Source organism: Monodelphis domestica, chromosome 4, assembly GCF_027887165.1.
Source record: "Monodelphis domestica isolate mMonDom1 chromosome 4, mMonDom1.pri, whole genome shotgun sequence".
In the NCBI taxonomy this organism is placed as follows: Eukaryota; Metazoa; Chordata; class Mammalia; order Didelphimorphia; family Didelphidae; genus Monodelphis; species Monodelphis domestica.
This window is the reverse complement of record NC_077230.1, coordinates 398591889-398736067: the sequence shown is the minus strand read 5'-3', so window position 1 is coordinate 398736067 and position 144179 is coordinate 398591889. Positions and strand designations below refer to the sequence as shown.

Here is a 144179-nt window from a genome sequence, read left to right as displayed (position 1 = left end):
CATAGCTATAAAGAACCCAGAGCCAAGAAATCCAGATTTCACTTCTACTTACTCCCAATATCTTAAGGCTCCACGCTGTCTCTATCACCAGCAAAGAACATAACTTTCCAAGAGCTTAATACACAGTCTTCATTTGTTAATTTTCCCGATAAAAAAATTATTACCTGGTGACCAACCTCTTAACAACTCTTCTCCACTAGGTTGGATTTGTCCTTGGACTTCACATACATGGGCTATTGCTAGGTCCCAAACCAAAGTCTTTCCTGATTGGTAGGACCTGCCAGAGCTGGCACGCCATTGATGTAACCCCTAAAAGCCCAGGGGTAGCTCCATGCCATGATGAGAAAACAGAGGACTACTTTGGGAGTGTGACTATTACATATTATACCTCCCATGTCTTAAGATGTCATGAAAGGTAGAGGTGATCTTAGAATGTCTGAGGTCAATTCTGGAAGGCAATTTGGAACTATGCCCAAAGGGCGCTAAAAGTCTGTCTTCCCTTTGACCCAGTCATAGCACTGCTAGGTTTGTACCCCAAAGAGATCATAAGGAAAAAGACTTGTACAAGAATATTCATAGCTGTGCTCTTTGTGGTGGCAAAAAATTGGAAAATGAGGGGATGTGCTTTGCCTGGGTAATAGCTGAACAAGTTGTGGTATATGTTGGTGATGGAATACTATTGTGCTAAAAGGAATAATAAACTGGAGGAATTCCATGTGAACTGGAAGGATCTCTAGGAATTGATGCAGAGCAAAGGGAGCAGAACCAGAACATTGTACACAGAGACTGATACACTGTGGCACAATCGAATGTAATGAACTTCTCTACTAGCAGCAATGCAATGATCCAGGATAATTCTGAGGAACTTATGAGAAAGATGCTGTCCACATCCCGAGGAAGAACTGTGGGAGTGGAAACACAGAAGAAAAACAACTGCTTGATCACATGGGTTGATGGGGATATGATTGAGGATGTAGATTCTAAACCATCACCCTAGTGCAAATATCAACAACATGGAAATAGGTTTTGATCAAGGACACATGTAAAACCCAGTGGAATTGTGTGTTGGCTACAGGAAGGAGGGGGGGAAGGGAGGGAAAGAACATGATTTTTGTAACTAAGGTAGTAGTAGTCTCTCGGTAACCGAGGATGACGATTATCTTTGTGCGTTTTTGTGCACAAAGACACTTGTGCATGAAGATTTAAGTGGAAAAGTCGATGCACAGAGACAGTCCCACTCTCTCGGCATTGGAAGCCTGGGTTCATTGGCACGAAAAGTTGTTACACCTGGAGACTTTCTCAGCTGCATTGGATGGCCGTGTTGTCTTTTGTGCTCCAACACGCCCTAAGCACTCCACAGTGCTTTGCTGCGTTGCCATCTCAGCTGTTGAACCTTCTTGTTGGTTTCTTCCGCCTGTTCTGCCCAAACAGTCTTCACATGCTGGATGAGCAAAGCCCTAGTTCACCAGGGGTCCACGACGACCCAGTGGCTACCCTTACAAGGTTTAGCCGGCTTGTCGAAGCCATTGCCCGCATGCTAGCAGCTACTAAGAGCCACAAGTGAGAGCTGGGTGTCAGGTGAGGGTCAGAGCTGCCCTAGGAGGGCAAGACAAGCCCTCCATACCAAAGATATTACTCCTCCCTGAGCACCCCATATACCCCAACTAACTAAGGAATAATGTTCTAAATTGACTAAATAAAATTAAAAAAAAAAAAAAGAAGAATGTCTGAGGTCAGAGCTGGGAGGGCCCCTTAGCAGAAAGAATGTCAGAACCAGAATGAATTTTGAACATAGAAAGTCAGAACTGGCATGGACCTTGGGACATACAATAAGAAGAATCTGATGGGTCCTTAGATCATGGAATTCAGAAATAGGAGGCCCCGTCCTACAGAGAAGTTCAGAGCTAAAAGAACTATAGAACCCAGAATGCCAGAACTGGGAAGGCTCTTAGAACCCCGAATGCCAGAGTTAAGAGGAAATATCTAGTCTCCAGAAAGAGATCTCTAGTCCAAAGTCCTTATGACTTAAAAATATGTTGTTTAGGGTAGAGAAATCACTTTTTCAAGGTTAAAAAGTCAGTGGAATTTGCCTTTCCTCTTGGAAGGTCAAAATGGGTTCTTGTATGCTCTTTCAAGGTCTTTCTTGTTAGATGAATTAAGCCATTTAATCCCCACTGCAGTGCAGATGAGGAAATTGAAGCCCAGAAATGATAGCTACCTATCCAAGGTCCCAAAGTAAGTTGGTGTCAGAACTGAGATTCCAGCTCTTATTCCTGCCCCCTATTCCCCGTGTTCCACTTTTTCTCTAGCTCTTTTCTGGTCCAGCCACTGACTAAGAAAGACTCGGCTTTGGCTCCTTGTCAGGACCTGCCTCTCTCTCTCTGCTAAGCTTCCTTGGAATGGCTTTCAAGGTCCTCTTCCCTCCTCCCCTAGCCTTGCCTTCCCCTAGAGCATCAGCTTCCTGCCTCTGGTCCCCAGGTCTCTCTTCTCCCATCCTCAGTGGGGGTGGGCACAGAGGATTTCTGTGGCACCCTCCGGGCCCTGGTGGGAGTTTCCTGGGGGCCTGGGAAGCCCATCCTCCCAGGCCTCCCCCTAGCAGTCCAGAGGTCTGTGACATCTAATTATCCAAACAGAATATAATGCAATTTCACCCATGGGCAGCGCTGAAAGCCCAGCATTTCTTCTAGGCTGGCGAGGTAGCAGCTGTAATGTATGGGCTGGTGGCACTCCTATCTGGAGCCTCCCGCCTGCTTCCTGGGCCCTGGCAAATCTCTAAAGCGCCCGAGATGCTGGAACACGGGCTGGCTCACAGCTGAGGGGCGAAGATAAACCTCGACACAGCGCCTTGTTGTTTGAGGCCCTGAGCAAACATCAGGAAATTAATGGGCCTTTCTTCCCTGCTCTTTCCCCCATTCGATTTGTTTCCCCCTCTCTTGTTTCCTCCTCCCCCGAGTCTCCCTCCCTTCCCCCTTCCTTCTTTCTTCTCCTTTTCCTTTTTGTTTCTTGTTTTCGATAAACTTGATTCATTCTAGCCGGGGCCCTTCGCTTAGCCCTGAGCTGAGCTCTATATCACCAGAATGAGTCTGGCAGGATAGAGTCGATTGGAGAGTGGGGAGGGAGGAAATGATAGAAGGAGGAAGGGGGATGGATGAGGGTGTCAGCAGATGCAGGGGGAGGGCCCTGCCAGTGAGGACGGTGGGGGGGCTCCAGCTGGAGAAAGCAGAAGTGACAGAAAGAAGTGGGGTCAAGAAAGGGACAGTCCTGGGTATGTTTGAGAGACACAGTAGAGCAATGGATAAGATGCTGGGCTTGGGAGATGTCCGGAAGACCTGGGTTGGAATTTCACCTTGGATATTTATAAGCCTCAGTTTCCTCATCTGTAAAATGGGGGTAATACTCCCCTTGGTACTGACTTGACAGGAGTGTTGGGAAACTCAAATGAGATAATGGCAGACTTATCAACTTGCCATTTTTATAGGGTTTTATAAATGTCCATTATTATTATTATTAATAAAAACAGGGGCAGCTAGGCATCTCAGTCAATTAAAAAGACAGGCTAGAGAGGGGAGGTCCTGGATTCAAATATGGCCTAGCTGTGTGGCCCTGGGCAAGTCCCTTGACCCCCATTGCCTAGCCTTTCCTGCTCTTCTGCCTTGGAACCAATACACAATATGGATTCTAAGATGGAAGGTAAAGGTTTAAAAAAAGGTAATACTATAATTTGGTAGCAGTAGAAGAGTATAGGAATTGGGGTTTGATCATTTAGTACTAGTATGACTTTGAGTAAGTCATTTCCACTTGGGTCTCAGTTTCCCCCCCCCCCCCGCCCCCGAGAAATATGTGGTTTTAGACTAGATGATATCTAAAAGTCTCTTCCAGTTCACATAGTCTAGATGGTGATTGAAAATCAAGGACTAGACAAAAAATAAATCTGCAAAATGCTGTGTTCCATGCTAGGGAGAGAAGGACAAAAGAGGAGACAGTCCCTAAGTCCCTACCCTTAAGGAGCTTCTATTCTACAAGGAATGGAATTTTACCACTTTGTGCCTCAGTGTCTCCATCTATAAAATGGAGACAATAATCATGAAGATGGACTGACAGAATTGTAGGATGCCAGAGGCAGACAAGAACTTAGACAACTGGTCAATCGTGCCATTTTACAGCTAAGGATAGGAAGGGCAAGAGGCAAAGAGACTCACCCAAGATGCTGTGAGGGGCAGTGCTGCCATTTGAACCCGAGTTCCCCTGGACTCGAAAGGCACTGTTCATTCTACTTTATCAGGGTCATTCAGCTGGTCACTAGGAGGAACTGCAACAGATCCAAGTAACTCATAGGATTTAGAGCTGAAAAGGCCCTTTAAACCCATCCAGCCCAGCGTTTCATCTTATATAGGAGGAGTTAGAGATGCAGAAGGGAGGATAAGACTTGCCCAAAGAGCAGAGCCATGAGTAGAGGCCACATAGTAGGTGAGAGACCACATATTTTAGGGGAATTTAGTCCCAGAGGACTTGTGAGGATCTGCTACCACCCAGGTGTGTGATCATGGGCAAGTCACTCCCTTCCCTCTCGTCCTCAGTTTCCTCCTCGGTCAAATAAGGGTAACAGGCTCCATCATCTCTAAGGTTCTCTGAACCCTAATCTCCTGGCTCCAGAGCAATGTTATTATAGTTATTGCAATTCAATGCAATTCAACAAATGTATCATGTCCTAAGTGCCTACTAAGAGTAGAGCTAAAGGGTATGCTAGCCAGCTTCAGAAGCAAGAGAGTCTGCTTTGTGAAAGGACTTTGCTCATTGGAAGTTTAGAATCACAGGACTAGACAAAAAATAAATCTGCAAAACATTGTGTCCCAGAGGGAGAGAGAAGGACAAAAGAAGAGACAGCCCCTTCCTTCCCTCAAGGATTTTACATTCTTCAAGGAATAGACTCTCACCACTTTATGCCTCAGTTTCCCCATCTGTAAAAAGGAAACAATAATCACGAAGAATACAATTTTGGAAAGTACAAAGCAGTCTAGGAAGGCCTACAGTGAGGATGAAGATTTACGAATTAGACAACCTTGTCTTTGCCCACGTCCAAACTTTATTGTCCTGAGATGATGGAAATGGGGTGGGTGAGTGGGAAGCAGCATCTTCTCTTGACTTGAGCCTAAGTCTCATTTTTAAACAAGTATCTGATAGAGTGCTGTGCTGCCTGTGGGGGGGGGATGGCCATTTCCCATTCCTCTTTCCCTCGTGTCTGCCCCTAATTACTTAAACTTTAAAAGTTAATTTTTTTAAAGAAAAGAAGCAAAGCACAACTAATCAGCCATTTGCAATCATTACACCACAATCTCTGAATTCTCCTTCCACCACAATCTGTTAGGCAATTATTTTGGGCAATGGGAGTAGAGGATCATGGGTAATGCTATATGCAAATTTCTATGGGATGAGGATGGAGAGCACAGAAGCCTGACTTTACCAGATTGGTCTTCCTGTCCATGAAATGACTCAGTCTATTGAAATCTAGGAATATAACATCATAAGTCTTTAGGGGTTCTCTCCATACAGTACTCTAAGTGGAACGGGAATGCATAATTAATATGATGCGGCCATGAGGGCTTGGAGCGAGGAAGGAAAGTTCTAGTGAGATATTCACCAGGGTGTCAGTAGAATTTAGGGTACAGAGGTAAAGAGGGGATGCGATTTTTCCCCAGAAATTTATGTAATATAAAGACAAATATAAGCTATAAAATCCTCTGTTTGGCTTTTAAAGTCCTTTACAGCCTGGCCCCTTTCCAGGACTCTTACATCTTACTCCCTTCCACACACTGTACGATCCAGCCACACTGGGTCCTTCCTATTCCTTGAATAAGTCAATACAATTTTTGACTCCATGAAAAACTAAAATCTAACCTTCTGCAAGATGCCTTTCTCAATCCCTCTCAACCCTAAGCACACTCTGTCTGCAGTTATCTCCAATTTATCCCATGTATATCTTGTTGGGACATATAGTAGTGGGTTTGTATCTTCTCACATAGAAGCTATTTAGTAAATGTGTATTGACTAGATGGGACAAAAGTCATTAAGCACTTAAGGTAGGAAGTAAGCTTTTCTCTCATTTAAAAAAATTCCCCCTTCCCATCTTCTTCTTTGTCTCAGTCAATAATTATTTGTTAAGCAAAGATCTTCTATTTGACATCTGTGCTAAATAGAGAATCAAAACCCTACCACAGAGGATTTATTATAAGAAGGGAGACAGTAAGTACATATATGAGTATATAAAGAATAAATATAGTGGTGGCTTAGTGAGTAGAGAGCCAAGCCCAGAGGTGAGAGGTCCTGGGTTCAAATCTAGATTTGAACACTTTTTAGCTGTGCAATCCTGGGCAAGTCCCTCAGTCCCCATCACCTAACCCTTGCTTCAGCCTTGGAACAAAAGCACAGTATTGATTCTAAGATACAAGGTAGGGGTTTAGAAATGTTTTGAAAAAATTTTAAAACAGCCCATTACAATAATCTACACCAGAAGTTATGATGAGGAATTGAACTAAGCTGATAGCTTTGTGAGTAGACAGACTGGGACACTTTGAGAAACATTATAAAGGTAGAAACAGCAAGATTTGACAACTGGTTGGATATGTAGGGTGAAGAGTCAAGGATAATGGCCAAGATTATGAACCTGGAAGGATGGTGGTGTCTTCTACAGAGATAGGAAGATATGGAAGGTTTGAGATAAAGATAACGAGGTCTGTTCTAGCCATACGGATTTGGGTTTGACTTATGTCTTCTCATCCAACTTGAAATTTCCACCAAGTAATTGGTGATGCAAGATGGAAGCTCCAGGGACAGAACAAGATGGGATATATAGTTCTGGACATTATTGGCATAGGCATGATAATTAAGTCTGAGAAAACTGATGAGGTCACCAATAAAAGAAATAGACACAGGGAAGAATAAAGGACCTAGGACAGAGCCTTAGGGATTACCCAAAGACAGGGGGCTCATGCACCCATAGATATTGAACCAGCAAAGGAGAGTGAGAAGAAGTGGTCATGTGTATGTAGGAGAAGTTGGAGAGATGAATAGCATCAAAGCCCAGAGAGGAGAGAGTATTGAGGAGGAATGAGTGGTCAACAGTGTCAAATGCAGCAACAGATAGATCAGGAGGATGAAGACTGAAACCATCAAATTTGGCAGTGAAAAGAAACTGGAAAGTCTGGAGAGAGCAGTTTCAGTTGAGTGATGAGGTTAGAAGCTAGATTGCAATGGGCTGAAGTAGAAGCAGTAAGAGCAGACAGCTTTTTCAAGGAATTCAGCTGAGAAAAAGAGGGGAGATATAGGAAAATATCTCGAAGGGATAGTAGGGTCTAGTTAAACAATTTTAAGGAGATGGAGAAAAGAAATGGGGAAGATGAATATAGCACAGTCATGATCAGATTTTCCTTCAGTAAACCATATCACCTTTCTCCTCCAGAGAATTTTTATGTCTGAAGCACATAAACTCTTTTTTTAAAAAAATAAAACCCTTACCTTCCATCTTGAAATCAATACTGTGTATTGGTTCCAAGGCAGAAGAGTGGTAAGGGCTAGGCAATGGAGGTGAAGTGACTTGTCCAGGGTCACACAGCTAAGAAGTGTCTGAGGCCAGATTTGAACCTAGGACCTGACTCTCAATCTCTAGGCTTGACTCTCAATCTACTGAGCCCTCCAGCTGCCCCCTGAAGCACATAATCTCTTGTAAAATTCTGGAAATTCCATCTGTAAGAGCTCTGCCCTTCCCCAACTGCTGGTGCAATAAACAAATAGTATAATATGGATTTAGAGTCTTAGATCTGGATTAAAATCCTGCCTTAGAAACTTAACTATTGGTGACACCTTAACTAAGTCATTAGTCTAAGATCTGCCACCCAGATCTCACTTATGGCTTCAAGAAACTGGACCATCTATAGCAGACATACCAACCACCCAGTAAACTATCTGGCAGGTGGGCTAAACCAGGTTGAGGATAACTGACAGGTCTCAAGCCCATCAGTGAAGTAGGGGGGTGTCTACCCCTATCCCTAGAGGAATGGGTGGATGAGAACAATTTGTTCCAATTCTCAAAAAGGTGGCCAAAGCAAGCATTGTGGTGCACTTAGAGCTTGTCCAGACACCAAAGACATCAAGGTCATCCGTAGCATCCCCAGCCATCACCAGTCATCCTGACTTTTGTCTTGCCACTGGACTTTGACGACTCTGGAATAGAGAACAAGACTGATGACTTTGTGCAGCTCTGCCTCACCTAAATCCAATTCACTGGAAAGTCAAGATATCACTTGTGATGCCATTGGTCCTCTTTAAAAAAAAAAGGACAAACAACCAATAATTGTAATAGCTCACAGTCCTTTAGGACTCACAAAGCATTTGACCACTACGACATTCCTGTTAGGTAGGTGTTAGAATTAGCCCCACTTTACAGATGAGAAAACTAAAGCACAGAGAGACGTGTGATTTGCCCACTGCTAATAAACATCTAAAGTGAGATTCAAACCCAGGACTTCCTGACTCCAAATCCAATACTCTATCCACTATGTCCTTTGGTCTCAGGAGTTGGTGATCTTCGAGGAGCCTTTGTTTTGCATGCCTGTGCACATTTGAATTTTTTAATTTTTGTTCTTCTTAAATCCTTACTTTCTGTCTTACTATCAACTCTAAAACAGAAGAGTTATAAAGGTTAGACAATTGGGATTAAGTGACTTGCCCAGGATCACACAGCTAGGAAGTATCTGAGTTCACATTTGAACCCAGAACCTTCCATCTTCAGACCTGGTGTTCTATCCATTTGGCTACTCAGGTTATCTTTGAGGACCCTTCCAGCTATGTATCAAAGATCCTATAAAGTCCCCCAATCTTTCCTAGCCGATGCAAAAATGGGAAACTATGAGCAACAGGATGGAAATTGGAAAGCTCATTAGGGGTATGGCAACTAGTCCAATTTGGATGGAATAGAGACTTCCTGCAAGGGAGTTATGGAAGATGAGACTGGAAAGAAAGGAGAGGGCCACACTGTGAAAGGTCTTGAGTGCTAGGTCAAGGACTCTGGATGTTATCCTATAAGCACTGGAGAACCATTTAAAATTATTGAGCAAAGAAATGGTATTATAGGAAAAGTAGTTACAGGGATGGTAGTACATTGGAAATGTACAGGGTTGGTGCACTGGAAAAAGTACTAGATCTGGAGATAGAGGGCTTTCCTATCCTCAACTCCTACTATTTGGATGACCTCAGGAATGTCACAGCCTCAGTTTCCTTTTTTGTAAAATGAAGGGATTGGACAAAATGGCCTCTAAGATCCTGCCCAGCTCTAAAATCTATGATCCTACATTATTAGCATTCCTATTTTACAGATGAAGGCATTGAGGTTCAGAGAAGGGAAAAGACTTTTCCATGATCACACAACTAGGAAGTGGTAGACCAAGGAGGCCTTGATCAGATCTTTTTGAAAAAAATACAATTTTATATTATTTCCAGTTCCAAATTTTCTTTTCCACCCACTGAGAAGGTAAGAAAAACAAACTATTACCTATTACCAATATGCACAATCATGGGGCAGCTGAGTAGCTCAGTGGATAGAACACCAAGCCTGGAGACCGGAGGTACTGGGTTCACATTTGGCCTCAGACATTTCTTGGCAAATCACTTAACCTCAACTGCCTTAACTTTTATGGCTCTTCTGTTTTAGAATTGATAAGGCAGGAAGTAAGGGTTTAAGAAGAACAAAAATTACAAAAACAAATGTGTACAGGCATGCAACACAAATTTTCACATTTGGCACTAGCCATGTCAAAAAAAGAAGAGAGAAAAAGAGGGGGGAAAAGCTTCACTCTGCAATCCTGAGTCCATCAATTCACTGTGTGGAGGCAGAGAGCATGTTTATCACAAGTCCTTTGGAACAATGCTTTTCCCTCATGCCAGACCAATGAATGATTGATCCCATTTTATAGATGGAAAAGTTGAAGCCCAAAGTATTTAAGTGTTTTAGCACAGTAAGCCAGCAGTGCAATTAGGATTAGAAGCCAATTGTTCTAGCTTCCAGGCTGGTTCCTGTTGGTCACATCTCCCTTTAATTATGCATCGATGATGAAAGAATGACAAACCTTTCTCCAAATATTAAGTGACTGAGCTAATCAGGTGTTGATCTCTGTGCTGGGAGGCAGGGACCTTTTGGGGATGGAGTGTGAGGGCAGGGGAGGATAGGAACTGGGAGGGAAATGTCACCCCAATTCCTTCAAGAGGTGGTTTGCATGAGCTTGGTCATACCCATTAACACCTCATTAAGTCACTTAACAAGGCTGTGATGGAGAGAAACAGTTCTTTCTCAGTCTGGCCCACTTTCCTGAAATAGGTTCCAGAAGGTGTCATCTAATGAAAAATATGGGGGCAACATAGCCTCCCAGAATGCCCCCTGGCCACTGAATTAGAGCAAAGGAGCCCATAGGGGGATTCAGCAAGCTGCTCCCAAGGACTGATCTACTTCCCTGCCTTCTTCTCTCTCTTTTAATGATTACAGACCCACGTAATGCAGCTGAAAGGAACCTTAGATTATAACATATCAGGGATAGAAAGGACCTCACCCAGCCTCAGTTTCCTCATCTGTAAATTAAGGAGTTAGATCACTAAAGGTCCCTTCCTATTTGAACTCCTATGATCCTCTGAGCTTAGAATAGAAGGTTATAGCAAGGGAAAACCTTAGAATACATTATATCAGAGCTAGGAGGGACCTTAGAACACAGTTTCAGAGATGGAAGGGGTCTTAGAACACATCAAAGTTGAGAGAGCCCTTAGAATATGGAATGTCACAGCTGGGAGGGCTCTTAGAACATGGAATGTCAGGGTTGAGAGGGCTCTTATTGCAGAGAATGTTAGAGCCAAGAGGGCTCTTAGAACATGAAATGTCAGAACTGGGAAGGGTCTTGGTTTATTGGAGCTAGAGATAGACTGGTGGGTAGTCCTATTCCAACTCCTTTGATAAAACCTGATACCCAAAGGGTGGAAACTATTTAACTTAGGTTCCAAATTAGTCCCATGCTTTGTCGTTGCCATTTCCTCATCTCCATCAGGGTTTGTAAATTCCCTTTATCCTCCCAGTCACCCCCTTCCCAAGTTTCCAGGGCAGCCTTAGGTCCTTTCCCCCTGTCCTTCAACAAGCCTGCCTTGCTAAGGGGGAATTTGGGTAGAGAACATAGAAAGACACAGCCAGATACAGAGCCCTGAGAGCATCATCATTCTTTGTTAGATGCTTGTAAGTCTCTTGCTGGATTCTGGGCTTTGCAGACTCAGTCCTCCATGTGCTGACAATCAAAACCTGCTGCTCCTTGGAGCAATGGAAATCATGAAGGATTAGAGAGGGGGGACTTGGTTTTGAGTCTTTGCTTTGTCACTTATTATTTCTTGGGATCTCTAGTTCCTCAACTGTAAAAGGAGGGAGATTGAACTAGAAAGACCTTAAGGGTACCTTTCAGCTTACACTGGCTTAATGCTACCATTTTGTGTTCTAAGTGTCTTTCAGCTCTGTTATTCCCTCGTCTAAAGCCCTCCTAGCTCTGATATTCCATGTTCTAAGGCCCTCCCTTAGAGGACAGCTAGATGGACTAGTGGATGGAATGAGTGTCTGGAGACAGGAAAACCTGACTCCAAATCCAGTCTCAGACACTATCGTTGTGACATTGAGCAAGTCATTTAATCCTGTTTGCCTCAGTTTCCTCATTTGTAAAATGAGCTGGAGAAGGAAATGGCAAACTACTCCAGGATCTTTGCCAAGGAAACCCCAAGTGGAGACCTGAAGAGTCAGACTCTACTGAACAGCGACAACAACAAAGGTCCTCCCAGCTCTGACATTCTGTATTCTAAAACCCCTCTCGGCGCTGACATTCTGGGTTCCGGGGTCCCTCTCAGCTCTGATATTTTCTGCACTAAGGTCATCTTCGCTCTAATGTTCTCTATTCTAATGTTTCATAATCCCTTCCAAGCCTAACATTTTGTGATACTAATATATGAGTTAACTTCAAAGACTGCACAGAGCAGCAGGGGTGGAGGTTAGCACCCACCAGCCTTTACGCCTCTTAATTTGATTCAGCAAATTTGCACTCATCTTCCTTCTGAAAGAGGAGGTTGGACAGTAGGCAGGAACTCTCGCCCCTATACCGCAGCCCTTCCAGGCCTCAGGGCTCTGCCTAGAGTTATTATTCCAGTTTTGCTCTCCCATTTAAGGGTGGGCAGCTGATGAATGCAATCAAAGGTCCAAGCCAGAGTGGGTGGCCATCTGGGGCAAAGGGTTGCCAAGGAGGGGACCTTTATGGCCTTGGGTAGGCTGAGCAGGAGAGTTGGGAACCCTGGGATATGCCAGGTGGATAATGGTTTGGCTTTAGATGGGATTGGGGTGGGAGGAAGGTAGAGGGGTGAGACTACAAGGTAATTTGTCCCTCTCCCTTCCCCTTTCCTGGAGGAGAGCCAAAACTCCTCACCCCATCCCAGGACCTTGGACAGGGAAGGGAGAAGCCATGAATACCACCCCCAACCCCAACATGGCAGCAGACCTGAGTCACTGCATCTGTGATTCGTAGGCCCAGGGACTTCTGGGGATTCTTGTAGCTTCTCAGCACCCATGAAGGGTGCTAATTGTTCAGGATCCTGGAGGAATCACATCTAGGCAAGTTTTTTTTTTTCTCTAATGAAAAATTTATATACATTAAGCAATTCTGTGTGAAAAGGTAAGCTTCTTACACACCATTAGGAAGGATGGAATTATGAACTCATCGTCAAGAGGATGGGAGATATTAAAGGATCAGAGAGGGATCACTAGAAGTGAAGGGCCCAAGTCACTTCACCCCCATTGCCTGGCTCTTACCACTCTTCTGCCTTGGAACCAATACACAATATTGATTCCAAGACGGAAGGGAAGGGTTTAAAATAAGAAGGAGAAGAAGTGAAGGGCCCAAGGAGAAGAGCCTCACCCACACCCCAGCCACCAATTCTCTGCACCCTTCTGCAGGCAAAGAGAGAAATCAGGTATTTCTAAACCTGTAAGTGTGGCCTGGGAGAGCTCTCCCCAGGAGGCAGAGCTGTAGGTCCTGCCCATTTCCTAGGCAGAAAAATCCCTTTTGGGGAACTTGGGGAAAATCAAACAGCTCTTCTACCATAGCTACTTACTTAGATGGTATTTATACCTCTGGAGAAAGCAATACTGGGATCTCAGGGCTAGAAAGAATTTGAGGTCAAAGGATATCAAAGCTGAGAGGGAACTTTTAAACTCAGAATGAGAAAATCTGGGAAGAATTTTGGAACAGAGAATGTAAGATCTTGGAGAGACTTTAGAACAGAATATCAGAGTGGGGATGGACCTTAAAACAGATTTTCAGAGCAAGGAGGGCCTTTAGAACAGAGAATTTCAGAGCTGGGCAGGGCTGAAGACATAGAATGTTGAAGTTATAAATAGGATTATATTATGACTTCATTTAGTTCAACCTTCCCATTTTCCTAAGGAAAAAGCTGAGGTCTCAAGTTGGGAAATGACTTATCCAAAGTAACACAGATGATCAATGCAAATTTTCAAATTGAGTTCTGGTTTCTAGTTCAATACTCTTCCTTCCTTCCATCCTCCATACCTTCCTTCCTTCTTTCTTTCATTCCTTCCTTCCTTCCTTTTTTTCTTCCTTCTTCCCTTCCTTTCTTCCTTCCTTGCTTCCTTCCTTCCTTCCTCTCTTTCTTCCTTTACTTTCCACCTTAGAATTAATACTATGTGTTGGTTCTAAGGTAGAATAGTGGTAAGGGGTAGGCAGTGGGTGGGAGGAGGAGATAAGTGACTTGCCCAGGATCACACAATTTGAAAGTATATGAGGCAGATTTGAACCTAGGGCCTCTGTCTCAAGGCCTGGCTCCCAATTCACTGATCCATCTAGATGCCCCCTCAATGCTCTTTCCATATTAAAACATTTGGTCCCTAGACCAACTCCAAGTATCACTGCCATAGTTGAATAATCATATCACTTCAGACTGTGGGTATTCCCTTTACTATCAGAAGAAAGAATGAAAGGTAGATCTGGAAAGAAATGAAATCTCATCTCCTAGTATTTTTTGAAATGACAAAACAGCTTTAAATACATTAAATAAAAAGACAATTTCAATCACAGGAAACTAAAAAAGCTTTTGATTTGAATGAACAAAATCTTCAAGGCTAGAATTAGAAGAGAAACTATCAATTGTAAAGAATAAAATCCATCCAATGTATCTGATAAAGATCTGATATCCAGGATATATAGGGAATTAACATAAACATATAAGACTAAGAGCTATTGTCAAAAGAATATGTACAAACAGTTCTAAAAAGGAATTAAAAATATTAGCAACCATCAGAAAGACTGTTGTCAATCACTAACAATAACAGAAACTCTATTAGGTAAAAACAACCTTAGAACTTTCACCTTTATGCAATAAATTCATATCCTCTGGTTTGAAAGAAGAGGATAAAACAAGCAGGACAGGAAGGAGAAAGGGAGATAGAAAGCAAAAAAAAAGAGTAAGGGAGAAAGACAGAAACAGAAAGGAGAAGAGACAGAGAAGTAGAGAGGGAGAGGGAGATAGGAGAAATAGAAAGGGAGAAAGACAGAGAGGAGGACAGACAGATAGGGACAGAGAGAAGAAGGGTGGAGGTAGAGAAGGAGGAGAAGGAAGAGAAGGTGGAGAAGAAGGAGAAAAAGAAGGTGGAGGAGGGGAAGAGATAGAAGAAGAAGAAGAAGAAGAAGAAGAAGAAGAAGAAGAAGAAGAAGAAGAAGAAGAAGAAGAAGAAGAAGAAGAAGAAGAAGAAGAAGAAGAAGAAGAAGAAGAAGAAGAAGAAGAAGAAGAAGAAGAAGAAGAAGAAGAAGAAGAAGAAGAAGAAGAAGAAGAAGAAGAAGAAAGAAGGAGGAGGAGGAGGAGGAGGAGGAGGAGGAGGAGGAGAGAAAAAAAGAGAAGGCACAAGAGAGAAGAGGAGAGAAAGGAGGGAAGCAGAGAGACAGAGAATGAATGTGTGTATGAGAGAGAGAGAGAGAGAGAGAGAGAGAGAGAGAGAGAGAGAGAGAGAGAGAGAGAGAGATAGCGCAGGTAACTGAAATAGAAAAATAGAAGAGATAAAAACAGAGGAGGAGGAGGGCACCTACAAAAGCTGAAGGGGGAGGGTCAGGTTGAACTCCTTTCCTGTAGGCAGCAGCTGGTGGCTCAGGGCTCCATTCCAGCCTCTGATTGAGCAGGCTCTGGCCCCCAGGGCCTACTTCTCCAAGAGTTCTCATTAAGCCTCCTTGTGCATTCTTGCAGCATGCAGCTGCCCCGTCTGCCAGATGTGGCCCTGAACGCTGGATGAGAACAGCAGGCCTGCCCAATGTTCATGGGCTGGACGACGGTGGCTGGGTAGAGGTGATGCCTACCCAAAAGGCATAAGCTCGCTTCCATTCAATCAGTGTCAGAAATTCTCAAGGAGGAGACCTGCCCAGACCTGGCCTGTGCACCTGAGCGCCTGAGCATCATCTCTTCCCACCTCCTGTCTCCTCCCCATCCCCAGCACACAGACACAGACAGGCACATCTCCAGCCCTGCCTGAGAGCTTCACGCTGCCAGTCTCTTAGGTATATTGGTTTTCTGTGGGGCTTCCCCTCTGGCTCTAAGCCATCGCAGAAAGCATCTGGCTGCTCTGACCTCGTGATTGGGAGCATCCTTACCTGGATCAGGGAATTGTCATTCAGAGAAGATGGATGAACAACAAGGGAGTGACTTGACTTCCCTTTCTCTAAGGACTCAGATGTTGAGTGAGAGGCCAGCTGATGACTGGGAAACTCACAATGAATCAACAGAAGAGCCAAGGGCTCTCCCTTTCTATTTCTCTGCCGAGGGGTCACAGTCCCAGAGCTGGAAGGCTTCTTAGAGAACGTCTTAGAGAATAGAGAACACCAGCAGATGTCCTCTATTTTATTGGTGGGCAAACAAGCCCAGAGAGTTGAGGCGATGTCACACCAAGGCTACTTGAGTCCAAATTGAGCCCCTTTCTCTCTAATGCCTCCCTGCCCAGGCACCTGCCCTTCTGTCAGTTGGGTATAAGGCTGGAGGACTGCAGAGCCCTCCCTGGGGTCAGCCCAGGACCCTGGCTCTTTAGGGAAGCAGCTCTGGGCTCCCTCAACAGCACTGAGCCCCGGCGTCAGAGCCAGAGGTGAAGTCGGAGCTGAAGCCTGGGCTGGGGCAGCCCCCTTGGAACATAATTGATTCCTCATCAGGAAATTGCAAGGTTAGGACTTTCCCACCAACATGCAGACACCCTGGCAGGAGCTGGCACCGGATAGACTTGGGGTTAAAACTTGGTCTGGGCTCCTGGCGCCAGCCAGGCTAGGCAAGTCCAATAGGGCCATGGGCCAGTGCCAGGGAGCGGGGCCAGTTGGACTGCTGGTGCCAGGGGGTAGAGACAGACAGAAGGCTAGAGCTTCAGTGCTGAGTTAGGAATGTTGAGTCAGGAGAAACATGCCCTGTTCTTTGTGCAGCATCTGAGAGAGTTTTCAGAGGGATGGGGGCAAATATTTAACAGCCGGCTCTGGGAGAAGATTTTATACATGAGCAACTTTTAAATTTAACCTGGATTATTGACCTTTTTTTTCTCCATCACTTTCTTAAGTCTAGACAATCAATAAAATGATAACTGAGCACTGATTTGTAGCATTTGCTGTCTTCGAAGGTCTAAATGCTCACACTGAAAATTTAACAATCAGCTCTCAAGAGCCCAACAAAGTTAGCTCTAGGACATGCCTACTAAGGGTAAGGAGACTCTGAGAAAAGCACTGGGCCTGTGAACTGAAATATAAAGAGAATAGTCTATACTTTTTTAAATGCCCTTCAGAACCACTCCCCACCCCAAACAAAAGATGCAAGCCTCATTATTTTTAATTACTCTTTACTTTCTATCTTTTATTTATTTTTAATTGAAATTTTTTATTTAATTAATTTAGAATATTTTTCCATGGTTACATGATTCATGTTCTTCCCCTCCCATAGCCAATGAGCAGTTCCACTGGGTTTGACATGTGTCATTGATCAAGACCTATTTCCATATTAATGATATTTGCACTAGGATGATCACTTAGACTCTACATCCCCAGTCATATTCCCATCGAACCATGTGATCAAGCAGTTGTTTTTCTTCTGTGTTTCTACTTCCACAGTTCTTTCTCTGGATGTGGATTTACTTTCTATCTTAAGAACATCTCTAAGATAGAAGGGCAAGAGCTAGGCAAATAGGGTTAAATGACTTGTCCAGGGTCACCCAGCTAGGAAGTGTCTGAGGCTAGATTTGAACTCAGGTTCTCTTGACTCCAAGCCTGACACACTACCCATGGTACCACTGGGCCTCATTGTTCTTGAACTCCAAGTAAAACTAGATCCTTTAAGCTGAGCTGTTGCTAAACACCATTTACATCAAGCTGTACATAGACCCTATAAGAACTATCTTTTGAGATCAAGCCTGTACTTGTCATACCTTGTGCATAGAACCATCCCATTCATAGAATCTTTTTTTTTGTTTTCCTATCACCTATATACCTAACATATTTCTTTCCCTTCCTCCTCTCTGAGAGCCATCTCTCAGATGCATGGGAATTTGCTGATTAAATTACTACTATTAAAGCTATGATGTTACTAATATAGAGAACTCCTTGAGGAGGATATTTCTTCTACCAATGCAGAAAAGGAATTAACATGTAGTCAAAAATTTACCTAGACATGGAGGTTAAATGACTTGGCTGAGGTCACACAGACAACTGGAACTGGAAGGGACTTTGGTTCAAACACATTATTTTATTTATTTATGTATTTCTAAATTGTTCCCATGGTTACATGATTCATTTTCTCTCCCTCTCCTCTCCCCTTGCCCCCCTCCCAGAGTCAACAAGCAATTCCACTGGAAAACCCATTATTTAAAGATAAACTGAGACTCAGAGATATACCCAAAGTCACAGAGGTAGTGAATGGCAGATCTGGGACTAGAATTCAGGTTTCCCATCTCCTGATCCATGATGGCACTCAGAACCCAGAGACAAACTCATTTCTTAGGTCTTTTTGTTTGCTGAAAAGGGTCCACCATTGCCTCCATCTTCTAGGGCTCTGCCTTCAGACTCTGGAGTTTCCAACATAGTTTATGTAGGATTTGGATGTATATAAAGTAGTTTATAGACAAGAACTCATTAGATCCTCCTAACAGCCCTTGAGGTAGGTATTTTACATATAACACCCACTCTGGGGCCAGTTTCCCAGCTTATACTGTATCTTAAATGTTGATGTCCCCAGAGGATCAATAGCTCCTACTCTGAAGGTTCTATAGTTAATCTTGAGGGGCTGCATGTCTGATGCTCTATAGCTCTGAGCCCCCATAATTGTGCTATCCATTCACCCCAGATGACTCTCCAAGACAACCTGTATTGGTAAAGGGAATTTCCTCTAACACTGAAATCAAAGGTCTTGTCTCTATCTTTCATCCCAATGTCTAGTTCGGAGCCTGGCACACAGTAGCAACTTCATAAAGTAATGTTTGTGGCTTCATTGGGTGAGTGAGTAGATGAATGACATTAAAAAAAAATACCTGAGTCCCTGGAGGGGAGAACAGCACATCAGTTCTTTCCCACTATCCCACAGGTCAGCAGGAGGCTGACCTCACCTTTGGTCTGACCTTCCCTGCTGTGGTCAAGAAGTTTCTCTCTCCATACCCCCAGGGTTCTCCTTCTGTACTAACTAGCCTTCAGACTTTTCACTTCTAGCCTCATCAAATATTTGATCTTTATTGAACCCAGAGAGAACTACAAAATCTACAAAATCCCCAGCAGCCTCCTGAAGGGAAGTGGGGGGGGGGACCTAGAGAGGAGGCAGTTGGTGGTGGGGAATGGGACTATCAGAACTGAGATTATGTGACATGAATATTGATGAGCTTTTAATTGGTGTTCATACAAAGCCAAGGTACTCAGGTGGCCTGGCAATTGTTGTAGGCAATTAATAATTCGGATTCTATTAATTCTGGCTCAAGTAACTGGCTTCATTAGAGGAGTCTTGGGGAGGGACTCTGAGCTATCTGGCTCTGTGGGCTGGGACAGCAGGACTGGTTTGCAGAGCCTTCTGGGAAGGGCAGGATGGATCCTGGCTTGCATTGCGGCTTCTGTCCAAGGTAGAACCAACCGGGTAGCTGTCTTACCAAGCAAGTTCCCAGGGTACTGTTTCACACACTTTGCTCTCTCGTTTAGCTAATAGTAGCAATTTAATCAGCAGGTTCAAGCTTTCTTTTTAATTCCTGGGTCCTGGATGAATGTTTTTTCCTTCCATTTTAAGGTTCAGGTTTTAATGAAGCCCAGACTGTTTAAGTTCATCTTTTAATCTGAAGCCTGATTTTTAAAATTAATTTTGCTTAAATTTTAGAAGCTTTTAAGAAAAAAAAATTGTTTGATCCATTTGGTAGTGGTTCATTATTATTGTTGTCCTTCAATCATATCCACTCTTTGTGACCCAATTTGGGTTTTTTTTGGCAAAGATGCTGCAGTGGCTTGTCATTTCCTTCTCCAGTCCATTTGTCAGATGAGAAAACTGAGGCAAACATAGTGAAGTGATTTGCCCAGGGTCACATAGCTAGTGAATATCTGAGGTCTGATTTGAACTCAGGAAGATGAATCTTCTCAACTCCAAGCTCAGAGCTCTATCTATCTATCTATCTATCTATCTATCTATCTGTCTGTCTCATTTATTATATTTGCTCCTATTTTTGTCTTTCAGTATCCAATATTAGAAATAATAATAATAATATTAAAATAATCCTTCCTGTTTTAATAATAATAATTTTTTGTCTGTCACCCCAAAGGCAGGGACTTGGGAATCTGCCAGACTAGTTGGCATACAAGGCCATAGAGCTAAAAGAGTTCTTTGAGTTTGTCCAGCCCAATCTCATCTCTTCATCTTGCACAAGAAGAACTTGAGGCCCAGAAAGAGGGAGTGACATTCTCAAGATCACACAGAGAGTCACTGGGGAGAGGCGGGATTCAAACCCAAGTTTTGTTATTATATGCAAAGTATCCCAAAAGTCTTAATGCAGTTTTATACTGTTAAAGATGAAAACCGCATTAGGATTTTTGGGACACCCTGCATATTTGGTAGGTAATTAATATACCATTATAATATCATATAATGTACTATATGTAATATAAGATAATATATATAATGAATATAATATAACAATATAATATAATAATATAATATAACATAACATAACATGATGTGACATGATATGACATGATACGATATGATACGATACAATATAATATGACATGATACGCTACGATATGATATGATACGATATAATATATGATATTATATGATATAATATGATATAATATAATACGATATAATATAATATAATACGATATAATATAATATAATATGATATAATATAATTAATATGATATAATTAATATAATATAATAATATAATATATAGTGGTACTTCCAGACAGGTAGAGAGAATTTAGGTATAGGTTGGCCTCAATGGCCTCTGAGGTCCCTTCCAATCCTAAGCTTCTCTCTGATTTTTTGTCTATTTCTGCTTGACCCAAGAAAAAAGAACTGAAAAGAATGGGTAGAAGTTAAAGGGGGCCAGATTTCAGCTCAGTGTAAGGAAACTTACACCCATAAGCTTTATGACAATCAGAGCTGCTTTGGTGGGCTTCCTGTTCCTAATAATACCCAATATGGATGATTATCTCTTGTCTGAGGATATTTCAGAAGAGATTTCTTTGCTTTAGGTACAGTTTGGATGTTTGCCCTCTCAGGTCCCTTCTGGCTCAAGATCAGCCCACATTTCTTTAGGGCTTTTACATTTTTTCTCATGGTAGCCCAGTCCAAAGTCAATCCCACCCACATCCACCCTCCACTGAATTGTGAAGTTGCTTATGGACAGGAAAATTCTTTTATGACCTCCATTTGCAGATTGGAGCAATACAAAGAACTTTGGATTCCAAATCAGATTTAAATTTAGGTTTAAATCCTACCTCTACCCACTTACTAGTTGTGTGACCGTGGGAATGGCACCCTGCTCTCCAGGCTTCACTTTGCTCGTGTGTAAAATGAAGAGATTGTGCTAGGCAAGCTCAAAGATCCCTTTTTAGCTCTGAGTTTAATGATCCTGTATACTACACATCCTGGTAAGTCCCTAGGTCACTGATTTGGGTGGGGGGTGGAAGGAAAGAAGAACTAGAGAAAAGGAGAACAAAAAAAAAACATTCATTTACCAAACCCTCCTTGGGACAGGTAAATGGCAAAATGGATAGAGAGCCCAGCCTAGTGTCAGGGAGATTCATCTCTCAGAGCTCAAATCTGGCCTCAGATATTTACTAGCTGTGTGACCTTGGGCAAATCACTTAACCTCGTTTGCCTCAGTTTCCTCCACTGTAAAACAAGCTGGAGAAGAAAATAGCAAACCACTCTAGTATCTTTGCCAAGAAATACCCAAATGGGGTCATGAAGAATAGGATATAGCTGAAAAATGAAGAGCAACAACCTTGTTCAATTGACTAAGCATTCATTAAGTGCTGACTATATGCACCGTACTACACGAAGCTCTGGGGATACAAAAAAAGGCAACAGAAATCCCTGCCCTCAAGGAAGTCACACTCTACTAAGCAGTGGTTATTAGCTTGAGAGTTCATGCACTTGTTTTTTTAAAAAATGTTGATAACTGTGTTTCAATATTGGTTTCCTTTGTAGTCCTATTTGTTGTATTGAATTCACTTAAAAATATTATTCTGAGAAGGAATACATAGGTTTCCCTGGACGACCAAAGGGATTTTGGATACACAAAAAGATTAAAAACTTTTATACTGGAACAATATGTAACTTTAAAATAAATATAAAGTACTATGGGGGAAATAGTAACAATTAGTGGAATAAAAAAATGTTCGCCTCAGGCCTCAGTTTCCTCATCTGTAAAATGGGGCAGTTTGGCTAGATGAGCTCTAAGTTCCTTGGGGACTCTTGGTCTGTGATCTGATAATATTCCCTTAAACTCTGGGGTTGAAGGTTTTGTAGAATAATATGCTCAGCACTGAAAATAAGAGATTCGGTTTCAAAACCTGATACTGCCACTTACTACCTTTAGGACATTAGGTTAATCATTTTATTTTATCTATTTTTAGATCAGTCATTTTATCTCTTAGGGGTTCAGAATTATATTTTTCAGTCATGTCTGGTTCTTTCTGACCCCATTTGGTGTCTTCTTGGCAGAGATACTGGAGTACTTTGTCATTTTCTTCTCCAGTTCATTTGTCAGATGAGGAAACTGAGGCAAGCAGAGTTAAATGACTTGTCTAGAGTCATACAACTAGCAGGTATCTGAGGCTGGATTTGAACTCATGAAGATGTCTTCCTGATTCCAAACTGTAATAGATTATATTGGAGGGGGTATATTAGATGGATAAATGATAACTAATGGATCAGGTAGTTATCTTCTTTTGCTTACCCTCAGTTCCACTGCACTGCCACTGCTTAGTATGCTCCTCTGCAAAATGAGGAGGTTGACTTCGATGGTCTCTCCAATCCTTTCTGCTCTAAATTTTATGATCCCAGAACAACCTTTAAGACTTTCTGGCCCCCTGCTTGCTCTGCAACTGGAATGCCATTTTTCCTTTACAACCAGCATATTTCAAAGCCTGATATTCATTTGCATTTTAAAAACCCTGGTTATGGCTTGGGGAAATGAGATTCTCCTTATTCTTCCAGTGCATATTTGCCCACATTCTCCTCCTGCTCTAGTCCTGACAGACACTCAGGGAAGATTTTGGAATCACAGAATCTCAGAAATGGAAGAGACCTCAAAGGTTATCCTCTTTAATCTATACCTAAATCTAGTTCCCATGATAGGGAATTCACTACATCCAAAGACAGTCTGCCACTGGCATCCCAGAAAAGGCAGCTATGTGGCCTTGGGAAAGTCACTTAACCTATCACCTTCCATTTTCTCACTTGTAACATGGAGAAAAAAATATAACCCTCTTCTCAGAATTGTGAGGACTAAGTGAGATATTTGATTGATCTAAACAGGGAAGAGAAAGGGGAGAGAACCTATTTATATAGCATCTACTATGCATCTAAGCATTTAAATTACATACAAATATTATCTCATTTAATAATCCTGTGAGGTAGGTGCTATTATTTTTCCCATTTCACAATTGAGGAAACTGAGACCAGCAGCAGTTAAGTGACTTGTCCAGGGTCACACAATAAGTGGTCCAGTGTCCTGGATGGAGTGACTTTGACAAGACCATCAATGGGAGAAGAAAAGGACCATGAATTAGGGGAGAAAGCCAGTGTGAAATTCATAAAGTTAATGAGAAGAGAAGAAAAGAGAAGAGAGAGAAGAAAAGAAAAGAGAAGAGAGAGGAGAGGAGAGGGGAGGGGAGGAGAAGAGAGGAGAGGAGAGGGGAGGGGAGGGGAGGGGAAGAGAGGAGAGGAGAGGAGAGGAGAGGAGAGGAGAGGAGAGGAGAGGAGAGGACAGGAGAGGAGAGGACAGGAGAGGACAGGACAGGACAGGACAGGACAGGACAGGACAGGACAGGACAGGACAGGAGAGGACAGGAGAGGAGAGGAGAGGAGAGGAGAGGAGAAGGTAAAAGAAAGCAAAAGGAGGAGGGAATATAATACTAGAAAGAATGGTGACTGAAGGAAATGAGGAGGAGGAACAATAATAAGGAGAGCTAATGCTTATAGATTGAAGGTCCTCACAACAACCTGGAGTTAGGAGCTATTACAGGCATACCTCCAAGATATTGCAGGTTCAGTTCCAGACCACGGCAATAAAGCAAATGTCTCAATAAAGCAAGTCACAGGAATTTTTGGTTTCTCATGCACATAAAAGTTATCTTTATACTATACTGTAGTCTATTAAGTGGGTTGTAGTATTATATCTTTATAAAAAACAATGTACATACTCTTATTAAGAATATTTCATTGCTAAAAAATGCTAACCATCATCTGAGCCTTCAGCGAGTCGTCATCTGTTTGCCCTTGGAGGGTCTTGCCTTTGCGTCGGTGGCAGCTGACTGATCAGGGAGGTACCTGCCGAAGGCTGGGAGGGCAGCAGTAATTTCCTAAAATAAGACAACAATGGAATTTGCCCCATCGATTGACTCTCCTTTCACTTGAATACTTAAAGACCCTTGTAGGGTCATTAATTGGTCCAATTTCAATATGGTTGTGTTTCAGGGAATAGGGAGGCCCGAGGAGACAGAGAGAAACAGGGAACTACCTGTCGGTGGAGCTTCAGAACACACACGACATTTATCGATTAAGTTAGCAATCTCCCACAGTCTGGTTCATGGCACCTCAAAACAATTACAATAGTAGCATCAAAGATCACTGATTCCATCCACCACCATAGAAGGAACTGATGGAGTTTGAATGCAGATTGCAGCATACCATTCTTCACTTTATTTCCTCCATGAATTTTTCCCTAGTGTAAGCAATATGTGTCTTCTTTCCCAACATAATGAACATGGAAACATGTATTGCATGAGAGCACATATACAACCTTGATCGTATGATCTACCATCTTGGGCAAAGGTGAGGGGTGGGAGGGAGAGAACAGGGATGGCAAAATGTCAGAAAATGATGATTGAAATTGTATCTACTGTAATCTGGAAAAAATAGAAAATAAAAACAAAAACAAAAAAGATCACTGATCACCAATCACGATTACAGATAGAACTATAATGAAAAAGTTTGAAATATTGGAGGAATTACCAAATTGTGAGACAGAGACACAATGTAAGTATATGCTATTGGGAAAATGGTGCCAGCAGCTAGGTGGCTCAGTGGATGGAGAGCCAGGCCTAGAGACAGGAGGTCCTGGATTCAAATCTGACCTCAGACACTTCCCAGCTGTGTGAGCCTGGGCAAGTCACTTGACCCCCATTGCCTAGCCCTGACCACTCTTCTGCCTTGGAACCAATACACAGTATTGACTCCAAGATGGAAGATAAGGGTTAGGATGTTTTTTTCATGGTGCCAATAGATTTGCTTGATTCAGGGTTTGCCACAAACCTTCAATTTGTGGGGGGAATGCAATATCTTGAAAGCATAATAAAACAAAGTATGCCTATTATCCCCATTTTGCAGCTGCAAAAACTACAATTGAAGTAGATTAAATGACTGCTTAAGATCACACGACTGGTAAGAGTCTGAGGCAGGATGAGAACTCCTGTCTTCCTAACTTCAAGTTCAGTGCTCTATCCACTAATTTGTTTCAAAAGAAGATGAGCATCTGAAGAGGATCTCCTACTCTTGTCAGATGAATACCAGCTTCCCCATCCTTATCCTACTAGGAAGCACCACCTACTCTGATGCTTGGCCTTACTTTCCTTTTTTCAATCATTGTGAGTGAGACCCCCTCCCTCCTCCTTCCTCTCCTTCCTGAATTTTAGGCTAGATGTGGCTTCTTGAACATCTTGGATAAGTAGGAAGTCACCAGCTAAAACCCTCCCAGCAAAATGGTGAGCCACCAGCCCTTCCTACAGCTGTCTCTGTGGTCTTCCCCCAGTTAGAGCATGGGTGACTTGAAGGCAGGGACTGCCTTGCTTTTTTTTTCAACTCTTACTTTCCATCTTAGAATTAATATTGTGAACTGGGTTCCAAGGCAAAGGAGTGGCAAGGGTTAGACAATGGGGGTTAAGTGATTTGTCCAGGATTATACAGCTAGGAAGTGTGTGAGGTCAAATTTGAATCCAGGACCTCCCATATCTAGGATTAGCTCTCAAACCACTAAAACACCTAGCTTCCCCCTACCTTGCTTTTTTTAATGCTATGATTCAGACTTTAAACAAAGAAAGTGAGTAATGAATGAGTTTTTCCCCCTTCTTCTATTCAAAGTAAAATAAGAAAAGGCAAATGAGAAAGAGAAAGAAGAAAAGAAGAGGAAGATGGAGGCTTCATGTCTGACTCCCCAGTTCATTTCCCTTGAGGGAGGAACTTCCATATATTCTCCTCCCTTATTGCTTCCCTTCAGAGCAGACCTCTCACTCATTCTCCATCTAAGAAAGCTTTTGGCCAATCCAGGCAATGAGAGAACATTAGGACTGACATGCCCCTATCTGGAATTTGCAGATCTGTAGTAGGCTCCTCTGGCAGTAATGAGCAAGAGAGTAATGAGCCCAGAGCTTGGAAGATTGCTTGGGTAGTGTCCTTCTGCACAGATAAGCAATGGGAATTTCAAGGGGTCATACATTCCAATGTGTTTGACAGCTAGCCCTGGCTGCAGAATAAAATGGAGGTCACCAGAGGGTCCTTTGATTCTAGAAGGGACAGAGGAGAAGGAGAGGACACTGGGAGAGAGGAATGAAGGGGAGGGGGAGGCTACTTTGTCAGAGGCAGAGCTGAGGTCCCATTTCCAGGTAATAATAGTAATAAGAGATAGCATTCATTTTGTAAAAATGGCAAACTATTCCGGTACCTTTGCCAAGACAACTCCAAAAAAGGGGTCATAAAGAGTCAGATACAACTGAACAAGCATTTCATATAGCTCCTACTTCATGCCAGGCATTGCTAAATGTAGGAACACTTTTCCATTTGATCCTCAAAACAATCCTGGGAGGAAGGAGTTATTATTATCCCCATTTTATAGTTGAACTAAGGTAGACAGAGGTTGAGTGACTTGCCTAAGATCTCACAGCTAGTAAGTGTCTGAGGCCACATTTAAACTCAGTTCTTCCTGACTCCCAGTCCAGTGATCTTTCTGCTTTGCCACCTACCTACCCAAGTGGCACACCATGATTAGACTTGTTGCCCCATCCATAACCCCACTCCAAGCTAGACTATGTAGGATTTAAATTAATGTGCAATACTTAAAGTTGTGTAATTTGAATCTGTTACCCTAAAAACTATAACTGGAGCCATTAGGGAAAGGGTAGGATCTTTTCTACCCCAAATTCTTCTCCTCTGGGTTAAGAACTAACTAGGAAGGCTCTGTGATAGCATGGTCATAAAAGATACTTCAGAGTTGGAAAGGACATCAGAGGCCATATTATCCTACTTGAACCTGCACAAAATCCCCTCTACTCACGCCTGTCCTCTCTCTAGAATCCTCTTCTTTCTTCTTCCCTGCTACATAGTCACCCTGAGAAACTTCTAACCCTGTGACCCTCCTCTCTTTATTGGTGGCTTTCTCCTTGGAGACAACGTTTTAAAAATTCAGGAATAACCATGCTTCACCTCACACCTGTGCCTGACTTCTTTCTGAAATCCCCCTCTCTTTCCCTTTTCTTCTTACCTTTATGTGATATTCTTCCTCTAGAATGCAAGTTCCTTAGGGACTTTTGTGCTTCTATCTGGACCCCACCATGTTTAGCGTAGTGATTGGTACATAATCATTAAATTCTTAATAAAGGTTTCTCTCTATGTCTCTTCCTCTGGATCTCTGTCTCCCTCCTCACTTTTTCTCTCTCTGCCTTTTTTTTTTAAACCCTTACCTTCCGTCTTGGAGTCAATACTGTGTATTGGCTCCAAGGCAGAAGAGTGGTAAGGGTAGGCAATGGGGGTCAAGTGACTTGCCCAGGGTCACACAGCTGGGAAGTATCTGAGGCCAGATTTGAACCTAGGACCTCCCGTCTCTAGGGTCTCTGCCTTTTTCTGCGTATGTCTCTCTGGGTCTTTTCCCCTCATTGCTCTCTGTCTCTGTCTCTTTGTCTCTGCCATTCCCTGCCTCTCTTTCTTCTCTCATCTTTGTCTCTCTCTCTCTCTCTGTCTTTCTCTGTCACATCCACATACAACACCCGCTGTATTGAGAGTGAATCTCTTTCTCACCTTTAAGAATAGCAGGTCTCACTCAGCACATGTTAAAAATTAAAGCTTGTCAAACACTCTATAAAGATAGAGCCTTTCATACTTTGAAGCCTTCCCAAGTTCCACATCAGCCCTCTGAGGTAATTAGGTTGGGCAATTTCCTTCCCATTTGAAAGATGAAGAAACTAAAACCAAATTAAGAGAAGTGACTTATCCAAGGTCACATGGCAGGTTGGGGGAAGATTTGGGAGTCAAACTCTTGCCTCCTGGTTCTAAGACACTTCCCACTATGCTTTCTCTGTCAAATGAGGTAATATGTAAAAAGCAATTGAAGCCTTTAAATATGAAGCAAATGCCCACCGTTTAGCCTAGATTTGTGATTTCATTGGCCCAGGGAACCGTGAGATGAAGATACTCCCTCCACCAAGGCAGAACAGTATGGCTCTTTAATTCATAATCTCTGAGAGATGTCAGAGCCCCCTTAGTGTACTGTGCCAGCTTAGGAGATCATCGGTAAAATTTCACCATGAGCCTTTACATCTTGGAAACTGGCATGGTACAAATCAGTGCTTAATTTATTGTTTTGTTGTTTATGTATGTTTATATATTTTTCTATTTATAGCAGAAAAATGACAGTTCCAGCTTTTGAAGTGCTCCATTTATTCTGGAGAGCTAACACATAGAATCAAGCAGAAATGCCCAGTGGCCATAGAATTATAGGATCACAGACATAGAACTACAACAGAATCTTAGAGGTCATTGAATCCAAACCCCTCATTTTACAGATGAAGAAGTTTAATCTTGGAGGCTTAACCATTTTGTGAGTATCTGAGGCAGAATTTGAACTCAGGTCTTCTGGATTTCCAGTCTAAGCACTCTATCCACTTCAAAATACCTAGGGTTCAATAATAAATCAAGCCACTGGAAATAGGGGAAGAGGGGGAATTAGCGTTTACATGGTGCTAAGCACATTACAAATATTATCTCGTTTGATCCTCATGACAATTCTAAAGGATAACTGATGTTATTATCCCCATTTCACAGCTGAGGTTGACTTGCCCAGTAAGGGTAAGTGTCTGAGGCTAGATCTGAACACTTGACTCCAGTCCTAATGCTCTTTTAAACCTGATTTCCTGGAAGTCTATCTTTGGCCATGAAAACTTAGAGATATTTATTCCTCTCCTCCCTCCCACCATGAAGGAGTTGATCTGGAACAGCTGGCGAGCTTCTAGGTCTGGAGGGATAGATGGGATGAGGGGGCTAACTGTGAACTGTAATATATTACATTAATGCAAGTTACTGGAAAATAGAACAGAACAAAAGAATCAGGAGACCCTGGCTAAGGTTTCAGCTCTGTTAGCAATTCAATTGGATGTCATGGGCAAGTGACTCGTTGGACCTCAGTTTTCTCAACTGAAGAATGGGACTAACAATCCCTGTTCTTCCTACATCACAAGTGTGTTGTGTCAGCAACTGAAGTCTTGCATGTGAAAGCATTTCATAAAATAAACTGCAATTTCCCATTGCCAGGAGTCACTGCGAATATTATATTCTGTGCCTGCAAGGGGCCTGTGTTTATTCAGGAAAGGACTAGACTCTAGATGTTCTAGAGTGGTCTTTTAAGAGCTTCAGAACCAGAAGATCTGCCTGTCCAAGGATGAACATTTGAGATTAAAATAGTTTCTAATTCTTCCCATGGTCCTTATATGATGGGTTTACATCGTATAATACAGAGAGTCAAACAAGCTTCAGCAGCACTCTGGACCTAAAATCATTACAATTGAATTATAAAAAATTTAGCAAAATAAATAAAATCTTCAACAGAACATAGATAATGTTAATATGTAGTTTTCTTAGTCTGCACGAAGCCCACAGGGATTCTTATGTAGGGTTTAGTGTTCCCCATTTTTAAAAACTCCTCCCTTTTGTCTTTAAATCAACACTGTGTTGGTTCCAAGGCAGAAGAGCAATAAGGGCTAAGCAATGGGGGTTAAGTGACTTGCTCAGGGTCACACAGCTGGGAAGCATCTGAGGCCAGATTTTAATGTCAGACCTCCCATCTCCAGACCTGGCTTTCCATCCACTGAACCACTAAGCTGCCCCTGTGGCCCCCATTTTTTTTTTTACTTTGATACCACTGGTGTAGTGGATATACTTGTAATCACAAAGATCTTGGTTTGAATTCTGCCTCAAATACTACCTTATACTACCTTACTAAATAATACCAGGCATCTTGCTCCTAAGTTGGATGTGAAGATGTGAGATAATACATGGTAAAATGCTTTGTAAACATGAAAACACTCTACCCATGCCAGAGCTATTATTGTTATTTTCCAGCCCTAGCACCAACCTGAGTGCCCCAGGTATTTACAGAGAGATATAATAAATACCCTGTTTCCTTTGCAACTCCATCCTTAAAGGCTCCAAGGCTTGATTCTCCCATGAGAAGACAGGACAGCCTTGGCCCCCGGAGCCTTAAAAACCTTTATAAATAAGGAGCTGTTCATCTGCTTCCTAAAAGACCTACTTTCAGAGACAGAAGCGCTAATACACTGTTTGTGGAGGTATAAACTGGTGCAACCATTCTGGTACAGTTAGGAATTACACTTTTAAAATCACAGCAATAACACAACGAGGCACATCCCAGGAGAAGGTCAAACCAGAAAGAGAGGCTCCATCCATGCAAAAATATTTATGGTGGCTCTTTCGTGGTAGCAAAAACCTGGAAGGAAAGCAGGTGCCCATCGATTGAGGGACGCCTGAACAAATTGCAGAATATGAATGTAATGGAATGTTATGAGGTCATTAAGAAATGACAAAGATGTCTGAATGTTGAAAACCTTGGGAAGCTGAGCCAAGTCAGCAGAACCTTGAGAACGATTTGCACAATGACTACAATCATGTAAAGTAAAACAACTACAAGAGACTTCAGAACACTGATCAATGGAGTGTACAATCATGACTGATAGCCTCGGCGAACTATGGCTCGTCCATCTTGGTAGAGACAGTGCTGGACCAGAGGTGGGGGATGAAGCCTAGGTTGTCAGACACGAACAATGTGTTGATTTGTCTTGCTTGATTGGACTCATTCAACAGACAGGTCTAGTAGTAAAGGGAGAGCGGGATAACGGAAAGATGAGAGCAGATGCACAAAAAGATAAAAGAGCATCAATAAACATTTAAAAGAATAATAAAAGCCCAGCTTCCTCCCAGTCACTGGTATTTGTTGCTAATTTATAATTTGTTGCTAATTATAATAGTAGCAGCTAAATTTATAGGATGCTTTTAAGGTTTGCAGAGTACTTTTCATATGAATAATAATTCATATATTCTTCTTGCTTACCCCAGAATGTACTCCTGCTTGGAAGGAAGGAGGACTGAGGGAGGGGTTTAAAATAAAAAGTTGGGGGGACTCAGTGAGTGACAGGTCTGAAAAACTTGTATTGAATGTTGCCCTAGAATCCGCAGATTTGGACAAGAGCCAGAGGATGGGTATCAATCCTCTTCTCTTTAGTGGATTTAATGGAAAGGTAATTTATAGATGAGGAAACTGAGGCAGAGAGACATTAAGATCAGGTAGTAAGTGACAAGTCTCATCAAATGAAGGGAATGGCATATGGATTCTGTACCTCGACTTTGGAAGAATTTTAGACAGGGTATCTGGTTATGTTGTACTTCTGTTGAACAGGGAGAGACATGATTAGACTATTAGAACACTGGAAGATTTATTTTGAACAGGTTCATTGTCTAGGCCCAAAGAATTAACGTTAAATTGGGAGATCTATAGGGGAGGGCCTTGGTGACTTGTCCTTAGCTCTATGCTGTTCAAATTAGGACTCTATCATCTAGTTCAGCTCCATTTTGCAGATAAAGAAATGGAGAGGCCCAAAGAGTTTAAATTATCACACAGGATTAAGGTCCAGCTCAACATTTTTATCCATAGCATAGATTCAAAGCATAGAAGGCTGTCATCAAAACAACTTCAAGCAGCAACTTCAATAATGTAACAGAAAACAATATTGAAGCTATTAGAATTTTAATCAAGGAGCTGCTGGGTGGTTCAGTGAATGGAGATTCAGGCCTAGAGACCTGGGTTCAAATCTGGGTTCAGTCACTTCCCAGCTAGGTGACCCTGGACAAGTCACTTTTCTAGCCCCCATTGCTAACCCTGTCTGCTTTTCTGCCTTGGAATCAATACCCAGTATTGATTCTAGGATGGAAGGTAAGGGTTTTTAAAAAATGAAGTTTAATCAGTCTTTATTTCAGTGGGCTGCCTTCTTTCTCCTGGTATCGAAGTGCTAGATTATACATATGGAATGATGCATGTATTAACAAGGATTATGTCGATTTTTAAAATTTATGAATTTCTTTGTTTTATGACAGGGGTGGCAAATAGGGGGAAGGGTTCACTGGAAAGCATAAATGAAAACACTTATTAAAAAATGATAATTTCCCATGTCTTGATCAATAATACATGTAAAACCCCGTGCAATTGCTCATTGGCTATGGGAGGGAGGTGGGAGGAGAGGAAGGAAAGAGCATAAATCATGTAACTATTGAAAAATATTCCAAATTAATTAAATAAATAAACTTAATTAAAAATTTTAAATGATAATTTCCAAATTATCAGATAATATAAAAAAACAAGAAATGGATAGCAAGCTGAATGGCTGAGTCAGATCTCAAATAGCCTAGAACAATGAATCAAATCCAATATAACAAGATTCAATGTAAACTTCAGCCCATGGGTTCAAAAATCATCTGTTCAAAATTATAATTGCATAAAGAACAGTTTGGTTTAAAAAATCAGGAGTCTTTACTGGACTGAAAGTAGAACATGGGTTAATGGTATAATATGACAGCATCTACCCCTTCCTTCCCTCCAAAAAAATCCTAATGATCTTAAACTCATAAAGCTAGACAGGACCTCAGAAACCCTCAATTTTAAAGATGAGGAAACTAAGATTCAAGAATATATAAGGGACTTATCAAGATAATACATCTACTTTAAAGGTTGAATTTGATTCTGGGTCTGCTTGCTCAAGTCATCACTCCTTCCAATTTACACATTGTCTTGAAATCTAGAATGAGCTACCTCATAGTACTGTTATACAGATCTGAAGTACCTGTATGGGCTGATCACATTTTGGAAAAGACTGACAAACTGAAGCACGTCCAGAGGAGGATCACCAGGAAAGTGAGGGAGCTTAGGAAGAGGTGATTAGTCATGATTAACATGATTAGTTAGCAAATTAGACTTAGAGGAAAAAAAGACTGGGTTGATTGTGGTGGTGGTAGAGGCCTTGGTGATGGCGGTGGTATGTATGTAAGGGGTATAAGAGCTGTCTTCAAGAGTTTGAAAGGCTTTCATCTGGAAGAGGGTTTGTAGATTTTGTTCTGCCCCCAAGATGAGAACTAAAGGAGCTATTATAAGTGGAAGTGGCAGGGAAGTAGATTTAGGCTCTTCTAGGGAAAACTTGTTAACAATTTGTTGCTGATTGGTAGTTTCAGTTGTATCTAACTCTCTGTGTCCCCATTTGGGGTTTTCTTGTCCCAAATACTGGAATGGTTTGCCATTTCCTTCTCCAGCTCATCTTACAGATGAGGAAACCAAGGCAAACAGGGTTAAATGATTTAATGCCTAAGGCCAGACTTGAACTAAGGAAGATGAATCTTCTTGACTCCACATCCAGCACTCTATTCACTGCACTACCACCTGGTCTCTTACTTAGAGCTGTCCAAAAACAGAATAGTCTGCCATCATGAGGCTCTTTCACAATAAAGCTTCAAGTAGAGACTGGATCTTTGTTCAGGTTTGGACTGGACTTTAGAAAACTCAGCAGATCTCTTAATTCTGAGATTCTGAGCTCCTGGAGGGCAAGGATTGGCTCTCATTCATTTTCATCTCCATTCTAGTGCCTACCTAGTACATGGCTCTGAGAATACTAAATGTGCAATAAATATCTTTTAAATAAATACTGAATGTGAAGAACACCTGAGATGATGACCATTCAGCAAGTCATTTAGAGTCTCAGAACCTTTGTTTCCTTATTTGCCAAATGAAGATAAAATCACTCTTGCACTATTTACTATAAATAAGCTTTTCAATGAGGAAAACAAGGCAAAGTGATGTCAATCAGCCAGCATTTATTTAATCAACAATGGCTACTATTATGGTAGGCACTGGAGCTAGGTACTCTGGGTAGAAATAGAAAAGCACAATGGTTCCTGCTCTCACGGAGCTTACATTCTAATTAGGGGAATACAACATTTTATCAAATAAGTATCACAGAAGATAGAGGGTTGGACTTGCGATAAAGAAGACCTGAGCCTCAGACGCCTACTGTGTGAAACTAGACAAGTAACACAATTTTTTCTGCCTCAGTTTCTTCCTCTGTAAAATGGGGATAAAACACTTTCCCCAGGATTGGTGTGAGGTTCAAATGGGATATTTATAGAGTTCTTTGTAACCTAAAAGTATCATATAAGGGCTAGCTATGGTATTATGCTATTTTTTTAAAATAACTTATTTAGTCAATTTAGAACATTATTCCTTGGTTACAAGAATCACATTATTTCCCTCCCACCTTTCCTGCAGCCAACACGCTATTTCATTGGGTATTACATGTGTTCTTGATCAGGACCTATTTCCATGTTGTTGGTGTTTGCATTGGGATGTTCATTTAGAGTCTACATCCCCAACCACATCCCTTTGACCCATGTATTCAAACAGTTGTTTTTCTTCTGTGTTTCTACTCCCACAGTTTTTTCTCTGGATGTGGATAGTGTTCTTTCTCATAGATTCCTCCAAGTTGTTCAGGATCACTGCATTGCCACTAATGGAGAAATCTATTACATTCGATTGTACCACAGAGTATATGATATTATGTTATAAACAAAATAAATATATTGTGTCCTTGAGTAAACCACTTAGCCAGTCCTCTCTAGCTCTAAATTTATGATTCGAAGACAGCTTCCTGTTCCCTTCCTGTCCCAAATCCTTTCATTAACACTGTTACCCAGCAGCTGTCAGAGTAAGCTCCTCCTGGAGGGATTTCCCCCTTTCTTCTCTTGCCCTTCAATTCCTCAGGCCAATTTTTAAAAACATCATCCATTGTTGGTAGGCCAAACCTGACTGTGATATTGGGTGAACCAATACTAGGCAGCTTATCTGAGAAAGCTGGGCAGGTCTACTGGCCCTGGCATGGTCTGGCACCACCTGCTGGCAGATGCTTCTTTATTCCCCCCCTCTCCCCTCCTTTCCTCCAGCTGGCTGGGGCCTAGGGCAGGCTTGGGGGAGGAGTCATTCTGGCCCATAGGATGGCACAGTGTGCTGGAGTTGGAGAATATCCCAGTTTTCTAGGTCTGGCATGACACTGAGAGATCGTGACAGGCTCTCACCAGAGGAGACAGGAATGCCACCAAATGAGGGCAGGCTGCAGGTGGGTGCCAAGAACCTGGGTTTGGCAATAAAGGCCAGGGAATGCCCTCAGAGGTACCCAGGAGGCTGGTGATCTGCCAAGAGCCAAGAGGACAAGCAGCTTGGGGCTTCAGGGACACTGAAAAGAGAAGGTGGTATGAGTATCTGTAGTAGGAACACTGGAGTTGGAGTTCCAATATCTGGATCCAAATCTTGCCTCTTAAGTTTACTACCTGCCTGATCCTAGGTTAGTCACTTAAGCTTTTGGGGCCTCAGTTTCTTCCTCTATAAACCAATAGGATGGGATACACAACCTTTATAAGTCTTTTTCAGACTCTAAATTAGAAGATTCTTGGAGGCAAGTTAGAAAAGAAGAAAATGCTGGTGGAGGGGACCAAGGTCTTCTGCCCTTTGCAAAGGCAGAGATGGACCCCCAGGGGTCGCTGCTCAGCACCCCAAACTCACCAGCAGCCTCCCCAAAACATCCTCCCCCTTGTAGCCTCCGCCTGCCGAATATATAGAGGCCGGCTGTACCACCGCTCGGGCTCCTGCAGGGGAAGGAACAGGCTTAGCAACGCGGGGCTTCTGGGCTCAGAATTCCTCAGCGCAGCGGCACAGCCGAGGCCCCAGGCTGGCCGAGGAGTCAGCGGGGGAAGAGTGGCCGAGAGGGGCCCGCCGGGGACACTACGAGTCTGGGGAGTCTGCCTCCCCACTTCGACTTCCCCACGGCGGATGGTAGAAGCCGGGACCCAAACAAAGGCGGGCGGCGGATAAAAGGCGGCGGCGGCGGCTCCTCCAGTGGGGCTGCTGCTGCTCGCTCGCTCACTCGCTTTCTTACCTCCCTCCCTCTCTGGCTGCCTAGCCGCGCCGGCCGGCTTCGCTAAGCAGCGCAGCCCCTGGCCAGAGCCCAGGTCAGCCTCGAGGGCCGGACAGTGCTCCCCAGGAGCCCGGGTCCCAACCCGAGCTGGGAGCCCCGGGCCAGCTCCGAGCTCAGAGGAAGTCCGTGGGCTCCGTGACCGCCCGCGGGTTCTGGGGGAGGGGAGAAGGTCCGAGTGGCCGCAGCGTGCCAGCCTCCGGGTGCGCCCTGGGCACGGCGCGCCTCTGGAGGCTGTGGCCCGCGGGGCCAGGCGCGCCCGGGCGCCCGTCGGTCCAGCCAGAGGTGAGTGTGGCTGGGGAGGGTGGCGGGAGAGGGCGAGAGGGCAAGGATAGGCACATCCAACGATGGACTCGGCGCTGCCTGCCTCGGGTCCATGCTCTCTTTGCCATTCGACTGGACTTGGGTAGGGGGGTGTCCCTGGTCAGGGTCCCAGGCGCTAAAGAGGCCGAATGACCATGCGGACCCCTCTACTCCCACTCCGCGGCACCTAGCAAACTCCTCGAGGCCAAGGCTTCCGAAGGACGAGCAGACTTCATTCTTTAGAAGCTGTGTCTGTAACAAGCAGTCTCTTTTGGATCTCTCCCTTCCCGCCCCCTCCTCCATCTTACCGCGCGGTTGGGTAAAAGTTGAGCGGACCGAGCAGCTCTTAGAGGACTGGGGCAGCAGGGGGTATTGTGATGGAAAAATAGAAAGGGTTAATAAGATTTACAGCTCTTCTTGCCCCCACCCCCACTCCCAACACACACACACTCCCGCGAATTTAAAGGGTCCACGGAAGGGGGGGACGGGGGGGGGCGGATTTGAGGAAGACAACTAACCGAAGGGTTCTGTCCAGTAAAGGGCTTACAGAATGTCGGAGCTAGAAGGGACCTTAGAGCTCAGAGCTCATCGGCTAAAATACTCTCATCTCCGTGGCTGCTTATGGAGGGGCCGAGATGAGATGAGCTGGAAAAAGAAGGTGGAGGACTCAAACAGGGAAACCAGTGCGGAAGGATGCGTAGAAGGGGCTGAGTGAGCTGCTGCCCCAGCAAACCATCCTCCCTACTCCCTCAGTTTTCTTTGGGTCAGAAGGAGAAACGGATTCTCCATCAGTGGATCCTGGGCCCGCGGGGTGGGATGCGAAAGGAGCAAAGAGGGGAAAAAAGGCTAAAGTCCAGGGTGGTATGGGACGGAAGGGGAGGGGGGAGAGCGCAGTGTTGTCAGATTAGTGCCAACACTGCAGCTCAAAGAACTTTTTCCAAACTCCCCCGAGGAAAGGAAGCTCGCCTCTTCCGGCTAATGGCAGGTTGGGCTTTGAAGGCATCTGCTCTCCTGGCTCAATGCCCCTTGAGAGAAAGCATTTGTTCTCTTGTTGGTTTCAGCACCTCGGACAGGTCCAGCCGGCAATTAGAGGCGGCCTGGGAGGCAGTGACTGAAGGTAATTGGGTTTATCCCTGCTCTGAGGAATGATAGGATGAGTATAGACGCAACACCGCTTTTTCTGACCCCCTGTCCCTAGCTAGACATACTTGAGGAGCACACAGCTAGTGCGGTAGCCTTCCCCTAGTGAGCACCGGGAAGGTAGGTGATTGATCAAAGGATTCCTCCCTGAAGAATTCGCCCATTCATTCTCACATGCACATACTAGTGCCTGGAGTACAAGGATACTCGGGGCCTCCCCTCCACTATTCTGATCCCTTTGGACACACACTCTTGTGTGCTGGTTGTATTGTACCTTGCTTCGTGTAAGAGACTGGCTCACTTAGCTGAGGAGATGGTGGGGAGATCATTCATTCCCTGATGGAAAACCCTCTGACCCAACATTCAGGCATTGAGGCCACTTGGGCAACAGAGCTCCATCCCAGACATCAGGGAGCCTTTAGTCTCCCTTGACTTTAGAGATGCTGTGGCTCCCACTTTCTCTTTCTCAGAGAACAAAAGCCACCTCACTTAGTAGTGTGACTGAATAAGTGTTTCCCCTCAACATCACTCCTTAAAACCTTCTGCTTCCCATCAACCCTTTGTGTTGAAATCCACATCCCTTCAATCTCCCCTTTCTTTTGCCTTAATATCTCTGTCTCTCCCTTAATAATCCCCTCCACTTTTCTGCATTTCTCCTTCCAATCTTTTTTTCTTTTCTCTAGGTCTTTCTATCTTACTCTTCTGCCTGCCTCTCTCTGTCTCTCAATGTCCTCCTTCTCTCTCTTACCGCCTATCTTTGACATGTGAAGCAGCGCTATCCTTAATCCAGGACTTTCTTGCAACAGGGTCTCTGTTCCCAAGCTGCAGATCATAGGGGGAATTTCTTTTCATTTAAGTGACACATACTTTTCCCACCCCCCCAAACCTTCCACTAGCAGCTCCAATTCTCTCTAAGAAGCACTGATATGAGGTGGTACAGAGCTCACAGCTCATACTCCCTGCCTACTAGGAGTCAGCTTTGAATGAAAGCAAAGACTGAATTTTCACTCTCATTGTACAGAATGGCACTTGGGGGGGGGGTGCCTAGAATTTCAGTGAATGACACTCTTCCCAGGGAAGCTTTTGTGTTTGGGCTTTTTAAAACATGGTATCAACTACTTTGCATCCCTTACCCCATCTTGTCCCTTGCCTTCATCCCCATCTTGCCTCCACTTACCTTCCCAAACCAGAAATCTAACTCAGTGTGGAATCTATTAACGCTACTTTACTAGAATTTAGGAACCCTGGGAAGTAATCTGGGCTCTCATACTAATGCTGAGGGACACTTCCCTCTCTGCACCTCAGTTTTCTTGTCTGTAAAAGGAAGAGACTGGACTTACTGATTTCTCAGAGCTCTTTTAGTGATATTCTGATTTTAGAGATTTTGCTGATGGTTTCTAATATAGGGGTGGAAAATTGGGTTCTACCCCAGTGAATCTATAAAGACCTTGGGTATTTTACCATTATTGATACTCCCTTGGGATAAGGCAAGTCAAAGATTATTCCCCATTATATGTGGAGAAATAGGAAACTAGGAAAGTTATATCTTTGGGAGCATTGATTTAGAGCTGGAAGGGGACCTTAGATCATGTAGACTAACCCTCTGTTATTTACTGATAAAGAAATGGAGACCCAAAAAAAGGAAGTAGCTTGCCCAAGGTCACCCTGATAATATCTATGGATGATTAGGGGTTAGAACCAGAGTGTTTTAACTCCTGGAGTCAATCCATCAAGGACAGATTCAAGCTCCTTTTTACTGTACAATAGCCCAGACAATGTCTCCCCTGGTGTCTCACTGGACAGATGGGGAAGCAGCATGTTATAGGGGATAATTAGACTTTGAGCCAAATAATCATTTAATCTATATGAGCCTCAGTTTCCACCTTTGTAAAATGGGTGAAGTGGACTATGTAGCTTCTAAGGTCCTTTTCAGATCTACATCCATATTGCTATGACTTAAGTTCAAGCCTGGTTCCTAGGGCATTGACTTGGTTTTTTTCTCAGTTTAAGTCCCAGTTGGCTTATGTGTAATACCAGAGAGAGGGTTAGATTGTGTTTGGTTGGGGGGAGAGAATGTTCTGACTTTCAGAGGAGACTAAGCAATTGATGTCCCCTTTCAAAAGTGCATGCTTCTGAATGAATAATTCAATTTAACAAGCAGTTAAGGAGCCTTGTGAAATACCTAAACCTTTAGTAGGTAGACAGGTTGTAACTACCCACATTCCACACATCCCTCTCTCTCCCCAATGTATCTCACAGTGATTTGATTTAGAGTTGAGAAGGGGACCGTGGAGGCCATGAAGTCCAGCCTTCTAATTTTACAGAAATGAAGCTGCATAACCAGGTCTCACAGGCAGTTAACTGGCAGAGCATTTATGCCCAAAGGAAGCTTCCCAGATAGCAGTGGAACAACAAAACACTCTGCAGAGCTCCGATCTAAAGGATGGGAACCTAGAGAGATGAAGTCCTAGGTCCTGACTCTCAAAGGCCACTGCCCTCTTTCCCTTCTACAACCCTCCTCCCTGAAAAAAACACTCCGGAGCAAGGCTTAACAGCTCAAGGAGTCTGTGAATATGTTTCAGGGGAGTCTGTAAACTTGAATGAGAAAAATTACATCTTTGTTTCAATACAATTGACTTCCTTATAATACCCTATATTTTATTTTATGTATTAAAAAACATTCTGATAAGGGATATAGAGGCTTCAACAGATTTTCAAAGAGGTCTATGACATTAAAAAAAATTTAAGAATGTCTACTTTATGTGGGACAAGGGAAAGGGTGCTAAACTTGGCATCAAGCAATCTTGAATTTAAATCCTGCCTTGGAGAACCAAAGGCACTGTGTGACTCCTACCAAGTCAATTAACCTCTTTTGGTCTCAGTTTCCTTATCTCTAAAATGGAGATAATAATTACATTTATCTCTCAGGTTGTAGGGAGAATCAAATGAGATAATACCTGTCAAGTGCTTTTCAAACCTTCAAGCACTATATACATATTAACTATTCTTATTAGAGCTGAGTAAATCACCATGGATTCTTTGAATCTATGATGCTGTGAAGCTCTCTTTTCTTCTCAGAGGTCAGAGGCTATTGGTTGTCCAGACTGATATTCAAGACTGACTCACATTCCTATACCAGGGAATATAGGAATTCATTTTCAGAGAGCTGAAATTCTTCTGGCCTTCTGTTTTAGACCCTAACTGCAAACAGGGATGCTGTAATAGCAGAACTATATGGCATTGTTTTAACACTTTAAGGGCTACATCTAAAGCGTTTTCTGTAAGGCTGAGGATGTCCAGATGTCCTGCAGACCTGGCTCTCAAGTGATCATGGAGAAGGGCTTGTCATTTGAAATTTCTTCACCATCCCCCCCCCCCATTATCTGAGTGTGTTGCTTGCCAGGGGAGGTGTCAAAAGTCTGTCAAAATAGCCTCTTGGTCTGGCTTCTGAGGCGCTGAAGCACAGGGAGGGTTTGTCAGGAAAAAGAAATAAAGAGAACAGCATCCGCTCAAAATAGAAACATGCAACAACTCCCAAATATTCATGTTTTCCCCAAGTCCCATTTCACGGGGAGTCAGCGAGGGCTCGTGCACCAGCTGCCTGGCAGAGGCCAGAAGATCAGTCCCTTCCTAGGGGAAGGAGGGCAATGTCCCTCCCCCACCTCCCATGCTAAGCTGCAAGCTCTCAGAGCCTACTTCCTAGCATGGGCTGAGTCAGTCAGAAATATGCCTCTTGAGCACTGCTGTTACCCTGGAAGGAAGCAGGGTCAGTGTTTCCCACCCACAGTAGCCACCGTTTCCTGGGAGAGAAGCAGGGCAAGGTCCCTGCACTGACTCTTTGTTTTCCAGAGGGAATGTGCTTCAGGACTGAGCGGGGAGGGTGGAGGCTGCTTTTTAAATCTGTTTAAAGCAGCCATGCAAATAATCACTCTGCTATTCATACAGAATGAGGAGAGCGCAATGTGAACTGAGGGCTTCCTCTTTCCAGTGTTCCTCTACCACAGGGAGGAGGCCAGATACCCAAGCTGTGTGAAGGGCCAGGCAGGTATTCCCTCATTCAGTCATTTAATGAATATTTATGGAGTTCCCTGGTGTGGATATGTTTGATTTATCAGGTGGGTTTCCTAAGAATCATCCACGTCAGACTAGGCTCAGCCTCTCAGGCCTTCCAGGGAACATGAACCCTTTTACCTGGCGTGACCAGAGTGTCTGCTCCCCCCCACCCCCCAGCTCTTCAGCTAGGTAGATAACTGAGGATCTGCAGTACAGTAGAGCTTGGTCTAAATATTCAATTACTTTGTGCCTTGAATTCTCCATACTCCCTAGGAAAAATAAGTTCTGGACACAGTATCATTCTATTCAACACTTATCCAATAGTGAATGCATGTAAAGTAATATATACTTGAGGATAAAGATCCAAATGGTAGCATCTCTACTTTTATAAAGCTTACATTCTAACTTGGGTGGTGAACCTATGGCACGCATGCTGGGTGAGGCACTCAGAGCCCTCTCTGTGGGCACATGTGCTGTTGCCCCAGCACAGAATTTGCCAGAGGTCATTACTAGAAAGCCAGAGGGATACAAGGCTGGGCTGTTCCCCTCTCCCTCGCCTGTGGACATTTCTTATGTTACCTGCCCCTCTAAAAGGTTTGCCATCACTATTCTAGGGAATGGGGAGGGAATCACAGAAGCAAATTGAGGTCATCTAGTCCAACCCAAGGCAGCTAGGTGGCCCAGGGGGCAGAGTGCCAAGACTCATCTTCCTGAATTCAAATCCAGCATCAGACACCTTTACCAGCTGTGTGGCCATGGGCAAGTAACTTAACTCTGTCAGCCTCAGTTTCCTCATATGTAAAATGACTTAGAGAAGGAAATAACAAACCACTCCATTACAAGAAAACCCCAAATGGGGTCACAAAGAGTTGGGCACAACTGAAATGACTAAACAACAACAAAATCTAACCCATTTTATAGGTAAGGAACATCAGTCTTGGGGAGGATGAAGGAGCCAGGGTGGGTTGGAAAGGATAACATGTACAAAAATAAGTCATTGGTTCTATCCAAGAAGTCTTTACTGAGTGCTCACTATGTCCTAAACACTATGCTAGGGCTTTGGAATACGAAGACAGAAAACAAAAAGCCAATCCCTGACCCTAGGAAACTTGTATTTTACTGGATGATACAAGGTAGAGAGAAAGAAGTGGTGATAATAAAAGCTGACAATATATGGGGATTTATGGTTTGAAAAGCATTTTATGTTGGGTCATCGACTAAGAACAGGAGTTCTTAACCTTTTTTGAATCATGGTCCCCCCTGGAAGTCTAGGAAAGTCCATAGACCTCTTCTCAAAAAAAAAAAGTTTTAAAATTTATTAAATAAGGGGCAGCTAAATAATACAGTGGATAGAGCACCAGGCCTGGAGATGGGAAACCTCAGTTCAAATATGGCCTCAGATACTTCCTAGCTGTATGACCCTGGGAAAGTCACTTAACTCCCATTGCCTATCCCTTACTGATCTTGTGACTTAGAAAATACTAAGACAAAAAATAAAGGTTTTAAAATGCATTATATAAAACACAAACGATTGCAAAAGAAGCCAATTGCATTGAAATACAACTATCAAATTTTTCTTAAGTTTATATACCCCAGATGAAGAACCCCTGGGGAATCTAGAACTAGAAGAAATCTTAACAGTTATTCAGTTCAGTTCTGAAGTGAAGAAACTGAGGCTGAGAGAGCTTAAGCAACTGGGCTAAGGTCATTAGGTAGAAAGTAGCAGGGCTTAGATTTGAACTTGAGGTCCCTGACTCCAAATCCAAAGCTTTCTATTATACTCACTTCCCATATGCTCTCTTATTTGAATCTCACAACTATTATCACCCCCATTTTACAGATGAGAAAACTGAGGATGAGAGAAGTGACGTGTTCATGATCACACAACTAATGAGTGTCAGATATAGAATTTGAACTCAGGCCTTTGCCATACACAAACTCAGGATCATGACAGTGTGTAATAAGGGTCATTTGAATGGTACAGAGAGAGTGTTATTGGAAATGAAAGCAAGAGATGAGCATATTCGTACTGGAGTAAACAGAACAGATTTCAGCTAGGTAGGTATTGTTGAACTCTGCTTGGAAGGCCAGTGGGATCCATGTCAAGCCTAATGGAGAAGAGAGGCAAAGCAAGTTTGGGAGCTTGGAATAAAGGCCTTTATTTTTTATTTAATTAAATTAATTTATTAATTTATTTTGTTACAATAGTCACTTTATTTTCCTCTCTCCCCTTCACCCACCCTTTCCGCAGCTGACACACAATTTCATTGGGTATTAATTGTATCCTTGATCAGAACCTATTTCCATGTTGTTGTTTGCACTAAGATGTTCATTCAGAGTCTACATCCCCAATCATATCCCTTAGATTCATGTGATCAAGGAAATGTTTTTCTTCTGCATTTCTGCTCCCACAGTTCTTCCTCTGGGTGTGGATAGTGTTCATTCTCATAGATCCTTCCAAGTTGTTCAGGATCACAACATTGCCACTAATGGAGAAGTCCATTACAATCAATTGTACCACAGTGTATCAGTCTCCCTGTACAATGTTCTCCTGGTTCTCCTCCTCTCACTCTGTATCACTTCCTGGAGGTTGTTCCAGTTCACATGGAATTCCTCCACTTTATTATTCCTTTGAGCACAATAGTATTCCATCACCAACATATACCACAATGTGTTCAGCCATTCCCTGATTGAAGGGCATCTCATCATTTTCCAATTTTTTTGCCACCACAAAGACCGCAGCTATAAATATTCATGTATAAGTATTTTCCCTTATTATCTCTTTGGGGCACAAACCCAGCAGTGCTATGGCTGGATCAAAGGGCAGACAGTCTTTTATCGCCCTTTGGGCATAGTTCCAAATTGCTCTCCAGAATGGTTGGATCAGTTCACAGCTCCACCAGCAATGCATTAATGTCCTGACTTTGCCACATCCCCTCCAGCATTCATTACTTTCCTTTGCTGTCATGTTAGCCAATTGGCAAGGTGTGAGGTGATACCTCAGAGTTGTTTTGATTTGCATTTCTCTGATTATAAGAGATTTAGAACACTTTTTCATGTGCTTATTAATAGTTTTGATTTCTTTAACTGAAAATTGCCTATTCATGTCCCTTGCCCATTTATCAATTGGTGAATGGCTTGATTTTTTTGTACACTTGGTTTAGCTCTTTATAAATTTGACTAATTAGACCTTTGTCAGAGATTTTTGTAATGAAGATTGTTTCCCAATTTGTTGCTTCCCTTCTAATTTTGGATGCATTAGTTTTGTTTGTACAAAACCTTTTTAATTTGATGTAATCAAAATTATTGATTTTACATTTTGTGATTTTTTTCTAGCTCTTGCTTGGTTTTAAAGTCTTTCCTTTCCCATAGATCTGACAAATGTACTATTCTGTGTTTGCCTAATTTGCTTATAGTTTCCTTCTTTATATTCAGGTCATTCACCCATTCTGAGTTTATCTTGGTGTAGGGTGTGAGATGTTGATCCAAACCTAATCTCTCCCATACTGTCTTCCAATTTTCCCAACAGTTTTTATCAAAAAGTGGGTTTTGGTCCCCAAAACTGGGATCTTTGGGCTTATCATAGACTGCCTTGCTGAGGTCATTTACCCCTAGTCTATTCCACTGATCCTCCTTTCTGTCTCTTAGCCAGTACCAAATTGTTTTGATGACCACTGCTTTATAATATAGTTTGAGATCTGGAACTGCAAGTCCTCCTTCCTTTGCATTTTTTTTTTCATGATTTCCCTGGATATCCTTGATCTTTTGTTCTTCCAAATGAACTTTGTTATGGTTTTTTCTAATTCAGTAAAAAAGTTTTTTGGTAGTTCAATGGGTATGGCACTAATTAAGTAAATTAATTTGGACAGGATTGTCATTTTTATTATGTTAGCTTGTCCTACCCATGAGCAATCAATGTTTTTCCAATTGTTTAGATCTCGTTTTAATTGTGTGGAGAGTAAAGGCCTTTACTTTAGATAGGGACTGTTGCTACCTTTATTAGGGTTCCAAAGAGGGCAGTTAGATGGCTTAGTGGATAAGAGCATCAGGCTTGGAGTTGGGAGGACCTGGGTTCAAATTTGGCTTCAGACATTTCCTAACTGTGTAACTTTGAAAAAGGCACTTAACCTTGATTGCCTGGCCCTTGCCCCTATTCTGTCTTAGAACTGATACTAAGATAAAAGATGGGATTCCTAAGACTCCAGAGGAAACAGAAGGGGTAATATGGTGGGGAACAGACCTTGAGGCACAAAGCCCAACTATTATTTACTACCTAGTTGACTTTGTTCAAGTCATTTGCCCTCAATGAGCCTCAGTTCCCTCATCTGTAAGATGAAAGGTTAAACTAAATGATTTTTAAGTCCCTTTCCAATTAAATTCTGTGATCCCTGAGCTAACCTGCATCTTGGAAATAGAAAAGGGGCAAAATTCTTGTGGCAGCTGAATGGCACAGTGGATAGTGTCAGACCCAGAGCAAGAAAGACTCATCTTTCTGAGTTCACATATGGTCTCAGATACTTATTAGCTCTGAGACCCTGGGAAAGTCACTTAACCTTGTTGGCCTCAGTCTCATGTAAAATGAGCTGGAAAAGGAAATGGCAAACCACTCCAGCATCTCTGTCAAGAAAACCCCAAATTAGGTTATTAAATAATTATGGGACATGCTGGAGCAACAATATCAAAATTGTTGGAGGTAGGGATGGGGGAAGAAATACGGAGAGGAACAGGGAATATGGGCTGGGGTTGCTGGGAGTGGTTAAACTGGGCCCATACAAGTGACAAGAGGAGATCTGCCCATAGACAGCCACCTAGAGAAAACCCAGAAACTTTGTTCTCCTAATAGTTTTTCTGAGGGGAGGAGTTGAGGGGGGTAGAGGGGATATTGTGGGGAAGGCATATCTACTCCCAACCATCTGCCTTAAGGCATCAGACTCAAGCTGGCACAGGGAGTTTATGCACTTTGCCAAACCTCGTTAATAGAGGGGAAATTATGGGCAAACTGCAAGTGGTTCCCATTAAGGAAAGAAAATGTTTTTATTTTCTCTCCTCCAGGGAGAGTGAATATGGTCTCAGGTCTTGGCCACTTCTAGAAAATGGAGTTTCCCAGAGCCACTGGGTGTGTGCTTGGCCTCCCTCCTTCATCAAAGGATTGGGAGATACTTAAGAAGTTTGCAAAACCCAAATTGGTCTGAATATGAGATGCATTTCCTCCACAAAACCTATGTCTTAGAATCCAGGACATACAGTCTTAGGATATGGAGGAGACCATGGAGACCATTGAGTGCAACTCTTTTACTTTAATTGGAAACATTACACGAATAGCTGGGATTTGTGATTTTGTCACAAGGAGAATTCCCTCCATCTACACTGATAGAAATCCATCTTGACTTACTAACTAAGTCATAGAGAATTTCTCTAGGTGCCTAGAGGTGAAATTACTTGACCAGGGTCACACAATTGAAGTGGTAAATATCAGAGATAGCAGTGGAATACATCTGCCAAACCCACTATGCCATATTGCTTCAAGTGTATACCTATTTTTCATTGTTTACCAGTCTTATTTTTTTCTTTTAAAGAGATCTCACTTTAAGCTTATGTTTGGAACTGGACAATTTTTGGATTTACCATCTTGGATCATTCTGGATACAGTTGCTTTGTTGGTGTAGACCAGGTGTACAGTCCAACCAGTGATATGTTACAGGGAAAAACATGCTGGACCTAGAGTCTTCTTCAGTCATTTTTTAGTTGTATTTAATTCTTCATTGACCCCATTTGGGATTTTCTTGGCAAAGATACTGGAGTAGTTTGCTATGTCCTTCTCCAACTCATTTTACAAATAAGGAAACTGAGGCAAGCAGAATTAAGTGACTTGCCACAAAGCTGGTAAGTGTCTGAGGCCAGATTTGAAATCATTAAGGTAAGTCTTTTTTACTCCAGGTCCAGCATTTTATCCACTGTGCAACCTAACTGCCCTTTCATGTGCCTGCTATAAGCTAAAAGGCACAATTCTGGGCTCTCAAGGAGATTCATAATTAAGAGATGATACAGTCCCAGACAGCAGCACAGATGACTGCACTGCATGATAAGAGCATGTTTATGCCTCATTCCTGGTACCTGGATCATAGAATAAGTCATACAACATTAGAACTAAAAGGAGCCTCGGATGCTGGAAATCTTTCATCCTCTAGCGTAGAGAAACTGAGACCCAGAGAAGATCCAAAATCATGCCAGGTAATAGGTAGCTGACCAGGTTTACTGGCAGGTGCCTGAATCTCACCTCCCTCTTCTGCTCTGACCAACTCCTGCTTCCCAGTTTCCTATTTTGTTCTAGTTTGGTGACTGAACTTGTCTTTGATAGAATCTGACACGCATTTATGAATCACCAACTTTGTTCAAAGCCCAGCTCTGGGCTGGGAGAGTACTAAGACAAAGAGAAAAATAGCCTTTGTCCTCAATGAGCTTACCTGCTGCTTGAGGGCTAGAATATGCAAATGAATAAGACTGCAGAAGGATTTTAAAAGGAGGAAGGAGAAAGTCTTACCAAAGATAACAAATGAATGCAGACTCTGGAAGGAATTCTAGGGATTCTGAAGGAAGGGCTGTGCCGAGAGAGCATTTCTGGCTTGGGGGACCGCAAATGCTTGGAGGTCATAGATAAGGATGCTGAGTTCTGGGAAGACTAAGTTGATTATCCTAGAAGGAACTTTCCATACGGAGATGCTAGACCTTAAGAACTGGAATAATGAGGATATGAATAAAAGCAGACTGGGTCTGTCTTGTAGGAGGACATCTGGATTGAAATTGATCAAAGAATTTTGTGGGTTACCTGACTGCCTGTAAACATCCGGGTGTCTAGTGTCCTCTAAGGCAAACATCTGGCTGATTGACTCTGGTTAAGGCTTTTCCTACAGATGTTTTGTCTTTTTCACCCACAATGATTTGTTATGGTATAGACACAGCTGGGACTTGTTTTTCTCTTGATCAGAATCATGTGAGAAACTAACAAATGAAAGGAATTCTTAGAAGATTAAAGGCTTCTTTCTTGGGGCTTCACTCCAATGATATCTTAGATTTGGTTTCTTTCTTCAAATGTTAGGCTGAGCTGGAGCGAAATCAAACTGCAGATGTCTCTCTGTTTGGGGAGGTGGGGAGAATACTCTTCCCACCCTCCTTTTTTTAGGCAGCTGGTACAACTGATGTTTAACAGTGATTTGTCATCCTGGGAAATGCTGGGACATATTTGGTCCACCGACAGAAGCATTTGTCAGATGGTAGTTAAGTACTGGGAAACGGAGACAGAGGTCAGTTGGAAAAAAAGTCCCTGTCCTCAAGGAGTTTATATTCTAGTGGGGGAATACATACAGCTACAAACAGGAGAGACAAAGAAAAGAGAGTGAAGAAAAGAAGGAGAGAAGGAGAGAGAGAGGGAGATAGACAGAGATGGAGAGAGGGAGGGAGATAAGAAGAGAGGGAGGGAGGAGAGAGGGGGGAAGAGACAGAGAGAGAGAGAGAGAGAGAGAGAGAGAGAGAGAGAGAGAGAGAGAGAGAGAGAGAAACTAAGAGGGTCAGAAAAGGTTCATATGTAGATAACTCCTTTACTGAGTCTGGAGTGAATATCCTCCTTTCTTCTTACATGTACTAGTTCTTCCAGCTTTGAGAAGAAGGGAGAAGAATTGATAGAAAAGCTGGATGGGTGGGGGTGAAATCAGGGCTGGAGTACTGAGCTCAGTCCTTTGCAGCCCCCTAGAATCACAGTCAGGAAGTATAAATTGGCTGATGAATGTCAGTCGTTCAAGACTGGGGAGTCAGGTAAGTACTTGAGGACAAGGGGGGAAAAAAAGGCAGCAATAGAACCACAAATACTTGTGTATAGAGCCCGGCACTGGGGGAGGTGTAATGGTTAGGTAAGTCCCTATCCTCTTGAGGCTTATACTCAATCAGTGATAAGCTGCTACACACATTTAACAACCTGCTCTGGGGGGTGGGGATGGGGGGGGTATGGAGGGCACACTTTTAAGTTTAATCGACATTGTTAACACTTCTCCACCACTTTCTTAATTCTAGGTAATTGTCAAAACAATAAAGCAAGCTCTGTTTGATAACATTTGTCATCTAAGGAGGTATAATTGCTTAACTTGAAAATTTAACATTTGGTTCCTGGCTCCAGGATTGTAAAGACAATCCAGTAGAAGGTTAGGACATTGCCACAACTGCCACCACTACATATATTATATGAACAGGATTTTTGAAAAGTGCAAAGGGCCATGGCAGGTTCCTGGGGGGAGGCCATTACTGCTAGGGCTGGATAGGAATTAGAAAAGAGGGGCAGCTAGGTAGTATAGTGTACAAAGGACCAGGCATGGGGTTGGAAGAACTTGGGTTCAAATTTGATCTCAAATACTTCCTAGCTGTGTGACCCTGGGCAAGTCACTTAACCCAATTGCCTAGTTCTTACTGCTCTTCTGTGTTGGAATCAATACCCAGTATTGATTCTAAGACAGAAGATAAGGATTTAAAAAAAAAACAAAAACAAAAATAAACCTGATGCTCATATAGCTCTTGAAATGTCCTAACTGGATTAGACTTGAGACTAGGATAGAAGGTAAGGGTTTAAAAAAAAAAAGGAATTAGGAAAGGCTTCCTGGATGAAGGCACATTTGAGTTGGGGTTTGGAAGATGGAAGAAGGGGAGGTTGAAGAGTGAGAGAAGTCACTGAGAGTAGTGTGTGCTTCAGGCCTTCAAGAGAGAACAATGTCCTGGAGATTTGCAATCATACACTGTAATCTAAAAGAATAACATATGGTTAGCTAGCATATTATGTAGGTATTGGTGAATCACCAGCAGAGTCATTCCCTCCCTCTTCCATTCCCCTGCAGCCCTCTGGGCTGAGTGAATCAGAGGGTCCTGGTCCAGTGAGCCCTACGTGGGGGGTCAGGATGGAGGTACTTTTTTAATAACTTAAAATTGTTACACTGTGAACTGGTGTTGGAGCAAGGCTAGAGTTACTAGAGACAGAGTAACAGGATGAAAAAATCCTATTGTCTTGACTCTCCCTGAGTGCCCCCTCCCCTGCCCAGTGCCACTTCTCAATCTCTCGGCTCTGAAATCTGGGGCACGCTCTGCCAGGGGACTGGAAGCATGCCATGTCCACATGGGCTTCCTGCTTTGGGGGAACAGAAGTATGTCGGGGAGGCACTGGAAAAAGGAGAAGAGGGCAGACAGGCATTCAAGGGAGCTCTCAGCATTCTGCCTGAAAAGGGCAATGTCTGGATGCAGTGTCTACTGAGCAGATGTGGGGAGCTGTATGCTGGGCACAGAGGAGAGGGGGGCGTACAGGTGTTAAGAAGCAGGGGTGCTAATTACTCTGTGCTCTTGGCTGCAGTTTTTGCCAGCAGTCTCAGCACCAGCTGTAACAGCCTAGCTTTGTGAGAAGCTCCAACTCCTCCCCATTGGTTGCTTGCCTGGCCTATGGCCTTGACACCCTCTCCCCTGTCCCTGGCAGCCTAGGATAATGGGCTGAACCTGAGATCTGGGTTCTGGCCCAGATCTGCTGCTAACTTCCAGTGTGAACAGAGCCAAAATCACTTCCTTTATTTGAGCCATTTAACTTTTCTATAAAAAGAGGGAGGATGGACTCCAAGAGTCCAGAGGTCTCTCCAGTGCTAACATTCCATATTCCAAAGTCATCTTATAGCTCTGCCATTCCATGTTCCAAAGAATCTTCTAGCTCTAATATTCTATGTTCTAATGCCACTCCTAACTCTGATATTCTGTATTCCAAAGTCATCTTATAGCTCTGCCATTCCATGTTCCAAAATCTCTTCTAGCCCTAATATTCTATGTTCTAATGCCACTCCTAACTCTGATATTCCATGTCCTCATAGCCTTCTAGCTCTGCCATTCCATGTTCCAAAATCTCTTCTAGCCCTAATATTCTATGTTCTAATATCACTGATATTCCATGTCCTCATAGCCTTCTAGCTCTACCATTCCATGTTCTAAAGTCTCTTCTAGCTCTAATTTTCTATGTTCTAATGCCACTCCTAACTCTGATATTCTGTATTCTAGTCATCTTATAGCTCTACCATTCCATGTTCCAAAATCTCTTCTAGCCCTAATATTCTATGTTCTAATATCACTGATATTCCATGTCCTCATAGCCTTCTAGCTCTGCCATTCCATGTTCCAAAATCTCTTCTAGTCCTAATATTCTATGTTCTAATACCACTGATATTCCATGTCTTCATAGCCTTCTAGCTCTGCCATTCCATGTTCCAAAGTCTCTTCTAGCTTTAATATTCTATGTTCTAATGCCACCCCTAACTGATATTCCATGTCCTCATAGCCTTCTAGCTCTGACATTCCATTTCCCAAAATCTCTTCCCAATTCTGATATTTTATATTTCTAGGCTCCTCCCAGTTTTGACATTCTGTGTTATAAGGTCACACTTTCGGTTCTAATATTCTATGTTCTAAAGGTCCTCTCAGCTCTGACAATGTCCCAAAGTCTTCACCAAGCCCTGACACTAATATTCAACCTTTGTGTTTAAAAAGGTACTGGAAAGGGTGGTCAGGAATGCTAGAATTTATTAGGCCTATAAAAATGCCCAATTTCTGGTGACATTTCATCTCATACTACCTTGTAGCCAGGTGTTTCTTTGTACTGCAGAAGAGAGGGATTGAGGGTGGGGATTTAGTGTGTAGAGTGAGGAGGGGAGGTCTGATCTCTCTCAACCTTAGGTTAACTTCTCTCCATTTAAGTATCCAAATAGATCTAGTTGGGGTAGGAAAGAAGAGGTAGAAGGACTAGTAGTTTTTCCCTCCCAAACTCTCAGGGCCAGAGTCACTAATTAAAGCCAGAGATGAGCCTGGAGATGTCTAGATAAAAGTGTTGTCAAGTGTATGAGCTCCAAGGCTTTTTGTGTGGCAGAAAGCGGTTTCCTGCCAGCTTTATCTTTGGTGATATTTTAATAGGAATCAATTTGCTTTCTCCTCCCCCTTCTCCTCCCCCCCTCCCCCCAGTCTTAAGTGGAAGATTTCTCTTTCCTTGGATGCTATTTGTAAAACATACCTTGAGTCTTCCCATGTCTTCTCATTGCCACCCCCCCACCCCTTTTTCCTCTTCCCATTGCTCTCCTCTCCTTCCCACCTTCCTCTTTGCCTAGTAGCTTATCTCACTTCCTCCAGCTGGCAGGGCTGGGACAGTGGGCCTTCTTGGAGCTTTGGGCAGTAATGGAGTAAGCCTGGATGGTAAGGTGGGAAATTGGGAGGGATCCCTTAGCTCTGAGAATGTGTGAAGCTCGACTTCAGAGCAGGCAGGCTGGCTCGCTGGCTCTCTCCCTCCCTCTTCTAAAATGAAAAGCAGCCCAAACCTTGAAATGTCCCTCTCACACTGCCAGCATCCTCCCTCCCTCCCCCCATTTTCAATCGGCTTTCAAATCACTGGCTCCTGGCTCACTGAGTTTCAGCTCCCAGCCCAGCTTTATAGCTAAGTTGTAAAGGAGTCGCAGGCCAGCCCATAAAGGGCTGACTGATGTTGCTGGAGACTCGGGCTGTCCCCCGCCCAGACAATCAAGGGCTTGGCTCTCTCTCCTAGGCCCCCAGCACCCTTTCCTGACATCCTGGCTGTCCTTTCTGCTGCTCTCTGCCACCACAGCCCCATTGGACCAAGAGACTTCCTCAGCCTTGGGGAGGATGTGATCATGGAAGTAAACAGAGCAGCTTTTGTGAATCAGTGATCTTAAAATGAAAAGTCTCCATACAAAGCTAGGAATGGCTTAAGTTCTGTCCCAACTGTGATTTGAACAAGTCAGAATCCTCTCTAGGCTTCAGTTTCCTTCTCTGTTATGAAGGTATTGAACTAGATATTTTTGTTTTTTTAACCAGTCGTTCATCTGACTCATGTTCATGACCCTATTTGAAGTTTTCTTGGCAAAGATACTAAAGTGATTTGCCATTCCCTTCTCTAACTCATATTACAGATGAGAAACTGAGGCAAACAGGGTTAGGTGACTGCCTAGGGATACCCAGCTAATGTGTGAAGTAAAATTTGAACACAGGGCTTTCTGACTACAGACCATGTGCTCTATGGAACCACCTAGCTTAGTGATGATGAATCTATGGCACGGGTACCAAAGATGGCATGCAAAGAGTTCTCTATGAGTACTCAACCACCTTCCCTCCCCACCCCTGTGTTCATTTCTAGAAAAAGCAAAGGGACTGAGGCAGAGCTGCTCCCTTTCCCCTTTCTACCATGCCTGATGACATTTTTTTTATATCAGCCACCCCTCTGCCTAGCAGTCCATTGGAAATACACAGGGGTAAGGTGGGTGGTTCACAGGTGGCAGAGCTGGAGGGGAGCAGAGTGTTCCAGGAACTCCCCTCCCCCTCTCTACACCCACTGAGGACATTTCTCACTTCACCCATCCCTCTATCCAGCAGCCCAATGGAAGAGCTTTCTACCTCCCCTGGTGGGGGGGTACCCAGCATACAGTGGTAGGGAGGGTCATGGCACATAGTTTCTGGGGGGGAGGTGGCAGGCAGGGCACTCTGGGGGGTGGGGAGACCACCACTCCATCTCTAAAAGGTTCACCATCACTGACTGAGCAGCTCGGATCTAGATATTACCTAATGTCTTTTCCAGATCTCATAGTCTATTCTATGGCTTCTCCCAATACTGACCTCTTTTCTAAAACGTCTTCCATTTCTTGACATTCCATGTTGTTTCCATCTGCCTCTGACATTCTATGTTCTAAGAGCCTTCCCTCATTTGACATTCTATGATTCTGACTCTCTAGGTGGATAGTTCTCCTGATGGGGCAGGGTTTCCTTTAAGCCTAGGAAAAGATGGCGAGTGTAGACTTTCTCTGAGGCTCCCAGACACATTATTCTATTGCCCTGAAACTGAGGATGGGTCCAGGATCTCTAATCTGACTTTGAACCACAAAGAGATTAAAAACCAAAAAACCATAGATACTTAATCTTTTCACTTTATCTTCTTTGGTTTTTGGCACCTGCTCTGAAAGGGGAAGTTGGGGTAGAATGACTTCATGATTTGCCAACCGGTCTCTGAGGTTCATAGCTGCCAAGCTTATTATTTTTATTATTATTAAGACAGGTAGGTATCCCAGGAGACTGAGGACCACTAAAGGGGAGGGAGCTGCAGTGCTGGGCCAGCAGATAGCTGGTCCATGCCCTTTATTTTCAATCATCTCATGACCTGGATTGCTCACCCTTCCCTTTTCTCCTTAGCCAAGTGATAAACATTTCTGCCACATCCTTCATTCTCTGCACTCTGTCTGCATGAAGCAGCCCAAGCAGGGAAGATCTAGCTAGAAAATGCTCTATTCCCAGCCCAGAGCTGGAAGGACTAAGCTTAGAGATCAGAGGCAGAGCCGTTAAGTGGATTCTCCAGTCATTTCATGTAGGATTAGTCCTGCTCAGCCCACCCTCTTCCTATCTGAAGCATCTTCCTGTCCTTTTCAGGAGGACAATATGGAATCAAATCATGATATCCTTGATGTTTCCTACTTGCAGCTTCCCTCTTCCCCTGCCTCCATTTAAGCCTCTGTTCAAGTGCCTTCTTCTACACAAGACCTTCCTTTGTCTCCTCAGCTGCCAAGGCTTCCCCCTCCCAGATTACCTTGTAACTGCTTTTTTTGTACTTTGCATCTACCTATATATGTTTTCTGTATGTGCTTTTCTGTATGTACATGCTATCTCCAGTATTAGAATATAAGTTTTTTGAGAGCAAAGACTGTTTCAATTTGGTTTTGTATCTTCAGTGCCTAGGGTTTTTAAAAAAAAAAATCCTTATCTTCTGTCTCAGAGCCAATTGGTTCTAAGGCAGAAGAATAGTATGGGCTAGGCAACTGGGGTGAAGTGACTTGCACAAGGTCACCCAGCTAGAAGTGTCAGAGGTCAGATTTGAACCCAGGACCTCCCATGTCTAGGTCTGGCTCTCAATCCACTGAGTCACTCAGCTGCCCCAAAAAGAGTAACCGTAGCCTTCTTAATAAATACTTTCTTGCTTAGTTTCCTTCTCTCCCCAGACCTGGTTCTCTCTTTCTCACCATTGTCTCTCTAGCCATTCTTCCGTGTCCCACCTCCCCTCCTCCTTATCATTGTCTCCCCTACCCCCACTACCATCATGAGATGCAGTAGATTTAGTGACAGAGAATCTTGGTTCCGATCCCAGTACAGTACTCCCACTTACTGCCTGTGTGACCATGAGCAATTCACCCAATATAAGCATGTCCAGTGTATAAGGCCCTCTGCTAGGTTCCAGAGATCTACAAAGACAACAGCAAGCAGTCCCTGCTCACACGTTTGACTTGATGCTATCCAAGCTCTAAATCTATGATTCTGGGTGAGGGTAGGTCCCTTCTAGCTCTGAATCTGAAGTGGGAGGAGAAAGAGATGAGAGAGGCAGGGCCATGGACTAGAGCAAAGTATCTGAGATTTAAAGATGGAAGGAATCTTAGAAGCCATCTAGTCCAACTGATCCCATTTTATATGTAAGGATGCTGAGGTTAAGAGACTTTCTCAAGGTCACACTACCTCCTCCCTATACACAACACTCTTTTTTTTCTCCTACCATCATTTTCTCTGCCCCATTGTTTCTTCCTCCCCCTCACCATTGTTCCTTCTCTGCCTGCCCCATTGTCTCTTGCCCATTGTTGACTCCTCCATACTAGAATTTCTCCTTCTATAAAGTGTCTTTTCCATTGTGTTTTTGTTCTCTTTTTCTGATTCTCTTATGAGCTTCTTCTCAATCCCTTTGTCTTCTCTCTCCTTCTGAATTTAATTTGTATCTCAAAATGAGTATGCCTACAAATATGACCCCATCTAGTTAATTTAATACTTGGTAGGTTTCACTTGACTGCCTAGAGACCTTTGTTTGTAATCCCAGCTTTGTGGTAGGCTGAAGCTGGTGGATCTCTTGAGCTCAGGAGTTCTGAGCTACAATGGAGTAAGCTCATCTACACTGTTCAGCATTTTTCTGCAGAGTTCCTGGGGACAGGAACCACTAGGTTGGCTAGAAAGGGGAAATCATCCCCTTTAGAATCATCCAGTTAAAAAATGAAGGGGGACAAAGCTTTCACCCATTCCAGGTGAGATAGGTTCTTTAAAACAAAACAAAATAAAAACCTTCATAGATTTTAAGAGTCTTTCCTTAATGGTTTATCTCACTTTATTAAAAAAAAAAAGAATTCTTTTTTAAACCCTTACCTTCTGTCTTAGAATCAAAACTGTGTATTGGTTCTAAGGCAGAAAAGAAGTAAGGGCAAGGCATTAAGGGTTAAGTGACTTGCCCAGGGTCACCCAGCTAGGAAGTATCTGAGGTCAGATTTGAACCCAGGACCTCCTATCTCTAGGCCTGGCTCTCAACCCACTGAACTGCCTAGCTGCCTCCATTTATCTCACTTTATTCTCCCCAAAATTTCATGAAACCAAGAATTATTGACCCCATTTTACAGATGAGGTTACTGAGGTTCAGCTAGGCAAGAGGAACTTGTCCTAAAGCTCAGAATGTGATAGATCTGGTACCAGGAGCTAGGGGATTTGAATCTCCCGGTCAATATACTTCCAGATATTGCTGGCAGAATTCCGTCGGTGGCTGATGGGGATGTGAGTCTGTCGCTCCCCCTCTGATCCCAAACTCCTCCATCATTGTTTCTGCTCTGAGCCTTAGAGGTGGCTGCTACCAGCGTTGTGCCTCGTCTTGCTATTTGCAGGAGCAGTCAGTGTGGCTCTGGCCTTTCTTTCCAGCATTCTTCTTCCCCTGCTCTTCCAGGCTCATGCACACATTGGGCTAAATCTCTGGAAGGAGGAGCCGCCCCTTCCTTGCTGGCGACAAAAGTCTCTGCTTATTGAGCCGTACTGAGGCTTTAATGCAGTTTCTGCTTGGATTGTCTGGTCAGCAGGTGTCCGGGCTCTGGGAGGGCAGCAGAACGGTGCCCTCCCAGACTGGTGCCCTCCCAGACTCCGTTCCTGGCCCAGCAAGACTACCCTCTCTCCCTAAAAGGGGCCATCCGGAGGGTTGATCTGGAAGGTCAGGCTCCTTACTTACTCTGGAACCTCAAGGTCAGAGAAGGGCAGAGCCAGGAGGGATCGTGGAACAGAGTGTGAGAGTTGGGAAGGACCTTAACACCAAGAATGCCAGAACTGGAAGAGATCTGTAAGATAGAGTGATGGAACTTCCAGAGCTTTCAGAACATGGAATGTCAGAGCTGGGAGGGCCCTTGGAACATGGAATACTAGAGCTGGGAGAGACTTTAGAACAGAGAATGTCAGAGCTGGGAGAGACTTTAGAACACAGAATGTCAGAGCTGGGAAAGAGCTTAGAACAGAGAATGTCAGAGCTGGGAGAGAGCTTAGAACCCAGAATGTCAGAGCTGGGAGAGACCTTAGAACAGAGAATGTCAGGGCTAGGAGAGAGCTTAGAACATGGAATGTCAGAACTGGGAGAAGACTTAGAACAGAGAATGTCAGAGCTGGGAGAAGACTTAGAACAGAGAATGTCAGAGCTGGGAGAGACCTTAGAACAGAGAATGTCAGAGCTGGGAGAGAGCTTAGAACCCAGAATGTCAGAGCTGGGAGAGACCTTAGAACAGAGAATGTCAGGGCTAGGAGAGAGCTTAGAACATGGAATGTCAGAACTGGGAGAAGACTTAGAACAGAGAATGTCAGAGCTGGGAGAAGACTTAGAACAGAGAATGTCAGAGCTGGGAGAGACCTTAGAACAGAGAATGTCAGAGCTGGGAGAGAGCTTAGAACCCAGAATGTCAGAGCTGGGAGAGACCTTAGAACAGAGAATGTCAGGGCTAGGAGAGAGCTTAGAACATGGAATGTCAGAACTGGGAGGGCCCTTGGAGCACAGAACATGAGACCTGAGAGAGTCCTTGGAACACAGAATGTCAGAGATGGGAGAGAACTTAAAATAGAGAATATCGGCACCTGGAGGACCCTTAGAACACAGTATCAGAGCTGTGAGAGAGCTTAGAAACTATCCAGTCCACACCACTCAGGTAAAGTAGTGAGTTGCCCAGGGTGGTCCAGAGAGTTCGTGGCCTGAGAGCAGTCTAGAATCCCAGTCCTCTGACTTAGAAAGTCTTCCCACTTTCCCACTTCTCATTTCCTTTCCCATCATCCTTGCTTCCTATAGACAGGGCAGCCATGTTTTACATATCTGTTAATCCTCCCTGGGAGGAGAGAGATGGGCCCAGAGCTCATCTTCCAGGAAGGAATCCAATTTGGCTTTTATGGCCATGGTTATTGGTCATATATTCTAGGGATCTTTTTTTTTTTTTATTAACCAAGCAATCTGTAGACTCATTTACTGTGCTAGCTGCCTGTCCTGATCGCTCTACCGGGTCTCGGCTGGACCTACCCTGCTTTTATGGACCGGAATGATTAACCCCAGGGCCCTACTTCAGTCAGCCAGTTGAAGTTACCTGACTTTGCTCAGAGGCAGTGGGGTTCAGTGGAAAGGGCCCTGGCCTTAGAGTCAGAGAGCCGGGACTATTTTAGTAATGGTTCTGCTTTTGTCCCCAACACCTAGCACAATAAAACCCTCCACAGTCTGTCTTCTTTCTCTCTTTCTGATCTCACATATTATTCTCCTCCACACACTCCATGGACTAGCCACGCTGGCTTATTTCCTGTTCACTCCTCACACATATTGTTCCATCTTTTGCTTTTGCACTGCTTTGTCTTGAATGCTCTCCCTCCTCACTCCTTCCTGCCTCTAAGAACTCCCAGCTTCCTCCAAGTCTTTGATCAAAAGCTACCTCCTGCAGAAAGCCCAGCTGCCAGTATCTCCCCCATTAAGACTACCTTGCCTCTATTCCATATCTTGCAGGACCCTAGTGGTCCTATGTGTGTCTCCCTCGCTAGAATGTAAGCTCTTGGAGGGCAGGGACAATTTTTTTTGTATTTTTTGGTATCCCCAGCATTTCACCCACTACTTGGCATGTAGAAAGCACTTACTAAATGCCTGGTTGTACACTGGATTCAAATGCCAACTCTAGCACTGTCTGACCTTGGGCAAGCCACTTCACAGGATCATTAGCACTATTTCCCCCAAACACATTTCAAATATAAAGATTCCCTCTCAAACCATCTGAAGCAGCTGATCCACAAGGGAGTTTCTTATCCTCAGAGGGAAATTATTTTGAGAGAAAAGAGAGCTAGGGGAAGTAGCTCCTGAAGAAATGGGAATTTCCTTTAAAAAGAGGGGCATACAAATGGTAGTGCCTGAGCCCCTGGAAACTGGCCAAAGGGCTGCTTTTCTGGGATTGTGCCTGGCTCTATACATTGGGGATTCATTATCTTGCCTTTCTGCAACCTCTGCCCATTGATCTTAGTTCTGCCTTCTGGGACCAAGCAAAATAAGTCTAGAATCTTCTTCTGAACATCACTCTTTTAAGTACTTAAAGAGGGTTCAAGGGCTTCAAAGTCTTTTCCAAGCCAAACACCCTCAGTTGGTTCAATTAATCCTTATTTGGCATGAATTTGTAACCTTCATGATCCACATCCATAGAATCATAGATCATAGGCAGAAGACAACTTGGAGGCCATCTGGTCCCGCCATCTTATTTTAGAGATGAAGGAACTACTCATGTACCCAAGATCACTTATGAAGCAAGTGATAGATGCTATATTTGAACTCAGGTCTTTGGACTCCAAGTCTTCCATGAATTGCACTGCTCACCTCCTCCTCTTCTAGGCATTCTCTAGCTTGTCGATGTTTTCTCTAAAACGTTTTCATCAGAAATGAGCATAATCATCCAGATGTTAAGACCAGGGCAAAGCGTGGGGAAAGGACTATCACCTCCCTCTTTATGGATACTGGGAAGGAAGAGGACTGGGGGAAGGGTAGGGAGCAAAGATATGTTTGGCTTATTAAACTGATCTGTTCTGTCATGGGAGGAGATGTTGATAACCCAACCGAGTGCTGAGACTGGTAAGCTGTCAGGAAATAAAGAGCCCTTGGTGCCCTTAATACAACTGAAAGCAAAGGAGGAGAGCTGCTCTCTTCAAACCCCATCCTGTGCTAGCCCATTAAAGCTTTTGTGGTAACATACAATATTTGGTTACCACCTTTTACCAATAGATCACACAAAGGTGTTAGCAAGGAGGGGACAGGGGATGGGAAGAGAGTAAAGTCAAACCTTTCAACAAAGCTTTGCCTGGTGAGCAGCCTGGCTAGCCTTTCCTCAGAGAATTTTACAGTTGGAAGAGTCTTCATTGGTCATTTGGTTTTTTGTTGTCATTGTTCAGTCATAAGTGATTCTTTGTGACCTTGTTTGGGATTTTCCTGGCAAAGATCCTGTAGTAGTTTGCCATTTCCTTCTCCAACTCATTTTACAGATGAGGAAACTGAGGTCAACAGGGTTAAGTGATTTGCCCAAGGTCACACAGTTAGTGTCTAGGACTGGATTTGAACTCAGTTCTTCCTGACTCTAGACCTGGTACTCTATCCACTGCACAGCCTACTGCAAAAAGAACCGCCTCTACAAAACAGCTGACAAATAGTCATTGAGTCTTTGCTTGAAGACTTCAGGTGAGGGGGTGAAGCCCATCCACTCCCAAGGCAGCCCATTTTTCCACTGGACCGCTCTAATTGTTAGGAAGTTTTTCCTAACATGGAACCTCAATTTACATCTCTGTAGCTTCTACCCAATTATCCTGGTTCTGCCTTCCAGGGCCAAGCAGAACAAGGCTAACCTCTCTCCCAGATGATGTTTTCTAATATTTGGAGACAGCTGTTGCCTTCAATGATTCTTCGCCAGGCTTCACATTCTCTTTTAACATTGGACACACAGTCCTAAGTCCAGTTTCCTGGTGGAGATATGAGCAGTAGATGGCATTTGCAAAGTAGTCAAGGACAACTAGAAGGCACAGTGGATAGAATGTCAGTCCTGGAACTGTCAGGAAGACTCATTCCCCCCAATTCAAATCAGGCTTCCTGTGTGACCCTGTACAAGTCACTTAATACCATTAGCCTCAGTTTCCTCATCTGGAAAATGAGGTTGGAGAAGGAAATGGAAAACCTCTGCAGTATCTCTGCCAAGAAAATCCCAAATGGAATCATGAAGAGTCAGACGTGACTCAACAGCAACGAAGAAACAACTTCCTAATAATGTGAGCTCTCCAAAAGTAGAAGAGATTGCCTCAGGGGACACTGACTTCCTCAGCATTGGAAGTCTTACAAGATCAGAGATTTTGAGATAGAAGGGACTCCACTGAGCTGCCTAGCTGCCCCCTTAGTATCAGTCCTTGAGAGCCAGTTGTTAATTTTTTTAGTGTGGACATTTGTAACTCAGAAATCATCAAACACTGTTAAAGGACTTGATTTGTTATTTTGTTGATTGTCTAGGCTCTTAAAAGTGATGGAGAAAATGTGAGTGGATCAGTAGATTGCCAGGCCTAGAGATGGGAGGTCCTAGGTTCAAATCTGACCTCAGACACTTTCCAGCTGTATGACTATGAGCAAGTCACTTAACGTCCATTATTTAGCCAATACTGATCTTCCCACTTAAAACCAATGCACAGTATTGATTCTATGAAGGAAGGTAAGGGTTTTCAAATAATAATAGTAATTAAGATTAAACTTAAAAGTGTATTGTATGTACTTCCTCCCCCCTCAGAGAGCTAATTGTTAGACATTTACCTGAACATCTCTTATCTAGCTCTGTGATCCTAAAATCAGCAAGGAAAAAATTCATATTTTATAAGAAAGTATTGGGGCAGCTAGGTGGTTCAGTGGATAAACAGCCAGGTCTGGAGACGGGAGGTCCTAGGTTCAAATCTTGAATGTCCTAGCTGTATGACCTCCGGCAAATTACTTAACCCCAACTGCCTAGCCCTTAACACTCTTCTGCCTTGGAAAGAATACAATCAGTTCTAAGAAAGAGAAAGAAAGAAAGAAAGAAAGAAAGAAAGAAAGAAAGAAAGAAAGAAAGAAAGAAAGAAAGAAAGAAAGAAAGAAAGAAAGAAAGAAAGAAAGAAAGAAAGAAAGAAAGAAAGAAAGAAAGAAAGAAAGAAAGAAGAAAGGGAGGGAGGGAGGAAGGAAGGAAGGAAGGAAGGAAGGAAGGAAGGAAGGAAGGAAGGAAGGAAGGAAGGAAGGAAGGAAGGAAGGAAGGAAGGAAGGAAGGAAGGAAGAAAATGTCTTTAAGTTGGGAGGAAGAATGGCACATTAGAATGATTCTTTGTATTGGATTCAGAAAACCTGAACTTGATACCTCAACTGTGTGACTTTGGAAAAGTCTTATGACCTCTTTGGACTTGTTTCTCATTCTGAAATTTAAAAAAAAGTGACTAAAACATGAGCTTCTTTTGGTTAGATATTTCCATTTTTCTTTCTAGTACCAAGCAGAGAGGTGGGCACATAATAGGTACTTAATAAATATTTCTTTATTAAAAATTGATGGAAAAAATGACCTTTAATATTCCTTCTATTTCTTATGATCTTTAATGACCCTTCATAGAAGAAAAAAAAAAGCTTTAGGTGTCTAATCCTTGACCTTTCATCTCTTTCACATTGGTTCATCTATTTTATTTCTAACCAGGAGACTCATTTGAGCTTGGCTTTAAGATCAGGTCTCTGTTATCTTTTCTCTCTATCCAAGTATTAATCCCTCAGCATCTTCTTTTTTACTATTGTAGAAATTGAAAGGATTAGAACAAGTGGTTGATTGTGGAAATTGAGTGAACCACACTGACTCCATCTTGTGATTCAATTCTGGAGCAAGCTTAGTTCCCTTTCTATTAGATTATGGGCCTAGTCCAAATTCTGTCCTGTGAGAAGAGTTTATTCAATTGTAGGAGCTAGGAGAAAACGTTAATGCATTGTTTGAACCCAGCCCTGTGTGGCTGAGAAACTGGACTGCCTGTCACCAATATTTAGTGACCCTTAACCAAGGAGCTAGGTTATATTGACTAAAAACTGTCAGATCCCAAGATTGATACAAGGAGTTTTTTCATATTTGTATCGTATCTCAAGCAACCTATATATCTTATCTGAAAACTGGCCCCATATTGTTATTGCTTTCATGTTTTTTGATTGTTTACAGATACTTGGGGAGGAGTGGGACTTCTCTTTTCCTGAATTCAGGGAATTGCATTTGTCTCCCTCTCCCCTCCCAACTTGGAAAGTCCCTAATCTTTCATCCAGTTAGAAACCAAATGCCTAATGTTATACTGTTTCATTTTAATTAATTGGTCTTATTTAATTCATTGTTTTTAATGTCTAAAAGTCTGTCTCCCCTTGTCTTCAGGGTCCAGCGGAGGAAGGAACCTGATCCCAATTTGTTGGATAATTGTCATGTATCGCTTATTAAATTGATAAAGAAAAGCAAACCGTTTCTGTTTCCTCAGTCATTTTCTCTTTTGCCTGTTATACCATAGAGATGGAGAAAACCTTGAATCCAAGACCATTGGTCCAACCCCCTAATTTTAGAGGATAGGCACCTAAGACTCACAGAGACCAGGAGGACTGTGAAAGGCACATTGACTTTGGAGTTGGGGTACTTGGGGTTGAGTTGTAGGATCCCATATCACAGAACCCTGGGGACTTTGGGGGGTCATCTAGTTCAGTTCCCTGAATTTTCAGATAAGGAAACTGAGAGCAGAGAGGTTAAGTTATTTGTCCAAAGTCACACAGGTAGTCAGCGGCAAAACTGGAATTCAAAGGCAAGTCCTCTGACTCTCGATCCATGGCTTTTTTCATGACATCACACGGCATATTATCTTTCCTCGATGACCAAAGTTTGGATTCAGTGCTTTCTCAGAGTTTCTTCTAGTTTGAGATCTCTGGTAGGAAGCCTTCTTCCCCTCTGATTCTCTTTCAGCCTGAAGGGAAATGGAATCTATTCTAGTAGAAAGAGCATTGGGGTCATTGTCAGAAAATCAAGTCTAGCTCTTCTCCCTCACTTAATCCATGTGACCTTGGGCTTCACCTTCCTCATTTATGGAATCTAGGAGTTAGACTTGATGATGCAGGGTCCCTCCTAACTCTAAATCTCCCATAATCCTATGAATTCTTCTTCATGGTATTGGAAGGCTAAAGCAGAGACTCGTGTATCCTTCAGAGAAAGGAACTGAGCAGAGTCCGTGCAGAATGGTCTCATGGTCATTGGGATTATTTTTGTGGTCGTTTGGGTTGCCCTGGTTGGAAAATGGACTTGCTTGACACATTAACCTGCAAAATGCTTGTTTGTCTGGTAGTTATTGAGCTGTTAGGTTTACAAGTCTGAGGCCCACAGTCTTGTTACCAGCTGTCAGCACGGGGAAGCCAACCTCCTTCATATGTTTCCTCCTATAATCCCTCTGAGGGCTGCCATGTCTTTGAGATTTCATCTAGACTCTTCATCAGTACAACCAGGGGGTTGGACTATATGAGGTCCCTTGAAGCTCTGATATTCCATGTTCTAAAGTCCTTTCCAGATCTGACATTTGCTTTACAGTTCCTCTCAGTTCTGACATTATGTTCTAAGGTCCCTCCCAACTCTTATCATCTATGTTCTAAAATCCTCTCCAGTAAGGACAGTTTTTTGTTCTAAGGTTCCTTTCAGACAAGATCTACAGTGTTCTTAGATCTTTTGGGGTTCTGACTTCTTATGTTCTAAAGTCCAACTCTACTGTACCTCAGACAGTTTATGTTGAAGGCCAAATCTAGCCACTTGCTTTTGTACAGCTTGTGAGCTAAGAATGGTTTTAATATTTTAAAATGCAATAAAATTATTTTAAAAATTTTAAACTCTTACCTTCTGTTTTAGAATTGATACAAAGTATCAATTTCAAGACAGAAAACCAGTGAGGGCTACTTAATTAAGGTTAAGTGACTTACCCAGGGTCATAGAGCTAGGACTGAACCCAGGATCCCCATCTTCAGGCAGTAAAACTTTATTTTTAAATGTAAAATGCATACTTAGTATCATAAAAATGGGAGAGGAGAGAGAAGGGAATGCATGGCTCTCAGGCAGTAGTTTGTGGACCCCTGTTTTAAAATCCTATGACATTCTATGTCCTAAGGTTCTCTTTAGATCTGATCTTCAATGTTCTAAGCAGTGGAAGTTGAGCTCTGACTTGTCATGTTCTAAAGTCCAGATCTCCATGCCACCTCTGACTATCCATGTTCTAAGGTCTGCTACAGCTATGATATTATTGTTGGCAGTATGAGATAGTAGAATGGTCTAGAGATGTGGGTTTGAGTTTCCTTTCTAACATTTCTTGGTTTTGTGACCATAGGCAAATAGCTTACTTTCCCCATCTGTAAAGATAATCATCTTTTTAATTCTCTGTGTCACAAGGTTATCTCATAAATCTTAAAACAGTAGATAAATGAGAGTTATTATAGGATGTTCCTTCCAGTTCTAATGCTGGTGAGATAGAATTCCTTGCTCCATTACTGACTTCCTGCTGGGATTTTTACTCATGAGACAATTTGGAAGTCCTGTCTCAGAGCCTTGTGCCTCAGAGCCTGGGGAGTTTAGGCTGAATTCCAGAGACACCTGAATAAGTCAAACCTAATTTCTTCCCCATTCGATCCTGGTCCACAGCCCCATTCACATCCCTCCTCTGATCTCTTTTGGATAGTGACTTTTAGAAAATAACAAATTCCTCCTGCTGAGTTGCTGAAATGAACCCAGCCTTGTGCAGGGTTCTCAAAGGAATGGGAGGGAGATGGAGTATAGCAAACAAATGTCCTCACAAGAAACATGAACCTAAAAAGACCACATTTTTGTATGGGCTTTCCAGGTTTAGGGATTCCAGTTTTCGGAGCTGGCTGGCTGCTGGCCAAGGTTCTGAAATGACCTTTTTGCTGTTCCTCCTTAGCTCTTGCCCTCTTCACTGATTCAGAGGATGATTAGCATGACCTCATTCCATCTTTATCTTGGTTTTCTTAATACTTCTCCAGCCTACAAGCACAAGATAGACTCCTTGAATCATAGGCTAAGTGACTAAGTCCAGGGTCATAGAGGTAGTAAATTTTCAGAGGCAGGATTCAGACTCCAGGTCCTCCCACTTCAAAGCCAATATTCTTCCCACTGCTTGAAACAGTGTTTTGAAATTGCATGAAAGACTGGGGGGAGGGGAATGGGGGAGAATACAGTTAGGTGGTTCAGTGGCTAGGAAGACAGGCTTGGAGATGGGAATTCCTTGGTTCAAAACTGACCTCAGATACTTCCTAGCTGTGTGACCCTGGGAGAGTCACTTAATCTTGTTTGCCTAGCCCTTACCACTCTTCTGTCATGGAAAATACTATTGATTCTAAGACAGAAAGGGAAGGAAGGAGGGAGAAAGAAAGAAAGAAGAAAGAAAGAAAGAAAGAAAAAAGAAAGAAAGAAAGAAAGAAAGAAAGAAAGAAAGAAAGAAAGAAAGAAAGAAAGAAAGAAAGAAAGAAAGAAAGAAAGAAAGAAAGAAAGAAAGAAAGAAAGAAAGAAAGAAAGAAAGAAAGAAAGAAAGAAAGAAAGAAAGAAAGAAAGAAAGAAGGAAGGAAGGAAGGAAGGAAGGAAGGAGGAAGGAAGGAAGGAAGGAAGGAAGAAAGGAAGGGAGGAAGAGAGGGAGGGAGGGAGGGAGGAAGGGAGGGAGGAAGGGAGGGAGGAAGGAAGGGAGAGAGGGGAGAAAGGGAGAGGAGGAAGGAAGGAAGGAAGAGATGGAGAGAAAAGAAAAGAAAAGAAAAGAAAAGAAAAGAAAAGAAAAGAAAAGAAAAGAAAAGAAAAGAAAAGAGAGGCAGTAGGAAGTGATGGAATTGTCCATGCCAGAAGCTATGCCCAGAATGAAGGAGACTTACAGAAATGACCCTGAATACTACCACTACCACCACCATACAAACATTTCTACAAAGAGCAGGATTGAGTTCACTGGCTATAATTTGCTTTGAAGCAGATTTTGACTTGCTGTCAGGAATAACTTCCTAACAATGAGAGATCTCCAGAAGCTTAATGAGCTTCCTCACAAGACAGGGTGGGCTCTCCATCACTGGAGAAGATCACCAAACAAAGGGTACATGGCCTCTTTTTGGTTATGCTGTAGATCATTGTTTGGATATGAGTTAGAATAGATGGCCTCTGCAATCCCGTCAAGCTCTATGATTTAGGAGAGTAGCATGTGAAATGATCTGAGGGGCTGGGGATTTCCAAATTCACCTCTCCACTGCTGGTACTACCTGTCTGCTAAATGATCATAGATTCAGAAATGGAAAGACTTTAGGAACCATTTATTTAACCTCCCTCATATGACATATGAGGAAATTAAATGCAGAGAATTGAAATGATTTGTTCAGTGTCACAGAAGTAACAGAACTGGCATTCAAATCCAGTGTCCCTTCCTCCACACCATGCCATACACCACAACCTAAGCTTCTTGGGGTCTTAGTCCACTAGCATCATAGAGAAAATTCACTAAAAAGACAGAAACAGTTCGCAGGAATTGCAAATAGAAATAACATTCACTGACTGGTGAAATCCCTGGCCTGGATGGAGCTCTTTCAGGACAAAGGCAGTTATTATTTTCATTTCTTTTTTCCTTTTTAAACCTTTTTTTCAATTACATATAGAAACAATTTTTGATAATTGTTTCTGACATCTTATGATTCAGATTCTCTCCATTGCCCCCACCATGGGAAATAGTCTTATATAGGTTATACAGTGCTTTCATGCAATACATATTTCCATATTCCCCATGCTGTGACAGGAGACATATCACACATGTAATAAAAAACTCATAAAGGAAATAAAGTGGAAGATGGCCTGCTTAGATCTGCAATTAGACTCCAACAGTTCCTTCTTTGGCTGTGGAGAGCATTTTTCAACATGAGTCCCTTGTGGATATCTTGGAAACTTTGCTTTTACTGATAATAGTTTAGACCTTCACAGATGATCATGAGCATTTACTATCTTCAGCCCAAACAAATATATACTGAGATTCCAAAACCAATTCAAAAGAGTCTTAGATGAGGTAAGGTAGTAAATTCTCCATCATTAGAAATCTTCAAGAAGTGGTCAGATGACCACCTGTCAAAGATGTAGAAGGGAATCCTAGTCAAATTTGGATTGAACTAAATGGCTTCTGAGGCTCCCTCCAACTCAAAGATTCTGTGACTCCATGAAATATATTTCCCCAGGACCAAAGCCAAACAAGGAGACAGCAGTTTTTGCTTCTTAGATGCTGGTGATTAGCTCTTAATTACTGTTAAATTACTTATGTGTGTGTATAGATATGTATTTTAAGTAGAATCTGCATGCCTAATGTGATTTTGTTGATTACATTTTAATAGTCTGGCCAAGGAAGGTGGGGGTAGATGAGGAAGGATTTGGTAATTTTTCCTTTCTAGAAAGGTAGAAACTTGTAAACAGGACCAGCTGGGGAGACCTAGGCTCAGGGAAAGGGGGAGAGAAAAGAGTGGAGAGCTGTCCTGAAGGTCTATGTCCAAGAGAATGCTTATCCATCCAAGAGCCTAGACTTGTGTTGGTGAACCTATGGCACACATGCCAGAGGAGGCACTCAGAGCCCTCTCTGTAGGCACAGGTGCCATTGCCCCAGCACAGAATTCACCATAATTTGTTACTAGAAAGCCAGAAGGACTAGGGATGGGGATGCTCCCCTCCCCCTCTCCATGTAGTTTGCAGTTTGGGCACTAAGTCTCTAAAAGATTTGCCATCACTGACATAGACCTTATCAAAGCTAAGGGAGTTCCTACCCAGCTGGTTTCTGAACAAAGAATTCCTGTGCTCTCCTATCTGACATCTATATGCTCATTTTCTGTAGGAAAAGAATCAATGAATCTTGAGAGACATCCGGAATCAATTCCTCTATCCCTCACGGCACCCCCCATTTCTCACCAGACCCCTGGTACCCCTAGAAGAGCATTCAAAAGAGACAGAGATGGAAGAGTCAGCTGGGCTCTTAGTGTGATCTTCTATTGGAAAGATTTCTTCCAACCCACACTTTTTTAAAAATCACTTTTAAAATGTTTTAGTGATGTATTTTTGTTTCTACACAAGTTATTTCTGGAAATTACTCTCTCTTGTAACAAAAAAATTAAGTTAAGAGGAAACACTTGTAGCTAGCTAAATGAGGGAATCATACATTAGAAAATCATACAATTTAGAGTTGACAACTCTGTCTCTTATGCTCAAAGGTTTATGAAATCTTTTCTTCAAAACAAACCTTGGACACATGGGACTGGGGTAGTTATACCTATTTTACAGAGGAAGAAACTGAGGTTTCCAAGAGAACCTCATCCTAGGATCACAGAGTCAACTGAGTTCTGTAGCCAAATTTGAACCCATGTCAGTGCTAGGTACCTCAGAGAAGATGAGGGGAGGGAGAGATTGGCTAAAAAAAAAAGCAATCTAAGAGAGAGAGAGAGAGACAGAGAGAGACAGAGACAGAGAGAGAGAGAGAGAGCTGCTCTTTCTCTGTCTCCCAGAGGTATCTCCTCTTCCTCCCCAAACCCACCCCTTGCTTCAAATAATCCCCACCACCATCTTTCTCAGTGTTCAAACACTCAACAGCAGGCATCACTTAGCCCTGTTTGGGTCCCTCTGTTGCTGCATTATGCTAATCAATTCTTGTCATTTTAGGAGCAAGAAAAACAAGCCAGCCTCTCTGTGGCATGCCTTGCCTGCTGAGTCAGGAAGCCCAATTCACACAGGGCTTTCTCAAGCCTGGACTATGCCTTTGGGATGTGGGGCTCTTCTTGGAAGAATCCTGTGTGTTTTATTTTGTTTTTTATCTGAGCTCCCTGACAACCCTACTCAAGCCTCTTCGTCCTCACTGGCCTCCCCTAGCAGACTAAACATGGGGAGAATTAGTAGCGAAGGCAGAGAGGTGACTCAGTAGATAGATCACAGGACCCAGAGTTAGGAAGACATGAGTTAAAATCTAGCCGCAGAGGCTGACTAGTTGTGTGACCCTGGGCAAGTCACTTGACCCTGCTTGCCATAGTTTCCTCATCTGTATAATGAACTGGAGAAGGAAATGACAAACCAATCCAGTATTTCTGCCAAGAAAACTACATGGACTATATCCATGGGATCATGAAGACTCAGATGTGAATGAACTGACTGGAATATAGTGGGAAGAATACTGGCCTTAATGTAAAAACAAACAAACAAACAAACAAACAACAACACAACAACAAAAACAAATTAGATTCAAATCTCAGTTTAACTTGCCTAATGCCTCCCAACCTCAGTTTCCCCATCTGTAAAATGCTGATAATAGCACTCACATATCTAACTTAGGAAATTGCTATAAAAATAGTGCTTTGTCAATAGTGAAGTATTAGTCAATGTGAATTAGAATTCACTTAACAAAATCTTAGTGTCTTAGTGCCTTAATATCTAGAGTTTTAGATTTAGAGTCAGGAAGACTAGGGTTCTGATCTTGCCCCTGCTCCCTGCTACTTGTAACTTCTCTGAACCTCAGTTTTCTCATCTGTAAAAAAACCAAACAAACCAATATCTCTACTGCCTCCATCCTGCTGACTTATCCACTCCAGGTTTCTAATAAGGCAGAAGAGTGGTCAGGGCTAGGCAATGGGAGTTAAGTGACTTGCCCAGGGTCACACAGCTGAGAAGTGACCAAGGCCAGATTTGAACCCAAGACCTCCCCTCTCTAGGCCTGGCTTTCAATCCACTGAGCCACCCAGCTGCCCCCCCCCTCAGTTATTTTAACTGTTAAGAAATATATAAGATTGGACTACATGATCTCTAAAGTATTTTCCAAGTCTAAATCCTATAAACCATCTCCTCTTCTCACCTCTCCTTTCCCCAGAGCAATGTCTAACTGAAATGATAATAATACTAGAATTTGTATAGCACTATAAATTTTGCAAAGTACTTTGTATCATCTCACTTGATCCTCCCAACAGCCCTGTGGGGCAGATGCTATTATTATTCCCATTTTACAGATGTGGAAATCGAGGCTGAGCCCCCATCAAATACTTATTCTAGTATTTGAACTCAAGCCTTCTTGCCTCCAGACTTAATACTATTTCTGATACTCCTTCTAGCTGAACTGAAGTCCCAGAGTCTGTTTCCTTCTGGAAGAGATTCAGAATAATGTACTAGAAAGACTGCTAGGCTTGGAATCAAGAGAAGCCCGAGTTCTAATCCCACGTTTGAGCCAAAATAGCTGTGATGTCTGAGGTTCAATTTCTCCATCCATAGAATGGCGATGAAAATACCCATGGCATCTATCTGACAGGGTTGTTGTGAGGATAAAAGCAAATAGTGTATTAAAAGTGCTTTCCTAACCTTAAAGGATCCTTTCAGTGTCAGGTTAGAAGGAGGAGGAAGAGGAAGAGGAGAAAGGAGAAGTCACTTAAAAATCAGGACAATGAAACCCTCCCTACTGACCTCACAAGGTTGTTGTTAGAATCAAATGAGCTCATCTCTCCCCCACCCCAGTGCATCATCCATATAACTGCCAGTGTTCTTTCTTTCTTTTTTTTTTTTAACCTTTACCTCCATATTGGAATCAATACTGTGTATTGGCTCCAAGGCAGAAGAGTGATAAGGGCTAGGCAATGGGGGTCAAGTGACTTGCCCAGGGTCACACAGCTGGGAAGTGTCTGAGGCCAGATTTGAACCCAGGACCTCTGCTCTCTAGGCATGACTCTCAATTCACTGAGCTACCCAACTTTCCCAGAGAGTGCTATTTCTAAAGCATGGGTCTGATCATGTCATTCCCCTGCTCAATAAACTCCAGTGGTTCCCTATAATCCCTAGGATCAAGGAAAAACTCCTCTGTTTAGCATTTAAAACTCTTCACAACATGGCACAGACTTTCCTTTCCAGATTTGCTATATATTATTCCCCTTCATGTGCTCTTTGGTCCAGACAGATAGTCTTCCTGTCTTTCCTTACACACAATGCTCTTTCTCTCATCTCCACACTTCTGCATCAGCTGCCCCCCATGTCTGGTGCATGCTTCCTCCTCACCTCTGCTTCTTAGCATTCCTTCAAAGCTCTACCCAAACATCACCTCCTACAGAAGGCTTTTCCTAATCCCTTCAGATGCTTGTGGGCTCCCAAATAACCTTGTTATCAATTCTATGTCACTATATGAATATGGATACTTCTCCCTAAAGACTATAAGCTTCTTGAGGAGGGAAAAAATTCATTTTTGGTTTTGTATCCTCCCTAGTGGAGCGAGGGACACAGTAGGTGCTTAATAAAGGCTTGTTGACAGATTGGTTGGAACCAGAAAACTTCATACAGCTGTGAGTTTTATTGCACACATCAATGCCAAGGTACATGGTGCCAACTAGGAGGCCCAATGATCACAGCCAGATGGGTAAACAGAACGCTGGGACAGGAGCTTCCCAGGTCATCCAGTGAAGCAAGATAGATCCAAGGAGCTCCTGGAATGGCTTGGTAAAGCAGGTAGTTGGTTTCCTTCTCCCTCCCATGTCCCACCTCTCCAGCTTGTGTCTACCCATTGTGGTCTGGGCAGCATTTGCCCTGTAGCCAACACACCTCCATTCTCCATCCTCTTTACAGAGAGATTCCATTTCCCTAGCAAGGAGAGCAAGAGAACAAAAGAGGCAGATTTTTAGAATATCAATGGGTCCTACAGTTAGCCTCCCCCTTGAAAGCCTGGCCTAAAGATATCACAAATGTGAAGACTGATGATTTTGTCGATAGGGATTTTGCATATTACAGAAAGCTCATCCCTTTTCCTTCCAGTCCCTTCCTTTTTTTTCCATTGTTTTTGCTCTCTCTCTCTCTCTCTCTCTCTCTCTCTCTCTCTCTCTCTCTCTCTCTCTCTCTCTCTGTCTCTCTCTCTCTCTCTCTGTCTCTCTCTCTCTGTCTCTCTCTCTCTGTCTCTCTCTCTCTCTCTCTCTCTCTCTCTCTCTCTCTCTCTCTCTCTCTCTCTCTGTCTGTCTCTCTCTCTCCTTCATCCTCTCATCTACATTTTCATGCCCTCTCAATCTCTCCACTCTCCTGCTTCTCTCTCTCTCTTCTCTCCTCCCTCTTCTTCCTTTTCATCCCCTCTCAGTCTTTCCACTTTCCCACCCCCCTCTCTCTCTTTCTCTCTGTCTGTCTCTCTCTCTCCTTCATCCTCTCGTCTACATTTTCATGCCCTCTCAATCTCTCCACTCTCCTGCTTCTCTCTCTTTCTCTTCTCTCCTCCCTCTTCTTCCTTTTCATCCCCTCTCAGTCTTTCCACTTTCCCACCCCCCCTTTTTGTCTCTGCCTCTGACTCCTCAGTTTCTTGTGATCTTTCTTTCCCTTCTCTCTCCACCAAAATAATCTTTAACTTCTCAAGTGCCCTCTTTCCCCCCTTCTTCTCAGGTTCTCTCTCATTCTCCCCATTCATGTCCTTTCTTTTTCTCTATCCTGCTTTCAAGCTTTCTCTTCTCTTCCAAATTCTCTCTCGAGTTCTCATATTCTTGCTTTTTCTTTTCCCCTCTCAAGTCCTTAATCTTCCTCTCTCCTTCTTAAGCCCTTTCTTCTTTTCTCTTACTCTCCCCACACGCTCCCCATCAGCTGCCTCCCTTCCCTAGAAAGGGAACATCTAATTGAAATGAAGCACACTGGAGAATTTTAATCGGAGAGTCAGCATTAATTAGTCAGGTCGGGTGTAATTAGCTTCCTCATCTCGCTGCCTCACGCTCTAACTCGATAATGGCTCATTTTCATCCAAAAGGAGGGCAGACTGACTGGAGGAGAGCAGGGCTCTGGATACCCGGTGTGGTCCCTGGGTGGACTCCGAATTAGCCTTGGCAAATTTGGGGGATCCAATGCTTCTATTTTTTGTTCTCCTCTCCTTTCCCTCCCCTGAGGGACCACGCCACTTCTGCTAACTCCTTGTCTGACTCCTAGAGCTTCTGGGAGAATCAAAAGAGATCCTAGAGCTTGGACTTAGAAGAGGCACATCAGAGATACGTTGAGTCTAAGCCCCTCATTCTACAGTAGAAACATAGACACTATGCTAGGAAGGATAGATAGCTAATACATTGGATGACCGAGCCCAAGGCAGTCTTGATAGGAAAGAACATTTGACTGAATCTAATAAGAGGAAATGTAATAGGGAGAAGACAAATCTTATCTTTGGGTTCAAGAAGTCAGCCTCTCAACTCTAAGCTGGCTAAGGTATAACAGTCTGAGTGAGACAGATCGGGGGAATTTGTTGGAACGGGAGCTCCCGACAAGTCAAAGGTGAGATACGGAGACCCAGAGTCATCAAGTGATGATGGGATGGATTAAGAGAAGGGAAGCTTCCAGGAATAAGAAGACGGTAGACACAGCAGAGTGCCTAATAATGTTTACCAGTTGTGTGCATGCATGCCCGCACACATACACGATACCCACACTTTTAAGTTCAATCTTCGTTATTAACATATTCTCCATCACTTTCCTAAGTCAAAGCAATAAGCTAGACTGATTTAGAGCACTTGATGATTTCCAAGGCTCTCCAGAGCCCCCGTGAGCTGGTGCTGACACTCCCCTCATCCCTGTAGTCTGCCCTCTTCAAACTAGATCCACAGTTGGGTGTTCAGTGTATCAAAAAGCACCCAGAGGAGACCGACCAGAGCCTCAGCGAAAGGCTTCCATTCGTGCCTTATGAGCATTGTCTGAAGGAACTGGTCCTGTTTAGCTTTGGGAAGAAAACACTTGGGGAGATCATGGTCTCTGTGGTCATATACTCGAAGGGCCATCAGATGGAAGAAGGCTTCCATCTGCTCTGCTCAGGCCCAGAGGGCAGAACCAGAAAGAACCAGTAGAACCATTTTTCAGAGGACAATTTAGACTCCACGTCAAGAAAAACTTCCTAATAATTAGACCAGTAGAGAAGTAGGACGAGCTGTTCAGAAACAGAAGAGGCCATCATTCCCCCTTTTTGAGCAGAGGCTGGATAAGCTCTCATCAAGTAGTCTACAGTGGAGATTCTTGTCTGGTTATGGGTGGGACTAGAAGTCCACTGAGGTCCCTCCCAACTTGGACATCCCATAGGATGGGACAGCAGAGATAGATCTTTGTACTCCAAATTCATTTTTTACTGTGCACTAGATCCTGAGCTGGCAAAGGACTTTGGACAAAGGAAGACATTTAAGAGATTAGGATTTTAGAATCCTTGAGTCTGAGATTTAGAGTTGGATGGAGTCTTATAGATGAACTAGTCCAAACTTCTGATCTTTAGTGAAGCACAGAGAGGTTTCAATTTGCCCAGGGTCACACAGCAAGTAAATGTGTTCTTACGGTTATTTTCTTGGGGCAGGGAAGGGGCAGTGGCCAATGGCCAGGGAAGATATCTTCAGTGTCTGCTTAGGTGACCAGTGTCTGGTCCTACCTTCAGACCTTTTCCAATTTTTGAGCCTCGCTGACCTCTTCTCTTTTTTGCATAGACCATGGACATGGAAGATGACCCACTGCTGCAAGAGGCTTGGCTAGATGAGGAAGAAGAAGAGGGGGCAGAAGGAGAGAGCCCTGTGGGATCCCAGAAGCAAGAGCCAGACCCTGGGGTGAGCAGGCAGTGTTGCTGGAGCTCCCAGGTCCCACATATCTTGCCACCAGCCTCTGGATTCTGGAGCACCTTAGGTTGGGCCTTCACCAACCCATACTGCGCGGGGCTTGTCCTCTTCCTTGGTTGTGCCATCCCAACAGCCTTAGCAGCCCTCATGTTTTTACATTACCCAGCCCTGGACATCGATATCTCATACAATGCCTTTGAGATCCGCAACCATGAGGCCTCCCAACGCTTTGACGCCCTGGCCCTGGCCCTCAAGTCCCAGTTTGGTTCCTGGGGGCGCAATCGGCGTGACTTGGCTGACTTCACTTCCGAGACCTTGCAGCGACTCATCTCAGAGCAGCTACAGCAACTACATCTTGGAAACAGCTCCCGGCCGCCTTCCCGCCTCCGCAGGGCTATCCCCATGCCCCATCCCAGCGGACATCGACTGTGGCAGGAGAGCCTGGTGGCCAATGGCAACCCACGTCCCCAGAAGGATGTTGCCGTCAACCAGAGTGGATGCCACCTTGGCGTCACCCCAGGCCCAATGGGATCTGGGCCAGATCAAAGTAGACATCCTGATCCTCCACCCCTTGGGATGTCCCAGCCCAATCAGAGTGGGAGACTCCGAAGGGGCACCTCTCACTGGGACTACTCTCGGGCTTATGTGAGTGCCAATACCCAGACCCATGCCCACTGGCGCATTGAACTCATCTTTCTGGCCAGGGGTGACACGGAGAGGAACATCTTTACCACAGAGAGGCTGGTCACAATCCATGAGATTGAAAGAAAGATCATGGACCATCCAGGCTTCCGGGAGTTCTGCTGGAAGCCTCACGAGGTCCTCAAAGATCTGCCTCTGGGCTCCTACTCTTACTGTTCCCCACCCAGTTCTCTGATGACCTATTTCTTCCCCACAGAAAGGGGGGGCAAGATCTACTATGATGGGATGGGCCAAGATCTGGCCGACATTCGGGGTGAGAAACCTTTTAAGGTGTGGGAACTGGGAAGGGATTGGGCCAGAGGTTGGGAAGGAACTGTGGGAGGTACTGGAGACAGTGGTGGTCTAGGGAAGCCAAGGTTTAGGAAAAGAGTAGAGATGGAGTAAGAACTAAGAGGGAGACTGGAGGTGGGGTTTGGGTATGAGAGAGGCTGAAGCCCAAGGGGAGTCAATCCATGGCTCTCATCCCAAGAAGCACTTGATAGGATTATTGTTGGTGTTAATGGACCTAGCCTTTAAGTGTTTAGGGAGCTCCCTCAGAATGAGACATTTACTCTACCAATGCCAGCACTTTTCCTGTAATTTAGGGTCTTAGAAAGTTACCTGGGGTGCCAAATGGTTAAGTGACTTGCCCAGGGTCACATAGTCAGTATGTGTCCAAGCTAGAACTGAAGCCCATTGAGATGAAGTGATTTTTCCAAGGTCACAGAGGGAGGAAATGACAAGAGCCAAGATTTGAGCCTAATTGCTTTTATTCCAAATCTAGGGATTTCTTTGACTTAAAAAAAAAAATGAAAGCTAGATTTGAGATCTCCAAGAAGACTTTTAATTCTAAGTGATGGGAATATTTGGAAAGAAGCTCAAGATGTTTAGGGACTTTTCTGGCCTTTAGGGTGACATCCTAAAAGTTTGATAAATCTCAAATCATCCGTCTGTGGGTTTCAGAAAGAGAGAGAGAAAAAGAGCTTGGATTTGAAGGGATCATTATTAGACTGCCAATGGTGGAGTGCCTATCTGAAGAAATGAGAAAGATGGTGAGGAGGAGATTCCCTTTACTACTAACTGTGTGATCTTGGACAAATCACTTCCCTTATGAGTCCTTTACAAAATGGAGAGGCTATGTATCAGACTATTCATCAGAGAGTAGGGTAGAGTGAAGAGAAGGATAAAATTTGAATTCTGAAACATCAAAAAACAATTGTCAAAAATTGTTTATGTGCATAACTGAGAAATTTTCAAATTCTTTTAATTTAAAAAGTAAATGACACCAAAATCCATGTTAAATTTTTTAAAATAAGGGAGTGGGACAGCTAAGTGGTTCAGTGTTTTGAGAACTAGGACTAGAGATGGGAGGTCCTGGGTTCAAATCTGGCCTCAGGCACTTCCTTGCTATGTGATCCCGGGCAAGTCACTTAACCCTCAGTGCCTAGTCTTTACCACTCTTCAGTCTTGGAACAAATACTTAGTATTGCATCTAAGACAGAAGGTAAGGGTTTTTTTAAAAATGAAGTGCTTGGACAAGATAATTTCTCGAATGCACCCTAAATGCCCACCAGCTCTAAATCACATGACAAAAAAAGAAAATAAAGGGGACAATTGGACCAATATCATGTTTGTCCCTAGTATATCCAGAGAAGATAAAGGATCATAAGATCATATATTCAGAGCCAGAAGGAACCTCAGAGACCATCTAATCCAATCCTCAAATTCTACAGATGAGGAAACTGAGGCCTAGAGGCTTGCCAAAGGTGACCATAGTGACCATCATAAGCAGATTTTCCAACTTCAAAGGGAGTGGTCTTTCCACTGTACCACAGTGTTTCAGAGTATACCTTGAGTTAAGTCCAAAGCCATAGAAAGAGTGGACTGGGGCAATTCCTATTCTCATATGTCTCCCTATCCCTCCAGGTTCCCTAGAGCTGGCCATGACTCACCCAGAATTCTACTGGTATGTGGATGAGGGTCTATCGGCTGAGAACTTAAAGAGCTCCCTCCTCCGAAGCGAGATCCTGTTTGGAGCTCCTCTTCCCAACTACTATTCTGTGGAAGATCGCTGGGAGGAACAGAGGACCAAGTTTCAGAGCTTTGTGGTCACCTACGTAGCGATGTTGGCCAAGCAGTCGACGAGGTGAGAGGCGCCATCCTAGGGGTTGAGGGGGGCAGAGGGGATGTGGGACTGCTGGGATATGAGAGTAGAGATTCCAGTCATTGGTATGGTATGTGGGCCATCAACAAGGCTGATCTCACAGAATCTCTAAACTGGAAGAGACCACATAGGTCTTGGAGTCCAATCCTTATTTGAACAGGATCGCCCACTATGCCATCTTGGACAAGTCCAATGTATGTGGCGGGGTGGAGGAGTACTAATTCCAGGGACAATCCATTCCACTTTGGGGCACCTCTTTCTTCCATCAAGGCAAGTTCTGCATCTCTGTAATTCCCACCACCCTAATTCTACCTTAGCTTTGCTCTCTGAGACCAAACAAGTCTGATGCCACTTCCACAGGACAGCTCTTCAAATATACGAAAGAAAGCAACCATCATACTCCACCCTACAACCCCTAAGTCTTCTCTTCACCAGGTTACACTTCCCTGGTTCTTCATCTGGCTTACCTCTACCCTCAGGGGAAACTGGAGGAAGAATATGCTGTGGAGGCCAGGGCAGACACTCAGGGTCATTAGTTCAGTAAGCCTGAATGGCACCTTTCTACTGGGAGGTAAGCCATGGGAAACAACTACAATCCCCCAAGCAAAGGACAGGCAGTTTAGGACTGATCTGCACCCCCTTCCCCAAGAAGCTGGGGCACTGGAAAAGTTGTATAGTATAGTAAAGGATTGCTGGTTTTTGGAGTAAGAAAATTGAGATTCAAACCCTGATACTACTCTTTACTGTTGGTGTGACCTTGGGTAAGTCACTTTCTGGATCTCAGTTTTCTCATCTGAAGTCAAAATTTTGACTAGAGAATCTCTAAGCAGCCTTCCAGTTCTCAATCTTAAGGTTTAATATTAACAACTTACTGTGTAATTACAGCAACCAATTCCATCCCCAAAGAAAAGATGAAAAATGCACAACCCCTTCCTTTTTTGGAGAGATGGAAGACTGGGTGTGGAACATTGAATATGCTGTCAAATTTGATTGATGAGTTGGTTAGTGGTCCAGAACTGATTTTCCCCCTCTATATTTTTTATTCTTTGCTATAAGGGATGGCTAACTGGGCAGAGTGGGGAGGACATTTGTAAATGAAGGTAGAAGGAAAACAAAATATATCCATTGAAATAAAAAACAACAAGGAGAGAATTGGGGAAAATACCAATAGTTTGCATCTCTACACTGTTTTTTGGCTTACAAAGCCCCTTCTCAAAGCTCTCTGCAATAGACAGCAAGAATATTCTTATGTCCATTTTACAGATGAAGAAACTAAGGTTCATTCAAAAAGGTTTTTAAAGCCTCAGAATATAGTTTAAGAGTCCTTCCTATTAGAGGGTGCAGAGAGCTCCTCCCAAAGCCTCCATTTAGGGGGTAGTACAGTCCAGCCATCTCTTCATTTCCCACTCCTCTATACTATTTTTGGATTTCTCCGTCTTGCCTCAATCCCCTTTCAGCTTCCTTTTTTTGTGTCATCTTTCCCCATTAGATTGTAGGCTCCTTGAGGGCAGAGACTCTTTTTCACTGTCCCACCTTCCTCCCAATAACAGACCATTGACAGAAGTATGGAGAATAGTTTAAAAGGTGGTAGGGATGAGGAAGAGGGGGCCATGGAGGTAAAAGAAAGGGCTAGATCATAGGGCCATAGACCTAGAGATGAAAGAGACCTCACAAGTCATCTGGTCCAACCTCCTTTTATTTTACAGAGGAGGAGACAAAGGACCAAAGAGATTAAGATATGCAAGGTCATCTCCATAACAGGGAGGATTAGAACCCAGACCCTGTGATCCCAAATCCATTGTTCATAACTTTGGATCACAAGGACCCTTTCTAGATTACAACTTCTAAAAACCCCCACCACCCATGTGTCTTCTTTACGCTCCCAGGTATTAGCTCCATCACCCTCCTGGAAGTGGGGCTCTCTTTTGTCTCTGGGTAACCACAAGATGGCCCCATGGGTGGAAGGGTCAGGAAAAGCGCCCTCAGCCTAGGATGGGGAGAAAGATCGGAAAGATTCCGACAGCAGAAATGAATGAATGAGCATGGTGGATTACTATTGTGTGCTTTAATTATCCAGGAAGACCTCCTCTGGGACTGGTAAATCACACAACATGAAGGCCCTGAATGGGTTGGGGCCAGGCCCCTGTCACTCCCTCTTAGAACCAGCAATGATTAAGATTCCAGGTAGACTATAAGAACTCCATTAATGTCCATCCATAGGCAAGAGGGGTGGCTGGCTGGATAATTTACTGGGTCTTCTCCCTCCTCTGCTTTTCCTTCACTTCTTCCTGGGGTTTCTAGGGTAGCTCAGAAGTGCCTGCAAGAGAAGAGTGATGGCCTCATCCCACACCATCTCCTCCCTCCCCTTCAGGGCTATTAGAAGCAGTAAGCTGGAAGGGGTGGCCCATGTGGCCCAGTGAAAAGAGCAATGGATTTGGGTCGGCGGGACTTGCTGCCCCGAGGACCTTGTACATCCTGTTCTCTCTGACTCCCCAACTGTAAAGTAAATGGACCAGATGACCCATGGGGTCACTTCCAACTCTAGACCTATGGTCCTATCATTTAACCCATACCTTTGCCTCCATGGCCCCACTACTTTCACTTAAACCCTAAACCCCACAATACCTCTGCATCTGCCCTGTTATTGGGAAGCAGGAAGGAAGAAGAGTCTCTGCTTCAGGGTGAAAGGTCCTGGGTGCAAAACCCAATAGCCATGCAATTTAATGCCCAGGGTGGGGGGCTTTTCGCCCTCTCCAGGCCTCAGGTTCCTCATGTGTAAAATAACAGAATTGAACTAACTGATCTTTAAGGTACCTGCCACTCAAAACCCCAAATTCTAGGAGAATGGAAGCCCCTGGAAGGGAAGGGTGGTTTTTGTTTCTGAGTCTCCATGGCCATACATTATACATTATAGATAGTTAATAAATGCTTCTTGATTGGTTAAATGGGTGAATAATACTCTGCTTCCTCCTCGAAAGGTCTAAACAATGTAACTCCCCACCCAATTCTATCCCAAACGTGGGCATTCGTCTCATTGATCTCAGGAGGAGCTTCTATCTGTGTATCAGGGGTGTCTTCACCACTCTACTGGAAATATCCTTCCACCCCTATCCTACTCTTCTGACTGATGGAAATTATATTTAGTTCTTCATATTTCATATTAATGGAGGGAAGCAGTGCCTTGGGTGATCCAAACCTTTATTCATTCTCTCAGTACTGATTAAGAACCTATATTGTATAAGGCTATGTGCTAGGTACTATAGAGATTCAAAGATGAACAAGCGAATGTCCCTGATCTCAAGGAGCTTACAGTATACAATAATGGGAAATGAGACAAGGAAGTAGTGATGAAGATAAAAGGGAAATAAGATTAAAGAAGCTTGAATGATTCAAGGCAGGAGAGATAGCTTCCAGTGAGGGGGATTAGAGAAGACTTCCTAGAGGGGGCAGACCCTGAATTGGGTCTGAAGGAAGGGAATGTTGTTAAGAGGCAGAAATAGTCCATTCCAGACATGTGAGAGCCTAGACCAGTGATGGTGAACCTTTTAGAGAGAGAGTGCCCAAACTGCAACTCTCACACTACATGTGAGCCCTCCCCCAGACAGGGGAGGGAGGAAGTGCTTCCATTGGGCTGCTTGGCAGAGGGGCCAGTCATGTGAGAAATGTCCTCAGGAAACATAGAGAGGGGGAGGGAAACAGCCCCCTCTGGCATGAGTGCCATAGGTTTGTCAACATAGGCCTAGACAAATCCATCAAGTTTGCTCTTTGTTTTTTGAAGCACTCTGCATTTGTTGTTGTTGTGAATGGTGGTTCAGGCTAGCTAGCAGTATAAGAGCCAGAAGTAGATGTCCCAATAGGGGGAATTTGGTTTGGGAGAAAAAGTTGGCCATGGATAAATCATAGTATATATAAGGAAGAAATGAGTGCCCAATTTAAATCTATTGCAATCTGATGGCTCACCCCACAAATGGAAAAAAGAAAAAAAGAAGGAAGGAAGGGAGGGAAGGAAGAAATGCATTTATTAAGTACTTACTCTGTGCCAAGCATTATTCTAAGCTCTAAAGATACAAGTAAAAAAGAGGGGATCAGGAGATAACATTCTTTTTTAAAAATTTCATACAGTAGTTTTATTTTTTTAATTTTTTAATTAATTAATTTAGAATATTTTTCCATGGTTACATGATGCATGAATCTTTCCCTGCCCTCTTCCTTCCCCCCCTTTGAGCCGACGAGCAATTCCACTGGGTTTTACATGTATCATTGTTCAAAACCCATTTCCATATTATTCATATTTGTAAAAGAATGATAATTTTAAGTCAAAATCCCCAATTGTATACCCATCAAACCACGTGATCAATCATAATTTTTTCTTCTGCATTTCTACAAGGAGATGGCATTCTAAGGGGTGATACAAAGCACTTAGGGGAGTGGTGGCCAAGGAGGGTGCATTAGTCTGAAAGTCAGAAAGATGGTGAGTGGAGTCATGAGGGAGTAGATTGTCACACTCTTTCCAGGAGGAATGACAATATTCATTTAATTATAATTCCAGAACTGGAAAGGAGGGGGAATGGGGGGCTGAAGGAGAGGGAAGAGGAAGGTATGGAATGACTGGCTCATGAGAAGAGGAGCAATCCCTGTGATGCAAAATAACCACGTACTCTCTTCCATGGATGATGGCCAATCCCAAATTCTGCTCCCTCAATCTCCTCTCTCCTCCCTCCTCTCAGCAAAGTCCAAGTCCTGTATGGGGGTACAGATCTCTTTGACTATGAGGTACGAAGGACCTTCAATAACGACATGCTCCTGGCTTTCATCAGCAGTAGCTGCATCGCTGCTCTGGTCTACATCCTCACCTCCTGTTCAGGTACGATTCCCCTCTACCTCCTTCCCTACACAGGCTTCACCTCCCACTGTCTGGTCCCAGATGACCAAACATCTCATCTAGTCTAACCTTTATCAACCTCTGGATTGGTTATAACCTTTTGCCAGCCCAACCGAAATGGGTCAGATAACTGGGCTGGCAGCATGGCAAGCTCATTAGAGCGTTGGGTCAGGAAATTCTGGGTTCCGATCTCACCTTCACACCTACTAGTTCTGCGACTCTGGGAAATTAGTTAACTCGCTACTACCTCTATTTCCTCATCCATGAGATGAGGAAAACAATAACACTTCCCACACAAGTTTGAGAATCAGACTAGATGAGGTACTTAAGCCATCATTATTATTCATAATGAATAAATCATGAAATAAAAACAATGAACAAAAACTATATCTAGATCCCATTTCCCATGGAGACTCCAACAGGGAAGAATGTGGTTGTCCTCCATGACTTCCTCAAAATGTTAGAAAGAACCACGTTATCGTGAAAAGAGCATCTGACTTGGAGCAGAGCTGGGTTCAAATCCCAAATTTGCCTGCCCCTTACCAGCTCTGTCAGCACTGGCCAGATAGTGTAGCTCTCTGAGTTGCAGTGCTTCACAGATCTGAAAATACCATAGAAATGTGACTCATTTTAAAGATTTCTCCTCTCTATCTCACCCCTCCCATCCAGCTCCCAAGGGCTCCCAGAGTCTCTGAAAATAAGAGAGTTCTAAGGTGCTTCCCAGCCCTAAAATTCTAACATTTTATGTTTTTTAAGTAAAATATCTTCCAGTTCTTACTTGACTTGGCTTGACTTACTTGGTCTCTGTGATGCCTCCTAGCTCTGTCATTCTTTGTTCTAAGTTCCTTTCCCAGGTTCTGTCAGATCCTATCAGACTCTATCATTTTATTTTCTTTTTTTTTTTTAAACCCTTACCTTCCTTCTTGGAATCACTACTGTGTACCAAGGCAGAAGAGTGGTAAGGGCTAGGCAATGGGGGTTAAGTGACTTGCCCAGGGTCACCCAGCTGGGAAGTGTCTGAGGCCAGATTTGAACCCAGGACCTCCCATCTCTAGGCCTGGCTCTCAATCCACTGAGCCACCCAGATGCCCCCTGCCATTCTATTTTCTAAAGAATGAAACCTTCTGACAAATCCTATAATTCAATGGTTGCTAAGGTCCTTTCAGTTCTAAAGTTCCCAAACTGGGGCCTTTGGTCTTTTTCCCTCTCTCCCTCCCCATCACTGACCTGGCACTCCTCTTAGGTAAAATAAGCCTGACTTTTCAGGTAGTTTTCAAACCCTGCCTCACCCCATTCCCACTGGACTTACCCATCTTTGGGTCTTCTCTAGTTGGCCTTCTACATGCATCTTTCTTGAGATTCTCAGACCTGACTGGTCCCCCGCCTACCCCGTGCTATTAGGTACTTGTAGGATGTCCACCCGTTTCCTACCAGAGCCATGTTTGTTTGATTTGCCCTCCCCCCTCCCCTTGCATGTTAACATTGGATATCTTCTGCCTTGTTTTCATAGCTGCCATTCAGCTGGACCTATCTGCATTCCAGGCCCAAGCCCTGGTGGGAGGGAGGATGGGGATGATGAAGGAAGGGAGGAAGGGTGATCCCTGGAGTTAAGCTCTAAGTCAGGAGAGTGGTGAAGGCTAGGAAATGCAGGTTAAGTGATTTGGCCAGGGCCACACAACTAAGACGTGTCAGGCCAGATTTGAACCTGGATCTTCCTGACCCCAGGTCTGGCCCACTATCCACCCTAAGATGCTCTCTTAAATAGCTTGATGCTTAGGTATGTTAACACTGTGATTGCTCATTTGTTTAGAACTTTGGAATTTTGTCTAATTTTGTTAACCCTTACCTTCGGCCTTAGAAGCAATACTGGGGGCAGCTGGGGGGCTCAGTGGATTGAGTCAGGCCCAGAGATGGGAGGTCCCAAGTTCAAATCTGTCCTCAGATACTTCCCAGATGTGTGACCCTGGGCAAGTCACTTGACCCCCATTGCCTAGCCCTTACCACTCTTCTGCCTTGGAACCAATACGTAGTATTGCTTCCAAGATGGAAGGTAAGGGCTTAAAAGGAAAAAAAAAGCAATACTAAGTGTTTTTTTCCAAAGCAGAAGAGTTGTAAGGGCTAGACAATGACGGTTAAGTGACTTGTCCAGGATCATACCTTTCTCTATTAATAATAATAATAGTAGATAACATATACATAGTATTTACTATGTGCCAGGCACTGTGCTAAGCACTTTACAATTATTATCTCATTCGATGATCACAACAATCCTAGGAGATAGGTGCTACAATTATGCCCATTTTACAGATGAAGAAACCCAGGTAAATAGAGGTTATGTGATTTGGTCAGGGTCACACAATGACCCTGAGGTCATATTTGAACTCAGGTCTTCCTGACTCCAGGTCTATCACTCTATGCATTGTGATACCTAACTGCCTACTAAATCATAATATTATAAAAATGAGAATATTTTCAAATAATTTATAATTTTATAGTAATTAAATTATATTTTAATTTAATTGAGATTATAATATCACATTGTGTTGATGTTACAATCGATAATAATTACTAATGGCAAAATAGATGAGTGGCGACATGGCCTAGTATGTAGAGATTTGACCTCATAGTCAACAAGACTTGAGTTCAAGTCCAGTCTTTGACACATACTTGCAAGTCATCGGATGACTCAGTGTCCCAGGCTACTTTCTAGTGGTCTAAAATGAAGAGCAATTGTTCATCTGTCTTTTTCATCAGAAGTTCCCTACTCTATACTAATAAAATCACAGGTCTGGACCACATTATAATAGTGATGATGATAAATGTATCCTAACAAAAACACATTTAGTAGGGATAGCTGGGTAGCTCAGTGAATTAAGAATCAGGCCTAGAGAGAGGAGGTCCTGGGTTCAAATCTGGTTTCAGACACTTCCCAGTTGTGTGACCCTGGGCAGGTCACTTAACCCCCATTGCCTAGCCCTGAGAGCTCTTCTGCCTTAGAACCAATATGCAGTGTCAATTCCAAGTTGGAAAGTAAGGGTTAAAAAAAAAAGCATCTAGTACAAATAAAACACAGGAACCTTCTCCCTAAGGCAGCTACAGAAGAATAAACATTTCCTTGCCAGAAAGGAGAAAGAGGAAGGGTATTCACTCAGAGCACATGATAAATTGGTTTAGAAAAAACCTCCAGAGATACTCATGGAACAAGAAGCCGTCTCTTCATTAAGCAATAGTGAAAATTGATAAAAGGTACCCACCATTGGATTTGTCAAATGCAACTGAAGGTAGCTTACCTCCAGACGGAGACTGCGAAATGGCTGAGATCCAAGAGCAGAATCAACAGGCCCTCCATGGGCGACATCTGCATGAACTCAGCCAACAATATGTCACCAAAGAAACACAGAACAAATGATTGAGTCATGCGGATTTGTTTGTGGAAGTAGAATGGCTTATGATAGCAATTCAAGAACAGTGCATTGCCAGTAGAAATTATAGAAGGATTATCTCCAAGGAGCTCAGTCATACTGATCAATGCAGATGGATGCAATTGATGGAGGGAAACAATAGAAGCTGGAACTCATCACTAAGGCTGTAAAAATTTAGCGCCTACCCCAAACCTTGCAAGGCACAAGCAGGTACCTAGAATGATAAAACAAAAGCTCAATATCTTTCACAGAGGAACAGATGACAAAGCCTTGTGCTATAAATATAGATGCTCAAAATAGCTTTAATTAAGCCACTAAACAGAACCCAAACACTAAACTGGACTGGAATTGTGCCATTAACAGAGACTTATCTGTTGCCCCCAATTGCCCAGAGAGAACACTGATCCATAAAAAAACTTCAGAGCAGCATTTTTAATAGGCGCTGCCATACCAAATATTCACAATGTCCAAGCTACATATAATGAAATGGTTTAAAAACATAGAGTACTAGAAGAGGAGGTTTGGAAATTTGGGGAGTAGGAGGAATGTGTGTCACATTTATTATCATGTCTTCTGCCAAGGATGCATTCAGGGAGCCTAAAAAGATGAACTGAAAGGGCAAAGTCAAGATGGCAGAGTGAGCAGAAGCATTAAAGTCTAGTGCTCACCCTCTCCTCCTCAACAGAGATCTAGGAAGTGCACCAGAAAGACTGAAATCTGATTGGGAAAAGCAAGAAGTCACAGTGAGTCATTTTTCCTGGTCAGTTCAACTTAAAAAGACAGACAGAGGTCTATAGACACTGGGGATGCAGTTTGGCAGGAGTGCATAATGGTTGGGAGCATTCCATCACCCAGGGAATGAGGGAGGGCCAAAAGGGCACCAGAAAGAGATCCCAAGGGATTTCCAAGTGAGTGCAGGGTATAGAAAGATGTGTCACCCATTACACATTGCCAGATCACAGATTTAAGGTAGAAAGGAGTAGTCATGAGCATTGTCCTTAGCTATGTATTGAGCACAGAACAAGTTTGGGGAAATACAGGAGGAGAACACAGCATCCCAGTCCAAAAGGGAGCCAGAAATTCAGTCATTCTGAACCTGGAAAGCCTCCCAGAGGGTTAATAGTGGTTGAATCAAACAAAAATTTGCTGAAACTCCCAACCAGGAACAAGTTGAATGGGGTCAGGAACTTGCAGAGCCTGTACTGGGAGAGCAGTGAACAACTCCTCCCTTGATTCTCCCCCTTCTCATTTTGGTAGCATTTAAAACTTGCATGCCCCCAACATAAGTTGTGAAAGCAACAATAGGATTTAAGAGGACAAAAATTCAGGCCAAAATTTTCCCTTACCCTAGAAAAGTGCAGAGTCTAGCAATACCATAAAATCTAAAGTTAAGAGGTAGGTGAGCAAACAAGAAAGAACCTGACCATAAAGAACTATTATGGAGCCAGGAAAGCTCAAGATACAAACACAGAAGAGAATGACTCGAAACATCTACCAGCAAAGCCTCAAAGATAAATGTAACTTGAACACTAGTCCAACAAGAAATCCTAGAAGAGGTAAAAGCAAAAGTTAAAGAAGGAACTAAAATTATTTTCAAAACCAAATGAGAACAGTGGAGGGGAAAATGGGAAAAGAGGCAAGAGCTAGTCATGAAAAGATAACAGCAAATAACCCCTTGAAAATTAGAATTGGCCAAAATAAAAAATAAAGTTAAAAAATGAAGAAAATGTAAGAAAATATAAACTATCTTATAGGAAAAATAACTGATATATAAAAGAGATGAAGGAGAGATATTTTAGGAATTATTGCACTACCTAAAAGCCAGTAAGAGAGATGAGGTGACATGTTTAGAACTCACATTGAATTATAGTAAGTAACCTTTTATCTACTTATGCAATAGGCCATAGATAATTTTTTTAAAAAAGAGTAATAGCAAGATAGAGCTTGTCCCAGGACTTATTTCTATCTGAACCCCCATCAATAGACACTGAGGATGGAGTTTGGCAAGAATGCACAATGGTGGGGAGCATTCTAATTATCACCCAGGGATTGAGAGAGGGCCAACAAGGCACCAGAAAGAGATTCCAAGGGATTTTTAAGTGATTTCTGGTAGGTGCCAGCTGGAACTGTGTAACACACCACCCTGTGTCAGGTGAAATATTATAGTAGTAAATGAGCTTCTGGAAGATGCAGTCACACATCTCTCTCCTTTCCTCTCCCAGGTCCAGAGTAATAGTTTTTTTTCCAACTGAATCCCAGGGATTCTAACTCAACCAGGCTCAGAAGATTCCAGTCTCATGTCCCTGTCCATTGCTCCTATTTCCTAAGTTTTAGATCCAAGGTAGAGAAGAGTAGTAATAATGATCAGTATCCCTAGCTGTGTATTTTAAATACTAGTACTCTCTCCTCAGAATGATGGGAAAGATAATAATAATATTTAAATGTACTGACTGCTCTTATAGCTCATCTGAGATGGGCATGTGCTTATTACCATTCTACTGGAGGAATAAAGAGTGGCTGGCTATATTTCCCATGTTTGGAAGTTTTCTGATCCTCATTTAGTTGGGATCAGCTCTCTGTAAATTGCCATCTAAGATCTTTGGAATTGGAAGAACCTTCAAAGGCCATCTAATGGAATCCCCTCATTTTATAGGGAAGCTTACAAAGTCTCAGAGAAATTAAATGACTGTCTCAAACTCACAGATGTGATGCAAGCTGGCAAAGAGTAGGAGATTCTGTTCCTGAAGGGTGACTCCCTACAAAGTCTCTGGGGACTCAGCTCCATTCTCTGTCTTTGGTGTTTTTGTTTTTTTGTTTTTTGTCTATTCCAGTCCTTATCTTTGGGACCCATGCAAACATAGTGTGTTGAGGACTTCCCGAGCAGCTGGTCCTCTCATCTTTTCCCCAGAAGTCTCACCTCACCTGTTCCTCTCTGTTTTGTCATGCAGTGTTCCTGTCTTTCTTTGGGATTGCCAGCATTGGCCTGAGCTGCCTGGTTGCCTTGTTCCTCTACCATGTTGTTTTTGGAATCCAGTACCTGGGCATCCTCAACGGTGTGGCTGCTTTTGTCATTGTAGGCATTGGTGAGTTGTCTCGGGCTGTTGGGGATGACTTTATACTCCTTCCTCTTCTTCCCATCAACTTCTGGGTGGGATGTGGAGGGTCTAGAAGTTTCTTCACATCTTCATCAAAGGGTAGCAGTCAGGAATGTGCCGGATGAATTAGGTGATGATGGGCACAGTGGCGGGAGCTCAGTAACATGATTAATGGGTCCAATACCCTAAGAACCCAGATCAGGTCAGAAAGCAGGAATTTTCTGATGTTCTTAGGCCTCCAAGCCCTATAGACTGAGGCAAATGAGATGTCCCTTCTTTCAAAAGTGCCTCTAACCCCTGCCCTGCCTGGGTTGCCTCCTATAGGTGTGGATGATGTCTTTGTCTTCATTAACACCTACCGCCAGGCCACCCACCTGGAGAATCCACAGTTGCGCATGATCCACACCATCCAGACAGCGGGCAAGGCCACTTTCTTCACTTCCTTGACCACTGCTGCTGCCTATGCAGCCAACATCTTCTCCCAGGTGGGCAGCTTGTGTTCTCTGCTCTAGCTTGAGCATACACAGACCCTTTCTGGAACCTGGGAGCCATCTATACTCTTAGGACTAGCTTAGATCCTCAGCTTCCTGTCATTTGTGGGGTGGTTTATCCATGGCACCCTGGATGGGCCTTCCCTCCCCTCCACACCCACCCTGACCTCCCCACTAGCTATAGGAGCCAATATTCCCACTGTTTAGTCTTTGCACCACTCAATTCCCCACCATGCCTCTAGTTTCTTTCAAATTGTCCCTGCCTCCCTTCCCTCCTCTTCTCTCCCTAGATCTTTGTCTCACCTCCCTTTTAGAGCCAGGGGTATCTGGGCTACATTGCCTGGCTGCTGTCAGAACACAACCAAGATCCTCCTTAACTAACACTATCTTGGGCTGCATCCTGAAGGACAGAGCATCCAGGACTAGGGAGGTGATAGTCCTGCTGTCCCTTGCCCTAGTCAGGACATGTCTGGAACATTGTGCCCTGCTCTGGGAGCCACGTTTTATGGACAGCATCGAGAGGGTCTGGAAGATGTCACCAGCACCAACCAGAGTCAGATCATTTGAAGAGATTGATCATGTTTATCCCAGAAGAGAAGAATTAGAAGAAGCCTGATCACTGCTTCAAGTATCAGCAAGGCTCCCATGTGGATGGGGGATTCGCTTCATTTTGCTTGGCTCTAGAGGACAGAAAAAAAAAGAAAAGAGGAATGAATGGAACTTGGAGAGGATCAGATGAAGCTTAATGGCAGGAAAAGCTTCCTAACAATTAGAGCAGTTCGAAACAGGAATTGTCCTCCCTGGGAGATTGAGATCTCTCTCCTTGGAGGTGACCTTTCAGCTTTATCAGTTTGGTTTGGACTTTGTGGCCTCTGAGGTCCCTCCCAATGCTGAGAAATTGAGCCCTAGCCTGGTAAAATGGCTCCTTGGGGGCTGGGATGTGGGGTTCCAGGAGGTGCTTTGGGCTAGAGGATTCCATTCGAGCCAGCTGCCTACCCCTTAGCTGGGGGCAGATTTGGGCGAGAAGATAGCTTTCCTGGGACTCAGGTCTAACTGGTCCCACTCTCATTGCAGATCCCAGCCGTTCACGACTTTGGCTTGTTCATGTCCCTCATCGTGTCCTGTTGCTGGCTGGCAGTGTTGTTTACCATGCCCGCTGCCCTAGGAATCTGGAACCTCTATGTGGCCCCACTAGAAAGCTCCTGCCAGACAAGGTGAGCCTAGGGACATGGGCAACAATGACAGCAAAATGGGGAAAACAACAACAACAATGGTAATGATGATGATGATGATGATACCTAGCATTTACACTGTGCTACAAATATTTTCTCATTTGCTCCCACAACAATCCTGGGAGGTAGGCGCTATTATTATTTCCATTTTACAAATGAAGAAAAGGAGGCAAACAGAAGTTAAGTCATTGCCCAGGGACACACTACTAGAAATGTCTGGGGCCATATTTGAACTCAAATCTTCCTGACTCCAGGCTTGGTGCTCTATGCACTATGGTGTCCCCTAGTTGCCCTCATAGACACACCCTTCCAGTCCAACTGGACTTCAAGCTGTGCCCATGCCTTTGTATAAGTGGCCTCTTGTGCCTGGGGCACAATCTGCACCTTGTAGAATCCCTAGATTGTCCAAAGCCCAGTTCAGGTACCACTTCCTATATGTGACCTCTGTATAAATGGAATTTTGAACTCTTGGACATCATCCCCCAGAAGTCCTTCAGAATTTCCCAGAATTCCTCTTAATCAGCGTGGTGGAGAGAGGAGAGGAATTCTGGGAAATTCTGAAGGACTTCTGGGGGATGAAGTCCAAGAGTTCAAAATTCCACTTATACAGCTCTCCAGAGCTGCCCAGTTGTTAGCTGTCTCTGCCTCTTGAAATTAATAACCTTAGAATACAGAATGTCCAAGCTGGGAGAAAGGGACCTTAAATTCTAGAATGTCAGAGCTGAGAATGATGGAGATGTCTTAGAGATCATTTTGCCCAAATTCCTTATCCCTCAACTAAGAAAGCTAAATTGGGCAGGTTAAGGTGGCCTGCCCAAAATTGCAACACATGGAAGTGACTGAGGGTGGGGCTAATTGACAGGGATGACAAGGCCAGTGGAGACTCAAACCCAAGCCTTCTCTTTCCTAGTCCATTCCTCATTTGACATATTTTTTGAGATGTGCTTGGTTTTTAAAAATTTTATTTTCATAAGCATTTATTATTTCTCTCACTACCCCGTAATTGAATAATTAAAAAAATGACACCTTCATAACAAATAAACAGAATCCTGCAAAACACATTGCCACATTGGCCATGTCTATAAAGTTATGTCTCAATCTCATTTTAATGGCTCTGAGGCAGGTGGTAGGTGACAAGTTTCAGCTCAAGTTTTCTCATTGCTTCAATCAGAGTATAAAGTCTTCAAAGATGTGTTTCTCTACAATGTAGTTGTCATTGTATAAATTGTTCTCCTGGTTCTGCTCACTTCACCCTGCATCAGTTCACAGAGATTTTCTTGGTTTCCTTTGAAACTTTTCTTCAAAGTTTTATTTCTTATAGCATATCCCATTCCACTCCATCCTGATTTCTTTAGTCATTTCCCAATTAATGGGATTTCCCTTCATTTTCAGTTCTTTGCCACCATGAAAAAAGAGCTGCTATAAATATTTGTGTGCCTTATATGTCCTCTGCCTACTCCTTTGATTTCTTTAGGGCATAGGTCTAGTAGTAATAGAGCTCAGTCAAATCAGATGATTTGGTAACTTTCTGGGCATACTTCTAAACTGTTATCCAGGATGGCTGGACCGATTCCCAGCTCCACTAAGAGTGCTTAGTTTTTAGTGAGCATCTGTGCTGAGGAGGCTAGGAAGAAGCTGAGCCAAATCTAGCCCCGACCTTCCCTATGAGCCCTCAGGGCTACACACTAAATCAGAGACCTTCCTTCCATAGCTGCCACCAGAAATGTGTCCGGAAGAGCTCTCTCCATCTCTCCAGTGGCCTGTTCATCAGTCCAGAACCAGGAGGGATGGGCCCAGCCCAAGGTCCTATGCCCTATCTGGATGATGATATTCCACTGTTGAATGTGGAGGAGGAGCCAGGTGAGATACCCCTCCCCAGACCCTTCCTGCCTCCCCCTGCCCCTACCAGCAGACACCCTAGTATCTAGGCTACTGTGCCTGGCAGCAGGAGGCTGGACGAGATGACCTCTTTGGGCTCCATCTGACCCTCAGATTCTTTGCAGCCTCTACCAGCTAAACAGTGAAACTGCAGTAAAAGACACTCTTCTTCCCTTGTCCCTTTCTTTAGGGATTCCAGAAGGGCACATGCTCAGAAATGAAAATCATGACCTTTTCCTGGGCCACTTTCTTAAGATGGGGCAGGAATCCTTAGACATTCTGCCCTGTGGCCCAGCCCCTATGGAGGTGATCCCCCTACAGCCTTTCCCCAGGGCTCCAAGTCAGAAATAGCTGTCCCCTTTCCCTCATCAGTCACCCTGGAGATGGGGGATGTCCCCCTCGTGTCTGTGCTCCCCGAGAACCTGCAGCTTCCCCTGGAGAAAAGCAGCCGAGGCCAGCTCATCACTCAGCTCCAAGAACTTCTCCACCACTGGGTATTGTGGTCAGCTGTGAAGAGCCGCTGGGTCATTGTGGGTAAGCAGGGCCCCCTCCATCACACTTTGAGGCTTAAATCTAGTTCACAGGTGGGTCAGTAGGGGGGTCCCATGGAATGTCTGGGCTTTGGTCTCCCAGTCTATGGGGTAATTGCCATTTTGTCCATAACTTCCACTCTCTGCCCCATCCACGTGCACATCTCAGCAAGTGACTCTTAGAGAGCCACTCAGAGCTTTTCCAGGGAAGCCAGGCAACCTGTCCCAGAGCCGGGGCAAGTAGCTATCTGCAAGGCTGCTTTCAGGCTCCTATCCCAGGTGCTTTGGGGGCGGTGGAAGAGAAGACCACCCAGAGGTGGAAGAGAATGTGGGTCCCAGCCTGGCCTCTCATTGCAGGGCTCTTTGTCACTGTCCTCATCCTGTCCCTCTATTTTGCTAGCCGGCTCCGTCCGGCCAGCCGAGCACCACTCCTTTTCCGACCGGACACCAATATCCAGGTGTTGCTGGACCTCAAGTACAACCTGAGTGCTGAAGGCATCTCGTGTGTCACTTGCTCAGGTGAGAATTCCAGGCTGAGGGGGTGTCGTGGGGCAGAGGAAACGGGGAGGGGGGGTGGCTGGGGGTTGCTTATGGGATCAGCCCTTGACACATTTAGAACTCCAAGTTCATGCCAGGTTACTAACCAGAAAACAGTTACTATTCCCTGAGTTTCAGTTTTCTCTTCTATAAAATGGGATGGTTGCCCACCTCATAGGATGGATGGTGAGCAAAATGCTTTGTAAGCCAAAAAGTGCCTTATAAATAACAAATCACTATGTAAATGCTGTTGGCCGCAACAGTGATTATTATTATAGTTTGTGGGCCAAGAGCACTGGACACTTGGGTTTGAGTCCTCATTGATCTTGAGTAGATCAAAGTGAACCTGAATTCAAATTCTGGTCCTGCCACTCACTACCTGTGTGACCTTGGACCCCAGTTTCCTTAATGGTAAAATGCAGGGAGGGATCTCTAGGGGACCAGATGACATCAACGGTCCCTTCCATCTCTGATCCTGTGATTTCCTTGGACCTCAGCTTCCCCATCAAGAAAATAAGGATGAGAGTCCCTGATGTTGTCTGTCTTAGAATCCCAGCATGTGAGCAATAGAAGGGATCTAGCCCAACCCCTTCATTTTGTGGGGAAGGAAGTTGGAGACCAAAGAGATAAAGGTATTTATCCAAGGTCACACAGTTCCCCAGGGATGCTGTAAAGGCAAGTGTTTAGAGCCCTCCAGTGGAAATCCAAGAGCCATTGTAATGACCGCCATTTTAATAGCAGCATCGCTCAGATTAGCCTGGTCTTCACGCATTAGGAAAGCCAAGTGCTTTGGAATCACCTGACAGAGGGAAGCATCTTCCTCATTGATGCCAGTGCTCAGAGAGTCCCCAATGCCTTCAGAGGTCTGGCTAGGGCCTGTGGCTGTAACTTGGGTTCTCCTAACAGCCCTCAGAGACAGGGGTGTCAGAGGCAGCAACTGCTCTCATTTTAGAGATCGACCAAATAGCTAACAATATATTGTGGCATGCCAGGAGGGACAGCAATAAGACAGTGTGGTGTAGTAGGTAACACACTAGACTTGGAGGCAGGAGGACATAGGTTTAACTCCCACCTCTGTTCATTATTGGTTGTATGACTTTGAGCAAGGTACTTTGGCCTCAGTTTCTTCATCTGTAAAATGGGTAACAATTACCAGGAGTATTTACCTCACAGGGTTACTATGAAGCTCAAATGAATTAGGATGTGCAAATTTTGCAAACCATTAAGTCTATTTAAAATATATTCATTATTATTATTATTATATATTATTATACATATGTTATAGTTACTAGGATTTAAGTTTCTGGATTCTAAGTACCAAGCTCCTTGGAGAGCTCCAGTAGAGCTGCCTCTTATTCTTAGAGGATCCTAGATCCAGAGCTAAAAGGGGCCTCAGAGACCAATGAGTTCATTTCCTTCATTTTACAAGGCAGGAAACTGAGACCTAGGGTTGGGAAATGACTTGGCTAAGGTCAAACAGAGAATATCACAAGCTGGTTTTGAATTCAGATGGTAGGGCTCTAGAGTACTTAGTTGGAATTTAAGATGTCAGGGTAGTAGTCCAAAGCTGTGAGTTCAAATCTCACTTCTGACACTTCCTGTATGATCTTAGATAAAAACCTTCCAACCTGCTGGACCTCAGTTTCCCCACCTGTAAAATGAAGACAATGGATTCAGTGGACTCTAAAGTCTACTTCATGTTGCAATTTTTCAAGGAAGCACTGTGTGTGTGTATGTGTATGTGTGTGTTTGTGTGTGTGTGTGTTTGTGTGTGTGTGTGTGTGTGTGTGTGTGTGTGTATGTGTAAGATGGGATGAGAGTCCAAGATATGGGTTCTAGTCCAGGTTCTTCCATTAACTTACGTTATGACCTTGGGTAAATCCTTTCTCCTTCTGAGGACCTCAGCTGTTTCTTCTACATAATGAGACTTTGTGATTAGGTTTCTGAGAATCTTTCCATTTTTGACATTCTCTGTTCTAAGGTCCCTCCCAGCTCTAACATTCTCTGTTCTAAGGTCTCTTCCATCTCTGACATTCTCTGTTCTAAGGTCTCTCCCAGCTCTGACATTCTCTGTTCTAAGGTCTCTCCTAGCTCTGACATTCTCTGTTCTAAGGTCTCTCCCAGCACTGACATTCTGTGTTCTAAGGTCCCTCCCAGCTCTGACATTCTCTGTTCTAAGGTCTCTCCCAGCTCTGACATTCCCTGTTCTAAGGTCTCTCCTAGCTCTGACATTCTCTGTTCTAAGGTCCCTCCCAGCTGTGACATTCTCTGTTCTAAGGTCCCTCCCAGCTCTGACATTCTCTGTTCTAAGCTCTCTCCCAGCTCTGACATTCTCTGTTCTAAGGTCTCTCCCAGCTCTGACATTCTCTGTTCTAAGGTCTCTCCCAGCTCTGACATTCTCTGTTCTAAGGTCTCTCCCAGCTCTGACATTCCCTGTTCTAAGCTCTCTCCCAGCTCTGACATTCTCTGTTCTAAGCTCTCTCCCAGCTCTGACATTACCTGTTCTAAGCTCTCTCCCAGCTCTGACATTCTCTGTTCTAAGGCCCCTCCCAGCTCTGAAAGTTTAATTTTGTGATTTTGAACCTGGCACTGTGGTTTTAATTTTGGGTGAGACTGGCAATGGAGATAGGACGGGGAGATCATCGGAGATCCTCAGTCAGGTCTCTCTTTTTATGTCTGGGGCCATTGTACTTGAGTCTACCTTGCTCATACCCTCTGCTCGTGTTTCTGCTTGGTCTGACTTTTTTCAGCTCCCTGGCCTCATGAGGAGTGGGGCATATTGACCAAAGATTTCCCCTAGACCATTCCCCTGGAGCACCCTTGATATAGCCCTATTCCGCCTCCCTCCATCCCTTCCCTCCAGGTGAGATGAGGCTTTTCCCTCCCTGACTTGGCTTGGGGGACAGGTCTGTTTCAGGAAAAGCCCCACAGTCTGCAGAATAACATCCGGACATCTCTGGAGAAGAAGAAAAGGGGTTCTGGACCTGCCTGGGGTAGCCGGAGTGAAGCCACCCAACAGGGTCAGTATGGGAGAATCTGGGGGAAGGAGGACTGGAGGGGGAGAAAGAGAGAGAGCTAACGAGTTAATTAAGTCTGTCTCCCTCCTCCCTCCTTTTTCCCCCTCTCTCACTTGCATTCTCTTTCTCTCTCATTTTCCCTCCTTCTATTATCCCCTTCTTCCTCCCTTTCCATTCACTTCTTCATTCATCATTCACTGAGTATTTATTTACTCATATATAGAATATATAGATTTAGTATAAATAGAATCATGCTAGGTGCTAGAGCGGATTCAAGATTTAGAAAGACAGAGTCTCTGTCCTTCTGAATCTTACTGCCTGGTAAGAAGGGACCAAGACAAATCTAGATGACCACAATACACAATATCCCATGAGAAATACAGTAGAAAAGTGGGAACAAAATGTTGTTAGAGGTTCAATGGAGCTAATGGTCATTCCCATCCAGGAGAATCAGAGAAGGCTTCTTGGAGGAAGAGGTATTTGAATTAAGCTAGGTAGATCAGTGGAATTGCTTGTCAATTCTGGGAGCAGGGACGGATGGGGGAGGAAGAAAACATAAATCTTGTAACCATGGGAAAATTTTTTTTGTTTTGTTTTGTTTTTATTTAAACAATATTTTATTTGGTCATTTTCATACATTATTCATTGGAAACAAAGATCGTTTTCTTTTCCTCCTCTCCCCTCCCCCCCCCCCCCCCCCCCCCGCCTTTCCCTCTCCCATAGCCGACACATGATTCCACTGGTTATCACATGTGTTCTTGACTCGAACCCATTTCCCTGTTGTTGGAATTTGCATTAGAGTGTTCATTTAGAGTCTCTCCTCAGTCTTATCTCCTCCAACCCTGTAGTCAAGAAGTTGCTTTTCATCGGTGTTTTTACTCCCACAGTTTATCCTCTGCTTGTGGGTAGTATTTTTTTTTAGATCCCTGCAGATTGTTCAGGGACATTGCATTGAGACTAATAGAGAAGTCCATCACCTTCGATTGTACCACAATGTATCATATCAGTCTCTGTGTATAATGTTTTCCTGGTTCTGCTCCTCTCACTCTGCATCACTTCCTGGAGGTTGTTCCAGTCTCCACCATGGGAAATTTTTAAAATAAATAAATAAAATAAAATAAATTATTTAAAGATGGGTAGAGATCAAATTGCTGACCATCTCTGAGAGTGGGAGTGAGACAGTTTGGATCTTATAATTTTGGAAAACATTTGTTGAAAATTGTTATTACATTTAATTGGGAAAATAAAATATCTTTGAATTTTAAAAAGATGGGTAGGCTTTAGTAGGTAAAGTGGAAAGAGGAGACATTCCAGACATGGGGAACCATAAAGGAGAAGCCAAGGAGATGGGAGGACACAGTTCAGGTCTGAAAGACCAAGGTCCTCCCGCAGTAGAATAGATATTCTTCCTTGAGGCCTGGCAGGGTCTTTGTATCCCTAGTGCCTGGCACAATGCCTGGCATGGAGGCTTAAAGTGAAGGATAGTCATAATATGGAAGGTGCTCCATAAATACATATTGGTTGATTGACAGAAAAGAATAACATGCAATAAGATTGGAAAACTTGGGGGGCACTAGATTGTGACAGACTTCAAATGCCAGACTGGTACACTTAGTACAACAGAGGGTGCTATAGTTGGAGTCAAATCCTAACTCTGCCACTTCCTGCTAGGGAAGGCTCCTCACTGGTCTAAGCCTCAGTTTCCTCATCTGTCAAATGAGGAGGTTGGATTAGTTGACCTTTATGATTCCTTTCAGCTCTGCTTTTGGCTCAGCTCAAGATTTTTCAGCAAAGGATTAGCCTGTTACCTCCTACCAGTATTGGCATAGGTGCCTGCTGGCCACAGAGGTGGGGTCTGAGCCAACTGAGGTTCCAAGAAGCCAAGTGTTCCCTCCCCATTGGGAAAACATTTTACTGACATACAGGATCCCTGGGACAGGGTGCTAGAAAACCTCTGACTACCCAGAGTGAATCTTCATAGACACTCTGGTAACCTCTAGCCTGAGTGAGAGGGAGAAATGAGAGAGAGAGAGAAGAGGAGAGAGAGAGAGAGAGAGAGAGAGAGAGAGAGAGAGAGAGAGAGAGAGAGAGAGAGAGAGAGAGAGAGAGTGAAAGAGAGTGAGAGTGAGAGAGAGAGAGAGAGAGAGAGAGAGAGAGAGAGAGAGAGAGAAGGAAAGAGAGGAGAGGGAGAGAGAGAGAGAGAGAGAGAGAGAGAGGGAGACAGAGAGAGACAAGGAGAGAGAGAGACAAGGAGAGAGACAGAGAGACAAGGATAAAGACAGAGATAGAGAATGAGAAACAGAGAGATGATTAGAGAGACAGAGACAAGGAAAGAGACAGAGATAGAAGGAGAGAGACAGATAGAGAATGAGAGAGACAGAAACAATGAGAGAGACAAGGAGAGACAGAGAGAGAGAGGAGACAGACAGACAGACAGACAAGACAGAGAGAGATGGGGGGGTAGCTAGGTAGCATAGTGGATAGAGTACAGACTTGTAGTTGGGAAGACCTGGGTTCAAATCTGTCCTCAGTTACTTCCTGACTGTATGATCCTAGACAAGTTACTTAAGCCCTACAGGCTAGCCCTTGATGCTCTTCAGTCTTAGAATTGACAATTAGACAAAAGGTAAGGGTTTAGAGAGAGAGAGAGAGAGAGAGAGAGAGAGAGAGAGAGAGAGAGAGAGAGAGAGAGAGAGAAGATGAAGAGGGACGGAGACAGAAGCAGAGAGAGCATTTGTTAAACCCTTAGTTTGTTCTAGAAACTGGGAATACAAATTCAAGCAAAAAGAAAGAGTGCCACTGCCCTCAAGGAGCTTAAGTTCTAATAGGACAATACAAGTCATAAAAGGGAGCTGGAAAAGGGTGGGAGAGGGGAAGGGATCTTCTAGGGGTCAAGGTGGTGAAGTCAGGAGAGTCAGATCCAAGAGAGTAATAAGCATACATGGCTTGGGCACTTCCTCAAATGAGCTTCCAGGTGAGGACGTCACCAATCAGAGGGGAAAACAGGAATGGAAGCACCTTCCAGGATGACAGACTAAAGCGAGGGAGGCATCTTCCAGGGGAAGGATATGATGGAAATATAGGTAGCATAAAAACAGAAGAGAGCAATATGAATTATTTTTAAATATAGGCAATAGAAAATAGATCTCAATAAAAATTTTCTAAGATAATTATGTTTTTGTCTAATGAGGGAATTAGAGCAGCTGGTATCTTACCTTTACTTCTAAATCTAAAGTCCTCTGAGTAGGTTTGAGAGACTATCCTGGTATCCAGGTTCCCAGGCAGTGGCTAAATGAAATTGAAAATATAGGGATTAGGGAGGGAGAGGAGAACATGCCAATAAATCCCGTATCCTTTTGTGTCTCTTAGAACCCCAGGGCACTGTTTATATCTCCAAGGCCAAGAGCAAAGGCAGACCAGCCATCTACAGGTTCTCTCTCAATGCCAGCCTACCTGCACCATGGCAAACTGTGTCCCCTGGGGATGGGGAAGTGCCTTCCTTCCAGGTGAGCCCTGAGGATGAAGAAGGTGCCCCCTTTTCCTTTCTCCTCTGCCTGGATGTTCTGGACCGATGGGCTCAGGCTTCTGGGGATCTTTCTCCTACAAAGCCTAGATCCCCACTAAACTGTTAAGCACATGTGTTCACTGTACTGCCCTTTTCTGGGGTAGTGGCAAGAGCTGGGATCTGGGGTTAAGAATCCTGGGTTCAAATCCCATCTCTGCCATTTGATACTGATGTGATGTTGGACCTCAGTTTCCTCATCTGCAAAATTAAGGGATTAGACATAGTGGTCTCTGAGGTCTCTTCCTAGTGCCAGATCTTTGATCTATCCCCTTGGGAGAGTACAATCAGATTTTATCCTCTTTGGACTTCATTTTATAATCATTGCAAATCGTGTTTTTCTTTCCTTTATCTTTTTAATCCACATGATCACACTGAATCCTCTGAAAAAGGCAGGGTGGTGATTATTATTCCCACTTTACAGCTGAGGAAACTGAGGCCTCCAAAAAGCCACAAACCCCTTTTGAGCCCAAAAGCCCAAGTCTCCTCCCTTCTAATTCCCAATCTGATTGTTCTTGAGAGGCAGCATTTCAGAGTCGATTGAGTGAGTAAAGGACTTGGAATCAGAAAGATAGAGTCCAAATTCCACTTCTGGTATTTCCTACCTGTGTGAACATGGGCCAGTCTTTCAATTTCTCTGAGCTTTTGTTTCCCCATCAGTAAAATGGAGAGAATAATACCTGTAGGTCTCCCTTGCTCTATACTTCTTTTCTTTCCCCAGAGCAGCGTCCCCACTCCAGAACTTGCCAAGGAGTGGGGACTCTGCTCTGGGCTGAGACAGAGAAGAATCCTGAGGTCTTTGAGGACCAATTCAATCCAAGAAGCATTCCTTAAGCCTCTGGAAATACAGAGAGAAACAAAACATTCTCTGCCCACAAGAAGCTCACACTCTTTTCGGGGAAACAACCTGGGTGCATTCAAAGAAATCTATGAGAAGTAACTTGGGAGGGACTTGAGAAACGGAGAAGGAAGATTCTCGAGTGGGCAGTTGAGGTGGAAAGCTCGAGCGCAGAGGCAGAGAGGGGAAGGGGCTGGGGCTGGCTGGCCCCTGGAGTTACGTGTCTTGTTTTTGTTAATTCACTGCTTAGGTATATAGAGTGCCTTACGGTAACTTCACCAAGAAGCTGACCGCTTGTATGTCTACAGTAGGGCTGCTCCAGCAGACGAGCCTCCGGAAATGGATGATGACGTCTTTGGCCTGTGATGCTAAGAGGGGCTGGAAATTTGACTTCAGCTTTTATGTGGCGGCCAAGGAACAGCAGCGAACCCGGTAATATGGCAGAGACCCTTATGTCGCCCATGGGCCGGCCGTGATGTCTCCCAGTCCCCTGAGCGCTCCAGCAGGGGAGGACCCATGGGAAGACTGGGGTGACTGAAGGGGCCAGGCCAGTTAATGTCAAAGGTTGTGGGATCAAGTACTGGATCTCATTTCTGAGCTAAGCTGAGAACTATGGTAGAGAGAATCCTGGACTTGGGGACCCAGAAAGCCAGCTTCAATTCCTGTCCCTACTCTGTGTCTCTGCATAAGTTGTTTCATCTCTTTGAGCCTCAGTTTCCCCATTTGTAAAATGAGGGGATCGGGCCTGATGGCTTCTCAGGTTCCTCCCAGATTTAAATCTACAATCCTATGACCTAGCATCAATTCCCAGCTCAGACGTTTACTAGCCGAATTCCTGACCCTGAAAAGTCTTTGTGCCTCAAGATCCTCATCTGTAAAATGATGGAATTAGATGTGATGGTCTCTAATGTCCATTCCAGCTCTGAGTCTATGATCCTATGACCTGGCCTCAATTCCCAGCTTGTGTGACCCTGGACAAGTCACTTAGGAACTACTATCATAGATTTATAGCAGAAGGTACAGACTTTGGATGGCATCTATTCCAACTCCCTTATTTTACAAATTGGGCAACTGAGGCACAGAGGGGTTTAGTGACCCGAGTAAAGTCTTATAGATAATTAGTAACAAAACTGGGATTTGAGCCAAAGTCCTCCAACTCTTATCTACCATTTCCTCCATTTTGATGTACTCTCTGAATCCTGGTGCCTCAGTTTACCTTTATGATCCTAATTGCCTCCTCTCTAAATGGAAATAACAATAGAATCTACCACATGGGTTGTCTTGAAGCTTAAATGAGATAATGTATATAAAGTGTTTGGCAAGCCTCAGAGTACTATATAACTGACAGTTATTGTTATCGTTATTGACAGACACCAAAACATTATTACCTCTCTCTGCTCACACACATAGCAAGGCTTCCTTATTGCTCATGTCAGTCAGCGTTGCTCAAACTCATCTGCTGTTATAAGACTCCTGGGAGGGGCATCTGGGTGGCTCAATGTATAGAGCACCAGGCCTGGAATCAGGAGATCCTGTGTTCAAATGTGGCCTCAGATACTTCCTGGCTGTGTGACCCTGGACAAGTCACTTACCCTCTAGTGCCTAGCCTTTACCAATCTTCTGCCTTGGAACTGATACTTGTATTGATTTTAAGACAGAAGGTAAGGGAGCTTTAAAAAAGGAAAGGAAAGGAAAGGAGAGGAGAGGAGAGGAGAGGAGAGGAGAGGAGAGGAGAGGAGAGGAGAGGAGAGGAGAGGAGAGGAGAAGAAAGGAAAGGAGAGAGAAAGGAGAAAGAAAGGAGAAAGAAAGGAGAAAAGAACTACCAGGAGTAGTAGATCCAGAGCTGGCCTTAGAAATAGCAAGTTCTGAGTTCAAGTTCTATCTCAGACATATATTGATTGTATGACTGGGCAAATCCTAGGTAGGTCTCTAAAACAATTAGATATAGAGCAGAAGCTGACCAAGGAAATCACTTTGGGGTCAACAGGGCAGCTAAGTAGTACAGTGGATAGAGCAAGCAGCTCTTCAATTTTGGCACTAGATGGTGCAGTGGGTAGAGTCAGATCTGGAGTCAAAAAAACTTGAGTTCAAATACTATCTTAGACACTTACTAGCTGTGTGACCCTGTATAAGTCGTGTTACCCTGTTGGCCACAGTTTTCTCATCTCTAAAATGAGCTGGACAACTCTGAAAAAATTACTGAACAACAACCAGTGAAATCACAGGTATCAACAACAAAAAAGAAGAATCTTAGTGTTCTCTCATTCTTCTCTTAATTCAAGGAGGCAGAATAGTCAGAGATCTTGAGTTTAGATCCTACTCCTGATGCTCAAGGAAAGTCACTTAACTTCCATGGGCCTCAGTTTCCTTATCTGTAAAATGAGGGGGCAGAACTAGCTGTCCTCTGAGATGTTTTCTAGCTTTAATCTAAGATCCTGTGAGCCCAAATAGTAATGGCTAGGACCCCATTATTATCCTTTCTTTGTTTTGTTTTCTTTGGACTTTGCACAGGAGGATAAAATGGAGCTTTTTGTCATCAGAGTGTTGGGATGTGAGCTCCCCCTCTGTAGGCTGCAAGAATCTTCAGTACAGCTTCAGTGGCTGTTGGGATGACGGGGACAGCATCGTCATTGTTGTGGTTGTCAGCTTTGCCCCCTCTTCCTGCTCTTTCTCCTTCCCCCTACCCCACCCCCCAGGGGTTTAACTATAGGATGGAGAGTCACTTGATAGAAATAGTTCCCCCTCAGCGAATATTAGATACCATTGTGAGCAGAGTACCAGCCTGGTCTCTAGTGCTGCCTGGAAGCAGGGGGATGGATGCTATGGCAACGGAGTGCCCTATTCTGCTTCAAGCATCTTGGGTGAAGAGGTCAAGGGACTTGGGGTAGGAAAGAGACATAAAAGGAGATAGAGAGGCATTGTACTGGAATAGCAATAATTCTGCCCTTGAAAATCAACAGATCTAGGTTTAAAAATTCCAATGCTGCCACTTATGTGAACATGGGCAAGTCATTTCAACCCTGAGACTCAGTTTTGTCATCTGTAAATGGGGCTAGTAACAATACTATCATCTACCTTAAGGGATTGTTATAAAGAAAGCATTTTGTAAACCTCAAGGCTTGTAGAGGTATGTCAGTTATATAAATGGGAGATATTAGAAATAATAATAAGCTTAGCTCCAGCCCAGGACCCTATCTCTTCCCCTTCTCTTTCAGGGACCTGGGCTTCAGGCCACATTTAAACTTTAGCACTGAATTACCTACTTAGGATGTAAGAGCTGGAAGAACCTTAAAGGTCACCTAGACCAACCCTCTCATTTTATGGATGAAGATACTGAGGTCCAGACAGATTAAGTGATATGCCCCAAGGTCAAACAAATTATAAGATGCAGAATCAGGGTCTCAGACTCCTAAGTGAGTGAGTGTTCTCCCCATCAGATCACATTGCCTCCCTAGGATTCACAGCTCTCAAAGACAAAAGACTTTAATGTATTTTTAAAGTCTCTGAAGGATTCTTCCTGTACTCTCTTTCCATGGTACAAAAGGACCTCATTTTTCTTTAAATCTTTACCTTCTGTCTTAGAATCAAAACTGTGTATTGGTTCTAAGGCAGAAGAGTAATATGGGCTAGGCAATGGAGGTTAAGTGACTTATCCAAGGTCACACAGTTGAAAAATGTCTGAGGTCAGGTTTGAACCAGCCTCCTATCTCTAGACCTCGCTCTCAATCCACTGAGCCACTTAGCTGCCCCCCAATAGGACCTCATTTCATTCTAACTCAACACATGCAAATATACAATTGGCAATCAAAAAAACAAAGGCAGAAAAATGCAGAAGAAAAGATTTTCCATGCCATTTTCCCAAATGGCATCAAGTCTCGAGGCAGTCCACCCAATCACACTCATTCTCAGTGAGAGTCATTACATTATCTTGTGCCAAACATTAGCTTCAGCATCCGCATCAGAGCAGGGCTTCTCCTTCTATCATTAATGCTATTTAGTTATTAATAGTGGCCCCAAAGACCAAGAGTAAAGATGCTGGGAGCTCAGATAGGTTGAAAAAAAGACATAAAGTAGGAGAAGCTGGGTGGCTCAGTGGATTGAGAGCCAGGCCTAGAGATGGGAGGTCCTGGGTTCAAATTTGGCCTCAGACACTCCCTAGTTGTGTGATCCTGGGCAAGTCACTTAACCCCCATCACCTAGTCTTTACCATTCTTCTACCTTGGAACCAATACACAGTGTTGATACTAAGATGGAAGGTAAGGATTAAAAAAATAGTGATAAAATAATGGGGTTCACTATTGTGTGTAATGTTCAATTTAATTTACTCTTGGTCCTTTAAAACTAGGTTCTCCTGTAATGCCTGCCTCTGCCTCTTCTGCATAACCACATTTACCTCCTCTCATCATTCTTGTCTCTCTTACCCTTGCAGGAAGTTATATTTTGCCCAGTCCCATAAACCACCATTTCATGGGCGTGTGTGTGTGGCACCCCCTGGCTGTCTTCTCAGCTCCAGCCCAGATGGACCCAACAAAGGCTTTCTCTATGTGCCCAGTGAGAAAGGTGAGCTGAAGACAGATACAAGGAGGTAGAACAGTGATGGCTTGGGAGGGAAGTGGATATAGTGTCAAGGGAAAGTCTGAGGATACCAAGAAGGCAGCCTGTGCCCCATTGCACCAACTATCTTCCTCTTCGTCCTCCTCTCTGGCAGCCCCCAAGACCCGGCTTTCTGCAACATCAGGCTTCAACCCCTGTGTGAACACAGGCTGTGGAAAGCCTGCTGTGCGCCCACTGGTGGACACGGGCGCCATGGTCTTTGTGGTCTTTGGCATCCTTGGCGTCAACCGTACCCGGCACTCTGACAACCACGTCATTGGAGACATGGTACACAACCCCTCCACCTGGGCAGGGACGTAAATTTTGACCAAGGGGAACCGGGCACAGGGAAACTGTATAATTGAAAATGTTACCTTAAAAAAAGGACTACATTTCCCAGGAGCCCACTGACTTCCTAGGGTAACAGTTTTTCAATTATACAAAACCCAGGAACTTGAGTAACATAGCATGATATAGCATGATAAAAAGGGAACTGGACCCCAAGGTGACTGCAGAGATCCTCTCCTCTAACACCCCCATTTTATTTTATTTTATTTTATTTTATTTTATTTTATTTTTTAAGTTTTGGAAATTTTTATTTCATTAATTAATTTAGAATGTTTTTCCATGGTTACAAGATTCATGCTCTTTCCCTTCCCTCCTACCAATCCCCTCCTGTAGCTGATGCACAATTCCACTGGGTTTTTCTTGTGTCATTGATCCAGACCTATTTCCATATTATTGATATTTGCAATAGGGTGATCCTTTACAGTCTACATCCCCAATCATAGCTCCATCAAACCATGTGATCAAGCAGTTGTTTTTCTTCTGTAACACCCCCATTTTAGAGATTAAGGAATTGAGTCAAGTCAAGGTTTAGCAACTTGCCTAAGATCCCAGAGTTGACTGTCTAAGCCAGCATCTGAACTCAGCTCCTCTGGATCCCATAGCCAACACTATCTTTTCTCATATCACAGAATATCAGAAGTGGGAGTCATGGGAAACCAGGGTTCAGATCTTGGCTTTGACATCTTAGCTGTGTGGCCTTGGGGACATCACCCCACCTCTCTGTGCTTCACCTATACAGTGAGAAATCCATCAACAGACACATCATGCACATGAGTACCAGGCACTGTGTTAGATCTTGGACATAAAGACAGACATGAAAAAATCCCTGTCCTCAGGGGGCTTATAGTCTATCTGGGGAAAAGACATACATGCATGCATATATACACAAAGTAATTTTGGGTAGGGGGAGCACTAACAACTGGGAATATGAGGAAAGGCACTGAAAAAACAAGCATTTATTTATTTGTTTGTTTTAGAATGCTTACCTTCTAGCTTAGAACTGATACAGTTCTAAGGTAGAAGAGGGGAAAGGACTAGGCAATGGGCCATAAGTGACTTGTCCAGGGTCACACAGTTAGGAAATGTCCAAAGCTAGATTTGAACTCAAGACCTCCCATCTCTGTTCCTGGCACTCTATCCACGGAGCCACCTAGCTGCCACTCAAAAAGCATTTATTAAGCAATTACAATGTGTCAGACATTTTGATCAATGCTTGAGGATACAAAGAAACACCAAAACATTGTGCTTGGCCTCCATTTTAATGGAGGAGATAACATGTAAATAATTAGATCCATACAGAAAAGATGGAAGGTAACCTTGAAGGGGCAGCAACAGGTAGAATAGAAGGAAATATGGACTCCACACAGAGTAAACACACCGTCATGGAGCAGGGTACTGACCTCTGTGAGAATCTGGGAAGGCTGCCCATAAAAGGGGCATGCAGAACTATTTTTTTTTAAAACCCTCACCTTCTGTTTTGCAATCAGTACTGTGTCTTGGTTCCAAGGCAGAAGAGTGGTAAGGGCTAGGCAATGGGGGTCAAGTGACTTGCCCAGGGTCACACAGCTAGGAAGTATATGAGGCCAGATTTGAACCCATCTCTGAGCCTGGCTCTCAATCCACTGAGCCACCCTGCTGCCCCCTGGTATGCAGAACTTTTAAGGAAGCAAGACATTCTGGGAGTGGGAGGCAAGGAGAGGTAAAGGAGAGCATTGCTGGTGCAGGAGGGCAGCAAGAGTCTAGGCAATTGTGGCTTTGCTCCTGGGGTTGTGGTGAGAATAACACTTTGTGAAGTGCCGCAGAAGTGAGATGGACAGTCTTTGCTGGGTACCTGACTCTCACCCTGAGGCAATGGAATGGAGAGCCAGGTCTGGAGATGGGGAGATCTTGGGTTCAAATCTGGCCTCAGACACTGTGCTGTATGACTCTGGGCAAGTCACTTTCCACTCATTGCCTAGCCCTTACTGATCTTCTTCTGCCTTGGAATTGATACTAAGATGGAAAGTAAGGGTTTAAAAAACACACAAAGCTGGCCTCAGACACTTCCTAGCTGTATGACCCTGGGCAAGTTATTCAATCCCCATTGCCTAGCCCTTACCACTCTTCTGCCTTAAAGTTGATATTAAGATAGAAGGGAAGGGTTTAGAAAAATTAAATAAATCCTGTAGTCCTGTGAGAGCCCCTTGGGTGATCAAAGAAGGGGATGTCTCCGGGAGGGCTTCCTGGAAGGGATGGGAAGCCCCTGGCTCTGGCCCCATGTGATGGGTCCTGGCTGGCTTCTGTCTCCTTGTGAAAGGGCAGCGTTATCTATGATGACAGCTTTGACCTCTTCAAAGAGATTGGGCACCTCTGCCGGCTGTGCAAAGCTATAGCAGACAACTCAGAGCTGGTGAAGCCAGGCGGAGCCCAGTGCCTCCCCTCAGGTGAGTGAGTCCAGGGCCTGGACCTGAGGGATGGGGATGAGGATGGGGGAGAATAAGGGAGCGTATTATTCTCCAAGTCTATTCTGTCAGGAAGTGGGCAGGGTAGGAAGAGGTCTAGGCTTAGTCCTCGGCTACTTTATCCTGTGACATTGGGAAGATTGCTTTCCCTCTGTGCCTCAGTTTCATCCAGGAGTTGATGTTGTTCAGTCGTGTCTGTCTCTCTATGACTCCATGGATCATACTGTCCATGGAGTTTTCTTCGTAAAAATATTGGGGTGGTTGGACATTTCCTTCTCCAGTGAATTAAAGCAAACAGAGATTAAGTGACTTATCCAAGGTCACACAGCTAGTAAATGTCTGAGGTCAGATTTGATTTGGTGTTCTAAGGCCCCTTCCCATTCCGATGCTCTAATTCTATGAAATAAAAGACTGCCTTGCTTTATGGAATGGTAACCCATCCTAGAGAAGACATGTTCCCAAGAGGCTGCCCGTGACAAGTCTTTGGGGCATGTCCTTTACCTGTTTGATGGAAGAGCCTTAGGACAATAAACTTCCCTAAGGTGGGTATGATCTATCAGTGAGATGGGCAAAGGAGAAACCTGGAGAGGAGAGGCAGAGAGTGCTGACCACCTCCTGCAGCCAAGTCCATTTCCCCAGGTGTGCCATAAAGAAGGGTAGAGGGAGGGAGAATCAGAAACTGCCCTCCCAGAGTCCCCACCTTATCCTTATCCCTATCAAAGCAAAGTCTCACCCTTGACTCCTACAGCTCCAGTCTGTGTCTGTCTGTCTGTCTCTCTCTCCCCTCTTCTCTCTCTAGGCTATAGCATCTCCTCCTTCCTACAGATGTTACACCCTGAGTGCAAGAACCTGCCTGAGCCCAACCTACTCCCTGGCCAACTGTCCCATGGGGCTGTGGGGGTACGAGAGGGCAAAGTGCAGTGGATCTCCATGGCCTTCGAGTCGGTGAGGGAGCGGGAAGTATAGAGACCTTGATAATCCCCTTACCAACCCCCTGGATACTGGAGAGCAGTCTGTAATCAAAGCAAACTGTCCCTTCCCTTTCTCTGCCCCATGGCAGTGCCTATCCTTGAGTTGCTTTGGAAAGTGAGCAGGACCTACTAGTGCTGGTCTCCCCAGCAAAGCAGGACCCAACATCAGGATCCCACAGTCCACTAACAGCATTCCCAGAGGCGCCCTGAACTTGGTTGCCAAAAAGAAGCAAGGGAGCAGATTTATGGGCATGACCTTGGCTGGGATTGTGGCATAAGATTAAGACCTTGGAAGATGGCTTAAAAAATAGACTAGCAAAGATAAAAAGAATCTTAGAACAGAGGAGGTCAGAGCTGGGAGAGAGCTTAGAACAGAGAAGGTCAGAGCTGGGAGAGAGCTTAGAACAGAGAATATCAGAGCTGGGAGAGTCCTTAGAACAGAGACTGTCAGAGCCGGGAGAGAGCTTAGAACAGAGAATGTCAGAGCTGGGAGACAGCTTAGAACAGAGATGTCAGAGCTGGGAGAGACCTTAGAACAGAGATGTCAGAGCTGGGAGAGACCTTAGAACAGAGAATGTCAGAGCTGGGAGAGACCTTAGAACAGAGAATGTCAGAGCTGGGAGAGTCCTTAGAATAGAGAATGTCAGAGCTGGGAGGGACCTTAGAACAGAAAAGGTCAGAGCTGGGAGAGACCTTAGAACAGAGAATGTCAGAGCTGGGAGAGATCTTAGAACAGAGAATGTCAGAGCTGGGAGAGAACTTAGAACAGGAAATGTCAGAGCTGGGAGAGAACTTAGAACAGAGAATATTAGAGCTGGGAGAGATCTTAGAACAGAGAATATCAGAGCTGGGAGAGACCTTAGAACAGAGAATGTCAGAGCTGGGAGAGAACTTAGAACAGAGAATATTAGAGCTGGGAGAGATCTTAGAACAGAGAATATCAGAGCTGGGTGGGAACTTAGAACAGAGAATGTCAGAGCTGGGAGAGACATTAAAATGTTAAATATTAGAGGTGGGAAGGACCTTAGAAAAGAGACCTTAGAACAGGGAATGTCAGAGCTAGGAGAGTCCTTAGAACAGAGAATGTCAGGACTGGGACTGAAAGAGACCAATAATTTAACTGCTTATTTCTATAAGGCAGGAAACAAAGGCACAGAGCTTTTCCTCTCCAAGAAAAGATAAAGGACACACCCAAGATCATGTCCAAGTTGGTGACAAAGCTGAGACTAGAAACGTAGATCACCTGACCACCAAACTGTGTTTTTGCATTGAATATTCAAAGTTCCCTTCCAGCTTGATGCCTGCTAGATAAATGGGATTTGGGATTGGTCTAAAAAACCACATTGATTTACTCAGGAGCAGAGAAACTACAGGAAACATCTCAGAGGAGTAAATGACTCATTTGGACAGTCAAAGAAATGGTTATTTGGTGATAGAGTAAGACAGGAGGATGTGTGGGGGAATAGCAAGAAAGCTAATTAGTAGTCAGGTATGAAGTCATGGATTGGGGTACAGGAACAACTGATTTACTGAGAGAGAAGAGAAGGATATCTCAGAATCTGGGCCTCAGTTTTCCTCCTCAGTAAAGTCAGGGAATTGACCTAAAAGATCTCTAAGGTTCCTTTAAGCTCTTGATGTCTTGTGTTCTAAATTCTCTGTCATTCTAGGTTCTGTCATTCTGTGCCCCAAGAGTCCTCCCATCTCTGACATTCTGTGTTCTAAGGTCTTTCTCAGCTCTTATATTCTATGTTCCCAGGCTCTCCCAGTTCTGGCATTCTGTGTTCTAAAATCCCTGCCAGCTCTGACATTCCCTGTTCCAAGATTCCTCCAGCTCTGACATTCTCTGAATCTACACCTAAATTTTGTCTATTACTGCGCCTGTCCCTTCAGCCACTATTGCATAAAGGCTAAGCACGGCATTTCGCAGTCATGGGGTGGTGAAAGAGCTGATGTCCAAATGGGGTGGGGAACAAAAGGAGTAGCCAGTCTGGGAGAGCCTCGAACTCACAGGACTGTCGGTCTCCTGCAGACTACCTACAAAGGCAAGTCATCTTTCCAGACATACTCTGACTACCTCAAGTGGGAGAATTTCCTCCAGCAACAGCTGCAGCTGTCCCCAGAAGGCTCAGCCCTCCGCCGAGGCTTCCAAACATGCGAACACTGGAAACAAGTCTTCATGGAAATCATAGGTTAAGATCCTCCCCACCTCTGATACTCAAGCCTTCTCTTTGCCAATTTATTTTCCTACATTGTCCCATCAACCTCCTCAAGACCCTAACGGATGACAGAGTATGCCTCAGGCCTCAGGGAAGGGGAGGGAGGAACCTAATAGAAAGATGCCTGGACAGGGGAAAAGGTGGGATGAGCTCAGTTCTTCTTTTTTTTTAAACCCTCATTTTCTATTTTAATAACAACTTTAAGACAGAAGGGCAAGGACCAGGCAATGGGGATTAAGTGACTTGCCGAGGATCACACAGCAAGTACATGAGGTCAAATTTGAACCCAGGACTTCCAGTCTCAAGGTCTGACCCTTCCTTTATCCACTGTGCCTCCTAGTTGCCCCTAGGCTCAGCCAGTTCTGTTGCTGATCAGCTGGATATCCCTGGCCAAGATGATTTTATGACTTCTCTGAGTGTCGTGGTGATGTTCATGACCTTTTCTGAATTGTTCAAAGTAGCTGCAAGGGTAACTAGATGGCTCAGTGGCTGGAGAGCCAGGCCTAGAGATGGGTTCAAATCTGGCCTCAGATACTTCCTAGCTGTGTGACCCTGGGCAAGTCACTTAACCCCCAGTGCCTAGCACTCACCACTCTTCTGCCTTAGAACCAACACACAGAATTGATCCTAAGACAAAAGGTGAGGGTTTTAAAAACTCATCTAGTCCAAACCCATCATTCTATCTCCAAAAGGTGAAATGATTGGCCTCATCTGTGGCAAAAACATTGGAGGAAAACAAGACAAATAAGTCCAAATTGTTAACATGAAGCATTTTTTTTTCTGGCTCACAAGCTGGGCTAGATGCACGTGTCTGGGGTTTTTGGACAAGGCTATTAGCCTCTTCGGCCATAGACCAGTGTGGGTTGGTAGCCACGATCTTGTGGCCTGGGCTGCGATACTTTTATCACTAACCCCCCCCCCCCCCATTTCAGGTGTGCAGAGTGCCCTCTATGGTCTAGTCCTCTCACTTCTCATCTGTGTGGCTGCCGTGGCTGTGTTTACCACTCACATCCTGCTCCTGCTGCCCGTGCTCCTGAGCATCCTAGGTATTGGGATGGTGGGAGCTCCTGGGGTCTCCCTCCACAAGGCTTCATCAAGCCCTTGGAACAGGCTTCCTTCCAACAGAAAATTCAAGTGGCCCCTCAGCTTATTAGCAATGCTTGCAGAGTAGGAGCTCCCAAGTTCTTAGTGGGAATAGGTGGGTTTCTCCAGGAATACCAAGTTCATGGGCTGTGGCAACTCTTAGGATTGCTCAGAGGCAAACTTTCAGAGTTGGTCTGCTTTCAGAGGTGTTTTTAAGGCTCAAAGATATTTTGTGTATAGAAAAGTGGATAAGAAACCTTCAGATCATGGAGGCTCCTTGTATTTCTGTCTCCCTCAAGAAGTCCCCTGGCTTTGGGACCCACTCCACTCTCTAGCCTCTTCTCTTCCCATTCCCGTCAGCTTCCCTCCCTTACTCTCAGTCATTTCTTCTCTGGGAGCCTCCGGCTTGGCTTTTATCTCCCCTTCTCAAGCCTTCGCCTCAAAGAGACCAAGCCCTGTCTCAGTCAACAGTACATAGAGCAAGATCAGCCCCTTAGCTCACCCCATCCCTAGGTCAGCCCTTCCTGCCCGTGATCTCGATCTCTCTGCAGGTATCGTGTGCCTGGTGGTCACCATCATGTACTGGTCTGGCTGGGAGATGGGGGCTGTGGAGGCTATCTCTCTGTCTATCCTTGTTGGCTCTTCTGTGGATTACTGCGTCCATCTGGTGGAAGGGTACCTGCTGGCTGGAGAGAACCTCCCCCTCCACCCAGCTGAGGTGAGAGCCTGGATGCCCCACCCCATTCATTGGGCATCAGATCCCAGGATCCACCATTGGACCCCCAGCCTCCCTCTAGCTGGACTCAGTGCTCCAGATGACTAAGATCACTTTTATAGCAATCTTCCTAGTGATAAACCTGGAGACCCCAACTAGGCAACAGGCCAACACACAATGGTTGCCATGGTTAACGGTTGCCAACAATATCCAAGCCTTTAATGCTATAAGATCTCATGATTCCCCCACTAAAGTGGGATTTCGTGGCTATCTCTGCTGTCATCGGACTCCCCCTTGCCACTTCTTTCCCCACAATGGGACTCCATAGCCAACTCTCTTGGCATCAGGCTCCCCCTTACTGCCTCTATCCTCCAGTCCCCCCACTTTTTTCCTCCATTACTTTACCATTGTCTCTTGGAATGAATCCCCCATCAGTTGGATTGATGCCTTCTGGTGTCCCTGTTGATCAGACTGGCAAAAGGGATAGTACAGAAGATCTCAAAGCCCCACTAATGGCTTCCCTTCTCCCTAAATTAGAGTAGTGGTAGTCATAATAATTATTATGAGAATAATGTTATTGTTATTCGGTCTTTTTGTACCTTCATTTGGGATTTTCTGGACAAAAATACTGGAGTAGTTTACTGTTTCCTTCTCAAGTTCATTTGACAGATAAGAAAACTGAGGCAAACAGGGCTAAGTGACTTGCCCAAGGTCAGATGGTTAAGTGTCTGAGATTGGATTTGAACTCAGGTCTTTCTGTCTCCAGGCCCAGCACTCTAACCTCTACACTACCTAAGTGCCTAATGATAATAAGTCACGTTTATATTGTACTTCAGAGTTTACAAAATGCCTATCCATGGACGATTTTGCCAGGAAAATTGTCCCATTATTGTTATACCCATTTTGCAGATGCAGAAACTAAGACCTATAGAGGGGCAATGTCTTGCCCAAGGTCATGTGGCTAGCAAGTGTCATAACTGGGACTCGAACTCCTGTGTCTTGACTACTAGTCCAATGAGATTCCTATTATACTACGTGAATGAAGTATGGGTGTGGCTAAAAGGAAACAATGAATTGTCTTCTGGATGAATATTTATGAAGGGCCTCTGTAGTGCCTAGCAATGAGCTTGGAGACAATCAAGGATAGAGAACAGGCTGAGAACATGCATGGAAACCTGTCTTTCACAAAGACTCTCACTGAGTTCCTGGGAAAATTCCCTTGCCTTTTTTGTTCTGGGTTCTAGGCTTTATATTAAGAACTCTGGAGAATTCTGGGTCTATTTCAGTTTGAGTGTTTTGCTTTAAAGCTCTTTATTCCATTTCAATTGTAACAGGATCTCCTCCACTTTTCCATCATGCTTCCTACCTCCTAAGACCTGTGTGCTTAGCACAGTTCCTGGCACATAGCAGGAATTTAACACATGCGACTTCACTGACTGACAGCAAATAGAATCAGATCTGGGAAACATATAGGAATATAGAGAAGCAAGCAGTCAATTGACATTTATGAAGTACTATGTGCCAGGCATTGTGCTAAACCCCGAGACTGCAAAGAGAGGCAAACTGCCAGAGGGAAGGCACTAGCAGTGGGGTAAGCTGAGTTTTGAAGGAGTCAGGGAAGTTAGGAAGAAGAGATGGGCAAGGAGAGCATTCCAGGCATAGGGTAAAGTCAGTATAAAGGCATGGAAATGAGAGATGGAGAGTCATACATGAGGAACATCAAGAAGGTCAATGCAACTGGGTCAAAGACCCAATGGATGGGAGCTAAGTGGAAGACTAGAAAGGTTTTCCCCAGCTGACTTAAATCATAGAATGATAGACCATGGACCTGGAAGGAACTCTCAACTCTCTCACTATAACGCATAAGGAAACTGAGGCATAGAAGGGGAGAAAGGACTTGTCTAAAGTCCCGTATATAGAGTTAGTTAGCTTGAACCTCTGTTTCATGGGGTTAAGGCTCTTTCCCCAACACCAATGAGATGGGTAGGAAGGGAGCAAGTAACCAGCAGAGATCTGAGATAGATCCATGGGGTCATGATGAGTCAAACATGATAGGACAAATATACAACACAACAACACATTGTGTGTATGTGAGTTCATGGACCCCCAGGCTAAGACTCCCTGCTCTAAATTTGACTCTACGATATAGCCAAGTTATCAGATTGCATCACCAGAGGAATTTTCTGCACTAAGAATCCCCATCACTCCTGAAGCTAAGGCTGGATCTTCATCAGTGCTTCATATCTTTGACTTACTGGCGATCATCACTCTCTCACTTTCTGTCTCTTGTCTCCTTCTGTCTCTGTTCTCTCTCTCTCTCTCTCTCTCTCTCTCTCTCTCTCTCTCTCCCTCTCTCTCTCTCTCTTTCGCTCTCTCTCTCTGTCTTTTTCTTTTTTGTGATTTCATTTAATTAATTAATTTAGAATATTTCCCCATGGTTACAAAATTCATGTTCTTTCCTTCTTGCAAAAGTTAGAAGGGTGACCTTAGATACTTCCTATCTGTGTGACCCTGAGCAAGTCATTTCACCACCATTGCCTAGCCCTTATCACTCTTCCACCTTGGAATCAATACACAGTATTGATTCTAAGATGGGAGGTAAGGGTTTTAAAAAAAGTTAGAAGGGATCTGAGGTCATCTGGCCCAAATCCCTCATTTTATAGGGGAGAAAACAGCCGATGAAAGTTGTTCAAGGTCACACAGGTGGTAAGTGGAATTTGAACTCAGATCTTATGACTCCACTCTGTGGACCAATCTAAAAAATGCACTCAGCCTCATTTATCCAGTCATACCAACCTCACCTCACTGGTTGTTGACTGACCAGAAGATCCTGAGAAATTACAAGTTTTAAAACACTCCAGGCATATTTCTGTAAGGTCTTCTGACCTTGATGAGCTTCCTTATTCCCCAAATAGAAGGCTCTGTCTCCTCTCACATATATAGCACAACTTTTGTGAATTCAAATCCAGCCTCAGACACTTCCTACCTATATGATCTTGGTCAAGTCACTTTGCCTTATTTGCCTCAATTTCCCCATCTGTAAAATGAGCTGGAAAAGGAAAATGGAAAATCCCCCAGTATCTCTTCCAAGAAAACCCCACAAAGGGCCACAAAGAGTCAGACATGACTGAAATGACTGAACAATAACAATCACCACCTATAAGTACTTCACGTTTATTGCTTCTCATATATACTGTAAAAAGATACAGGATTGCCTGGTAGATTGAGTCAGGAAGACCTGGGCTCATGTCCCACCCCTGACACATATGGCTTGTATGATGCTGAGCAAATTGCTTGACTTCTGTGTCCTTGGAGAGCGGGTACTCATTAGCCTTAGTAGAGACAGAGACAGTTCCCTGTGTCTGTTGAAATCAAAGATCTGATCTCTTCCCCTCATAAAAAATAAATGTATCCTGAGATGCCAGAGACAGCATAACATAGTAGACATCAGTCTTGGAATCAGGAAGACCAGGATTTGACATCTACTAGCTGTCATGAACAGAGGTGAGACATGTAACTACTCTAAGGCTTAGGAGACCTTGAAAGATATCTACTAGGTTATAGATAAGGCTGGACCTTCATTAGTGTTTCATATCTTTGACTTACTGGCGATCATCACTCTCTCACTTTCTATGTCTCTTGTCTTCTTCTGACTCTGTTCTCTCTCTCTCTCTCTCTCTCTGTCTCTCTCTCTGTGTGTGTGTCTCTCTCTCCCTCTCTCTCTCTCTCTCTCTCTCTCTCTCTCTCTCTCTCTCTCTCTCTCTCTCTCTCTCTCTCTGTGTGTGTGTGTGTGTGTGTGTGTTTGTGTGTCTGTCTGTCTGTCTGTCTTTCTATGTGTCTTTTTCGTTTTTTAAAATTTTATTAATTAGTTGATTTAGGATATTTTCCATGTTTACAAGATTCATGCTCTTTCCTTTCCCTTCCACCAATCCCCTCCCGTAGCTGACACACAATTTCATTGGGTTTTATATGTATCATTGGTCAAAACCTATTTCCATATTATTGATAATTGCACCAGGGTGATTGTTTAAAATCTACATCCCCAATCATATCTCCATCGACCCATGTGATCAAGCAGTTGTTTTCCTTCTGGGTTTCCACTCCCACAGTTCTTCCTCTAGATGTGAATAGTGTTCTTTCTCATAAGTCCCTCAGAATTGTCCTGGATCATTGCATTGCTGCTAGTAGAAAAGCCCATTATGTTCGATTGTGCCACAGTGTATCAGTCTCTGTGTACACTGTTCTCCTGGTTCTCTTCCTTTCACTCTGCATCAATTCCAGGAGTATTCAGTTATGTGTCTTTTTCTAATGCTTTTCTTTTTTCTGTTTCTCTATCTCTGTCTCTCTTCCTCTTTGCCACTCTCTATCACTCTATGTCTCTCTTGATGTTTCTTTTTGCTTCTGACTGTGTCTTTGTCCCTGTGTCCTTTTTCTCTGTTCCTCGCACAAGCAGCAGGGTACATACATCTCCTTACCTTACAAATACACATGGGGGCAGCTGGGTGACTCAGTGGATTGAGAGCCAGGCCTAGAGATGGGAGGTCCTGAGTTCAAATCTGGACTCAGACACTTCCTGTCTGGGTGACCCTGGGCAAGTCACTTAACCCCCATTGCCTATTCCTTACCACTCTTCTGCCTTGGAACCAATACAGAGTATTGATTATAAGATAGAAGGTGAGGGTTTTAAAAAATTAAAATGAACACACAGAGATATTTCACATGTATATTTATACTCATACATATGTATATATGTATATACACATATATACACAGATACATTCCATGATGCTCTGTATACTCAGGTTTATTGCATATACTTATTCCATTGAGGTGGAGGGGAACTGGTCCTCCATATTCAGAGTAGCATTGAGGGGTAGGTAGGAGAGTCTGGCCTGGCCCCCATTGTGGGGACTATTACTGGAGATAAGTAACACCCCCCCCCCAACGAGCCCTCGTCAGTATCTCCCAGAAGTGGTGCAGAGGAGGGATGCTGATCTAGTTGTCTGTCCATCCGGAAGTCCTCTCTATCCCTCCACTCACACTGATGCCCTGTGGCTGTCCCCGTGGGACTGAGGTCATTCACAGTCCACCATTCATAGGATCTGCTTCTCAGGCAAAGTCTTCACCTGCACCGTGGAATCCAAATGGTCCCCAGTGAAAAGAGTGATTGTTGTCTTTGGAGACCTAAAACTGGAGTTTAAACCCTTACGACTTCCCACCTGCGTAGCTTTGGACAGGACAATTAACCTCTGGCTTAACTTCATCTATAACATAAGGCTGGATAATGCTCTTTTAGCCATATGATCCTATGAGCTCAGAAGTCAGGACATCCCAGAGGTACTAGGTTCTCTCCGTCTCTTTTGTCTCCTAACAGGACCCCAGTGCCCAGCGCCAGTGGAGGACCCTGGAGGCTGTCCGGCATGTGGGTGTGGCCATTGTCTCAAGTGCTGTCACCACAGTCATAGCCACGGTGCCCCTGTTCTTCTGCATCATTGCTCCCTTTGCTAAGTTTGGGAAGATCGTCGCACTCAACACAGGGGTCTCTATTCTCTACACTCTTACAGTCAGCACAGCCCTGTTGGGTATAATGGCACCCAGTTCCTTCACCCGAAGCAGGACTTCCTTTCTTAAAGCCCTTGGGGCTGTACTCTTGACTGGTTGCCTGGGTCTGGGTATCTGTCTCCTGCTTCTAAGAAATGGATACAAGATCCCCCTACCCAGTGGGACCAACCTCTAGTCCTGGGACATCCACTACCTTTTCTTTCCTTTATTCTGACTATTTTTTGAAGTGGGACCTTTTTTGTAAACCTTTTGCCTGAAGGAAAAACTGGGAGGGTGGGAGTTGGGTCAGAAGGAAGGGAGGAGACCACAGGGGCAGGGGAAGCATGGGAAAGGGAGTCTGATTTTTGACTCCAGAGGCACTTTATGGCCTAGTAGGTCACTGAACTCTTTATTTCCTTGGTCCCCAGACTGAGCAGTGTCCAACACACACCAGAGGAAGGGCCCAAGGCCCCTCTCACTGCCTAGGGACAGAACTGAGCACAGTGGAAAATGGGGACCAAGTTGATAGATGGCGGCCACTACCCAGCAGTGACCTCTCCTGGCTGGATGCCTCAGACTATACTCTTGATCTTTCACAGAGGTTGGAAAGGGCCAGCCCCTTCAGGCTCCTGAGCCATTAGGGTGAGAGTGGCACTCTAACTGTTCACCCTTCTCCCTATTTTTTTAAAAGAGCACTGCAGAGACAGGGGAACAGGAAGGTGGGGATCTCCCTTTTTTGCTCCCTATCCAAGACACTGTCCCTTCTATCCCCACCACAGGTTGCCCCCTTTTCCTAAAGGTTTCCTGACTCTACATAAGAGAGGGGTCCACAGGGCCCTTCCCAGGTTGCATGCTATCTTTCTTCTTTCCATCCTCCCCAGTGTCTCCACAAGAGCCCTGTCTGCTGGTTCCATGACCTGATCACGACCCTCCTCAGATCGTACCCTTTCCTGGAGCCGAGTCCAGAACCCACCCAGGCTCATTGCCCTCTGCTTCCTTCCTCTGTGCCCATCCACAGGGCCTAAGCTGGAGATAGCTTTGGAAGGAGGGGGTTAGAAAACAATGGACATTACAGGGGAGAGATGAAGGCCCACCCACCCACCCCCTCAGATCAGATGGTTTTTATTAAAGCAAAATGGAACTGCCGACCAGTATCATTAACAAGTACATTTTAAGCATCAGTGACTCCATCATTTTCTTAAAATGGAGATAATTAACTGTGCAAGCAGTGCTCAGCCACCCAGCCCAAAGGGAAGGGGGCAGGAAACTCTTTGAGAGAGGGACTAGGACTGGTTCTGCCAACCAGAGCCAACCCAAATGGGAAATCTGCTTTCAAAGGAATGTCTTAGAAATGGAAACACAAAGCATATGTTGTCAAATTTAGAGCTAAAAGAAACCTTTCATTTCAAAGGGCTCATTTTATAGATGAGCAAACTGAGATCCAAAGAGACAGCGATTTGTTGGAGGACACAGTTATGGAGCCAGCACTTGAACACAGTTTGTCAAACATATAGCTCTCTTTGCCCTACAACATCATTTTTAGGATCCTCAAAGGGACTCCAGAAGCCACCTAGTCCAACTTGCCCCCTTTTATTGATGAAGAACCTGAGGCTTAGAGGAGGAAGGACATAAAGTGACTTGCCCAAGGTCACATAGATAGCAAGCATCCAAGACAGAGCCTAAAGCCCATATTCTGTCCACTATACATCACCACTTCCAGAGACATAGGATGGCAGAAATTGAATTCGAAGCATTTTAGTTCAATTCGACAGTCACTTATCAAGCCACTATTATATGCCAGGCCCTACAGTGCTAAGTCTTACGGCTGTAAAGACAAAGCAGTCTTGTCTTTGGTTGGGAAGTAGGGTGAGGGACAACATATGCTTAGAAAAGTAAATATGAAATATACATAAGACAGAAAGAGTACAGTGAGGCAGGAAAGGGACCTGGATTAGAATTCTATCTCTGATGTATACTGGTTGTATGACCCTGGGCAAGTCACTTAGCTTCTTATGCCTTCAGCCATTGCTTAAAACTATAAATTGCATTGATTGAGGGAGTTTCCTTACCTGCGGCATCTCCTTTACCAGTGAAATCTCAGACCCAGTCCCAGTGCAATTAGCAAATCAGGAAAGGCTTCTTATTGGAGGTGGTACTTGAGCTGAGCTTTGAAGGGGATCATGGGACCCAAGACTTTCTGTTGAGGAAGGAGGACATTCCAGACATGGGGAACAATCAATTCAAAGGCATGGAGGTGGGACATAAAATGTAATGCCCTGAAAAACATCAAGAATTCAAGGGTGGCTAGATCATAAATTGGGTCGCTAGGTGGTGCTATAGTGAATAGAGTGCCAGGCCTGGAGGCAGGGATTCAAATTTGACCCCAAACACTTCTTAGTCATGTGACCCTGGCAAGTCAGTTAACCTTTTTGGCCTCAGTTTCCTCAACTGGAAAGTGAGCTGGAAAAGAAAATGGAAAACTACTCCAGTATCTTTGCCAAGAAAACCTCAAATGGGGTCACAAAGTTTTGGACATGATTGAAATGACTAAACACAGATTGTTGAGGGAAGAGTGCAAAATCAGACTGAAAAGAAAGATTGGAATCAGATTTTAAAAGGGCTGAGTAATAAGTAAAGAATCCTGAACAATGGCATCAGGAACCCCTATAGATTCTTGATTCAGGGTAAAAGAAGATAGGTTGCTCTCATTTTACAGGTAAAGAAACTGAGGCTCAAGGTAAAAGAAGATGGGTCTATGTATTTAGAGGATTACCTAGTCAGATCTTTGCCCAAAAAATGTCACTTTAGCAAATGCCAGCTTGATACTGCTTCTTCTATTTAAGTTGCTCCAGACTTGTGTCAGTCTACAACATCTTGTGATTTTCAAGTGGTTGTCTAGCCCTTCTCTCATTGGATTGATCACCTTTGGGCATCGTACCCATTAAATCTGCCCTACCCATAAAAATCTACCTATTAGATGCAGCTAGATGGCTGCTCAAGAGATCTGAGTTCAAATCTGAACTCAAAAAACATTTATTAGCTGTGTGACTGTGAACAAGTCACAACCTCTGCCTCAGTTTCCTCAACTTTGAATGGAGATAACAATATTTCTTAACAGAATTATGAAGTTCAAATGAGATAATATTCATAAAGCACTTAGCACAGTGCCTGTATATAGTATGCATTAATAAATGCTATTCTCTTCCCTTTTCCTCCTACTCATTCAAATGAAAACTACAGTAACAGAGTTTGGAGACTAACAGGGGATGGAGGGCAGGGTTTAGTGCAGACCAAATCAAGAAATAATTTACCTCTTCAGTGATCCTAAGGAGGCAGTGTTGGTAAAATGCAAGGAGAGCTGGATTTAACATTAGAGGTTCAGTTGTTTTTCAGTCATGTCTGACTTTTGTGACCCCACTTAAGGGTTTCTTTGCAGAAATCCTGGAGTAGTTTACTTCTCCTTGGCATCAGGAGAGCTTCGTTCAAATCCCAACTCTACCACTCACTGTTTGTATGTCTTTAAGCCAATCATTTCCACCCTCTATGCCTTGGTTTCCTCTTCTGTAAAATGACATGGTTGGACTAGATGATTGTTAAGATCCCTTCCAGCTATACTCATAAGCACTAAAAGAAATGTTATTAGAGTAGCAAATCAGAAACCCCATTTTAGTGATGGATAAAGACAAGATGTTCGCTATAGTTATGGGGAACTCCCAGGTGAAGAAATTCCATCTCCCAATGTGCCTTCTCTCTCATGTAGCCACTTGAAGAGTCACCTAGGGCAACTGAAAGTCTAAGTGACTTTCCAGAGTCACACAGCCAATAAGTGTCAGAGGCAGGACTTGAACACAGGTCAACTTTGGATGGATGACTTGCCAACCGATATCATGTTGCCATCTTCTTTTTAAAGATGGCCATCTAGGAAATTCCTGGGATGAATGTCATGATCCCCAAAATGTTCTAGAGTAGGGGAAGTGGGAGCAAGAGGAAGTGCCAACTGCTGTTGGCACTAAAGTAAGTCTGGGAGAGGGTAGGTGTCCTTGAGAATCATCTTATAATGAATCTTCTCTCCTCTGACTCCTGCTTTCCCCCATCTAACACAGCTAGACCATTAAGGCTTGCAAAGTACTTCATAGGGATTAACTCAACAACCGTATGAAATAGGAGCCCTTATTATTTGCACTTTACAAAGAAGGCAACTGAGACTCAGGGAGGTTAAATTACCTGCCCAAAGAGGTATTGAGGTGGCACAGTAAACAAAGCACTAAGCCTGGAGTTGGGAGGACCTAGGTTCTAATCCTGCCTTGGACACTTAATAGCTGCATGACCCTAGGCAAGTCACATTCCCCTGTGCCTAGCCCTTGCCCTTCTGTTTTAGAGTTGTTAGTAAGATAGGAAGCAATGTGTTTGTTTGTTTTTTAATTACATGCCCTGGGTGGCGCAGTGATTAAGTGTCCAACACAGGATTGGATCCCTATGCAGCACAGTCGCACCAAAGCTCCAGAATCACACTCCTTCATTCCCATCCCAGAGAAGGCTGCTTCGCTGGCAGACTATATACTCAGCCAGCTGGATATCCAAATGGTTAGAGCACGCTGCTAACCATCCAGCAGATTTGAGCTATTACATGAACCACCAGTTTGGATATCTTTGCTATCAATCACAAAGGGGACCAAGCAAAAAAAAAATGTAAGTGACTCAGTTAGTAAGTGACTTATCCCCACAGGCAGAGACAAACCTGCCCATGTGTAGGTCAGTGATGCCCCACTCATTCCACTCTCCTCCTACCCCCACAGCTGACTCAGTCCTCCCACCTGCTCCTCAGCATCTTTGTGGTGGGCAGATGGAGGGAACTGGCCAGATTGGGAACGATGTTGTTTTCCTTTCACATTCAATCATCTTGCTGAATCATGTCCCACTCCCTGCCGAGAGCTCAGCCTTCCCCAGCCAGAAGGCCCCTGGGCTCCTTTAGTGACTGGGTGCCTTTGTGAGAGAACAAACTCACTCCATACCCACTGGGCCTTTCTATTGGTCAGTTGTTGCTCAGTCATTTTCAATTCTGCCTGACTCTTCCTGACCCCATTTGGGGTTTTCTTGGCAGATCCTAGAGTGGTTTGCCATTTCCTTCTCCAGCTCAGTTCACAAAGGAGGAAAGTGAAGAAAACAGGGTGAAGTGACTTGTCCAGGGTCACACAGCCAGTAGGTGTCTGGAGCTGAATTTGAACTCAGAAATATGACTCCAAGCCTGGCACTCTGTCCACTGCACTCTATCCATGTAACTACCCCATTTGAAGAGCTGCTCCCTTTTTAATATGGAACATAGTATATTAGTTGGTGTAACCAGAAACTGTTCTGGGTCTGGCTTTGGTTTTCTCTTCTGTAAAATGAGGGAATAGGAACTCGAAGATCCTTCCTACATCTAACTTGACAATCCTTTCATTCTACTTCCTCTTTCTTCTATGGCCTTGGGCAAGTGATTGCACTTCCTTGAGCCTCAGTTTCCTCATCTCTCAAGTGAAGAGGTTAAACCAGATGATGATAATATAAATTCCAGACTAAGAAAGGAACCAATCATAGGCATTGAAGAGTGAGTCAGAAGGAAGAGTCAAAGATACCTAACTCCCAGTGCTGAGGAAAGGGAGCAAGGAATGGAAATATCGAATTTTAGAATTAGTTCCAAAGAACCCCAAAGGCCAGCTTGTCTAAGCCACACATTCCTCAGAGAGAGTAGGAAAAGCCAAGGAAAGATGAAGCCATACAAAACACTCGGGGAGGAGCAAACAGTGGCTCAGTGGATAGAGAACCAGACCTGAAGATGGGAGGTCCTGGGTTCAAATCGGACCTCAGACACTTCCCAGCTGTGTGACCCTGGACAAGTCACTTGACCCCCATTGCCTAGCCCTTACCACTCTTCTGCCTTGGAGCCAATACACAGTATGGATTCCAAGATGGAATGTAAGGGTTTAAAAAAAGAAAGAGAGAAAATGGAGCCAGGGGCTGGCTAGTCCTGCCACCTAAGCTACCATCTTCTAACCCCCCCCCCACAACCTGGGCTTCAGTGCCTAGGGAAAGACCTTTGTGCTTAGAGACCCAGCTGTCAAAAATATTATGAAGAGCTCAGCATCCTGGACCATCCCTCCTAGGGCAATGGAAGGAGATTGATGGGGGAGAAACAGGGAGGGGGAGAGGGGAATGAAGGAATCCATCAAAGTGAAGTGACAAATTAGATGCTTAAGGAAGTGGAACTCCTTTACCTGAATCCTTGTCTCAAAACTGCCTGGGACCATGATATTAAGAGTGGGAATATTTGCATTGCATTTGCATGTCATTTGCATGCTATTAACTAAAGTCCAGTTGAAGAGAAACCCATAGCTCACCGGGTGCTTGTTTGCTTCTTCCCCAAAATCCAGTCTTGCCTTCCTGCCATTTGCCAGAATGTAGGGTAGGAGGTGGATGGTTTTAGTGATTTCCCTGGAATAGCCAGGAAATGCTAGGTTGGGCTCCTTCTAGGTGAAGTTAGTATTCATCGGGAAGTTAGCAATATGCATGCCAACTTTTCTGTGGATCTAGGCTGCTGCCAAGTGCCACGATAGGGCTTATTGTAACCCCCCCAAGTTTGTTGCTTAGTCATTTGTCAGGTGTGTCAGACTCTTTATGACCCATTTGGAGTTTTCTTTAAAAAGATACCCAATGGATTGAGAGCCAGTCCTAGAGACAGGGGGGTCCTAGGTTCAAAAATGGCCTCAGACACTTCCCAGCTGTGTGACCCTGGGCAAGTCACTTGACCCCCATTGCCTAACCCTTACCACTCTTCTGCCTTGGAACCAATACACAGTATTGATTCTAAGATGGAAGGTAAGGGTTTCTAAAATAAATAAATAAAAATAATTTTTAAAAAATTAAAAAATAAAAAGATACTCAAGTGATTTGCCATTTCCTTATCCATCCTATTTTACAGATGAGGAAACTGAGGCAAACAGGGTTAAGTGACTTTCCCAGAGTCACCCAGCTAGTAAGTGTCAGAGGCTGGATTTGAACTCAGGAAGAGGAGTCTTCCTGACTCCAGGTCTGGAACTCTATCCAAGGTGAGTCCTCAAAGTGATCTGAGCCAACTGTCTCTTTTTACAGATTAGGAAACTGAGGCTCCTTGAGGTTTCAGTGTTATATACTGCTGTTAATTCACTGAAAAACTATGGGCAAGTCCCTCACTCTCTTTGGGCCTCAGCCCAAAAGCAGAACTAATTTTAGGCATGAATAGAAGAGGAAAGGAAAATATTTTGGGACTAAAGGTACCTTTTCATCATGCGGATTGCTTTTTACTGGGTCTATGTATAAAGCCAAGGTCAAGGTTCACACCCCAGCTTTGCTGCCTTCTACCTGTGTGACCATGGGCCTTGGTTTTCTCTTCTGTAAAATGAGGAGGTTGCATTAAATTATCTCTAAGGTCCCTTCCAGCTCAGAATCTCTGATCCGAATCTGTGTATGATCCTTTGTCAAACAGACTGCATTGCTCTCATGGGGAGAGGAAGTTGAGTGCTCATTTGATGCCAACAGACAGCCATGGAGGTCAGGGCCAAACTCCAGGCTGGGCTTCCTCTCAATCAGAGGACCTCCTTCATCCTGTGCCTCCACTTCAAGATGTGCCCCAGCAGGGAACAGGGCTGCCCTTTGGAGAGAAGACGCTGACACCCAGGGCAAAAATCTTAATGCTTATTTACCACCAATGCCCAGTTTGCAGTCTTAATGAGTCTTCACCCAACTTTAATGAAATGGCATTCATTACCAGCAGACAGGGCTCCCAATGGGGAAGGAGGTACGGGCTGACAGAAGGCATCAGAGCAAAGAGGAGTGACAAGGAAATAAGTGGGGAGAGGAAGTCAACATCCTGGCAATCATGACCCTCTACCCTCCCCTCCTTCCTTTCCTCTGCCAATCCCTTAGAGCTGGGGTGCATTAGACCATACAGGCTCATAGCTCTAGGACTCACAGGAACCTTAGAGACCATCTAGTCCAAACCCCTCATTTTACAGATGAGGCAACTGAGGCTCAAGGAAGTGAACAGATTTGTTTGAGGTCTCCCAAGCAGTAAATAGACTCCCTGAGCCTATGGGCTCCAGTAAGCTTCTAAAAATGACAGGGATGGGATTTGAACTCATGTCCTCTGACTCCAGAGCTAGCCCTTCCTACTGTCCCATACCATCTGTGGCATTCTTGAATTCCAGGGAGCTAGTTCTGCTGGGTGGGCTTCCCCGCCATCATCCCATATATCAAATGATTCTGGGCTAAGTATTCCCTTTGGACTTGGTTTCTGAAATAGAGTTAAGCAGGGCCACCCCTGTGTTGGGACACTTGCCAAAGTCAGGCCTGTCTGTAGACTTTCTCTCTTTGAATAACTGAGGCTAAAAAATAATAATCTAGAAGAACAGGTGAGGAGATGAAAAGATAGAGCAGCTGGTCCAGTTTTAGGGGACCAGCCAGATGGGAAGTGTGGTTGTCGGTGGCTTTTTCTTGCTTCTCACATATGCATACATTATTTCTCCAACCTTCCTTTGGCTTCATTCTCCAATAGTCCTCCAGTTCATAAAATGGGGTTCATTCCTCTCTCTCCAACTTTATTTTCTTCTCTCTCCTTTCTCAAATAAATTCAATTTCGAAAACCATTTATTTGGTATTATTTACTAAGCACTTACTATGTGCTCTGTCCTTGGTGTTGAAGGTACAAAGGTCTGCCCTCAAGGAGCTTATATTCTAATAGAGTTGGGGTGGGGACAATGCAGGAGGTACACAGATGAGTAAATGCAAAGCATGAATACACAATGAAAGATAGAGTACTTGAGTCCTGTTTACCTGAACTGAACTTTGGAGGAGACCAGGAGTTCTAGGAGGTAAGAGTAAGGAGGGAGGGCATTCCAGAAATGGGGCACAGCTGGGGCAAAGGTACAACGTGGGAGCTGGAATTCTGAATTTAGAGAGCAACTGGTAGGCTAGCTAAGCTGGAATATAGAGTTTGTGAGGGAGACTGACATGAGATAGAATATAAAAAGGTGGATTGGAACAACACTATGAAGTCCTCCACCTAGGTTTCACTCACTCACTCACTCATTCATTCATTCAACAAGGATCAATTAAGTGCCTGTTGATGTGCTATTACACAGGCATTATGCTAAATGTTGGAGATACAAAGACCAAAGAAAAAATGTCCTCTTCCTTTCCTCTTTCCCAACTCTCTCTCCCAAGCCCAATTTATATTCCTTGTTCTAAGGCTCTTCCCACCTCTGATATTCTGTGTTCTAAGGTAATTTGGCTATTCTATTGTCTAAGATTTCTCTGAATTCTCATCTATTATGTTCTAAGTCTTCTTCCAGCTCTGACATTCTCTGTTCTGAGGTCTCTCCCAGCTCTGACATTCTCTGTTCTGAGGTCTCTCCCAGCTCTGACATTCTGTTCTAAGGTCTCTCCCAGCTCTGACATTCTCTGTTCTAAGGTCTCTCCCAGCTCTGACATTCTCTGTTCTAAGGTCTCTCTCAGCTCTGACATTCTCTGTTCTAAGGTCTCTCCCAGCTCTGACATTCTCTGTTCTAAGCTCTCTCCCAGCTCTGACATTCTCTGTTCTAAGTTCTCTCCCAGCTCTGACAGTCTCTGTTCTAAGCTCTCTCCCAGCTCTGACATTCTGTGTTCTAAGGTCCTTCCTACCTCTGATATTCTCTGTTCTAAGGTACTTTTTGGCTATTCTATTACCTAAGATTTCTGGGAATCCTCACAAATTATATTCTAAAGTCCCTCCTAGCTTCATTGTTCTGTGTTCTAAGATCCTCTCAGCTCAGACATTTTGTGTTCTAAGGGCCCTCCAATTATTTCCATTCTACATTCTAAAGCTTCTCCGATATGCTGACATTCTGTAACTGCATGACAAACCATAGGACGGCCAGTTTTTTCACCAAATCCAAAAGTCTCCTTCCATCAGTCAGCCATCTATCAAAATCTCATTTGTTCCTCACAAGCACTTACCTGGGAGAGACACCCCAACTGTAACCTCCATCGTCCCCCACCCTGTCCCCTCTTCAAGATCTCCAGGAGCGGGTTGCTATTAGACACACCAGGTGCGTATCACAACCCCGCCAAAAGCCAACAGGAAAGTGAGCATCTTCCTTTCTGCTGAGTCCATGATTTTATTATCTCTGCCTCGGAGCAGATGTCTGCAAGCCTGTTGGCTAATTGTCAGAAAAAGCAGCTTAGTCTCAACTGGACTGAAGCTCAAATCATTGTATTTGGCAGTCATCCTCCAGCAGTTACATCGGACATGTCTTAACGATCCCATCTAACAGGTCAATTCGTTTGGCAACCTTGGGGGAGGAGGGAGGGGATTTGTTTTATTGATAACTCATCCTGGTGGGCCCATCCGGAGATAGCCAGCCCTACTTAGTCCCAGCCATTCCACCCAGGCCATGATGAAACCCTCTTAGGGGCCATTGAGGTGTGACTGGTAACACCTACTCTTCAACATGCTCAGGCTCCAAATGTCTCTTCTTTGTCATATGGAGCAAAACTCTGGCATTTCCACCAAGTGTTTGGCCAAGCACTTGGAGTAGATTCAAATCTCCTTTTGGAGGAAACTATGCCCCTCCTCTCCAGTGGCCCACATCCATGCAAAAGGGGGCTGGCTCTCCATCTGCAAGAGGGCAAGAGGCAGACCCTGGACTTTCCCAGCAAAACATCCACGCGTCTGGCATTGCAGACATATGGATTCTTTTTGAATCAGTAACACAGACTATTGACACTTCAGGCCTTGGGCAGAGAATTCAGCCATAAGACATTTGTTGTTGGACCCTGAATTGATGAAGATCCAGCTTTCACCCACAGCTCACTTAAGACAACTGATCTCTGGGTCAACCCAATGAACACATTAGCTGTCCATTCCTCTCAGTTTCTCAACTATTGTCTCCTATTAAGGCAGAGCACCAGAAGGCTGGGAATCTTGGACCCAGTTATCTCAGCTCCTTGTAGAAATGCCTTCATAGGGTTAAGATTTAACGTTCCACCCTCCACTTTCCTCCAGAGTTGATCCAAGACACATCCCCTTGAGCAACGCTCCTTTGTCTTCTCCAGATATCGCCTTCATTATGCTCCCCCCCCAGTCCCTTATATATGACCCACAGATAAATTCCTCTTAGAAATCAGAGCCAGGAAAAGGCTTGTCTCTGCAGATGAATTTGTGTGCTTTCTTTTATCAGCCCAGAGAACTGCATAACTCATTCTGTTTTCCTCCCTGGTTTAGCAGCCAGGAAACCCAAAGGAAAATTCAGTGCCCAGTGACAGTAACTAAGTCACCTCAGGTGCCTGATAGCATCTATCCCCCTGCTCCTTTTAATTGGTTTGGTTTGGTTTGGTTTTTTAATTTGCCTTAGTTTATTCTGGGTTGGGTCTTGCAAACAGCTTCAAATCTTTCTGATAGGAGGAGGGAGCTAACCCACAAAATAAATAAATGATGAGTAAAAGAACGGATGAATGGAGTGACTGAGTGAACAAACATGACTAGACGGTCTAGTTAATATATTTCATCCCCAGAATGAAAGCTCTTGGTCATCATTAATCACCTCCATCTATCTCTCAATCTGTAGCATCTGAGGCACAGCTTTGGAAAATGGAGGATGGTGACTGTCCCACGTTAGGAGGGAGAGGGACTGAGAAAGAAGCCTGTTCCTGGGTTCTTTCCTCCCGGGGTAGTGTTTTAGGATAGTTCTATGGCATAAAGTTGTCCCTCCTGAGAGGACGTGGGGTACACCTGAGCTCACAGCAACATACTCCTCCATTGTAGGATGTGGCTGCCAAAAGACTAAGTCCTTTTCTGAGCACCCTGTTTATGTCTTAAGGAACAGGGATGTCAGGGAAAACAACTCCTTCAGGAGTGAAAATAACATGTAAAACAATGGAAGTGAGTTCAAAGCTAAACTTTATTGCAAGCAATGGGAAAGAATGAAAAGGGGAAAGAGGAAAAGACCTACCATACAATTCACACTAACAGAGTAGAATTCCCACAAGGACAATTCTGTTTTGGGAAGCCCAGAGCAAGAAGGAGAGGTGCTCTGGTGGGTGGATCTGCTCCTGCTGGAGGGGAGAAGGTGCTCCGGCAGGAAGGAGTATTCCTGTTGGAAGGGAAGTGATGCTCCAAAATGTTCTTCCATGGGTGAGTTTAGATAGCCTCTAGGGGCTGGCTGAATTGTGTATCAGGAGTCAGAGCAAAATATTATTGGGGGGGGGTTGCATATCAGGGAAAACAACCAGGCAAAATGTTTGGGGGACCCAGTGTGCCAACCTTTGAAAAATGGTATTGTCAGTATTTTCTCCTAAGTATGTTCTATAGGTTTGCAGCCTCCTTTAAGGGGTGATTGTCATGGTGACCTCAAAACCATCAGGCCATGATCTTATAACAATGGTTTCCATGCATCCATTCTATAAGCAACAGCCTTCCTTAAGGGAAATTGTCATGATGGTCTTTGGACCAACAAGTCTAATCTTATATCAGAGGGGCAAAAGGTATGTAATGGATTAAGAGTCAAGAGACTTGGGTTCTAACCAGGGTTTCACTCCTCACTCTCCGTGGTCTTGAGTAGGTCTGGCCTTTAATTTCCCATCATTAAAATAAGAGGGCTGAGGGAAATGATCTCTAAAGTCCCTTCCAGGCCTTATAGCGTATGGTTGGGTGATAGGAGTGATGGATTCACAAACAAAACACCTGGGTCCCAATCTCAACTCTGCCACTTACTACCTGGGCACCCTCAACCTCTCTGGGCCTCCATTTCCTTTCCTGTAAAAGGAGAGTTTGGATTAGATGGCCTGTGAGATTTTTTTTCTAGCACTGAATCTCTGATTAAGAACTTTTTGCTCTGCCTCTAGTCATTATATGGCTAAGGCTTCTGGCAATCACCCCCAGAGAAAGGGAGCTCTTCTGTGGTGCTCCCAGCCCAGGATGTGTCATGAAGCCTGTAGTCTCTTTTGCTAAACTCAACACCACTTCCTTGGCTCCAGAAAGTTCCAACTACTCCTAAAGGACTTTTTGTTCCTAGAAGCAAAAGGCCACCGTAAAAATGCATGCCTTGCAGGGATGGTCTCCTCCATCACACTCTCATTAACACTCCGGAACACTGACTGTCACCTTGAAACACTCAAAGAGCTTTGCCCTCTAACGCATATGGAGGAGAAATGATGGAAGGCGGGGAGCTGGGAGAGCATTAGAATACAGAATGTCAGAGCTGGAAGAGTCCTTAGAACATGGAACCCAGAAACCCAGAACCCAAATCCAGAGGTCCCAAATCCCTTTCTGAAGTGCTTTCTACTATAACAGGCTCACTTCTGGTAATGTAGAAGGAGAGGGGGAAGATAGGAAAAGTGAACAGTATGGATTCAGGAGCAGCTCGGTGGCATTGGGAGATAGAGTCATCTTTTTGAGTTCAGATCCAGTCTCAGATGCTTACTATCTGTGTGACCCTGGGCAGGGCACCTAACCCTGTTGGCCTCAGTTTCCCCATCTGTAAAATGAGCTGGAGAAGGAAATGGCGAACCACTGCAGGCTCTCTGACAGCAAAATCTCCAATGGGATCATGAAGAGTTGGACAAGACTGAAATGACTTAACAAGAGCAACATGGAATGAGGAAGCCCTGCGTGGAGTTGGAGGACAGTGGAGGCATAGCCTAAGTGAGTCTGGCAGGAGGTGGGGATCCAAGATGAAATTTCCTTGAAGGGACATTGATGGTGGGAGATAGGGAGGACCCCAAAGATTTTGACAAGGGCTCCACTTCTTCTGTAGCCTTCCTCTCCCCACCCCACCACAGCCATTGACTTTCAAGGCTTCCAAATTGGTGCTTGTTTTCTGTGGGGATCAAACACAAATTCTTCTGTTTGCTTTAGCTCCAATCCACCTTTCCAGGCTTATTCCCCATTACTTCCATTCAACAGCTAGGTGTTGAATATGATAGATTGGGCCAGAAGGGAGGAAGATTTGAGTTTGAACCTAGCCTCAGACACTTACTAGCTGGATGACAGTGGCTGTTTGCTTCAGTTTAATCAACTGTAAAATGGGAATAATAATCCCGTCTACCTCCCAGAATTGTTGTGAGGATCAAATGAGATAATTTTCACAAAGCACTCAGCACAGTGCCTGGCACATAACAGTCATTAATGAAATGCTCATTCTCTTTCCTTCTCTTTACTCACCCTATGGTCCAGTCAGACTGGCTGTCTTTGCTGTTCCTTACTTACCTTCTTTCTCCTGTCTCTATACAACCTGGAATGCCCTTTCTTCTCATCTCTGCCTCTCAAAACCTTTAGCTTTGTTCAAAGGTCAGTTCAAGGGCCACCTCCTCCAGGAAGTCTTTCCTGATTTCCTGCCCCACCCCACCCCATTTGCTAGTGTCTCCTCTGGAAAAAAAAGTGATATATATATTTTGCATATACTTATATGTACCTTTCTTCTTCCATAGAACAAAATGTCCTTGAGGATTGGAACTGCTTCATTTTTATCTCGGTATTCCCAGAGCCTGGCAACAATGTTTAGCATATAGTAAGCACTTAATGCATGCTTGGTGGTTTATGGATGAAGCCTAAGGAACCCCCAAACCCAGTCAGCCTACTTACTACTTGTGAGACCTCAGGCACTCCCCTCACCTTGTGAAAATGAAGAAGTTGAACTGGATGCCTCAAAGGTGACTCCTATGATCCTCTGACCTTTACTCCTGAGTCAAACTCTCTCAAAGTCCAGCAGCCATGACTGGCAGGGCTACCATATACAGGCAGAGGTTGGGGATGTGTGTAAAGGAGAGAGAGAAGAATCTGCCCCCACCTTTTTTATAAGAATCTCCAGAGACTCAGTTTGACATTCAAGCTGCAAAGAACCCTAGGAAATGCCCCCCTTGGGAAGCCAATTAAAGCTTCCTTAAAATATTAGCCCATCAGCAGGGACCGTTTCTCTATAGCTTGGCTGCTCTAGGATGAGAGGTTGGTGCTCCCAGGCCTCATGGGATCCCTCCTTTTCTGAATATACCCTGTTCCCAAAATGCAGCACGAAGACCTCCAATCAGGGACGAGAAGAGATTAGGTGAGCAGTCTCTTAGCTTAGCTGTGTGCCATCCAATGCCATTTATTTTTATAACCCTTCCCTTCTGTCTTAGAATCCATACTAAGAATCCCTTCAAAGGGCTAAGCAATTGGGGTTAAGTGACTTACCCAGGGTCACACAGTTAGGAAGTATTTGAGGCCAGATCTGAACCCAGGTCCATCCTCGAGTCTGGCTCTCTATCTGCTGATCCTCCTAGCTGCCCTTCCAATGGCTATTTATATACAATATCCACTAAGTGAGAACTATTGGGCTGCTTGTTTTGGTCTTCAGGGGCAAGAGGACCCAGGAGTCAAAAAGACAGGGAGTGAGAAACCAGTAGAGTGAGCCCCACCCTCTACAACTACCATTCTCTCCACTAGGAGTATATTTCAGTCCATCAACAGTATTTATTAGGCATCCAGTAAGTGCCAGGCACTGGGACACAAATGCAAAAAAGGAAATATTCTCTACTCACAAGGGGTCTACATCCTAATAAAGGAAATGATAAGGACACATATAAGTCTGAGTGGCACAAATATAAAGTGAATAAAAACCAATATATACAAGTAGTTAAATACAAGGTAGTTTGGGATGGAAGGCACTAGCAGTTAGAATCAGGAAATATATAGCCTGAGCTGGAGGCTCCCAAATATTTTCTTTCTTCTTTCTTTCTTCTTTCATTCCTTCCTTCCTTCCTTCCTCCCTTCCTTTCTCTCTTACCTTCTGTATTAGTATCATTTCTTTTTTTTTTAGACCTAGAAGAGGCTTTATTTGGAGGGGGGGAATTGCTTTACATTTTTTTTCCATTTGAATAAGTTTATTTAGTCAATTTAGAACATTATTCCTTGGTTACAATAATCACATTATTTCCCTCCCTCCCCTCCAACCACCCGTCCTGCAGCCAATGAGCTATTTCATTGGGTATTGCTTGTGTCCTTGATCAGAACTATTTTCATGTTGTTGTTTGCACTTAGGATGTTCATTTAGTCTACATCCCCAACCATATCCCTTTGATCCATGTATTCAAGCAGTTGTTTTTCTTTGGTGTCTTTACTCCCATAGTGTTTCCTCTGAATGTGGATAGTGTTCTTTCTCATAGATCCCTCCAAGTTGTTCAGGATCACTGCATTGCCACTAATGGAGAAGTCTATTACATTCAATTGTACCACAGTGTATCAGTCTCTGTGTACAATGTTCTCCTGGTTCTGCTCCTCTCACTCTGCATCACTTCCTGGAGGTTGTTCCAGTTCACATGGAATTCCTCCACTTTATTATTCCTGTGAGCACAATAGTATTCCATCACCAACAGATACCACAGTTTTTTCAGCTATTCCCCAATTGAAGGGCATCCCCTCATTTTCTAATTTTTGGCCACCACAAAGAGAGCAGCTATGAATATTCTTGTACATGTCTTTTTCCTTATTATCTCTTTGGGGTACAAACCCAGCAGTGCTATGGCTGGATCAAAGGGCAGACAGTCTTTTATCACCCTTTGGGCATAGTTCCAAATTGCCCTCCAGAATGGTTGGATCAGTTCACAACTCCACCAGCAATGCATTAATGTCCTGACTTTGCCACATCCCCTCCAGCATTCATTACTTTCCTTTGCTGTCATGTTAGCCCAGTCTGCTAGGTGTGAGGTGGTACCTCAGGGTTGTTTTGATTTGCATCTCTCTGATTATAAGAGATTTAGAATACTTTTTCATGTGCTTATTAATAGTTTTTATTTCTTTTAACTGAAAATTGCTTATTCATGTCCCTTGCCCATTTATCAATTGGTGAATGGCTTGCTTTTTTTGTAAACTTGGTTTAGCTCTTTATAAATTTGAGTAATTAGACCTTTGTCAGAGGTTTTTGTAATGAAGGTTGTTTCCCAATTTGTTGCTTCCCTTCTAATTTTGGATGCATTCATTTTGTTTGTACAAAAACTTTTTAATTTGATGTAATCAAAATTATTGATTTTACATTTTGTGATTTTTTTCTAGCTCTTGCTTGGTTTTAAAGTCTTTCCTTTCCCAAATATCTAACAAGTATACTATTCTGTGTTTGCCTAATTTGCTTATAGTTTCCTTCTTTATATTCAGGCCATTCACCCATTCTGAGTTTATCTTGGTATAGGGTGTGAGATGTTGATCCAAACCTAATCTCTCCCATACTGTCTTCCAATTTTCCTAGTAATTTTTATCAAATAGTGGGTTTTGGTCCCCAAAACTGGGGTCTTTGGGCTTGTTAGTGTCATTTCTAAGACAGAAGAGTGGAAAGAGGTAGGCAATTGGGATTAAATGACTTGCCCAGGGTCACACAGCTAGGAAGTATCTGAGGTCAGATTTCAACCTAAGTCCTCCTGACTCCAAGCCTGGTGCTCTATCCACTGTGCTGCCTAGCTGCCCTTCTCAAATGTATTTTTCAACTGCAGATAATAATAACTGGTTATTATTTAAGCATAAAGATCTGCAGAGGGATTTACGTGCATCATCTTATTTGCTCCTCACAACCCAGCTATTAGCCCCACAGAGGAAACTATAAGTTCATGATATGGATAAATAAATATGAGCTCTAAGAGGTTAAGTTACTTGCCCATGGTCATACAGGTAGCTGGTTTCAAAGGCAAGATTTGAATGTAGATCTTTTGCCATTAGGAGTCATTAGGAGCCTTCAAACTACTGAATACTTAATTTCTTTAAATTTTCATTTTGCCTCACTAAGAAAGCAATAATCCCACTCCTAAAGAATACTGAATAGTTCTATTTCCCTAGGAGAAGGGGAAGTATTAATTGGATAATGAATGGGAATCCTTTCAACTCATCCATTCATTGGGCAATATCTGTTGATATTGTACCTATTCTGCGTAAGATAATATTAAACTTTGGACTGGATTGGGCATATATGATATATTCAAGATAGTCCTCATCTCCTCACTTTTCCACATAAAAGAAGAGGGAGAAAGATAGTAAGCAAAGGGATGGGTTCTCTGTTATCTTAACTACCTGAACACAAAGTTCTCCCAGCCCAGTTTTGATGTACAAGGAGTTTAATTATGATCCCTATGTACTTGCTATGTGACTTCATTTACCCAGTCTTGCCATTTCTATCTCCATAACACCTCCTAGATTCATCCTCTTCTCTCTGCTCTCTAACTTAGACTTTTCCCCAAAGAGTCCTTAATCATAGGTGCCTGGGCCAGAGTTATATATTTATTGGATTTAGAGCCAAAAAGAACTTCAAAAATCAATTCCGTAAATTTTCATTCTAATTCACTAATTCAATTCCTTAAATTTACTTTCAAGAAAACTAAGCCCAGAAAAGCTATGAATTGACCAAGATCACACAGGAAGGGAGGAGCCAGGATTTAACCCAGGTCTTCTGACTCCATAGTCAGTGTTCTTTCCACTACAACCCTCTCTTCCTCTCCTGTTCCATGGGCTTTGAAACCTGGAAGGCTCTGGTGCCTGTGCCCTAGAAAGCCTTCCCTTTGGTAATTTTCATTGTAGGTCAATCTACTCCCCTTTTGAATCTACTCACTATCCTCATAATTTATCAGGTCAGAGGGCTCCTCCCTAGCTCTGACTTCCCCTCATTTGCTGTCTTGCCTATTAGAATGTGGGCTCCTTGAGAGCAGGAACTTCCTTTGTTCTTGTCTCTGTATCTCCTGTGATTAGTACAGGTCTCAGTACAGAGTAAATCCTAAATAAATTCTTTCTCATTCATTCAAGAACCAATGACTTTGGCCTGAACCTCTGAATGCTAGTCTCTTGGGGATCAAGCCTGGCAATCTTTTTAACACTTATTTTCTGTCTTAGAATCAATACTAGCTATCAGTTCTGAGGCAGAACAGTGGTAAGAGCAAGGAAAGTGATGTTAAGTCACTTACTCAGAGTCAGCAACTGAGGCCAGACTCCAGGTTTGATTCTTTATCCACTGAGGCACCTACCTGGCAGTCTTGGGAGAGAGTGTCCCACACTTCCACACTGACCAACATTACCTAGAACCATGCCATATTCCCCACAGATCATCTCATAGCTGTCCTAGCAAACACCTACACTAATCTGGCCCCATGGCTTGAAGATGTTCAAAACACTTACACTTAGCCACCCTGGGTTCACTGGCCCTGAAAAGTCAATGTCAATGATTACTGTTTTTATTGCCTGATGCAGATAGGGGCAGTGAGACCAGGAGAATAGAAATGCAGGCAGTTTGATCATTAAAGGCTAAAGGCAAAGTTGGAAGCATGGAAAACTAGAAACTTAGATCCAGGTGCTGTCCACTCACACCCATTAGTTAGATCCAGACACTGTTTAATTCCCTTCCCACTTTAATATTGTCCAACAACACTACAATATAATAACAAAGGTTACTTTTAGATGAAACCTATTCTCTTAGGCCAAGAGACAATATCTTGAGCTTAGTAAAAGAAAAAGGAACAGAAGAATTAGAGAGAAAGAAAGTTTTGGATAGAACTGAACCATGGAGCTGAAATTACAGAAAACCTGAAGTTATGCTTGGTATATGAAGATGGAGTTATGTGGAAACTAGGGACTGAGATAGTGATTATGGGGTGGGGTGGGAGTCATCCAGTGATGAGGAGACTGAAAATAGAGCTGGCCCATAGGAATGGAATTTTAGGTAGATTTAAGGCAACATTGGAGGTAAGGATAGAATTATAAGGGTGACTGGAGGTGGGAACTGAGCATAGGGAGTGAAGTTATGTGAGAGGAGACTGAAGGCAGAGGATAATAAACATATGGTACTTTTCCCCACCCCCATGTGATATAAGCTATTTATAACTATATAAACAGTTCCAAGAAGGGGATAGGTAGCCTGATGAGATGAAGAGGAAAGAAGAGAAAGCAAGAGGGCAAGAAAGAAAGAACTGAAGGCAGAGAAAAGAAAATAAAGATCCCTCCCCACTCCCAAATACACACACCTGGGAAATTCAATTAATAAAACTAAAATCCGGTGTGACATTCAACTAAATTAACAATTTATAGATAATTTACAATGCTCATATAATTAAGCAAATGCACTTTAAATTGATTTCCAATTAGTGGGCTAATGATTTCCCCCCAGCAGCAGCCCCACAGGCCCCCAGAGCAGAGTTTTTAATGAGAGGTAGGTGTGCTGTAACAGCCTCTTTATTCCATAATTGAAGCCATAATTGAACTTGAGGTCACATCTGAAGGTCCTATTGATCTGAATAGAGTAAGAAAATGCTGATGGCTGTGAAGCTGGGAGAATCTGCAGCCTGGGCAGATTTGGAAATCACTTTCTGGGTGACCCCTGGTAAAGCAGTCAGTTGATGGGCACTGTAAAATAATCTTGCAGCAGAAATAGCCAGCCTAGTTGCTTTCAGAGATCATTTAGAAAGCCAAAAGCCCACTTGAATGAAGGCAACCCTAATCAAGGACACTGATGGCAAACATTTCCACAGTTTTCCCCCTGTCCTACTTGGGAAAAAAAGCAGTCATCACTATTCCTGAGCCTCAAATCATTTTGTATTAGTCACTCCTTAGACCCCAACTGCTTCCCTCTTTTCTTCCCCCAAAAGAAGGTCAAAATTGATATGCCTGTAGCAGAAAAGTCAATATTGAAATACAGGCTACTAGAAACAGAGGTAGGACTAGGTATTGTTGAACTGCAATTCAGTCCAAAAAGCATCTGATCTCTGGGAGTTAGCCAGAGATGGATATACTTTGGCCTCTGCTAGGCTGGTGTTCTTCCTGTCCATTATTACTAAACTGATCAATGCTATTATTAGACTAGTGTCTAATAACATTCAAAAGTCATTTATAGGCTCAACCTGTTATTGACTTTAGAATTGGAAGAGACCTAAAAATAATAAATTAATTAAATGAATAGCAGAGCTGGGAGGGACCTTAGAATACATATTGTCCAATCCTCTTGATTCATAGAACAGGAAACTGAGACCCATGGTGACATAGTGGTTGTGCTGATTCCAGATCCTTTGCTCTTTCTACAGCATGTGACTCTCTCCTTTGTTACCAGGAAAGAATTGAAACTACACCTCCAGGGTGTATTTCAAGGGAAGCCAAAGCAGGATGTGAATTAAACTATTGCATGATGATTTCCAGCCGTTTTCATTACAGCGTGACCTGGAGGCAGCAGGGCATGGGATTAGGGGTGGTGGAGTGGGAGTGCCAGATACCAACTGTCAGCACTAGGAGTTTGGTATTCAGAACCATGGACAGAGGTGTTCCCTTGCCTGGTCGGGGAGCATCCTGGCTATTTTATTTCAGTACCGTGGACAGTGACTCAGACATTAAATGGCGTGGAAATAGACTGTGTTGGCAGTTCGCATCTGTGGAGAGCAATCTCCCCACGGTTTGCTATTTACACAAACTCTATTGCTTCCAGCTTTGTATAACAAATTAAATTCTGACAGCATTAAAAATGTATGCCTGACGAAAAGATCTGTGGTGAAGTGGAAAGAAAACTCGATTTGAAGTAAAAGGACTTGCGTTCAAATCTGGACTGGACCATTTTATCACCTGTATGACCTGGGGGCAAGTAGCTACATCTTTCTAGGCCTTAATTTCACCACATATAAAATGAGAAAGCAGGACTAGATATCTTCTAAAACTCTTCCAGCTTTAAAATCCGTGATTTAATAATGATCTTGTGAAGAAATCCAGTATTTCAATTTACTCTTCTTCTCCCCTATCCCTAATCCTCCATGCCAAATTACTTTCCCAGTGACCAATATTCTAGAGATCAGATATCTGCTGGTAGAACTTTGGAAACAGCAGAGAGACTACAAGACTTGAAGTAGATTGATGCTTAGTCCTATTCCCACAGACTGAGGACAAGGGTTCAAGCCTATCTCAGTCTCCCTCTGCAAAACAGAAATATGTTAACTTCAAAGCTATCTGCCATTTCATAGTCATGTGAAAGAGAGATTATGTGTGTTATGTTTGGTCCCAAAGGTCAAAACTAAAAGCAGCTGCTTGACAGTTGCAGAAATGCTACTTATAGTTTTGATATTAAGGAGAAATTCCCCAAATGAGAGCTTTCTCATAATGGAATGAGATGCCTTGAGTAGAAGGGAGAAGACCCCCTCACAGAGGTCTTTGAGCAAAATGTAGCTATCACTTTTCAAAAATGTTGTAGCTGGAATTTTTGCTTAACTAAGAATTTGATTAGATGGAACTTGTGAGGTTCCTTATCAACTCTAAGAACCCTTGATTCTGGTTCTGGTTCTAAATGAGATGGTAATGCTTCCCCTTAAAGAATGTGTATATTTCCTGATGGTACTGACCTAACACAAGAACATATGCCCTGAATTGGGCCTTAGACAGTGGGGACGCCCCATACTAAGTTATCCACACTTTTCCTCTATGTCAGTGAGAGCATTTAAACATGGAAACAAAATAACAAGAAGTCAGTATTCATAAAGCATAGGGAATACCTCAATTACCTTTCTTTGTTAACAGGGCCAGAAAAGTTAATTAAGTATTTCCCTGAAGTCACATGATTCTAATTATAAAGCCAGGTGTTTTTATAATGCCCACACTTTATGATCCTTTATCATAGGTGATTTTTGAATGTCATGCTACTTCTGCTCTGTGTGTGTGTGTATCCTTTCTGTCTGTCTGTCTCTCAACCTCAGTCTCTCTATCCCTATATCTCTCTGTCTCTGCCCTCTGCCTCTGTCTCTCTTTTTTCATTTCTTCCTTCTCTTCATGTGATTGTAGGTAAGTACCTGTTCCATAACTTATAATCTTAGAGAGTTGCTTGGGACAAAGAGTGATTAAATGTCTTGCCCAGGATCATATATATCCAGTTTGTACCAGGGGCAGAACTTGAACTCAGGTCTTCTTGAAGCTTTCTCTCAAGTACAGTATCTCATGTCTCTTAATCATAGAAAATATATTTCTATAACACTTTAAAGCTTCTAAAGGTCTTTCCCTTCAGATGAATAGTACAATGTTAATATACCCATTTTATATATGAAGAAACTGAGGCTGAGAGATAATGTGATTTATAATAAAAGATTCAGAACTAAATGGATCTTTAGAAGTCATCTAAGTCAACCCACTCATTTTACAGATAAAAAATTAAGACCTAGAAAAGAGAAATTACCTCCTCAAGGTCATGCAGCTTATAAGTGTTGGCAAAAAGGATCTGAAGCTAGGATTAAAGTCTAGATCCTCTGCATCTATCTCCAATGTTTTTTCCCTACTATCATCAATAAATAAGTATTTATTGAGTGCCTACTATGTGCTAGGCACTAGGGATACAAGCACAAAGAATTTTTAAAATCACTACTCAAAAATAAGCTCATATTATAATTGGGGGGACTTATAGAATATGCAGATATATAATAAATGTAAAGTGAGTTAATAACAAATGTAGACAAAGTAGTTAAATATAACCACTAGAAGTTGGAAAATCAGGAAAGGCTTCCTACAGAAGGTGATGCCTGAAATCTCTTAGACATACTGAGTTTAAGATGTCCCTGGCACATGCATCCACCCCTTAATCTTATCTCTGACAGAAGGATCAAACAGGTAACTCTTTGTAAAACTTCCTAGTGCTCCTTGCTCCTCTAATGGAAAGGCTTTATGCATTCAGGAAAGCAGAATCCTCTACCTTGGATCAAGGACCTCCCTCTCCCTACCAGACTTCTGCTAGCCTCCTCCCCCACACCTGCACCTGCACATAGACTCTCTCCCATTCCCAGCAGCAGTCCTTTGTCCCTGGAGGGCTGTTCTGCCCTCGGT

The 144179-nt window shown here is 43.8% G+C and overlaps 1 protein-coding gene and 1 long non-coding RNA gene across 4 annotated transcripts; one reads left to right on the top strand and one right to left on the bottom strand.

Moving 5' to 3' along the window:
- Positions 1-35742: 35742 nt before the first annotated feature.
- DISP3 (dispatched RND transporter family member 3) lies at positions 35743-129009 on the top strand. The gene is made up of 21 exons (XM_001371695.4): positions 35743-36406; positions 75987-77067; positions 78720-78939; positions 83685-83821; positions 90210-90344; positions 90681-90841; positions 91922-92061; positions 93791-93939; positions 94330-94491; positions 94845-95006; positions 97931-98044; positions 101411-101547; positions 102692-102873; positions 106871-107001; positions 107150-107322; positions 109679-109805; positions 110623-110768; positions 112824-112983; positions 113943-114056; positions 114645-114811; positions 120183-129009. Exons 2-21 carry the CDS (start codon positions 75990-75992, stop codon positions 120543-120545), a joined length of 4158 nt encoding a protein of 1385 aa, XP_001371732.2. The 5' UTR covers positions 35743-36406; positions 75987-75989; the 3' UTR covers positions 120546-129009.
- LOC103102011 (uncharacterized) lies at positions 72832-125288 on the bottom strand. 3 transcript variants are annotated; one of them, XR_008911568.1, is made up of 6 exons: positions 125164-125288; positions 122419-122546; positions 114596-115279; positions 101257-101329; positions 91397-91527; positions 72832-73152 (listed from the first exon to the last, which is right to left on the bottom strand). It is a non-coding gene; the product is annotated as an uncharacterized LOC103102011 (long non-coding RNA). The 3 variants fall into 3 exon arrangements; XR_466424.3 differs by lacking the exon at positions 114596-115279; XR_008911569.1 differs by lacking the exons at positions 72832-73152; positions 114596-115279 and adding an exon at positions 81004-81274 and having other exon boundaries at positions 89963-91527.
- Positions 129010-144179: the final 15170 nt, after the last annotated feature.

Bases quoted from the DNA above. Each gene is read 5' to 3' on its own strand.
- DISP3 (XM_001371695.4), top strand. From the start codon at position 75,990: ATGGACATGGAAGATGACCCACTGCTGCAAGAGGCTTGGCTAGATGAG. The intron at 95,007-97,930 runs GTGAGAATTCCA...CTTGGGGGACAG, and splicing joins CTCGTGTGTCACTTGCTCAG to GTCTGTTTCAGGAAAAGCCC. The intron at 110,769-112,823 runs GTGAGGGAGCGG...GGTCTCCTGCAG, and splicing joins TCTCCATGGCCTTCGAGTCG to ACTACCTACAAAGGCAAGTC.